At 48.0% G+C, this 109,996-nt stretch overlaps 3 protein-coding genes, 1 non-coding gene and 1 pseudogene across 18 annotated transcripts; 3 read left to right on the top strand and 2 right to left on the bottom strand.

Moving 5' to 3' along the window:
- Positions 1-1,184: 1,184 nt before the first annotated feature.
- Positions 1,185-97,086, top strand: Ep400 (E1A binding protein p400). 13 transcript variants are annotated; one of them, XM_090320376.1, is made up of 57 exons: positions 1,202-1,262; positions 1,919-2,006; positions 4,019-4,179; positions 5,865-7,235; positions 8,729-8,839; positions 23,021-23,111; positions 24,864-24,971; positions 25,458-25,843; positions 27,341-27,634; positions 29,508-29,693; positions 30,660-30,800; positions 34,404-34,482; positions 35,811-35,860; positions 36,425-36,482; positions 39,462-39,551; positions 43,369-43,476; positions 45,884-46,074; positions 46,288-46,465; positions 48,116-48,252; positions 48,406-48,575; positions 48,808-48,982; positions 49,265-49,401; positions 52,469-52,655; positions 53,563-53,729; positions 55,591-55,760; positions 56,636-56,878; positions 58,994-59,158; positions 61,788-61,946; positions 62,811-62,905; positions 63,335-63,606; positions 64,237-64,439; positions 64,663-64,832; positions 66,894-67,090; positions 70,471-70,582; positions 72,214-72,357; positions 73,444-73,602; positions 73,794-73,877; positions 74,224-74,358; positions 74,955-74,999; positions 75,082-75,235; positions 75,950-76,185; positions 76,326-76,499; positions 77,790-77,837; positions 79,219-79,355; positions 79,481-79,537; positions 82,556-82,634; positions 82,741-83,007; positions 85,137-85,182; positions 85,280-85,389; positions 86,654-86,861; positions 86,952-87,190; positions 88,557-88,772; positions 89,362-89,557; positions 89,863-89,987; positions 90,201-90,347; positions 94,127-94,204; positions 94,817-97,086. In XM_090320376.1, the coding sequence occupies exons 4-57, from the start codon at positions 5,901-5,903 to the stop codon at positions 95,087-95,089; spliced, it is 9,522 nt and encodes a 3,173-aa protein (XP_090176502.1). In that variant the 5' UTR covers positions 1,202-1,262; positions 1,919-2,006; positions 4,019-4,179; positions 5,865-5,900; the 3' UTR covers positions 95,090-97,086. The 13 variants fall into 13 exon arrangements, with proteins under 13 accessions (XP_090176499.1, XP_090176502.1, XP_090176498.1 ...); XM_090320372.1 differs by having other exon boundaries at positions 75,944-76,185; XM_090320373.1 differs by lacking the exon at positions 1,919-2,006 and having other exon boundaries at positions 1,185-1,262; positions 75,944-76,185.
- LOC150044913 (pre-mRNA-splicing regulator WTAP-like) lies at positions 31,689-32,482 on the bottom strand (annotated as a pseudogene).
- LOC150044912 (small nucleolar RNA SNORA49) lies at positions 66,056-66,187 on the top strand. Its single transcript, XR_016533016.1, has one exon. It is a non-coding gene; the product is annotated as a small nucleolar RNA SNORA49 (small nucleolar RNA).
- Positions 97,087-98,341: 1,255 nt separating the features above from the next.
- Positions 98,342-102,763, bottom strand: Ddx51 (DEAD-box helicase 51). 3 transcript variants are annotated; one of them, XM_090319992.1, is made up of 15 exons: positions 102,457-102,763; positions 102,217-102,359; positions 101,596-101,746; positions 101,186-101,331; positions 101,014-101,121; positions 100,768-100,874; positions 100,506-100,614; positions 100,277-100,422; positions 99,998-100,196; positions 99,813-99,928; positions 99,622-99,738; positions 99,367-99,468; positions 99,159-99,222; positions 98,936-99,070; positions 98,342-98,716 (listed from the first exon to the last, which is right to left on the bottom strand). In XM_090319992.1, the coding sequence occupies exons 1-15, from the start codon at positions 102,761-102,763 to the stop codon at positions 98,690-98,692; spliced, it is 1,977 nt and encodes a 658-aa protein (XP_090176118.1). In that variant the 3' UTR covers positions 98,342-98,689. The 3 variants fall into 3 exon arrangements, with proteins under 3 accessions (XP_090176118.1, XP_090176119.1, XP_090176120.1); XM_090319993.1 differs by having other exon boundaries at positions 100,764-100,846; XM_090319994.1 differs by having other exon boundaries at positions 101,014-101,085.
- A 97-nt stretch (positions 102,764-102,860) lies between these two features.
- On the top strand, positions 102,861-107,308 carry Noc4l (nucleolar complex associated 4 homolog). The gene is made up of 15 exons (XM_090320616.1): positions 102,861-103,012; positions 103,095-103,215; positions 103,583-103,689; positions 104,287-104,394; positions 104,636-104,785; positions 104,865-104,964; positions 105,075-105,109; positions 105,538-105,588; positions 105,670-105,781; positions 105,991-106,051; positions 106,264-106,374; positions 106,490-106,650; positions 106,784-106,866; positions 106,974-107,087; positions 107,167-107,308. Exons 1-15 carry the CDS (start codon positions 102,884-102,886, stop codon positions 107,284-107,286), a joined length of 1,563 nt encoding a protein of 520 aa, XP_090176742.1. The 5' UTR covers positions 102,861-102,883; the 3' UTR covers positions 107,287-107,308.
- Positions 107,309-109,996: the final 2,688 nt, after the last annotated feature.

Here is a 109,996-nt window from a genome sequence, read left to right as displayed (position 1 = left end):
CAGCTCCAGCTCCAGCCCCAGGCCCCTGCCCCGGCCTCAGCTCCAGCCCCAGTCCCAGGCCCCGGCCCCGGCCTCAGCTCCAGCTCCAGCCCCCGGCCCCGGCCCCGGCCTCAGCTCCAGCCCCAGTCCCAGGCCCCGGCCTCAGCTCCAGCTCCAGCCCCAGGCCCCGGCCCCGGCCCCGGCCTCAGCTCCAGCCCCGGCCTCAGCTCCAGCCCCAGCCCCAGCCCCAGTCCCAGGCCCCGGCCCCGGCCTCAGCTCCAGCCCCAGGCCCCAGCCCCAGGCCCCGGCCCCGGCCTCAGCTCCAGCCCCAGTCCCAGGCCCCGGCCCCGGCCTCAGCTCCAGCCCCAGCCCCAGCTCCAGCCCCAGCCCCAGCCCCAGGCCCAACCCCAGGCCCCTGCCCCGGCCTCAGCTCCAGCTCCAGTCCCAGGCCCCGGCCCCGGCCCCGGCCCCGGCCCCGGCCCCGGCCCCGGCCCCGGCCCCGACACCTCTCCTGGCCCCAGCCCCGCCCCAGTCCCCGGTCCCGGCCCCGCCCCAGTCCCCGACCCGGCCTCAGCTCCAGCCCCGCCCCAGTCCCCGGCCCCGCCCCTCTCCCGACACCTCCCCTGGCCCCAGCCCCGCCCCCCTCCCGACACCTCCCCTGGCCCCAGCCCCGCCCCTCTCCCGACACCTCCCCTGGCCCCAGCCCCGCCCCCCTCCCGACACCTCCCCTGGCCCCAGCCCCGCCCCCCTCCCGACACCTCCCCTGGCCCCAGCCCCGCCCCTCTCCCGACACCTCCCCTGGCCCCAGCCCCGCCCCTCTCCCGACACCTCCCCTGGCCCCAGCCCCGCCCCCCTCCCGACACCTCCCCTGGCCCCAGCCCCGCCCCCCTCCCGACACCTCCCCTGGCCCCAGCCCCGCCCCCCTCCCGACACCTCCCCTGGCCCCAGCCCCGCCCCTCTCCCGACACCTCCCCTGGCCCCAGCCCCGCCCCCCTCCCGACACCTCCCCTGGCCCCAGCCCCGCCCCTCTCCCGACACCTCCCCTGGCCCCAGCCCCGCCCCAGCCCGCGGCCTCCGGCTCCGCCCTCCGCCCCCGCCGCGTCCCGCCTCCGACGGGCGCCCTCGCGCGGACGGGAGGCGTCCCAGCCCGGCGCGCTCCTCTCGCTCGCCGTAGCCGCCGCGCCGCCGCTTCCGGCGCCCGCGGACCCGGATGCACCGAGCGGCCGTGGCGCGTTCGAGCCTGCCGCCGTTCGGACGCCACGGAGCGCGGCCAGGAGGCTCAGGTGAGCGGGCGGCGGGCGGTCGGTGGCGGGGGAGGTGTGGGCGGCGAGCCGTCCGCTCCGTGTGGGCCGCGGCCGCGGCGGCGCTTTGTGGGGCGGGCGGCCCTGAAGGGCCTCCTCGGTCGGGCTCCCCGCGCGGCGCCGGGGCGGGGTGGGGCCGCCGTCGTCCGCTGCCGTCCGCCAGCCCAGGACGTGGGCCCGGGGCGGGAGGGGACGGAGGCGGAGCCGGGGCCGCGGCCTCCCCCGTTGTGGGCCCGGGGAAGGCGGGGCGGGACGGAGCCGGGCCGCGGCCTCCCCCGTCGTAGGCCCGGGGAAGGAGGGATGGGACGGAGCTGGGCCGCGGCCTTCCCCGACGTGGGCCCGGGGAAGGAGGGATGGGACGGAGCCGGGCCGCGGCCTCCCCGACGTGGGCCCGGGGAAGGAGGGATGGGACGGAGCCGGGCCGCGGCCTCCCCGACGTGGGCCGCGGGCAGCCGCCCGGCCGAGCCTCCGGGCGTGGCCGCGGTGCCGTGGGAGCCGGCCGTTGGCCCGGGGCGAGGTGGCCGTGCGGCGCCTGCCGGCCCAGCGGCTCCTGCGGTGAACTTCTCTATTTTAGAGCTCGTCCCTAGGCCAGGCCAGGCTGCGCTCTCCGTGGACAGCGCTGCTCTCCGTTCTTGTAGATTTCTAGCCTCTGGGCGCTCGAGGTTGGACTCCACGACCCCTTGAGCCAGGTGCGACTCCGGCTTTCTGAGTTGGAAGCCCGCCCAGGTAGGAGAGCGGCGACGCAGTCCCGGAGCCCGGGCTGGCTCACCCCGTGGGCCTCGGATCTCAGCCTTCGGAGGAGCTTGGACAGGTGTGAGCCAGCTGCTCCAGGCTCTTTATTTTTATCCCAGGGCTTGAACTCAGGGCCTGAGCCCTGTCCTTGGGCCGTCTCTGGGCTAGCGCTCTACCTCTTGAGCCATAGCACCACTTCTGGCTTTTTCTATGCATGTGGTACCGAGGAATCGAACCCTGGTCTCGGCGCATGCTAGGCAAGCACTTTAACCACTAGGCCACCCTCCTGATCCCAGGGTTTTATTTATTATTATTATTATTATTATTATTATTATTATTATTATTACTTTGCCAGTCCTGGGAGTTGAACTCAGGGCCTGACCACAGTTCTTGGGTTTTCTCGAGGCTAGAGCTCTACCACTTGAGCCACAGTACCACTTCTGCCTTTTTCTGTATGTGGTACCGAGAAATTGAACCCAGGTCTTCGTGCATGCTAAGGAAGCACTCTTAGCATTAGGCCAAACTCCCGGTCCAAGGCTTTTATTTTTATTTTCTGATTCTGGGACTTAAACTCAGGGCTTCATCCTTGCTTTGCTTACCTGTTCTACTGGCACTCTACTGCTTGATCCACATTTTTAACCCAACTATTTTTTTGCTGGTTATTTTGGAGATGGAGTCTTGTAGATTTTTTTTCCCCTCCTGAGGCTGGCTTTGTACTACAGTCCCGAGTAACTAGGATTATACATGTGACTTGTTTGTAATATGTTTATTTTTGCTGGTACTGAGGCTTGAATCCTTACTTAGCCTTTTTGTTCAAGGCTGGTACTCTACTGAGCCACATCTCTACTTGAGGCTTTTTGAAGTCAATTGGAGATAAGTTTCATAGGCTTTTCTGCCTAGGCTGGCCTGGAACTTTGACCCTCAAATCTCAGTCTCTTGGTTGTTTTATTTTTAACTGTTTTAGGTAAAAGTGATTGTTTTTTCCTTTTTGGGCAGTACTGGTGCTCAGTTGAACTCAGGGCCTCAGGTTCAACAGGCTAGTATCTTACTACTTGAGTTATGTCTCTAGTGCCTCAATTGTAAAGTTTTTCATTGTCTTCTGAGAAGGCAAAGATGACTTGTAAATAAAGAGAATAAAGATGGCATTCCACAAAGAGTTCTGAAGAATGATGGTACAAAGGAAGGGGCTTCAGATGGCTAGGCCTGGGGTGATGTGTGGTGCAGGGCCTCCTGTGGTAGCTGTCACTGCGCTGCTCATGTGGCTCCATCCCCTCCCCTCACAGTCCTCACAGAAAATGTAATTGTTACGTTTTGGCTCAAGTGGTAGAGCACCATTTATTTGTCACTTCTGTACCCTGTAAGTGAATATAAATATTATGGAAACATAATTTTAAAATGTTTTGTGATTTCCTGCTATCAGGGTGGTATGTCTGTAGGTGTCTCCTGCTGTCTGTTGAGTTCCCTGCACTATGTTTTGGAGAAGGACTCTTAGATAAAAGCATTAGGGTTGATTGTGTTTATAACTTGACTGTAAGCTCACTGAGGTTAGGAACCATTTTTTTTTAATTAAGTTGAAGTATAAGCCAGGTGCAGGTGGCTCATGTCTATAATTCTAGCTGAGATCTGAGGATCAAGGTTCCAAGCCAGCGTAGGCAGGAAAGTCTGGGACACCCGAATCTACAACTAACCAGCAAAAAGCTAGAAATGGAGCCTTGGTTCAAGAGTGTTATCCTGGAGCAGAAAAGCTCGGGGATAGCACCCAGGTGTTAAGTTCAAGCCTCAGGACTGGCTTAAAGTATAATTTACAGACAGTAAAAGTTTATAATTCTCATATAGTTCTGTGACTTTCTGAAGAATGCATTGTTCTGAAACCATTGTCCACAAATCAAGCTGTAGAAATAGCCCCATCCCCCAGGTTACTTCTGTTTCTTTGTCATCGGCCCCTTCCCCTTCAGCCCTACCACTTTCTCACCTAACCTCCAGCCCTGTGTTTTCACCTTTTCCAGAATGTTCTGCCAGTGAGTGATCCGTATGTGCATGGTGTGCGCTGGGTTGCCAGTTTGGCTTCTTGGGCTGGAATTCACCCGAGCTGCTGGGTGGTTCAGTAGCTCCTGAGTCCGTGCTTCTCTGTGGGCTCCACCATAGTTGATTTGTTCATCAGTTTCAGGTCAGTATTACTATTTCTATGTATTTTTGTGGATTGTTATTGCTAAGTGTATATGTATGCATGTGTGTATATGTAAGTGTATGCATATTTTATTTGGTGGTACTGGTGTTTGAATTCCAGAGTCTCATGTTTGCTGGGCCCTTACCCAATAAGCTATACTTCCAGCTCTTTTTGCTTTATTTTTCAGGTAAGATCCTGCTGTTTTGCCTGAGAGTAGCTTCAGGGGTGATACTCCTGAATATCTAGGATCACGGGTGTAGAACACCACAATCAGCTTATTGAGATGAGAGCTGCTAACTTTTTTGTGAGAGTGTGTGTGTGTGTGCACGCACATACATATGCACATGAGCATTCTTGTACATGAACTCAGGGCCTAGAGTTCTGGCTTGTTTTTTTCCACTCAAGGCTGGTACTTTACCACTTGAGCCACAGCTCTACCTCAGCTTTTTTGGTGATTAATTGAAGATAAGAGTCTCAGGGAATTTTCTACCTGGGTTGGCTTTGAAGTGTGATCTTCAAATATCAGCCTCATGAGTACCTAGAACTACAGATGTGAGCCACTGGTGCCAGGCTTGAAGAACAAGTTACTATTAGTTTTGTGCATTTTAGTTATTAGTTTTGTACCTGTTCTTCACCAAAATGGTGACAGTATTGACTTATTCTCAGAGAACTGTGGTCTTTTCATGGGAAAGCTGGCAGTTTTCTTTCCAGCTTTGGCCAACAGTTTAATCTTTTTCTGCCGTGGTCTGCCCTTGGGGACCAGCTTATTCAGTTGGGCAGGTATTTGACATCCAAGTCCTTGGTACATTTTGGGAAGCACTTCCAGCTTCTTATTGAGAGAGCCCTTTGGCACTGCAACAGACATAGTGGGGCCATTTACTAAGTGAGTTGAGTTCTTTGGGGTTGGATATCCTGTGCAGTTCCAAAATTCTTAGGTCTTTCTCAACTGGGATACTACCTTCATGTCTTGCTTCTTGACAGCCAGGGCTCGAGAGTTGGAACATCTTCCCTTGATTCCTTGACTGACTGATTTTCTTTTCGCCAGGCCTTTGGCTTAAATTCAGGGCCTGGGCGCTTTCCCCGAGCCTCTCTCTGCCCAAGGCTAGTACGTTACCACTCGAGCCACAACCCCACTTCCAGCTTTTTCTGTGTATATGGTGCTGAGGAATTGAACCCAGGACTTGATGCATGCTAGGCAAACATTCTACCAACCGGCATTCTTTCTTGTTGGCATCTTGGGTAGCTGGAGAGAAGAGGAAGGAAAGAAGTTGTAGGTAATACGTAGTTGGCCTCCTGGACATTGTCTAAAAAAGAGTTAATAAGAGGTGTTCTTAGGCTAGGAATGTGGCTTAGGGGTAGAGTGCTTGTCTAGCATGCATGAAACCTTGCGTTGGATTCCTCAGTACCACATAATAGAAATAAATAGAAAAAGCCAGAAATGGTTCTGTGGCTCAAGTGGTAGAGTGCTATCTTGAGCAAAAGAAGCTCAGGGGCAGTGCCATGCCCTGAGTTCAAGCCTCAGGAATGGCAAAAAAAAAAAAAAGAGGTGTTCTTGTCTGAACCAGAAACCAGTGTGAACATACCCTCCAGAACTTTTCAGGGCCCTTCAGTGGTAGTTAACATTAGTGGTAGCCACACAATTGTATTTGCCTTCCAGTAAGTTGCTTTAATTTTGATTTTTCTAGGAGAACAAATACATTGGATTTAAAAGGGAGGTGATAATGCACCATGGAAATGGTCCTCAGAATGTCCAGCACCAGCTGCAGAGGTCCAGGTCCTTCACCGGCAGTGAGGACGAGCAGCCAGCTCATCCAAACCTACCTCCGTCTCCTGCAGCGCCCTTCGCTCCTTCTGCCAGCCCATCCGCACCCCAGTCCCCTGGGTACCAGATACAGCAGCTGATGAGCAGGAGCCCCGTGGCTGGGCAGAATGTGAACATCACCCTGCAGAACGTCGGCCCCATCGTGGGAGGAAACCAGCAGATAACACTGGCTCCCCTTCCACTGCCCAACCCTACCTCTCCCGGGTTCCAGTTCAGTGCACAGCAGAGGCGGTTTGAGCATGGCTCTCCATCATACATTCAAGTTACTTCTCCTCTGTCCCAACAGGTCCAGACACAAAGTCCCACACAGCCTAGCCCTGGGCCAGGACAGGCCTTGCAGAGCGTGCGTGCAGGTGCTCCAGCCTCTGGGCTTGGCATTTGCAGCAATAGCCCCACTGGAGGCTTTGTGGATGCCAGTGTTCTTGTGAGGCAGATCAGCTTGAGCCCATCCAGTGGTGGGCACTTTGTGTTTCAGGAGGCACCAGGCCTCACTCAGATGGCTCAGGGAGCACAGGTTCAACTCCAGCATGCAGGAGCTCCTGTCACAGTTCCAGAACGGCGACTGTCCCAGCCTCATACACAGTCTGGAGGTACCATTCACCATCTGGGACCCCAGAGCCCTGCAGCCGCAGGAGGGGCTGGTCTGCAGCCTCTGGCCAGCCCCAGTCACATCACTACAGCAAGCCTGCCACCTCAGATCAGCAGCATCATCCAGGGCCAGCTGATCCAGCAGCAGCAGCAGGTGCTCCAGGGGCAGCCTCTGAGCAGACCTCTGGGCTTCGAGAGGACACCTGGCATGCTGCTCCCTGGGGTTGGCAGCACCTCTGCGTTTGGTATGACATCCCCACCACCACCCACCAGTCCTTCCAGAACGGCCATGCCCCCAGGCCTTTCTAGTCTGCCCCTCGCGTCTGCAGGGAGCTCGGGGGTGAAGAAAGCCCCCAAGAAGCTGGAGGAGATCCCTCCAGCCTCCCAGGAGCTGGCACAGATGAGGAAGCAGTGCCTGGACCACCACCACAAGGAGATGGAGGCGCTTCGAGAGGTCTTCCAGGAGTGTCTGATCGAACTGTTCTTCCTGCAGCACCTCCAGGGCAACATGATGGACTTCCTAGCTTTTAAGAAGAAGCATTATGCCCCATTGCAAGCATACCTGAGGCAGAATGATCTGGACATTGAAGAGGAGGAGGAAGAAGAAGAGGAGGAGGAAGAAAAATCTGAAGTTATTAATGATGAGGTAAGAAAGAGCTTAATAATCTGTGGGGCCTGTGTGACACAGGTTAGAGTATGCACATCAATAATGTAACGTTGCAAAGCCTTTGGTTCCACAAGGATCTGATGGAGGGGTGATGTTTGAAAGAGTGCATTTCTTCATTCCTTCATGGAAAGGAAGCACGACTCCAGTGCACTTGCATCAGGAGAAACGTGCAGCGTGCGCCTGTCACGAGTAGTAAAACCCTTTTGGTGGGTGTAGTCGCTGAGACCCAGGATCTCTTGGGCAGACGCTCAGCTAGCACAGTCCAGGTTTCTTCCTTCTGTTCGGGTGTGGTCTGTGGCTGACACCCTGAACAGTCCTACAAGATTCTGGTGAAGAGTGAGACTTGGTGCCTTTGGTCTGGTTTCCAGGTTTCATTTTGACTTAGGTAGATCTGTGTATAAAAGTGCTACCAGTGTGGCTTTTTAAAGGGGATTTAAATCACCATAATTATAAATCACTAGATGTGTTCCTATGGTATCTTTATAATTAAAATTCAGGTATTTTGTCAAACAAAGCAGAACAAGAATACCACTGAATTTTTTCCCCCAATTTTCAGATGTAGTTGTAGCTTGAGATCATGTTTTAAACTCATACTTTTCAGACCTACTGAGTGAAATTTGATAGAATCTTTTGTAGATAGTTACTTTTTGGGTACTAAGGATGGGGCACAATAAATCCTACACCATTGTGGCTCCTAAGGACCTCAGCTCTGTGCTTCTTCTTGAGCATCAGGGCAATAGCTAGCATGCTGTATTGTGATGCACTGTATTTTGTGCCTTTGTGTTGTGTAGTGTATACTTTGTTGGTGGAGCTTATTTTGTTCTATGATATAAAATATTTTAAATCTTTGTCAGCCCTTCAGCAAAAATACCAGCTTTTGGTGAGCAAAAGCTTGTCTCTTTGCTCCAGCGTCCTCCCTGGCATCTATGGATGTATCTGTGTGGCTTTGCCATCTGTGTTTTCTTTAGTCCCCTTCTGTTTTACAGAAGGTCTATAAGATTATTTCAAGAACCTCCCCTTTTAGTGCCATAAAACTGTGAAATGTTTTCTTTGTTTGTATACTGATGTTGCCTGTAAGCTCAGTCACCTTATTTTGCGATATTTGTGAAGAAACAAATCTCTTCCAGTTTCTGCTGACGTAGACCTTTGCTCTGTGTCCCCACATAGCACACAATGTAGTGGTGTGGTGTGGTGCAGATAACCCAGGGAGCTAGAGGCTGCTGTTGAGTCTGACTGCCACTCTCACTTTAAAATCTGAGGTTGCACAATCTAGGGTGCCACTTATGACCAAACTGGAGCGCCCGAACAATGGCATTTGTTAGGTTGTTATGCTGTGAAGATATCAGTACGAGGTGCAGAAACATTCCATTTTAAACACCCAAGTTAGTGAACTGTCAGCAATGAAATTCTAACACAATTTTGAGCAGTTTTAAAAATTATGTTGCCTTTTTTTCTCAAAATATTTCTCTCAGGTAAAGGTTGTGACAGGCAAGGATGGGCAGACTGGGACTCCCGTTGCTATAGCAACCCAGCTTCCGCCAAATGTTTCTGCTGCTTTTTCATCTCAGCAGCAACCATTTCAGGTACTTTTTGATGGTTCTAAATTGTAGTCTCATCCCAAACGTTCCTTCATCCAAATATTTTAATCTTCAATTTACTATTCGCTCTTCAGCATTTTTTTTTCCAGAGCCCATTCCTTGTTTTTAAAAAGTAAAAAGTCTTCCTGCATATACAGTTATGAAATTAAATTGCATGAGTAAATGACAGCACAGACTTTATTACTGCATTGTGTGTGTGTGTGTGTACCTGCAGTGTGGTGGTAGCTTTTAGTGTGCATGTCGTCTGATATTTAAGGTCCTCTTCATTGTATGCTCAGGGATCTTTGTGTTGTATTTTAATGTTCGTTCCCCCCTTGTGTCTTTTACTTGTATTTTGAGAACAGTGTAAAACAGAACAAGGAAAAAAGAAAAGGGCTTAAGCAGATGATAATTTGATGTTTTTTTAGCTGGAGGAAGTATGAGATCTTCAGGACTTCAGGCTTCTAAGTGAAGGAAATGAAAATGCCAAGATTTTAAAGCACATGCCAAATTCTAGGAGCTTTGAAGTAGATTGTGTTGGGTTCTGAAAGCATCCTCATCTTTGATATTGTTTGTAATTTTTGTTTGATGTAATTTTATGCACATAAAACCTATAGTAACCACATGAAACACCTTCTTCTCATTCCTTTTCCTAAATTCATCAGCTTTTAACTTTTTGTCTCATTTGTATAACTTTCATTCTTTCATGTAAAATAGTATATAACATCATATTACAGTTCTTTAGCCTTAAGAGTTCAACACTAGTAGATAAGGGTGTTATTTTACCTAGCCACAGTACAATGACCAAAATCAAGAAACTTAGGTAGTCCAGTGCTCTTTGGTGCTGGGCCAGAGATTTTGTCTCTTGTCCTGAAGATGTCCTTTGTCCCCGCCACCTCTCTCCTTCCCCCGCGCTGCCGCCCCCCCCCCCCCCCCCCCCGTGTCTCCCAGTGCTTAATTACTCAGTCCCTCTGCCCTTCTTTAATCTGCCCTGCTTTAATTATGGTTGTCTCTACCAGCATATGAGTCACTTGGGGAAGGTACTTGGAGATTATGTAAATATTTTGTGTCTCATTAAATATTTACTTACTAATTCTAGGATCAGCTGATGAGTTGTGTTTGAATCAGTTATTCTGTTAATATACCAAAGTGGGTACACATCCACCTACCTACCTACCTAATTATTCTGTGCTAAACTGTTAGATTCACTGTTTGGTTTATACTTCTAGTTTCTATGAGTTTGGACCCATATGTGCAGTTATGTAGCTCTACCATGGTCAAGAAGCAGAACTGATTATGCTAACCCTGCCCCCTGTGTGGTGAGACCTCCTTCTCCCTGGCCTGTGTTCTCCAGGACAAGATCCTGCCTCCTCCCGATGAGCTATAGATGGAATCGTATGCAATGGACTTTGCTGTCCAACTGAACGCTTGTCATAATTCATTTACCAATTGGTTCTTGTTAGAGTGGCATTCCTTTATATGAACGTACCAAGTTGATCCTTTTAACTCTTTGAAGGATACCTGAATAAACTTGCTATAATTGTTGTTTATTTTTGCCAGTCTTGGGGCTTGAACTCACATTCCCAGCTCCAAACTTGTTGTAAATTTTACTTAGCTTTTTTTTTTTTTTTGGTCAGTTGTGGGTCTTGAACTCTAGGCCTGGGTGCTATCCCTGAGCTCTTCTACCCAAGGCTAGCACTCTACCACTAGTGCCACAGTACTACTTCTGGTCTTTTGATAGTTAATTGGAAATAAGAATCTCCTGGAGGGGGCCGGGAGTTTGGCCTAGTGGTTAAAGTGCTTGCCTAGCATGCATGAAGACCCGGGTTCGATTCCTCGGTACCACATACATAGAAAAAAGCCAGAAGTGGTGCTCAGGCTCAAGTGGTAGAGCTTTAGCCTTGAGAAAGTCCAAGGACAGTGCTTAGGCCCTGAGCTCAAGCCCAGGACTGGCAAAAAAAAAAGAATCTCCTGGAGATAAAAATCTCGTGGATTAGGGGCAGGGAGTTTGGCCTAGTGATAGAGTGCTCCTCTAGCATGCATGAAGCCCTCTAGGTTTGATTCCCAGGAACCAAATACACAGAAAAAGCCAGAAGTGGCACTGTGGCTCAAATGGCAGGGTGCAAGCCTTGAGCAAAGAGTGTCCCAGGACAGTGCCCAGGCCCTGAGTTCAAGGCTCAGAACTGGCAAAAAAAAAAAAATCTTGTGGACTTTCCTGCCTTGGCTAGATTTGAACTATGATACTCGAATATCAGCCTCCTGAGTAGCTAGGGTTACAGGTGTGAACCCCTGGCCCCCAGCTTGCTTTTTTTTTTTTTTCTTCCCCTGGTGGTGGGGCTTGAAGTGGGCCTGGGTGTTGTCCCTGAGCTCTTCAGCTCGAGGCTATCACCCTATCCATGGAGCCACAGTACGACTTCCAGTTTTCTAGTGGTTAGTTAGTAATGAGCCTCACAGACTTTAGTGCCTGGGCTGGTTTTGAACCACAATCTTCTGAGCTCAGCCTCCTGAGTCGCTAGGATTATAGGTTTGAGCCATTATGCCTGGCTTGTTTTAGTTTTTGATGAAGTCTAACTTTACCAATTATTTGTTTGTTTTACATTTACAAATTATTTTTAGCTAGGCCAAACTCCCAGCCCATGAACCTATATTCTTTTTTTCTTTTTTTTTTTTTTTTTTTTTTTGCCAGTCCTGGGCTTGAGCTCAGGGCCTGAGCACTGTCCTTGGACTTTCTCAAGGCCAGAGCTCTACCACTTGAGCCTCAGCACCACTTCCGGCTTTTTTCTATGTATGTGGTACCGAGGAATCGAACCCGGGTCTTCATGAATGCTAGGCAGGCACTTTAACCACTAGGCCAAACTCCCGGTCTGAACCTATATTCTTTTTCTTTCTTTTTTTTTGAGCCTATATTCTTAAACCTGTATAAAACTTATTTCACAGCCAAGAATCACTTCCCCAGCTGTTTTCACTTTTTTTTTCCTTTTTCTAAAGGTTATTGCATTTAAGCCTGTTCTGGCTAGGACTGTACTGCCATTAATGCTTCCTATACATAGCTGGAGTAATAGGCACACACCCCTGTACCTTGTCTTTTATTGGTTGACTTGGGAATCTGTCTACCATTTGTTCAGGTAGGCCTTGAACCAGGATCTTACCTACCTCTGCTTTCCTGAAAGCTAGGGTCATAGCTGTGAGAGCCATGGTGCCTGACCCTTTTATTTCTTCATGCTTTGCTGTACTGCTCAGGACTTCAGTGTGGTATTCCCTTATAAGAACGGGAGCGTGTTGCTTCTGTTTCGTAGGGGGAAGATTTATTTCTCACCAGGACGTGGGTGAAGAAGGGGACAAAGCCCTGAGGAAATTCCTTTATTTATTTACTTACTCATCTTGGCTGCTTTGTTGGAGGGTGGTAGTACTAGAGTTTTGAACTCAGGGCCTTATGCTTTGTAGACAAATACTCTACCACTTGAACCAGGACCCCAGTGTAAGATTTAGTGAAAGGAGACTGCCATATGGTTCTGGCAGAAAGGGGGGATTGCAAACTGCTGGCTTGTAGGAGATGGAGGCCTGAAGAGAAAGAAGAAAGAGAAGGAGCACCAACTTTCTCTGGCTACTTCCTGCTGGCAGGGGGCATCAGTTTTAGGGGTGAAAGGGCAGAGATGTCATCCAGGCTGGGAGAAGGCAGCGGTATGTTTCCTTGGTGGTGAACAAGTATGTATGTGTCTTTGGATGAAATCTGAAACAAGTCTTGAGAGGCAGAGACTGAGCAACAAGAAAAAACATTAGCAGGCACACAACTGACAGAAGGAAGGGCTTATGGCAGAAAATTAAAAACTGGATACCTTGGATAGTCCTGTCTCCTGGGTTCTAGGTGGTCCTGGAGTTGACAGCTGTCCCTAGCTACTTCAGACTGGATAGGGGAGAGCATGGTGGACTGGTTAGATGAGCCAGCAGAACCTGGGCTGCATTAAGGGCCCAGTGGGGGACCTGGAACAGTTCCTGTACGTGGACTATAGACAGACTATGCCAAGGCAAATTGTCTCAGTCTAAGACTCGTTACAAATTCCTATCCATTTAGGGGTTGGGATCGTGGCTTAGTGGTAGAGTGCTTGTCCAGCATGCACAAAGCCCTGGGATTGATTCCCTGGTACCAACGTCCAGCCATTCAACCAACGTTCAAGCCGTAGCACTGACCCCCCCCCCCAAAAAAAAAAAAATTAGGAGCCTGGAGTTGGGCCTAGTAAGAGTGCTTGCCTGGCATGCACAAAGACCCAGTTCAATTCCTTAGTACCACATATATAGAAAAGGCTCGAAATGATGCTGTGGCTCAAGTGGTAGAGCTCTAGCCTTGAGAAAGCCCAAGGCCAATGCCCAGGCTGAGTCCAAACCCCAGGACTGGCAAAAAAAAAAAAAAAAAAAGTTTCAAAGTGGAGAAAGGGGAAACTAAGACTACCAAAGTCCACTCAAGTATTTGTTCATGTCATGGTCTGAAATGAACACCTTTTAATTTGCATGCTATTTTTCTGTTTCCCAAGTATGGATACAAGACTGATCTTGTTGCTTTAATTAGAAATAAAAGGGGCAAAGGCTCATTTGATCTGAGGATCTTGATTCCAAGTTAGCTCAGGCAGAAAATCCCTGTGAGACATTTTTTTTATTTTTGGGGGCAGTTGTGGGGCTTGGAACTCTGGGCCTGGCCCTGTCCCTGAGTTCTTCTTCTCAAGGCTACCGCCCTACCCTTGAGCCAAGTCCCACTTCCCGATTTTTCTAGAGGTTAATTGGAGATAAGAGTTTCAGGTCCTTTTGTACTCAAGCTGGCTTTGAACCTTGATCCTCAGATCTCAACCTCCTGAGTAGCTAGGATTACAAATGTGAGCCACCATGCCCAACTACTGTTAGCATTTCTACCTCCACCTTCTTACCCAGTCTGCTATCTTGAACCCTCAGCAAAAACAAAATTGCCTTTTCCTGAAATTAGGTGACATAGGTAGCTGCAGTCTCAAATGGCAGTCCCCACAATGTAATTTCCCTCTCCCTTGTTAGTACAGCTACAACTGTACATGTTAACCCCTTCCACAACACTAGCTCCTGCTCCCATGTTCCACATGAACCCAGCCCTATAAAACTGTGCTTATAGCCCTGGCCCGCTACTCTGTCAGCAAGGCAGCCTGTCAGATTATTAACATTAAAACTCTTTTCTTTTGTATGTGACCGAGTATCCTTTTTTTTTTTTGGTCAGTCTTAGGGCTTGAAATCTGGATCTGGATGTTGTCCCTGAGCTCTTCAGCTCAAGGCTACCACCCTATCCCATGAACCACAACACCACTTCTGGCTCACTGGTGGTTAATTGGAGATAAGAGTCTCACAGACTTAAGTGCCCAGGCTGGCTTTGAACCAAAATCTTCAAATCTCAGCCCCCTGATTAACTAGGATTACAGGCATGAGCCACCACACCTGGCTCCCCTAAGACAATTCTTATTGCTTAAAATATTTATTTTTGTGGGTCATGGAGCCAGAACTCTGGGCCTGCTTGCTGTCCCTCAGCGATTCAGCTCGATGCTACCACCCTACCCCTGCCGGGTGGCCCCCCACAGCCCCACTTCCCATTTTCTAGTAATTAGAGATAAGAGTCTCCTGGTCTTTTGTACTCGGGCTGGTTTTGAACTGCAGTCCTCAGATCTCAGCCTTCTGAGTAGCTAGGATTGATAGGTGGGAGCCACTTTGCCTGGCTTGCCTAAATTCTTTAGTTTCCAAAGGAAGTCATTTTTAATTCCCTTTCCAAAACCTTTTTTCCTTTTTCCTTTTATGCTCCCTTAGCTTTAACTTGCATTTAACCCTTAGAAAAGTTTTGAACTAAAGTTCTTCTTTAATGCTACAGAAAGATCCTTTGAAACATTTGGTAACACCCAAATCTTATCTTCATTGTAGTGGTATTTAAATTACCTTCTTATAAGTTGGAATTTAACCTTGGCTGCTGGTCATAAGCAGCACTGATACTAGTTACAGTTGAAGTAAAAAACCAAATTGGGCCGGGAGTTTGGCCTAGTGGTAGAGTGCTTGCCTAGCATGCATAAGACTCAGGTTCGATTCCTCGGTACCACATACATAGAAAACTAAAAGCCAGAAGTGGTGCTGAGGCTCAAGTGGTAGAGCTCTAGCCTTGAGAAAGTCCAAGGACAGTGCTCAGGCCCTGAGCTCAAGCCCAGGACTGGTAAAAAAAAAAAAAAAAAAAAAACAACAAAAAACCCCCAAAACAACCAAATAATTGCACTAGAAATGTGGCTTAGTGCTAGAATGCTTGTCTACTGTGTTTGAAACCTAGGCTTTGATTCCTCTGTATCACATAAACAAAAGGAGGAAATGGCAGTGTGGCTCAAATGGCACAGTGCTAACCTTGAGCAAAAGAAGCTCGGGAAAGCATCTAGGCCCTGTCTTCAAGTCTCAGGGCTGACAAAAAACAAAAATAGCAAGTAGTTTTAGGAGAAAATACTCAAAATATGAATATGCAAGATGGAAGCATTTTAGTTTGATATAAAAGACTTTTTCTCACACTATGACGATTTATTTTTTATTTTGCCTGTCCTGGGGTATCAGGGCCTGAGCACTATCCTTGGGCTTTCTCAAGGTTAGAGTTGTACCAGATGAGCCATAGCATCACTTCTGGCTTTTTTCTTTTGTGTGTGTGTGTTTGTTATAGGGCTAGAACTCTGGGCCCTGAGCTCTTCCAACTCATGGCTAACGCCCTACCCCTTGAGCCACAGCGCCCATTCCCTTTTTTCTAGTGGTTAATTGGAGATAAAGGTCTCTTGGACTTTAGTGCCTTGACTGGCTTTGAACCATGATCCTCAGATCTCAGCTTCCTGAGTAGCTAGGATTACAGGCGTGAGAGCCACTGGATCCAGCCCAGCTTTTTTTCTATGTATCTGGTACTGAGGAATCAAAGCTGGTTCTTCGTGCATGCCAGGCAAGCGCTCTACCAGTAGGCTAAACTCCCCTCCCTGATAAAAATTTTTATGTATTAAAAGGAAGTTTTTTTAAAATTATATTTTATCGTCGGGATAATGTATAGAAGGGTTACAGTTACATCCGTCTGGTAGTCGTTGCATTACTTCTCAAACCTTGATACCTCTTCTCATGTTTTTGTCCCCCTTTACTTCCCCCAGTCCACAAAAGGAAGTTATTTTGAACATGTTCACACATATACTTGTGCAAAAGATTCAAGGTGTGCTTAGGTTTAAAAAAAGAAAATTGGCTATTGGTTTTCTGGAATTCCAGTGCCAAAAGACATTTTTGGCCATTGCATGGTAGAACCAGGTGGTCAATGCTAGAAAAACAGGTAAAAACCAAACAAAATATAGGACTAAATTCAAGACACAAAAAACTTTTGCCAACAACAAGCAGAATTAAAAAAAAAAAAGATGAACAAATTATGTGTAGACATCTTTGCTAGCAAAGCACTCGAGATGGGTGGATCTCAGTGTTCAAAGCTTGAGGCTTTTTTAGCAAGGTACATTAGCATATGAATTGATCAGTGAGGAGTAAGCTTCTGTGGCAGGATGAGGAGCAAGTGAGACTCACTACAGCTGGAGAAAGCAAGTTTCTGGACAGGTAAAAACGGTAAGAAAATTTGCTGGATCTTTATTTAGTAAGTAAGAAAGCAGGCAGGCAAGCAACAAAGAAACAAGAAAAGAAGGGGCACACTAGCAAGAGTGGGTGCTCTTGAAGGACAGATGGAGCTGCTACAAAAAAGGAAAGTTACCTTTCTAGAGTTGAAGGCCTTGAGAATGCCCAAAGACAGGACTTGCCCCCCCCCCCCCCGCAAAAAAAAGCTATTGAAGGTCAGAGATTGCAAGTATCCAATTGTCACTAAGGCCAAATTTCTAAGCAGTTAAGTTTCTTTTGATTTTAGATATGTTTTCAAGCTCAGAATGGCTAGCCTGTGGGAGGAACGGGGGGGGGGGGGGGGGGGGGGAAATCCCAGGGGCTCAGCATGCATCACACTCCTGAGGGCACAAACCAAAAGGTTGGGCCACTGCGACTGAGGTTCTAGCCTGTAAGGCCTTTTGGCTTGAGCAGAAGAATAGAAAGCAAAGGAGACCTTCCAAGGGAGAGATTGATGGGACCCTACTGGAATAAGAAACAAAAGGAGGGGCTGGGAGTGTGGTGCAGTGGTAGAGTGCTTGCCTAGCAAGCATGAAGCCCTGGATTTGATTCCTCAGTACCACATACATAGAAAAGGCCAGAAGTGGTACTGTGGCTCCAATAGTAAAGTTCTAGCCTTCAGCAAAAGAAGCTTAGGGACAGTGCCCAGGCCCTGAGTTCAATCCCCAGGACTGGAGAAAGAAAAGAGGAAGGATATAGAGGGGAGAGTCTGAGTGTAAAGGGGTTAAGGAGGGAGGGTGACTTTTTTTAGAGTGAGAGATTCCGTATTCAGATGTCATCAGGCGGGAAGTAATCAACCAAGGAGGCATAGTGGCACTCTGGTATGACACCATGTTGAAAAAGACAGCAGAGGAACAGAGGTCCTATAGATGAAAGTCACTCACCAGATGCAGAAAGGGGACAGTGGGGTGGATGCATACCCAGCAGCGGTAACGGCCAGAAGTACGAGGTGGGGCTCAGTCGGCTTTCCACAGTTGGGGTCCAATGAAGGATACCCAGGCAGCAGATTGACCCTCAGAGAGAGGCTTGGGACCCAGAAACTCCTGACACTATCCTGTCCTGGGTTTCAGCACCAGGCATAAGCTTCAGGCAAAGAAGACCTCCACAGGATTCAGGCAGAAAAGAGTTTATTGTGGGCAGAGCAAACTGCCTGCCCCCAGGAAATGAGGAGTGTGGAGAGAGTAGAGAAGAGGAAAAGGGGAGGGGCTTATGGCAGAGTAGGATTATGTAGGGAAAGATGAGACTTAGACCACAGCCATGTGGAAGTGATCTCAAAGCCTGGGGAACCTCTCCCTGTCCACGGGAGGCGGGTCAGGGCACTTCAGGAAGTAACCTCAGCAGATGAGGAAGTGACCTCAAAGCCTTGGATCTTGGTTGACTCAGTCAGGTGATTGACAGTCAGATGATTACTGGTCTCAGACAAGTGGTTTCTAGTAAGGCTAAGTAAGCGCTGTCTTCCACAAAGAGGAAGTGGGGAGTTTGCGGTTCTCCTGAGCAGACCTAACACCCAGCCCTCAGCTGTGTCTGTTAGTACCATTTTCATTTGTCTTTGTCCCTAAAAGTGGTGAATTGCCTTAAATTGAGGTGTAGTTTATAAACTGGGCCTGTACTGGTCTTGTATTGTAACGAGTCAAGTTTTGACAACTGCCCCGGAACCCACTTGGTGGAGTGTTGTCCACTTTTGCCACTCTGAGAGATCCTTGTGCTCGCTGCTAGGCAGCTGCTGTCTACTTCCTCCCCGGGGCTCCGTCTCGTGGGGCTCTCGTTCACATCCACGTTTTGGTTATCTATAAGGATAGTGTGCTTGTAATAGGTCCATGTTGCTCTAGTATAGTTGTGACATGTCTATGTTACTTTATGACTCAAAACGTTTAAAATTCTCCACCTTTCTTCCCTCCTTTTTTTCTTTTCTTTCTTTGACAGAATCCTATTGTGTAGTCTAAGCTGATTCCCCACTTGAGAACCCCCACACCAGGTGCTGTGGCTCACGTGTGTAATCCTAGCTAGAGGCTGAGATCTGAGGATCTTGGTGCAAAGCCAGCCCTGGCACTAAAAAGTTCTTGGGACTCTTATCTCCTCTTAACCACCAGAAAACTGGAAGTAGCCCTGTGGTTGAAGGGGTAGGATGGTAGCCTTGAGCTGAAGAGCTCAGGGACAGCGCCCAGACCCAGAGTTTAAGTCCCACACTGACCAAAATAAAAGGTCTATTCAAAAAATGTGTGCCCCTACCTGAAAAATTGTTAGGATTATAGATGTGAGCCATTGGTGTTCAGCTGACTCATTTTGTGTATGTGTGCTCATACTGGGGCTTCAATTTAGGATTTAAGTGCTGTCCTTGAGCTTTTTCACTCAAGGCTAGCAGTGTACTAATTGTGCTTTGTTTCAAGCTTTTTAGTAGTTAATTGCATATAAGAGTCTCTGAGGCTTTCCTCAGATCTGTCTCCTGAGTAGCTAGGATTAGCGGCATGAGCTACCAGTGTGTCTTACGTGTGCGTGCGTGCGTGTGCGTTCTAGGGCTTGAACTTAGGTCATGGGTTCTGTCCCTGAGCTCTGTGCATAAGACTAGTGCTCTACCATGTGAACTATAGTTCCACTTTTGGGTAACTAGTTTTTGATGGTTAATTGGGAATAAGAGTGTCATGAATTTTCCTGCCTAGTCTAGCTTTGAACTGTGGTCCTCAGATGTCAGTCTCCTGAGTAGCTATGATTACATGAGCCATATTTCAGTCAGCTTCTTGTACTATAGACATTACCAGGAATCAAGTGGAAGACTTAGATGATAAATAGGCGATAGGATAAATAGAATCTGTCTACACCAGGAATTTCCTCAGGCCCAAATGCCCACCCTGCTCATCTGCCCTGACAGTACCAATAGTCAGACCACAACACCTGCCATAGTGGGGTCTCTGTCTCCATCTGTCTTTTGTGCTGGTTCTGGACATTGTCCTTTAGGTTTTTTGTTTTTTTTTTTGTGCTCAAGACTCACTCTTTATCACTTGGGTCACAATTCCACTTCTGGCTTTTTGGAAGTTTATTGAGGATAAGAGTCTTAGGACTTTTCCTGCACAGGCTGGTTTCAAACCATGATTCTTAAATCTAAGCCTTCTGAGTAGCTACTCAGGATTACAGGCATGTGCCACCATTGTCCAATTCCTCCCTCCCTCCCTCCTTCCCTCTCCCTCTTTCCCTCTTTCCCTCCCTTCCTCCCTTCCTCCCGTCTTCCTTCCCTCCTTCCCTCCTTTCTTCTGGAACTGTCCTTGGGCTGTCTCAAGGCTAGAGTTCTTCCACTTGAACCACAGCACCACTTCTACCTTTTTCTAAGTGGTACTGAGGAATCAAACCCAGGTTTTCCTGTATGCTAGGCACTCTATCACTAGGCCAACTGCCCCCCCCCATTTTTTTTTTTTTGCCAGTTGTGGGGCTTGAACTCAGGGCCTGAGCACTGTCCTTGGACTTTTCTCAAGGCTAGAGCTCTACCATTTGAGCCACAGCACTATTTCAGCCTTTTTCTATGTATGTGGTACCATTGAATCATGGATGTTAGGCAAGCACTCTACCACTAGGCCAAACTCTGGCCCCCCAGGGTTTTTTTTTTTGGCCAGTCCTGGGCTTGAGCTCAGCGCCTGAGCACTGTCCTTGGACTTTCTCAAGGCTAGAGTTCTACCACTTGAGCCTCAGCACCACTTCCAGCATTTTACTCTGTATGTGGTACTGAGGAATTGAACCCAGGTCTTTGCATGCTAGGCAAGCACTCTACCACTAGGCCAAACTCCTGGGTCCCCAGGTTTGTTTTTTTCTTTAATCATGCTTGGCACTTCTGACTTTTTTGCTGGCTAATTGAAGAGTTTCATGGATTTTTCCGCCGTGGCTGGCTTCAAACCTTGATCCTCAGATCCTGGACTCTTGAATAGGAAGAATTGCTAGTGAGCCAGATGCTGGTGGCTCATACCTATAATCCTAGCTACTCTGGAGACTGAGATCTGAGGATCATGGTTCAAAGCCAGCCTGGGCACTAAAGTTCATTAGATTCTTTTTTTTTTTTTTTTTGCCAGTCCTAGGCTTAAGCTCAGGGCCTGAGCACTGTCCTTGGACTTTCTCAAGGCTAGAGCTCTACCACTTGAGCCTCAGCACCACTTCCGGCTTTTTTCTATGTATGTGGTACCGAGGAATTGAACCCAGGTCTTAGTGCATGCTAGGCAAGCACTTTAACCACTAGGCCAAACTCCTGGCCCTCATTAGACTCTTATTTCCAATTAACCACCAGAAAACCGGAGTGGTGCTGTGGCTCAAGGGGTTAGGGCAGTAGCCTCGAGCTGAAGAGCTCAGGGACAGTACCCAGGCCCAGAGTTCAAGTCCCATGACCAACTTGTGGCAAGAGCCACTTGCACAGGACCTAATAATACATTTCTTACCACAAAAGAAGAGAAAGCTATCTAGATTTGGTTCTGGAAACCAAGAACACATGTCTGCTGCAGATGGTGTACCAGGGAATTGTTGTGCTGTCTGTAGAGCAGGTCACGGGGGCAGCCTGCATGTTCTAGCCCTCGTAGAAGGAACCATAGTTTTTGGATTTAAAGAAGCCCAGTTTTTAGTATTTTTCATGTGTTGTCTAATGTTATGTTTGTTGAAAAGACCTTTCATTCCCAGGTTGCTTTGGCAGCTTCTGGAAACTATGAAAGCACTAGTTCTTAGATGACACTGCAGCTGCTGCAGGAGCTGGATTCATGATTGAGACTTGGAGGCAGAATTTGGTTCCTAGGTTCTTCCACATTCTTGTGCTGCCATTGAGCATATGCCACTGAGTGGATGTTTATTTCAGACTGTGTGCTCAAATACGCATGTGCATGCATGTGTGCTAGAGCTTGAGCTCTGGAGTCTGAGTGGTTACCTTAGCTTTTTTGCTCAAGACTGGTGCTCTGTCTTGAGTCATAGCTTCTTTTGTTTTTGTTTTTTCTCTTTGTGGTGTGACAGGGACTTTTGTGCTTCAGCTGGCTTCCATCTGCCATCCTTAGAGCTCAAGCTAGGATTATAGGTGTGAGCCACCAGTGCCTGGCCTTTTAAAATCATTGTTATTTATTTATTTCCTTTATTTTTCTGTTCCCTATTCTCATCTTTCCTCCTCCCATCTTGATTAAATGTGAACTGAGTACTACCCAGCTGGCTGTGCAGTGTCACTTAGGAATACATACATGCTCTGAAGGGGCTGGCAGTGACCACAGGCCAGGGCAGTTGGTTCATTAACCTTGGGTTGTTACTTGTTTAGGCATCTAAGGTACCCCACTGAGGGGAGTGGGTGGACCAGACCCTTTAGAGACTCCTGAGCAGTGTGATACCTTGTGTTTCAGGAGAGTAGGGCTCCTGCTCAGCTGAGGGCCTGAGTGTTCACCAAGATGCAGAATCTGCTGCCTTTGAAAGTAACTTTTTTTTAAGTGAGCTCTTTTTCCCAGTTGTTGTTTAATGGAGAACTGAGAGGAAAGTAGGGAGACTTCCCACACCCTCTACACTTACATAGCATCAGCTATTTTACCACACCCGCCAAGAGTTTATCAACTCTACCCGCCTAACATTCCATGGTTTCACAAGTGCATACTGGGGTTCATTTTAGGTGAGCTTCGAGTTTAGATAAATGTATAATGTCAGTATATCTAAGATCGTGATGACAGACGGTTTCACTGCCTAAATATCCAGTGGTATACTTAGTCATTCCTCCTGCTCACCGTCTGATTGTTTCTCCACAGTTTCATCACATACAGTAGTTAGAGGCATGCATGTAGCATGTAGCTTGTTCAGATTGGTTTCTTCTGGTCCATTTAAAGTTACATAACACATTTGATAGCACAATATGTATATCAAGGGGACATTACTCAAAGTACCATATTAAAGAGCCATGTTGGATTGCAGTTAATTGGGATTTTAGTGTCATTTCCCAGTAGGAAGGCAAACTTTCATTACTGAGCTTTTTTTTTTTGGCCAGTCCTGGGCTTGAGCTCAGGGCCTGAGCCCTATCCTTGGACTTTCTCAAGGCTCAGCACTCTACCACTTGAGCCTCAGCTCCATTTCCAGCTTTTTTCTATGTATGTGGTACCGAGGAATCAAACCCGGGTCTTCGTGCATGCTAGGCAAGCCCTCTACCACTAGGCCAAACTCCCGGCCCCATTACTGAGCTTTTTTTGGTATGAAGTTTTATTGGCATTGTGATTCAGTATCAAAAAAAAACACAAAAACCTTAAAGTTTCCCAGTTTAACCCTTTCTTTGTCATTCAGTATTTAAAGGTAATGATTTGCAATTCCATTAAAAACCCAAATAACATCTTTTACTAGTCTCTTCTCCAGAGGTAAGTAGCAACATTAAAGTATTTGTTGTATGTAGAGATATTTATTATAAATAATTGTATATTACAGTGCATATTCAAAGACATTGTGTAGGTAATATTTCTCTTATAAAAAAGGAATTAATGATAGGTTTACTTTATATTCATTCTTACAGTGCCACAAATGGCCACAGTCTCATTACTTCTTGTTGTTTTTCAGCCGCAAGCTCTCGCTGGGAGCCTGGTGGCTGGGGCAGGCAGTGCACTGGAGGCCGACCCATTCAAGAGACAGCAGGCCATACCACCCACAGGTATGTCCTGGGCACAGGGTGATGTGCCCAACATAGTAATGGTGATGGAGTGGTCATGTATTTCTAAAAGCTTAATTTCTAAATTTCTTTTGGTGATTTTAAGACAGAATATGTGAATGTTTTTGTGTATTAAAGTCAGAAAATTTTCATTTGATGAGTTATATTCCATTGATTTTCCATGGACCATCTTTATGTTGTGATTACATGTTAGGATTATTTATCTACTTTTTGAAGTCTTTGGCTTTAAAAAAACAAAACAAAACTGGATTTTCTTTAAATTATAAATGTGATGACACATTTTTCTATATGGGAGACGGGAGGCAGTTCAGGAGGTAACTTAAAGCCGTCCCTGGCTTGTGATCAGCTTCTCTTCCCGCACGGCAGGGACTGCTATCTATGCTTTGTGGATTCTCTAAGGCATCCCTACACAAATGTTAAGTATGTGTCGATCTGAAAACGTTCAAATGTGATGCATTTTTTAAAAGTTAAAACTATATTTAAAAAAAAGTCAAAAAATATTTCCAGGTGCTGGTGGCTTGCTCCTATAATCCTATCTACTCAGGAGTCTGAGATTTGAGGATTGAGATTTGAAGCCAGCCTGGGCAGACAAATCCATGAGATTCTTCTCTCCAGTTAACCAGCAAAAAGCCAGAAGTGGAAGTATGGCTCAAGTGATAGAGCCTTGAGCAGAAAACACTAAGCAAGAGTACAAGGCCCTGAATTCAAGCCCAAGTACCAGCACAAACAAAACAAAACAACAAAAAAAATGAACCTTCATGGCTACCTTTCTGAGTATTCCAGAGGGTGGCTGAGTCCTTCTTTAGCAGTCAGACCGTACCAGTGTTTGCTTGTTATTGCAAATATTGCATAGCTGTCACTGTGAGGTGTCAATAGAGTTTTGGATATCTAATCTCAAATGTTTTCTCCACATGTGTGTCAGCATTATCTAAAGGGAGGCCTGGAAATGAGCTGCCAGGTCCAAGAGGGTGTGCAGCAGTGAGGTGGTAGTCTTCTTCCCTCCGCTGCTCTTCAAAGGGACAGGGCACTTTTGCTTCCATCAGACATTTCCACTTCTTTTTTGTTGGCACGGTGGGTTGAACTCAGGGTCTCATACTTTTTAGCAAATGCTCTACCACCTGAGCCATGCTTTCAATCCTTTTGCTTTTAGTTTGCTTTTCACATAGGTTCTTGGGCTGACTTTTCCTTGTCTGGCTACAGTGCTGCTGTCTTCACCTCCTGCCTAGCTGGGACCAGGCATGTGCCACCGAGTTTAACCTTGGTTGGCTTACATTTGAAACATTTTGTTTTGTTCAATAAAATCTTTACTCTTTAGTGATCCAAAGTGAAAATTGTATCTTTTGTTTTGATTTAGTCATCTCTGATTTTAAGTAAGGGTACAGAGTACCCTGAATTGTTAACCGTTTGTGACTCTGTTCACAGCAACTGCTCATATTCTGTGCCTTTTTCCTCCTGATTGTTGAGACTTTTCATATTATCTGTAACTATTTCAGAATGTTGAATAAATCAGCCTGTGTCTGTCATGTGTTGCAGTTTTTCTCAGTTGTTGCTGTTCTTTGCCTTTTTATGATGCTTTTTCTTATATCATCAACATTTTAGTGAAGATAATTCCCTTATTCTTTATGGCATATAAAGGCTTCCCTGTTCTAAATTATGCATACTTGCACATGTTTTTCTATACTTGCATGATTTTATTTTTACGTGAAATGGCACCTTTCTTGAAAATTATTCTAGAGCAGTCTAAGAGGCCTCGACTTGAAGTGGGTCATCCAGGGGTAGTTTTCCAGCACCCAGGGGCGAATGCAGGAGTCCCTCTGCAGCAGTTAATGCCAACTGTCCAAGGTAAGCCCAGTGTCAGAGCCAGTGCTTTCAGCTCATAGCAGAGGAGTGCATGGAAACTTTGTGACCAGCTGAGCCCAAAGCTGTGCAGTAAAGATATTATATTGAATATGAGTTTCTTACATGGGGACATTTCTCTAAGCCCTAGTCAGTACAGGATGAAAAAGCCTCTGGGGACATGTTCTTGCCATTCTAATGGGAGCCACACTTTGCCTTGTCATTGTGCTTTCTAGCAGTTTTAGCTGTGATTTTAATTGCTGCTGTTGTAGGGGTGCCCTGTGGTTGGTTAGTTGAGGCTTATTTTGCTTGGCGCTAACCTGTAAAGACTGCACTCATGTCCTTCCTTCTTTGTGTGCTCGTCCTGACCTTAGATCTGATAGAACGCTAACTTCCATGATGGGAGTATGGTGGTGAGTTGCCCTTGGAATTTACCTGGCGGAAGCTGCTGTGCTCTGAAGTCAGTGTTCTGTGTTCTTCCTTGTTTTCTAGGAGGGATGCCCCCAACCCCTCAGGCTGTGCAGCACACTGGGCAGAAGCAGAGCCAGCAGCAGTACGACCCCTCCACTGGGCCTCCTGTGCAGAATGCAGCCAGCTTGCACACTCCGCCACCACAACTGCCTGCGAGGCTGCCCCCAGCTAGTGTTCCTGCTGCAGCCCTCTCTTCCACCCTGCAGTTTTCACAGCAGTCGCAGGTGATGGAGGCTCAGACTCAATTCCAAATTCCCGTGAAGACTCAGCAGCCGAATGTCCCTATCTCTGTTCCTGCAGCCAGCCAGCTCCCTGTTCCTCCTCTACAGTCTCCACAGCCAGCCCTCCATGGTCCGACGCCTGGGAAGGCGCAGATGCAGGCCTCGCAGCTTTCAGCTCAGACACAGGTATTATGGGCATTTGCTGTGTGATGACAAGTAATACATTATGCAAGCAGTGGAAAGCGGTGGGCACAGGTGACTTGTAGTCTGTGTATTTGGCAGTTGGCCTGCTACACTAACTGTACATTCTTCAGAGAACCTCATTGGCCTATGAGAATAGGTGGTTCATTCAGTAATTGAAACATAATTTGCTTTTTTCCAGTTCTGAGGCTTGAACTCAGGCTTTAGGTACTGTCCTTGAGCTTTTGCATTCTACCACTGGAGCCATCGCTCCACTTCTGGCATTTTGGTGGTTTATTGGAAATAAGATTCTCATTGACTTTCTTGCCCAGACTGCCCGCCCAGCCTCCTTAATACCTAGGATTACAGGTGTGAGCCACCTTGGGTGCACACGTTAGGACGTAGTTTTTTGGGTTTTTTTTTTGACTGAATTACAGCCATTTAAAGTAATTGAAGCTGTTATTACTGTTGCTGTTGGTACAGGAGCACCCACTTGTTGACCACAGATTCTGTGAAGGGCCATATTCTCAGTAGTCGCTGAGTAGTTTGCCGGTCTCAGAGGTGATGGGACAGGCCTGAGGTGCATGTTACTGAGCCCACCTCTGTCCAAGGGCAAAGTCATACTTGTAAACATCTGCTGCACCTTCTCCATGGGAGGGGGGGGGGCTCCCTATCCTGTTTTTGATGCCATAGACTGATGCCATAGACTGCGCAATATGGTGCAAAGAGTTACTCTTCTGGCCCTAACACACATCTGTCTGAGTGTTTAAAATGCCCCTGTTCTCCCAGTTATCATTTTGTTCATGTGTCTTAGGCATATTTGTAGTGAACTGGCTAGAGGTCCTAAAGACCAGCTAGATACTGAAGACTGGGCACCAACTGACTTGAGAGCAGGGGAGCGGGAGAAATAGTTTTCAAAAATATACCTTGATCCTCTTGTTCTCTCAGAATTTTCTGAAAACCCTTGTTATTTATTATTGATTATGTTATTTATTAAATGAAATAATCTTTTCATTTTAAAGATTCCTTTGTATGCTTGTGTATGCGTGTGGTTGTGTAGGTGTGCAGGTCCTGGGACTTGAACTTAGGGCCTGGATGCTATCCCTTACCTTTTATAAAAGTTTAAAGCTAGCACTTTCCCACTTAAACCATAGCTTCACTTCTGGCTTTTTGATGGTTGATTGGAGTTAAGAGTCTATGGACTTTCCTGCCTGGGTAATCTTTACATCTTAGCTTCCCGAGTAGCTAGGATTAGTCATGAGCCATTTGTACATTGCATTGAGCCTTCTGGGGTTTCTGGAAGTAAGACAAGATACTATTGGGAGATACCCTCTGGTTTGTTTCTTAGTTGTGGTTGTGATGGGACTTTGTGAACATGTGCTGCTGTGAAGAGGAATGTACGGAGTGTGTTGGCTGCTGTCATCTAAAGGCTCTGGTATTTGGGTCCTGTGGATGTCATGAAGCTTTGTTTTGATTCTGTTTCCCTTGTCTTCTATATACTAGACAGTGACATCGACCAGGCTCCCAGTAGACTCTGTCCAGTCCTGCCAGCGGTCTCTGCCTGGTTCTTCCTCCTCATCTCTTGCACCTGTGAGTGGCTCAGGCCCAGGGCCTTCACCCGCACGGTCTTCACCAGTGAGCAGACCCTCCTCAGCCACTAGCAAGGCACTGTCTCCTGCTACTTCTCGTTCTCCAGGGGCTGCAGTGCCGGCCCCCCCAAAGCCACAAAGCCCTGCTCAGAATGCTGCCTCATCCCAGGACAGTTCTCAGGATAAGCTGGCAGAGCAGATAACATTGGTAAGTGTGCCTAGGCAAGTGTAAAATGAATTCCAGATTTTTGTTGTCAGTTTGCTGTTGGCTTTGTTACTCAGACTGGTTTTCAGTTCCTGAGTTCAGGGGACCCTTTTGTCTTGTCTAGAGAAAAGCTGTGACCACAAGTGCTATAATCTGGTTTGTGATAGACCTTTTTTTCTGGACAATACCGGGATTTAAACTCAGTCTTGTGCTTACTCAGCTTGTTTGCTCAGCTGTCATTCTATTAAGGAAGCCACACCTCCAGCCTGACTTTTGTTTGCTTTTTTTTTTTGGCCAGTCCTGGGGCTTGAACTAAAGGCTTGGGCACTGTCATTGAGCTTTCTCAAGGCTAGCGTTCTACCCCTTGAGCCACAGCACCACTTCTGGCCTTTTTCTGTGTATGTGGTATCCAAGAATGGAATCTAGGGTTTCATGCATGCTAGGCAAGTACTCTACCACTAGGCCAAACTCCTCGCCCGTTGTTTGTTATTTTGGAAATGGAATCTCACAGACTTTGCTTTATTGGTCGGCCACAAATTCTGGTCTTCCAGATCTTACCCTCCTGAGCAGCTGATAGCCACTGGGACCCAGCTTTTGGTTTTAAAAATTTTGGTATGTGCTAATTTAAAATTGAACACCTGTTTGTAAGAACAATGTGGTTTATGCTCTTTAGAAAGCATGCCTTAAACCATATACCTTTTTTGATAGAAGCAGGCTCCTGTGAGGAGTCTTTTCTCCTGACAGAATTGACCCTCATGAGCTAATTTCCAACAGCCATGGGTGAGGTTGCGGATCTGTTTTGCTCACCTTCATCAGAAATTTGAAAGGTTTTTGTGAAAATCAAATGCACATGTGTTTCTCACTAGCTTATTGGCCAGTGTATAGCATATTGTTGGTCAGTACATAGTCAAGGCCTTTTTCCAACTATTTTTCCACAAAATTCCAGCTTTTTTGGGGGGTGGGGGTCATGGGGCTTGAACTTGGCCCAGACCCTGTCCCTGAGCTCTTCAGCTCTAGGCTACTGCCCTACCCCTGGGCCTGGACATTGTCCCTGAGCTCTTCAGCCCAAGGCTATGGCACTACCCTTTGAGCCACAGCCCCACTTCCCCTTTTCTAGAGGTTAATTAGAGATAAGACTGTCAGGTCTTTTTGTGCCCTGGCTGGCTTTGAACCTTGATCCTCAGATCTCAACCTTCTGAATAGCTAGGATTACAGGCATGAGCCACTACCACCACCACGCCTAGCCTGCAGCATTTTTTTGTTTTGTTTTGCTAATCCTGGGGCTTGAACTCAGGGCCTGAGGGCACTGTCCTTGGACACTTTTTGCTCAAGACTAGTGCCCTACTACTTGAGCCACAGTGCCACTTTCAGCTTTTTCTATGTATGTGGTACCCCAGGAATCAAACCTGGGTTTTCATGCATGCTAGGTAAGCACTCTACCACTAGGCCAAATTCCCAGTCCACCCAGGTTCCTTTTAATACCTTTCTAACTGAGCTTTTCACACCATAGGGTTTCAAAATCTGTCATTGGTGGGTCACACTTGTAATCCTAGTTACTGAGGAGGCTGAGATATGAGGATCCAAAGTTTGTTAAACTTATGTCCAATTAACCAGCAAAAAGCTGGGATCAGAGATGTAGCTTAAGTGATAGAGTGCCAGCCTTAAGAGAAAATGTCTAGCAAAAGTAATAGGCCCTGAGTTCAAACCCTAATTGGCACACACACACACACACACACACACACACACACACACACACACACACACACACACACACACACACACACAGACGCACAGACGCACACACAAAATAGTTGGGTTAATTATAGAAACACACTATGCTGACTCTCATCCCACCCCTGTGCTATGTTTCTTACAGGAAAACCAGATCCATCAACGAATAGCAGATTTAAGGAAAGAAGGATTGTGGTCCCTACGGCGACTACCAAAATTGCAGGAGGCCCCACGCCCTAAGTCTCACTGGGACTACCTGCTAGAGGAGATGCAGTGGATGGCCACAGACTTCGCTCAGGAGCGGAGGTGGAAACTGGCTGCTGCTAAGAAGGTAGATTTGTCACATCAGCACTAGGCCATGTCCACTAGTGGTAGGATTTAAAGTGCTGTGATGGGTGGGCAGGCCTCCCAGACCACGTCTGTAAAAACTTTTCATTCATCATGTTTGGGAAAACAGACTTTCTATTGTGTGGAAGGGAGCTGAGATAGTATGTAAACAAATAAGAGGTTTTTTTGTTTTGTTTTTGTTTTTGGTTTTTTTTTTTAAGTGCATGTCCTGCCAGGAGGCATGGGTGGCTTATGTCTGTAGTCCCAGCTACTTGCAAGGCTGAGATCTGAGGATCAAGGTTTGAAGACAACCTGGGCAGGAAAGTAGATATAACTCTTACCTCCAATTAAGCATGAAAGAGTTGGAACTAGATCTGTGGCCCAAGAGCGCTGGCTTTGAGCACAGAAAAGCTCAGGGATACCGCATAGGCCGCGAGTCCCACCACCAGCACACAAAAAATGTAAACACCACAGTCTAACAATTTTCACCCCTATAAACTTAGTAAGTTTTGCTGCTTTATGCAATGGAGTACTCTGACCTATTGAGCGTGATGCTGAACTGTGTGTGTTAAGTAAGATTATATATGAAATTGAAAAAAAAAATTGTAATGCAGTATCATGCATATGTGAGAAAAATGTATATAATTAGTAGAATATTGCTTTCTAGAAACATAAGGCCAAAATGATAATAGTTTTTGTACTACCATTTTTCCTAGTAAACCCAAAGAGTGCAGGAGGGTATATCTAATACTCAGTTATCTGTGCTTACTTCATTGTTTGATAAGAGTCTTTATATGTAGCTCTACCTGGCCTGCAACTTGTGATACTCCTGTCTCAGTCTTCCAAGTCCTGGAATTAGAATTACACTTGCCTTACATGTGACTTTAGACTGCCTGAAAATTTTATATATCCTTTCTCTCCTGGAAGGGCATAGGGTACAATCTAAAATTCTTGAACTTTCCTTTACTAGCTTGTTAGAACCGTAGCACGTCATCATGAGGAAAAGAAGCTTCGTGAGGAAAGAGGGAAGAAAGAAGAGCAGAACAGATTAAGACGTATTGCTGCCTCAACTGCCCGAGAAATAGAATACTTTTGGTCAAATATTGAACAGGTAAATTGTGAAATTTCAGTAGGATAATAAAAATCAAAGTGGGTCTTAGCTGGGACTCTGTCTCAGGACAGAACCTTGATAGCAAGAGAGGCACTGTCCTTAAGACATTTGAGGTATGAGACCTCCTGCCTGTTTGCCTGTTGCTTGTTTGATCCATATTAAGGTTAGGATGAGCCAGGCACTTCCTAAGTAACCAGGAGTACAGGTGTGAGCCACTAGTACCTGGCTTCTCCATTTTTTCTTTTTCTTTTTCTTTGAAGGCACATTTAATTTAATATCAAGAGTGCAATACAAAAGACCCAAGTACAATGGAGGAACACATTCCCCCATTAACATCAACAACAATGCTCTTTTAACATGTGCCTGTTGGATGGGATGAGGGTTTAAGTTCACCACTGAAAAAAATAATGCAGTGAATCTCATCTCAGCCATACAATCTAGTCGTGAAATGAATATGTTTCAGACAGTTTAAAGCTCAAGTTTGGTACCACCTTGTTTGTACGTTCCTCAGTTGAGATTATCTACAGTTTTTGAAACCATTAAGTGAACAAACCATTGATTGAAACCACATTGATTTAAGGCTCCATTGAGGAATTCAGAATCCTAAGCTAATAAATTAATATGCGCTACTTGTACTGACATCTATTATTTGATTCTCTCATGGCTGTTCCAAGTTGGTTCTTAGCAAGTGAATCCTTTAAAAGCAAACTTCACCTAATTTTAGTTTTAACCCATAGTTCAACAACAATCATGAAGTCCACAGTCTTATCAGTAAAACTGATATACAGTGTCTCTAAGTCACTGTTCAAGGTTAAGGAGTGATGAATATTCCAGTTTTTACATTTTACAGGAATTTTACATGTTCAATTCAGGATTTCAATCCTCCAAATTGTCTGAAGACACAGTGTGCCACAGACTTAAGACTTCTTTTTCTCCCTCTATTTTCTTCAAACAGAAACATTTCTCAAGTGTCTACACGTTCTAGAAGGGGCATTTTTCGGAGGTGGCCTCATCAGACTAGTCCGATGGCAAATCAGGCCTCTGAAGCAAGGGGAAGGGGAAGAGAGAAAAGCTGAAACACAAGGTTCATTAGCCATGACAAGCTGGACAGTCTAAGAATGTGGCTTTTTTTTTGTTCAAAAAGTCTGAGTCTTGGTGTGGAAAGGAGCACCTGGCTGGCCCACGGCAGCGTTCTCGCAGTGGGACTGTCAGGGAAGTCTTGCTGGGGAGTGACTTTGTTTACTTCCAGGCACTCGGTTCATTTGGGGCTTGTTCCAGCTGGTCTTTAGTCTGTTCCAGTTCACCTTTCATTTTGAGGAAAAGCAAGTTGATGGCTGGGTCTACCATTGTAGATCTCAGTCGGGCAACCCTTGGCTGCTGGACTGGCTTGAGGAACTGGATTTGAGTAGTACACTCTTGCTTCTCTTGTTCCTTGGTTGCCAGTCGCATTACAAGGATGTTTTCTCTTCGTGCAGATTCCTGCTGTTGCTGCTTTAGTTTTTCTTCAGACTCCCTTAAAAGCCAGTTACATCATTTGAGTTGAGATCTGTGTGCTTGCCCTTCAGAGCTTGGACATGCGCTTCATACTGTTTCCATTTCAGGATTAACTCGTCTCATGCCGTAACTTTGAAGTCTGTTTCACCCAGACAAACCTTTTTAAGAAGAGGTTCTTTGTTGGTCATCTTGAATGTGAGCCTCCGCTCCACCAGCGCAGCACTGGTCACCTGCCCGGGGAGGAAGTGGGGGAGAGGAAGCCCCGGCCGCTGACCCTGCCTGGCCTGGGTCTTGCCTCGAAATGGAGCAGCTGTGCCTGGGACGCACACCAGGGACTTCCCCGGAGTCAGGCGCACGCCCTGCCACCACCATCCTTTTTTTCTATTTTTACCAATCCTGTGCCTTGAACTCAGGGCCTGGGCGCTGTCCTTGGGTTTTCTCAAGGCTAGAGCTTTGCCACTTGAGCCACAGCACAATTTCTGGCTTTTTTCTATATATGTGGTACTGAGTAATCAAACCCCGGTCTTCATGCGCATATGCTAGGCAAGCACTCTACCACTAGGCTAAACTCCCAGCCCAGCCACTTATTTTTTTGTATGTAACTATATCCTGCCCGAATTCTATTTGGTAGTAAGATGATGATGATGATGGTGATGATGATTTGTTGTTGTTGTTGTTGTTGTTGTTGTTGTAGTCGTAGTCGTCCGTTGTGGGGCTTGGACTCTGGGCTGGGCACTGTTCCTGAGCTCTTCAGCTCAAGGCTACTGCCCTACCTACCCCTTGAGTCACAGAACCACTTCCAGTTATCTACAGGTTAATTGGAGATAAGAGTCTCATGGACTTTAATGTCTGGGCTTGCTTTGAACTGAGATTCTCAGATCTCAGCTTCCTGAGTGGCTAGGATTACAGGCATAAGCCCCCACGCCCGGCAAGATTATTATTGTTTTAATTTTTTGTTGGTGAGTCCAGGAGGGGCTTGAATTCGGCCTAGGCACTATCCTTAAGCTCTTCAGCTCAAGGCTATCTCAGCTGCTACCCTACCCCTAGGCCTGGGCATTGTCCCTGAGCCCTTCAGCTCTAGGCTACCAACCTACCCTTGAGCTAAGCCCCACTTCCCATTTTCTAGAAGTTAATTGAAGATAAAAGAGTCTCAGGTCCTTTTTTCCCCTGGGCTGGCTTTGAACCTGGATCCTCAGATTTCAGCCTCCTGAGTAGCTAGGATTATAGGCATGAGCTACCGCTAGCTAAGAATTTTTTTGTTAATAAGAAAGCAAGAATGTGTATGCGCTAGCAAGCAGTCATCTTGAGGAAAACTGCTTTCAAAGCCAAGAATTACCTGTAGAGGGCTTGCCACAGCTTTCTCAACTCAAAGCTACAGTTGCAACTGGACCTGTGTTTTTTCTAGGCAGAAAGAAACACAAAGGCAAAAATGAGCTCATCCTAACCTTTTTTTTTTTTTCTGTATGTTTGAATTCAGGGCCTGGGCACTGTCCCTGAGCATTTTTGCTCTACTACTTGAGCCACAGCTTTTCTTCCATGTTTCTGCTTGTTAATTGGAAATGAGAGTCTCCTGGACTTTCTCCTGCCTGAGCTGGCGTTGGGTAATGATCCTCAGATCTCAACCTCTTGAGTTGCTAGGATTACAAGCATAAGCCATTGTGGGCAGCACCCAGGCTCTGAATTCAAGCCCCAGGATTGGCACCAGAAAAAAAAAAAAGGAGAAACATTGAACTAAAATTTTATTTTTGAATTTATGTGAATTGATGTTGGATAATAGCATTTTTTATACTATATGAGGGTTTTTTTGTTTTGTTTTTGTTTTGGTGGGCTTGAACTTTGAAGCTGGGGGAGGGAGGAGGACACTGTCCCCGTGCTCCCCAGCTCAAGACTACCACCCTACCCCTGGGCCTGCGCATTGTCTCCTTAGTTTCTCAGCTCAAAGCTACCGCCCTACCCTTGAGCCAAGCCCCACTTCCCATTTTCTAGAGGTTAATTACAGGCGTGAGCCACCACACTGGGCTTACTACATGAGTTTTAATGTTTTATAGACCGAACTTGTAGGACTACATGCTTAATAACTTGCTTACTTACTTATTTCTTTGTGTTTAGGTTGTGGAAATAAAACTGCAAGTAGAATTAGAAGAGAAAAGGAAAAAAGCCTTAAATCTACAGAAAGTGTTCAGAAGAGGTACAATTATTTTATTTATTTATTTATTTATTTTGTGGTTCGTGGGGCTTGAACTCAGCCTGGATGCTGTCCCTGAGCTCTTCAGCTCAAGGCTACCACCCTACCCTTGAGCCAGGTACCACTTCCCCTTTTTCTAGAGGTTAATTGGACATAAGAGTCTCAGGTCCTTTTGTGTCCGGTTTTGAACCTTGATCCTCAGATCTCAGCCTCCTCAGTAGCTAGGATTCCAGGCGTGAGCCACCACCAGGCTGAGGTATGATTATTTTAAAAGAGCCTTAGCAGGGGTTGAGTGCATAGCTTGGTGGTAGTGTTCACGTCTAATGTTGGTAAGGCCCTGCTTCACTTTCTAGTACTACAGCAAAACAAAAAACTCACGTTTTTGGTTACACTTTTTTTTGCTCAACTGGCAACCTCTTTTTTTTTTTTTTTTTTTTTTTTTTTTTTTTTTGCCAGTCCTGGGCTTGGGCTCAGGGCCTGAGCACTGTCCCTTGATTTTCTCAAGGCGAGGGCTCTACCACTTGAGGCACAGCACCACTTCTGGCTTTTTGCTACGTATGTGGTACCGAGGAATCGAACCCCGGTCTTCGTGCATGTTAGACAAGCACTCTACCACTAGGCCCAACTCCCAGCCCCTGGCAACCTCTTTTTGTATTAGCTTCCTACGAATATATCGGGGAAGCTGTTGAGTCAGGGAGCCCATTAGGAAGGACCGGGTCTGCCTGATTGTTGCAGTTTTCCTTATGTAGCCAATGTAGATTTGTTTTAAATCTTCTTTTCCCATTCACATTAGTGCTTTAGCAAAGCCCTCAGTCCACTCTGGGACCCTCAGAATGGAGCTTCCAAGCTCTACCTGCAGTCAGCCTCTCAAGAGCAAGGGAACTGACAGAGGCATCTATTTATTGTAGATCCCTTTGGGTTTGGTTAGTATAACCTCTGTATTGCGCCCTCTCTCCCTCCTTCCCTCGCTTCCGCAGCTTCCTTCAGTCATCAACCCATCGGGACATACTGGGCATATGCACAGGAGGCATTCACTATCTGTGTATCGGTCCTTAGATGTACCATGGTTGGGGTGGGGAGTTACATGATGCATCCCAAGTTATTGGTGAGGAGACAGGCCAGGAAGTGGCCCTGCTAAAGGTCAAAGAACTGTGAGGTGGAATGCATTGTTCGAGTTAGGAGGAGGAGGAGGAAGAGGAAGAGGAAGAGCAGCACCCAGCATAAGGGCCTTTTCTTCAGTTGGCAGCCTCAGAGCACAGCTGGCTCAAGCAGAGAAACTTGAGTGGTTTCCCACAGCTGCAGTGAAAACTAATCATGTTTCTTATCTCTAGGAAAAGAGTTGAGATCTAAGGGATTGGAGGTGCTACCAGAACATTTCCTGGTAAGTTCAGGTCCCTCATTTCCTCTCTGTCACAAAGAATGGAAGCAAAGTGAAATAAGATGCAGTGTTCTAATGCAATGGAGTTGTTTACATGTGGAGAAATGTATAGGTTATTAATATAACTTACAAATATTTATTTTATTATTATTATTTTTTTCCATTCCGGGGGCTTGAACTCAGGGGCCTGGGCACTGTCCCCGAGCCACAGTAACATTTCTGGCTTTTTTGTGTATGTGGTATGGAGGAACCAAACCCAGGGTTTCATTCATGCTAGGCAAGCACTCTACCACTAAGCCACATTCCTGGCCCCAAATATTTATATTTTATTCTAATTCAGTCTGCTTTGAAGCATTGGTACTTCACAGCTTATAGTCTCACTTGCGGTGCAAATTGGGCAGTTTGGGCGGATGCAGCTGAATAGTGATTCTATTTCACATCTTTACTCCTGTCTCCAGGTGTCTTTGCCATGGAATGTAGATAAGGAAGGCCAGCAAGTGTCATGGGATACCCTCTCTTCTCTTGTCGACTTCAAATCTTATGTTTGCGATGTTTATTCTGTTTCAGGATCCAGGAACATCTGGAAGGAAAAGAAAAGCTAGCACATCTTTGACTGATGATGAAGGTCTGTCCCCCGCCCCATGACGCTGGCTTTTTCTCTTCAGCACTCTTAAAATAACAAAGCATAATTTTCATCTGTATCCTTGGCCCATAGAGCTATGGTGACTTTGGCTGTAGCAGTGTTGTTATTTTAAACCTGTAGGAATGTTCACCTTTGTAACTGTGTCACTTTGTAGTTTTTTGTTTTAGTTTGTTTATAATGCTGATCCTGGAGCTTATATTCAAGGCCTGGGTGCTATCAGGTGCTTAGTTTTTGCACTAAGTTGTTATTATTTTGTGGGTTGTATGGCTTGAACTCAGGGCCTGGGCCTATGTGTGTTTCTGAGCTGTTTTGCTCAAGGCTAGTGCTCTACCACTTGGAGCCATAGCACCACATCTGGTTTTCTGGTGAGTAAATGGCAATAAGAGTCTCACAGACTTTCCTGCCTGGGCTGGCACTGAACCACAATCCTAAGATCTCAGCCTCCTGAGTAGCTAGGATTACAGGAGTGTGCCATGGCTACCTGGCAGTAGTTTTCTAACATTGTATTGTTCGCCAGGTGCCAGGTAAAGCCTGCAGTCTTAGTAGTGGTTGGCTTGATTTGCCTTGTTGCAAAGTATAAAGTCTTCTAGATTTGGAAAGTTTGACATTTTGGTATATATCCATTGTTATTTGGAAGTTAACAGGGAGGGTTTGGCCAGATTATTTTGGATTAGGATTAAGTTCTGTTGTAAAAGACAGAAACAAACTGAAAAGAGTAGCTGGGATGAGCTAGAAGCCTGGAGTATGTATCTTAGAGTAGTCATGTGGTGACTTGGGGTGTTATCAAATTCTGTGCTTCTTTCTGCTCCTCTGTCCCAGTGCCATCCTGGGATAGGAGGGCTCCGTGGCTCAGCTACTCTCCTACAACCCTACCACTGTCATTGAAGCTTGCAAAGGGCAAGTCAGAGGAGCAGAATGCTTGCCTCTGGCTTGTAGAAAGCAAGCACCCATGTAGACGATCCTGGGTTGGGCCCCTGCCTGGCACTGACCATATCTGGCTGTGTCTTGTAATGCAGCAGTGTAGATAGCAGTTGACTTAGTACCTGAATGAAGAGAAAACATGGTTTTACCCTTGGGCACATAGAGTGATGGTTTAAGATGGTTTTCCTTCCTTCCACCTTTCCTCCCTTCCTCCCTTTCTACCGCCCTCCTTCCTTTTCTACCTCCCTCCCCCATCCCTTCCTTCCCCTCTCCCCCTTTTCCCACCTCCCTCTCTCTGTCTCTGCTGGTCCTGGGGCTTTGAACTCAGGGACTGGGCACTGTCTCTCAACTTTTTTGCTGAAGGCTAGCATTCTACCACTTGAGCCACAGTTCTACTTCTAGCTCATGGATTCTCCTGCCCAACATGGCTTTGAATTGTGATCCTCACATCTCAGCCTTTTTGAGTAGCTATGATTATAGGCATGAACCACCAGTGCCTGGTTTCAAATGATTTTCTTAATAGATGTTTAATTTCCTTGACAAGAAGGAATGGGTTAGTTTGGGAAAATTAAAGGCTCAGTAGGAACTACTTTGCAAGTACATGGGTAATATTAAAATTTTCTTGTTCATTTGCCTGTTTTAAGACAGTGTCACTATATAGCCCTGGCTGGCCTCAGACTTGAGGTTCTCTGCTGCCACAGCCCCCTGAGTGCTAAACTTATAGGTGTGCATATCACACAGATCTGAAACTCTGTGTGTGTGTGTGTGTGTGTGTGTGTGTGTGTGTGTGTGTGTGTTGTGTGTGTTGTGTGTTGTGTGTAGTGTATGCATATGTACCATTACTGGGGTTTGAACTCAGGGCCTGGGTGCTAAACTTATAGGTGTGCATATCACACAGATCTGAAACTCTGTGTGTGTGTGTGTGTGTGTGTGTGTGTGTGTGTGTTGTGTGTGTTGTGTGTAGTGTATGCATATGTACCATTACTGGGGTTTGAACTCAGGGCCTGGGTGCTAAACTTATAGGTGTGCATATCACACAGATCTGAAACTCTGTGTGTGTGTGTGTGTGTGTGTGTGTGTGTGTGTGTTGTGTGTTGTGTGTTGTGTGTTGTGTGTTGTGTGTAGTGTATGCATATGTACCATTACTGGGGTTTGAACTCAGGGCCTGGGTGCTAAACTTATAGGTGTGCATATCACACAGATCTGAAACTCTGTGTGTGTGTGTGTGTGTGTGTGTGTGTGTGTGTGTGTTGTGTGTGTTGTGTGTTGTGTGTAGTGTATGCATATGTACCATTACTGGGGTTTGAACTCAGGGCCTGGGTGCTAAACTTATAGGTGTGCATATCACACAGATCTGAAACTCTGTGTGTGTGTGTGTGTGTGTGTGTGTGTGTGTGTGTGTGTGTTGTGTGTGTTGTGTGTTGTGTGTTGTGTGTTGTGTGTAGTGTATGCATATGTACCATTACTGGGGTTTGAACTCAGGGCCTGGGTGCTAAACTTATAGGTGTGCATATCACACAGATCTGAAACTCTGTGTGTGTGTGTGTGTGTGTGTTGTGTGTGTTGTGTGTTGTGTGTAGTGTATGCATATGTACCATTACTGGGGTTTGAACTCAGGGCCTGGGTGCTAAACTTATAGGTGTGCATATCACACAGATCTGAAACTCTGTGTGTGTGTGTGTGTGTTGTGTGTTGTGTGTGTTGTGTGTAGTGTGTAGTGTACGCATATGTACCATTACTGGGGTTTGAACTCAGGGCCTGGGTGCTGTCCATTAGCTTTTTCAGCAAGGCTGGTGCTTTACCATTTGAGCTACAGTTCCACTTGCTATGTAGTGGTTAATTGGAGGTAAGAGTCTTAAAAACTTTCCTGCCTGGGCTGGCTTCAAACTATGAGCCTCAGATCTGAGCTTTCTGAGTACTCAGGATTGAAGAGATGAGCCACTGGTACTCAGCTACGTAAAACAGCTTTAACAGCTGATAAGGTTTTGTAAATTTGAGAGTGATATCTTGCCTGCTCTTGACCTCTGATTACCGTTTCAGTGGAAGACGAGGAGGACACCATAGAAGAGGAAGAAGCACACGAAGGGCTCGTAGACCACCACACAGAACTTTCTAACCTAGCCAAAGAAGGTAGGCTCTCATCCTATTGAAGACTGGTGGAAGGTCTTCTCATTTTAGTGTCCTTGAGTGTATTAATTGGGTGATTAATTAATTCCTTAACTTTGTTCTAGAGATTGAACATAGGCCTTCAACATGTCAAATGTACTACTGAACTACATCCTTGTGCCTTTCTGTTTTCCTCTCTTCTCTCGTTCCCTCTCCTTCTTCCATCCTTTTCTTCCCCTCTTCTTCTCCCCTTTCTCTCTTTCTCTTTTGTCTAGCATGACTTCCCTCCCTCCCTCCCTCCTTTTGTCACTTCCTACAAGGTCTAAGTATATATCCCAAGCAGACCTTGTATTCATGATTCTTTTGCCTCCTGAGTGGTGGCATTTCAGGGGTATGGCATCGTGCCTGGCTCCTCTCCGTCTTTCTTTAAAGAACACCTTTATTATCTCCCCCCACACCTCTCTCCTGGAGGTGAGTGTGTGGTTCCATTCTCTTGTTATGTAGGGGGCAAAAAAGAAGGGCTTCAGTCTCCTTGGTATGATATCTTCCATACTGGTAACTGCTTGTACTTAATTGTGGTATTTGTTATTTTGACTCTAGAGTCTTAGGCTGGTGTTGGTGTAGGTGTGAGTTCATGCCAATACTGGGACTTGAACTCAGAAGGAGGGCAGGTTGGTACTCTACCACCGAGTCACAGCTCCATCCACTTCCAGCTTTTTGGTTGTTAAGAATCCCACTTTCTTGTCTAGCCTGGATTTGAACCATGATCCTTAGCCTCCTAAGTAGCTAGGATTACATACAGGAGCCGTTGGTACTCAGCTTCTACAGTCATCTTTTTTTTTTTTTTTTTGCCAGTCCTGGGCTTGAGCTCAGGGCCTGAGCACTGTCCTTGGACTTTCTCAAGGCTAGAGCTCTACCACTTGAGCCTCAGCACCACTTCTGGCTTTTTTCTATGTATGTGGTACCGAGGAATTGAACCCGGGTCTTCATGCATGCTAGGCAAGCACTTTAACCACTAGGCCAAACTCCCAGCCCATACAGTCATCTTTTTTTTTAATGTGCAAAAACGCCTCATCACAAATATGTGCTTAGTGTGTTTTTCCATGATACGTAACAGTGTTTCTTGAACATGAAGCTGGGTCCAAGTTTCCCATTGTTCCTCTGCAACTCAGTATTAAAGTACAAAATAATGAATTCATTACATTTTAAAGTGCTGCAGCTTTCCATATTGGTTTTCAGGAAAGAAATATCATGTCATGATTAGCAGAGTTTGAGACTTACTGATTCTGTCTTTCTAGTACTGTGAGTTTTGAGATGGTACATGAGCAAGGTCCTAGGTTTAATCTGAAGTACTGAAAGCAAATCAGAATAAGTTTAGAATAGTTGATAGGGGTCAGGAGTTTGGCCTAGTGGTAGAGTGCTTGTTTAGCATGCACAAAGTTCCGGGTTCAATTCCTTGCTACCACATACATAGAAAAGCTAGCTGTAAGTGGTGTTTGTAGCTCAAGTGGTAGAGTGCTAGCTTTGAGGAAAGCACAAGGACAGTGCTCAGGCCAAGTTCATGTCCTAGACTGGCAAAAATATAAAAATGAAAAATAAAATACAATAGGTGATAATTTGCTAGAGATCAGACTACTCAGAGCTAATGCTCTACCACTTGAACCACAGCTCCATTTTTAAGCTTTTTTTTTTTTTTTTTTGGTGCTTAATTGGAGATAAGAGTATTAAGGGGGCCAGGAGTTTGGCCTAGTGGTAGAGTGCTTGCCTAGCATGCACAAAGACCCAGGTTCGATTCCTCCATACCACATACATAGAAAAAAGCCGGATGTGGTGCTATGGCTCAAGTGGTAGAGCTTTACCCTTGAGAAAACCCAAGAACAGTGCTCTGGCCCTGAGCCCAAACCCATGACTGGCCAAAAAAAAAAAAAAAGAGAGAGAGAGAGAATATTAAGGATCTTATTTCTCAGGTTGGCTTTGGCTTCTGAGAAGCGAGGATTACAGAAGTAAGCCACTGGTGCCCAGCTCTCCTCATTTATTTGTTTATTTTTCATATATGAAATGCCTTGCTGGAGCCAAACACTGGTAGTTCACTGATGTAATCCTAGCTACTTAGGAGGCTGAGATGTGAGGATTGTGGTTCAAAGCAAGCCCAGGCAGGAGGATACTTATCTCCAGTTAACCATCAGAAAAGTGGAAGTGGAGCCATGGCTCAAAGTGGTAGCGTGCCACCCTTGGGCAAAAGAACTTAGTGCTTAGGTCCTGAGTTCAAGCCTCACAATCAACAACAACAAAAGAAGTCTTTCTTTTGTGGCTAACTTAACTCCTATAATCTCCTAGCTATTCTGGAAATAGATCTGAGGATCACGGTTAAAAGCCAGCCTGGGCAGAAAAGTCTGAGAGACATTTTTCTCCATTTAACTACCAACTACCAAACCCAGAAGTGGGATTGTGGTTTAAGTGGTTGAGCTCTATCCTTGAGCAAAAAACAAAACAAAACTAAATAGAACTCGGGAGCTAAGTGCTGATGGCTCATGCCAACAATCCTAGCTACTCAGAAAGCTGAGATCTTAGGACTGCAGTTTGAAGCTAGCCCAGGCAAGAAAATCTGAGACCTTTTTTTTTTTTTTTTTTGGTCATTCGTGGGGCTTGAACTTGGACTGGACACTGTCCCTGGGCTTGTTTTGCTTCAAGCTGATGCTCTATTACTTGAGCCACAGTGCCACTTCTGCCTTTTTGTATTTATGAGGTACTAAGGAATTGAACCCTGGGCTTCATGCATGTTAGGCAAGCACTCTGCCACTGAGCCACATTTCGAGCCCTTGTCTCTGAGCTTTTTTGCACAAAATTGGTGCTCAAGCACTTGAGCCAGAGCTGTTTACAGCTTGGAGATTATCTCAACGGACTTTCTTAAGCTGCTGGCTTCAAACTGCAATCCTCAGACTGAGCTTTCTGAGTAGATAGGGTTATAGATGTGAAACACTGGTACAGGCTTTATTTTCTTTTTCTTGTGGTATTAGAAGTTGAAGCCAGGACCTCACACATGCTAAGCAAGTATCTACCACTGAATATTTTTGCTCTTTAATGAAACCCCTCCAAAATTTTTGAGCACTAGGAAAATGATGCTCCAAAAACTTCAGGTGTGGGGCTGCTGGTTGTGATTTATGTCTGTTAACCCAGTCACTCAGGAAACCGAGTTGTAGGAGCTATTCATAGGCAAAAGGTTTAACTCCTATCTGAAAAGTAAACTAAAACAAAAAGGGCTGGAGATGTGGCTCAAAAGGTAGCTCATAAGGCCTTGAGTTCAAACCTCAATACTGCCCCAAACAAAAAGCTTCAGCTTTTGGAACGTGTTACATTTTATATCTTCTAGTTAGGTTTGTTCGCCTGGTCAGCTCTACATAGATATCTCTAAGTCTGAAATCCTAAAGATTTTTGGTTGTTGCTGGTGGTTCTAGGGTGTAAACTCGGGGCCTTGTGTTGTCTCCCTTTCATTTATGGCTGATGCTCTACCACTTGAGCCATATCCTTAGTGTCACATTTTTCTGGTTAATGGAGATGGAGTCTCCTGGACTTTTCTGCTCAAGCTGCCTTTGAACTGTGATTCTTAGGTCTTAGCTTCCTTGGTAGCTTAGGATTATAGTTGTGAGCCACTCATACCAAGCTCTAGACATACGTATACTGCATATACAGATTCTGAGGAATTATCTAAAGCTAGTAAAGGAATGTATGTGATTATCAGTCCTTTCCCCCTTTTTGCTCTGGTTGCTTTGTTGCCTTTTCTGTTCGGTTACTGACAATTGTTATAAGTGCGTAATTTTATTTCTTGGTGCAATCCTTTCAGCTGAATTGCCCTTAATTGACCTAATGAAGTTATATGAAGGTGCCTTTCTGCCGAGCTTTCAGTGGCCACAGCCTGAACCTGATTGTGAAGAGACAAGTGGAGAAGAGGGTATGTCTGTAGTATTTTTCTAGCATTATAAGGAATCAAGGTTTGAGGTGGGAACTGGTGGTCCACACCAGTAATTCTAGCTACTCAGGAGGCTGAGATCTGAAGACCTCTGTTCAAAACCAGCCTGGGAAGACAAATCTTTTGTTTTTTGATTAAAAGATTTTATTAACATTGATTTTTTTTTTTACATCCTATTTTAAATATCAAGTTTAACAGACAAGTATTTAAGAATGGAATCTCTATATGCAATCACTGGCACATAAATTTAATAACACAATTAAAATTAAGCTGAGAGTTTGTATGTCATAGGTACATATCGATCTATATATTATTATGTCTATAGAGTATATGTCCCATCATAGATGTATATGTCTATATAGTTATATTTCTATCTTCAAGTTCATGCCAATGACCTTGAGCACCTGAGTACGGAGTATTGTTTAGATCTAATATCCACATATTAAGGAGACCATGTGTCTTTTGTTCCTTTGGCCTTGGTTTATCTCACTCAACATGATTTGCTCTAGTTCCATCCACTTCCCAGGGAATTCCATTATTTTATCTTGTCTGGTGGCTATGTAGAATTCCATTGCATATATGTACCACATTTTTTATATCTAAGAGACTCTCACATCTAGTTAATCAGAACCCAGGGCTGGGAGTTTGGCCTAATGGTAGAGTGCTTGCCTAGCATGCACAAAGATCTGGGTTCAATTCCCCTACACATACATAGAAAAGCTGGAAGTTGGGCTGTGGCTCAAGTGGTAGAACAGTAACACTATCCTTGAGAAAGCCCAAGGACAGTGCTCAGGCCCAAGCTCAATATTCAAGCCCTAGGACTGGCAAAAATAAAAGTAATCAGAAGTGGAAGTATGGCTCAAATGCATTTAAAGTTTATTTCATTCAAGTTTATTTTCATTTTAGTTTGATGAAGGGGAAAATTGGAAAGTAATTTTTTTTTTTTTTTTTTTTTTTTTTTTTTTTTTTTTTTGGTCATAGAGCTTGGGTGCTGTCCCTGAGCTCTTCAGCTTAAGGCTACCGACCTACCCTTGAGCCAAGCCCCACTTTACATTTTCTAGAGATTAATTGAAGATAAGAGTCTCAAGTCCTTTTGTGAACCTTGATCCTCAGATCTCAGCCTCTAGGATTATAGGTTGAGTCACTGCCTGGCTGGAAAGTAGTTTCTTTAATCTTAAGCTTTTGCCCCTGGCTATTTGGTCTTCCTTTTCAAGTGTGTGTGTACTGAGATTTGAATTCCACTTTTTCTAGTGGAGGTGCAGGGGAGATTGCTTCTTCTGAATACTTCATTATTTTAGCTTTCAGTCACCATACAGGCCTTCCCCAAATTACCAGGCTGTTGGGGCTCCTGTAGCTTTCCAGAGTGGTCTTAAATGTAATATTTCATAAGAGTTCTTGCTCATTTATCCAGATAGTTATATGAAATGCATTACTGAGGAAAAGTTTTATACTTGACTTTTTTGTTTTTTGGGGGTTTCTTTTGGGTCGTGGGGCTTGAAATGAGGGCCTAAGCAAGCACTGTCCCTAACTCTTGCTAAGGCTAGTGCTCTACCACTTTGAGCCACAGCGCCATGTCCAATTTTTGAGTGGTTAACTGAAGATAAGAGTCTTATCGGGACTTTTCTGCCTGGGCTAGCTTCAAGCCATTGTCCTCAGGTTGTAGCTTCCTACGTAGGTGGGATTACAGGAGTGAGCCACTGGCACCTGGCTTGAAGTTTTTTTGTTTTTTTGGCCAGTTCTGGGGCTTGAACTCAGGGCCTGGGCACTGTTCTTGTGCTTTCTCAAGGCCAGAGCTCTACCACATGAACCACTGCACTTCTGGCTTTTTCTAAGTATATAGTACCAAGGAATTGAACCGAGGGTTTTATGTGTGCTGGGCAAATACTCTCCTACTAGGCTATGTTCCTGGCCCCTTGAAGTATTCTTATTTTCTGGGTTTTTTTTTTGTTGTGGTGGTGGTGGTGGTTTGTTTGTGTCAGTCGTGGGACTTGAACTCTGGGCCTGGGTGTTGTTCCTGAACTCATCAGCTCAAGGCTACAGTGCCAATTCCAGCTTCCTAGTAGTTAATTGGAGATGAGTCTCATGGACTTTACTGTAGTGCCCAGGCTGGCTTTGAACCTCTCTCTCCCCGCTTGTTTTCTGTTTCTTTTTTTTTTTTTTTTTTTTTTTGCTAGTCCTGGGCTGGGCACTGAGCACTGTCCCTGGGCTTTCTCAAGGCTCTCAAGCACTCTACCACTTGAGCCTCAGCACCACTTCCAGCTTTTTTCTATGTATGTGGTACTGAGGAATCGAACCCAGGTCTTCATGCATGCTAGGCAAGCACTCTACCACTAGGCCAAACTCCCGACCCCATTCTTTTAACGTTCTATTTGTTCCATTGTTGTTCTAGATATGGAAGAATGTCCAAATGACCGGGAGAGCCAGAGGGCCTCAGTTCTCATAGACTCCCTCTTCATTATGGATCAGTTTAAAGCCACAGAGAGAGTGAATATTGGAAAACCTAACACCAAGGACATTGCAGAAGTCACGGCTGTGGCTGAAGCTGTTCTGCCTAAGGGCAGTGCCAGGGTTACAACTGCGGTGAGGCATGGGGTCATTGTGTGCATGTTGTATGAGGAAAACTTTCTCTTTCAAGTAGGCTCTTTGTCCCAACTGTAGAAATTGCCAAAAGTGGCTGCATCATTTGTGCCTGGCCAGTAGTTGTACCATTTGACTCTTTTGATTTTAGCTTTGAGTAAGAACTCTGTCCTTATTTTGACAAGCAGTTTTTCTTTGGCTTATCTGTCACTACAGGTGAAGTTTAATGCGCCATCTTTATTGTATGGTGCGCTCCGTGATTATCAGAAGATTGGCCTGGATTGGTTGGCCAAGCTCTACAGGAAGAATCTGAATGGCATATTGGCAGATGAGGCTGGGCTTGGTAAAACAGTGCAGATCATTGCCTTTTTTGCCCACCTTGCTTGCAATGAAGGTAAAGTATTTTATTTTCAAATGTTGCATCTGTGCTAAGATTTAACATAGGTAATATAAGGATGAGAATTTCGCTTTTCCATCTTCTCTTTGTTCAAATGTTCATTGCAAGCTAGGTGCTGGTGACTCATGCCTATATTCCTAAGTACTCAGGTGGTTGAGAACCAAACGATGGTTATTCAATGACAGCCAGGGCAGAAGTCCTTGAGACTCCATCTTTAACTGGCAAAAAGCAATGCTGAAGTCATGGTTCAAATGGTAGAGTGCTAGCTAAGTAAACAAGCTGAGCAAGTGTGAGGCTCTGAATTCAAGTACTAGAACAAAACAAAAACTCATTATAGCCAGATGTGGTATATGCACAGAAGGCATTGACTAAGACTGCAGGATTATATGAGCATTGGAATCTAGACCTGCCTGGAAAACATTATCAGACACTGTGTCAAAAATAGAGAACACAAAAGTATTTGTTGTATAACAGATAAAACATCATAATTAACATTAGGTGAAATGACTCATTGTGATTCAAAATTTAATACATTACAAAGGCATGCCAGCCTGCAACTTAGCTTTGTCCTGGGCTGCCACCCAGAGCTTAAAAGCAGTAGAGCAGATGGGATGGTTTCCAGAATGTGCTAGTCCCCTTTTCTTCCTCTTCTTTTTCTCCTTTTCTTCTGCTTCCACTTCTTTCTCTCCTTTTCCTATTTTTAAATTGTTATAAAAAGTGATCTACATTGAGGTGACAGTTATGTAAGTGAGGTAATGAGGACATTTCTTTTGGAACAGTATCATCCCTTCCTTCATTCTCTCCTAGTTTTTCCCTTCTAGCCCCACCCACAAGGTGTAGGGTTAAATTTCATTGCATCTGAGTATCTTCCTTTAGTCTCAGTGTGTGTCCTGTATAACATGTCTCAATGTATTTTTGATCTAGGGTCTGCATATGAGAGACATATACTAATTGGCTCTCTGAGTTTTTCTCCTTTTCTTCCTCTACCTACCTCCCCCTTTTTCTTCCTCTCTCCTTCCCTCTTTTTTGGGATCAAGGTTATTTTTTTGAGGGGGATGATGAACTCAGGGCTTTGTACTTACTAGATAGGCATACTGCCATTTGTGTTACAGCCTCAGCACTTTAGATAATTTTTGTATGGGTTTTGTTTCTTTACATGTGGCCAGTTTCAAAAGTAGGTGGCAATCTACCTACCTAAGCTACCTGAGACTATAGGAACGAGCTACCATGCCCAGACCTACTCACAAACTCATAAATCACTTGGGTTGTAGAGCCTATGGTATCTTCCATTCCAGCCTGGTCTTTCTTGTGCTATTATGTGCATATCCCTCTTGCCTCTCCTGCTGAGTTCTGCCTCTCTGGCATCATTTCTTATAGCTGAGAAGGTGTACGAAGGAGTTGCCACTCAACAGAACAGCTTGTGAATACAGTGCCTTTTGGTCACTGTCAGCCCTTTTATTCTCCTCCATCTTTGGCATTTCTGATAGTTTGCTCAGGTTCAGAGGGAGCCAGTTGTGGGCACATGGCGGTGCTAGGGTACAGCATTTGTTACCTTGATGTCTGCTTTCATTGTGTGTTACCTACTTAACTACTCTGCTAAGACATGGTTTCAGGTGATGATGTGAAATACTCTGTCTCTTTCTGTAGGTAATTGGGGTCCTCATCTTGTTGTTGTGAGAAGTTGCAACATACTCAAGTGGGAACTTGAGTTGAAACGCTGGTGTCCTGGGCTAAAAACCCTCTCCTATATTGGCAGTCACAGAGAGCTCAAAGCAAAGAGACAGGTATTTTTCACTTGTTGTTGTTGTTGTTGTTGTTGTTGTTGTTGTTGTTGTGTGGTAGGCCTGGCTTGCTGTGATGCCGCAGTCTGTTAGTGCTCTCTCATATGACGGCTGCCAAGGACAGTGGGAAGACAAGGGCTTCTTTCTGTGCTGTAGGAATGGGCCGAGCCCAACAGCTTCCATGTCTGCATCACGTCCTATAAGCAGTTCTTCAGAGGTTACACTGCGTTCTCCAGGGTGCGCTGGAAGTGCCTTGTCGTTGACGAGATGCAGCGGGTGAAGGGCATGACTGAGAGGCACTGGGAAGCCATTTTCACCTTGCACAGGTCTGAATGCCACTCGGAGGTTGTGTTCCCCACCCGCCCCCTAGTGGTGCTGCCTTGTACCCTTCACCTTTGTTGCAGGGCTGAGGAGACCCACAGAGCTCCTTGGTTTAGACCCTTTCATTAACATCAGCTGCACAGAATGGCTGTTGCCCCTTTTACACACATGTTCAGAGAGATGGGCTGTGTAGCTTCATACATTTATGATTCCAACATTACCTCATTTTATTTGCAGCCAGCAGCGCCTGCTTCTGATTGATGCACCGCTACATAACACCTTCCTGGAGCTCTGGACCATGGTGCACTTTCTCATCCCTGGGATCTCCAGGCCTTACCTGAGCTTTCCCCTGAAAGCCTCCAATGAGGAAAACCAAGATTACTACCACAAAGTGGTCATAAGGCTCCACAGGGTACCTGTACTTCTGTGTCTCCAGCTTATTCATTAAACATGCATGCGCCTTATTGTAAATGTTAGTCCTTTGTGCCTCCAGCTTATTCATTAAACATGCATGTGCCTTACTGTAAATGTGTTAGACCTCTGTGTCTCCAGCTTACTCATTGAACATGCATGCGCCTTACTGTAAATATGTTAGACCTCTGTGTCTCCAGCTTACTCATTGAACATGCATGCGCCTTACTGTAAATGTGTTAGGGCCTTGTTTTGGGAAGAAAACAATCATTATTTTCTCCAGGTGACACAGCCATTTATTTTGAGGAGAACTAAGAGAGATGTAGAGAAGCAGCTGACCAGAAAGTATGAGCACGTTTTGAAGTGTCGCCTTTCTAGTCGGCAGAAGGCCTTGTATGAGGATGTCATTCTGCAGCCTGGGTGAGTGCTGGGCTTGCATATGCCCGCTTGCTTGCCCCTGCTCTGAGCATTTAGATGTTTTCTCTGTTGTCATGTTGGGAGCTCCTGCTTGTGAGAACCCGGGTTCTCACAAGCAGAGCAATTGTGTGAGCATTTTCCTTCACTGTGGACCAGGATGAGAAGCAGTGGGTGACACCTGTCTACAGCTGGCTGTGGTCCTGGCTGCTTCTCATCTAAGTATATGGTATGTACTTTCATCCCTGAGGGTGAGGGTTATGCTTCTGAAGCTCTTATGGTCTTCGGTGGCCCTTGAGGAGTGGTTTGGTCATCACTGCTGGGTACTGGCTCACATCTTAGCCTACCTACTCAGGGGGCTAAGATCGGAGGATGACAGTTCAGAGCCAGCCTGGCAGGAAAATCCATGAGACTTACCTCTAATTAACTACCAAAAAGCCAGAAATGGAATTGGGACTCAGGTGGGAGAGTGGCAGCCTTGAGTATAAAAAAGCTCAGGGACAATACTGGGTCCTAACTTCAAGCCCTAGGACCAGCATCCAAAAAAAAAAGCGGGTACTAGTGGCTCACATCTATAATCCTAGCTCCTCAGGAGGCTGAGAGCCAAGGGTAGCCGCTCAAAGCCAGTCTGTGGGATTTATTTATTTATCTGCCAGTCCTGGGGCTTGACATCAGGGCCTGAGCACTGTCTCTGGGCTTTTTCCTCAAGGCTAGTGCCCTGCCACTTGAGCCACAGCACCACTTCTGGCTTTTCTATGTATATGGTGCCAAGGAATCGAACCCAGGTCTTGGTGCATGCTAGTCAAGCACTCTACCACTAGGCCAAACTCCCGGTCCCCCAGTCTATGAGATTCTATCTCCAAATAACTACTCAGAAAATGCCAGAACTGTCCCTGTGGCTTAAGTGGTATAGCACTAGCCTTGAGCACAAAGAGGCTCAGGGTCAGTGCCCAGTCCCTGAGTTCAAGCCCCAGGACTGACAAAGTAAAATTATTGGGGAATTTAGGACAGAAGTATTTATTCATGCATACTCATTTTCTAGTTTCTCCGGCAGTCCTCAACAAACCGATAGTGTGACACTCACCCTGTCAATTCACTGTAGAATAGGAACTGTGAGATTAGACCTTTCCATCGTCCAATGTCACCATTGTCTCTGATTAGTCCTGTGGGAACCGGAAGTGCTTTGCTGTTGCCAGTTAGAGCTTTCAGTGAGGTGTTGATGTCATCTTGCGCTGGCTTTGGTTAGTTGGTGCGTAGTATTTACTAGAAGGGGGATTCGGCTTCTGTGGTGGCCAGGAGCTATTACCAGTACACAGGGGAAGCATACCTCACAGTTGCCTTGCATTTCTTAGCTCACCTGCCACAGAAGCAATAACAAGCTGTCCCCTAATGGGTTGGCTTGTACCCATGGAGGCAGGCATGTTGAGTCATGGTGTCTGTTAGTGAGTGAGATATGAGAGACCTAGGATACTAAGGACCCAGTGGCGGAAAGCAGATTTTTGGCCGACTCTGGCATCTTTTTTCCTCGTGGAATGGTAGGGAGATGTGTGTTTGCTTCTCTGGGTATCGAGTGGGAGTGTGTGGGGTGCACAGGCCTCGGTCTCACTTTGTCGTTTCCTACTGCTACTTACTTCGCGTCCTGCACAGATGCTGGGTGTCCTGATCAGCCCTCCTTTCTGCATTGTGCTGTGGAGACAGGGTGGCTTGCCTGTCCAGACTCCACCCTGCCTTTGCCCTGTCTGCTCTGCCTCGTCTCCAGGCTCCTGAGGGAGCTGTGTGTATTCTTTAGTTCTTGCTGTATTCTGAGTCCCACCCACCCCTTTTCTGGAAGCTCCTATCTTTCCTTCCCTTCATCTTTCTCCAGGAAGCTTTACTACAGACACATGCCACTGTTGAAATTCCTTTTCTGAGTAGCCATTGTGTCTTAACTGAGAAGAGCATCTGCCGAGCAACCATGAAGCCTTGGACTCAAATACCAGTAATGCTTAAAAATAAATAAATAAAGTAAAAGAAAACTGTGCATCATTGAGTAATAGCTAAAGTCCTATTGACTCAAGAGGCTAAGTTCTGAGAATCATGGTTTGAAGCCAATTGGGCCAGACATGTTTACAAGATTATCTCCAGTTAACTAATGAAAAAGTCATGCTGAAGCCATACCTCAAGTGATAGAGCGCTATGATTGGAGAAAGCTGAGTGAGAGAGTAAGGTACTGTTAGTTCAGCACAGTACCAACACAGAGCAGAAGTAAAATGAACTCCTGGCCTGATCCATTTCCTCCCTCTTTGGCCTCTTCATGTTCAGGCACTCTCTTGCTTATCCTTCCTTTGTGGGTCTGCACCTGTGCAGAGAGGCTTATTTCATGGGACCGAGCTGACTGTGTGAGAACTCCAGTGCCTTCAGGGATCAGGCCCTTTGAGCGGCGTTGCCCACTAGACTTCCTCCTGGGCTCCTGCCCCTTCGCTTGGACCTGTTTTTCCTCCTACTATTGTCGATGTGTTTGAAACCTGCAGTGATTTTTTTTTCCATACTTTCTCAAGCTCCATGTCCCTTCCTGAATGTCTCCATACCAGCCAATCCTTACTACCTGTTTCAGGCTGCTGGACATGCTGTGTTCTACCCAGGCAAGTTCCTTTTCTTCTAGGAGGTCCACGCCATGCCACAGAATACCACTTATTTTCCCTCACCCCATCCTGGTGTGCCTTATGCCTCTCTACCTATTTCTCTTGCATCAGGGACCATCTATTGGCCTGCTAACATCTTGGTCACCCGTGTGTACCAGTGTGTGTCCCCCGTAGAGTCAGGTGTGTTGTGAGGCTTGGGAATATCCTTTGTCTGCAGTGCTCTCATCTTGCCCTTCTGCTTAGCCAGTTCCTCTCCGCTACCTGCTCTGCTCCTCCTTCAGGGCACTCATCACAGAGATGGAAACTGGCCTGTGTGGGAATGTGGACCTGAATGTTCAGCAAAACTAATGTAACGTAGTCTAGGGGAAACATGCCAGTGAGGCTTTCTGGGATTAGTACAGTAGCTAATAAGTCACGGTGCCTCAGCTGCCTGTCTGTTCTTCCACGAGCAGGACACAGGAAGCTCTGAAGAGCGGGCACTTCGTCAGTGTCTTGAGTGTCCTGATGCGGCTGCAGCGCATCTGCAACCACCCTGGGTTGGTGGAGCCTCGGCTTCCCGGATCCTCCTATGCAGCGGGCTCTTTGCAGTATCGATCTGCCTCTCTCGTTCTCCAGGTGCTAGAGAGAGAGTTTTGGAAGGTAAGTGGAGAAAGCTAAATTACGGCTTGAGGTCTTTCCAGGCACGTGATAGATAAAACTCGGGCATCTATCTGAAGCGGCGTGTAGCTCCTTTCTCCAGCCTCTCCTGGTCACCACCAGACTGTTTCAGTCTGTGGACTTAACCTTTTCTGAATGTTTTATGAGAATCACATAGAGCCTTCAGTGTATGGCTTCTTCACAGCATATTCTCAAAATTTACCCTTTTTGTAGTGTTTGCCAGAATAGCTTTTTTAAAGGCTGAAGTAATAGTCTCTGCATATAGGTGGGCTTCCATTACTCTTGGAAGTATACTGGGAAGGGACTTTCTGGGTCACTCTGTGTCTTCCTCTTTTGAGGAGCTGCTAATATGCCACCATGACTGGACCACCTGACTTCCTTGCCACTTCCTACTCCATTCCTCACCATGACCTGCCTGCCCACTCCTCTTGTTATTTGAAGCCCTGAGATGCACAGGCGAATGGTCTCAGGGAAGACAGGGTGCTTGACCCAGGGCTGTTCTTGTGTACCGAAATGCCCAGGATTAGCCTCCAGTGAGATGACATGTCTCCTAAGTGAGCCTTGCTAAGGTCATTTCTGCCCCAATTTCCACATGCCCGGGAGGCCTGCATTCACCACAGTGTCCAGGTCTGAATCGTTACAGTCTGTCTTTCAGGCTTCTTCCCCATGCTCACAACCCTGAGGAGGACCAAATGGGTTGAGCAGCTGGGAGCCAGGCCCCTAGGGATTCTTGCCCTGCCCAGCCCAGCGGTAGAGGGCTGGCGACACCATCCAGGGTAGAGCCTTCTCAGGCGGGCTCCTCCTTACAGCAGCTCTTCACTTTCTTTTGGTCAGCTGTTTTCTCTGCCGCCTTGTGTAGCACTTTTTTGTTTTTTCTTTTTCTATTTAGGAAACAGATCTTTCTATATTTGATCTCATTGGATTAGAAAATAAAATCACTCGCCATGAGGCTGAATTGCTATCTAAGAAAAAGGTGACTCGGAAAGTAATGGAGGAGGCATTTGTGTCACCCCCACCCACAACACGGCCAGCAGCAGTGAAGTTGAAGGCCAGCAGGTATGTGAATATGGGTAGGAACAGCAGTGGGACTGGGGGTCCACTCCCCAGGCGTTGGGGTTAGGAACTCGCTTACCCCTTCAGCTGACCCTGAAGAGAAATGCTGTCATCCTAAATAGGTTTCCTGACTCTTTCAGGAATTTTCCCAAAAACCTCCTGAATAGCAAGTGGGGCTGCTGTCCAAGGAGTGCCATTAAGCAACCCTTGTGGTTTGGAGTGGCATGTCTGAGTTTAGTCTGCTGGCTGGTATAGCAGTAGGGTGATGTGGTCAGGTGGGCATCTTATTAGTGGTGGCACAGGGTGTACTCGTGTCAGGGTGGTAGGCAGTGGTAGTTTCTACTGGAACACATGAAAGCCTTTTTTTTTGAAGTAGTGGGACTTGAACTCTGGGCCTGGGTGTTGTCTACCCCTTGAGCCATATTGCCACTTCCAGTTTTCTGGTGGTTAATTGGAGATAAGAGTCTCACAGGTCTTTTGTGCCTGGGCTGGCTTTGAACTTTGATCCTCAGATCTCAGCCTCCTGAGAAGCTAGGATTACAGGTATAAGCCACTGCGCTCATGTTTTGTTTGGTTTGGTTGGTTTTTCCAATCCTGGGACTTGAACTCAGAGTCTTTGGACACTTTATGCTCAAGGCTAGCACTCTGCCACTTGAGCCACAGCAGCATTGCCAGCTTTTTCTGTGTATGTGGTTCCAGGGCTTTGTGCATGTTAGGCGAGCTTGCTACCACTAGGCCATGCTCCCAGCCCAATAAAAGCCATTTCTATAGTAATGGATGTGAAATGATGGCTTTTGTAGCTGGTCATGCATCTGAGAGGGGTAGACTAAGCCCACTGATTAGATTCTTAGGTTGTATAAAAGAGGAAAGAAAAATGAAAGTGCCAAAAGGATAAAAAGGGCCTGTTCAGCAGACGAATAGCCCTTTGCCTCCCAGTTCTTCTGACCGTGGCTTACATGAGGACTGTGACCAGTTGCCCTCAGCTTGGGTAGTGGTAGGTGTGGTTGCAGCAGGTTTCTGCAGACCAGCCCATCTGCTTAGGAAACCTGACTTGACATACCAGACAAACACATTTGCTTTTGCTCACTGGGTTTTGTTAAAAGGCTTAACGGAGCCAGGTGCTGGTGGCTCACTCCTGTAATGCTAGCTACTTAGGAGGCTGAGCTCTGAGGATCATGGTTTGAAACCAGCCCAGACGAGGAAAGCCTATGATTCTTTATGTCCAGTTAACCCCCAAAAAGCTGAAAGTAGGGTTGTGGCTCCAGTGGCATAGTAATATCCCTGAGCAACAAAATAAAAAGAATAAGAATAGAGCTCAGCACCGGAGTTCAAACCTTAGCCCCAAGACCAGCACACAAAGAGGGAGGCTCAATGGTATCTCTCTGCCTGTTGTCTTGGTACAGGGGTTTTGAAAACTGCCATTCCCATTTTCTAGAGCAGCTCTCTACTATGGTCAAATTTGGAGGACTTTTAAAAACCTCACACTGAGTGTGCCTTTCCAGATTCTGCCACGTCCACCCACACCTCCAGTGCCCCAACTTACTGTTTACTCAGCACAACCTCTGTCCACGTCCCTCTTACTCTGAATTGTGGTGTCGTGGATGATAGGAGCCAGAGATGTTTTTTCCTAATCCACAGTGATACACACTATATTAAGATTATCTTTCAAAAAAACCTTGTGTCACCAAAAATTAGGCAGTGCACCACTTTTGATTATAGTTTGTCAGCATCTTCCCTGTCTGTAGAATCACACTGCTCTTGACTTGAGAACTCCCGGCTTCCCTTCCTGGACTGTCCTTTCGAGCCTGACCTCTGCAGCTTGGTGATTCTCTGTATCTTTCTGCCTGATCCAACTGGCATCCAGGTTGTTTCAGCCCGTGCAATATGGTCAGAAGCCTGAGGGTCGCACTGTGGTGTTCCCAAGCACACACCCCCCCCGGACAGCCACTGCCAACACCACTGCTGCTGCTCCACAGGGCCAGGTTCGAGGACGACCACCAATTGCCACCTTTTCTGCCAACCCAGATGCGAAAGGTACCTCACCTATGACCAAACTGCGTTGTAGAAGGCTTGGAGAAAGCCCGTGACACCGTATTTACTCTTACCCTACCGCGCGCCGCAGCCGCTGCTGAGAGGGTACAGGGACCATCGTTGTCTCCAAAAGTTCCATGTACACTTTTCCATGAGTAGTATCCTTTGTTATTTTTATTTATTTTATTTTTGGTATCTTGAGTTAGGATCTTTCCCAGGCCTTGAACTCTTGATTCTTCTTCTCAGCCTCTGGAATCAAGAATTACAGGCGTGCACCACCACGGTCAGCTTTGTGTAGGTATTTTTACTTTCTGTGCTGAGTTTTCCCTGTACAAGAAACTTCACTCTTCACTGAGTGTTGATGGTGAGTGCCTTAGCAAACAATTTCTTAAGCTTCTGAGAAAGTCTGTTCTTGTTATGTATAGTGCTGTCTTTTCAAGTAACTGGTGGCATAAAGGCATTTTAACCACCAGCCACTCAAGCCCATGGCTTTTCTTTGAAATAGCAAGTGCTCAGAGCAACAGTGGCGAGACTTATGAAAAGGTGAGAGCAGCTGCTTCTGTGTGTCTAGCGTTGTTTCTGATCTACAGATCTGTTGGACTGGGCTGGCTCCAAATCCTTCTCTTCCTCTGAGAAATGCACACTGAGTGTGCTGATCAGCTCGAGGGAGTCTGACTCAGCACAGGTTGAGCCTTGTTTTCTCTGCGCTCGAGGACTGTATAAGCCCCTCCATCTCCCCCCTCCCCCACAGAGAGTGCTTCTCGTTGGAGAAACTGTGAAACAATGTTGATGTGATTTCTTTGAAAATCGGGTATAAAATACTGCATTTTATGAAGAACCTCTAACAGCTTTGCACAAACCAACCTTATTGATTGCAGTGGCAGCAGCCCCGTTTCAGACCTCTCAGGCCTCCATCGGTGCGCCTCGACACCAGCCTGCCTCGACCTCCAGCACTGCAGCAGGCCCAGCCCATCCTGTGAAACTGCGGGCTCAGACCAATGCCCAGGCCTCCGCCCCAGGCCTGCCCCCGCCCCCGCCCCAGGCCCCCTCGCTGGCTGCCGGGCAGAGCGCGCCGCCTCAGCGGTTGGTGCTCACCTCGCAGGCCCAGGCCCGCTTGCCCAGTAAGTGGCCTCGCCAATCAGCATCTGCCGTTGCTGCCTGGAGCAGCATGTCAGAACATGGGATGTCTGAAGAGCTTTGCTGTCCACTACTTCTGTCTGCCCCTCAGCCCAGGCCTAAATGCTGCCTGGAGCCTGACACCTTCCCGAGGGTGGGGCCTCTCCAGAGGTCAGCGTCCAGGGCCCTGCTCTTTCCTCCTCTTTCTCCTTACCCTGCCAGCTCTGTTTTTCTCCTGCATTCCTTGTGCTGCACTGGTATGCCAAGATAACACCTCAGCTGAGTGTTAGCCAGGGTTCTGTCCAGCAGCCGATAGGCCCACACTGAGGAGCGTATGGTGAAGTTCTGTTAGCTAACGTTGGGTTCCAAATACCATTATTTCTTTCCTGGCTTCTTAAGTGTTATCAAGTCCGAAAATTGGAGGAATATTTGCTCAGCAGACATATTGTAATAATATACCAGAGTAAAATATCACAATGTTCTTTTTCCAGTAGAGCACCTTTTAGTGTGGCCAATGGGATTAGCATGTTTTCAAAGCTCCTAGGGGCCTTTATTCTCCTGTTGGGGAAATTATCCTAACTTAAAAAACTATGGGCCGTATAGTTTTTGAAAGCTGCCTTATGTTTGTTCTTCCTGTGTGACAAAATTGTGTTAGGCCTTCCTGGAGAGAGAGAAAGGGAGAAAAGGTAGAGAAGCGGCTGAGTTCTTAGCTGTTGGTTTTTCATTGTGAGTGACTCTTCACTGCCATCAATAAAGAGCTATCTAGGCAGGCAGACGAGGGGAGAAAGCCCTCGCATACTTCCCATTTCCATTGGCTAGCTAGGAGGCTGTGCACTAGAGGAACATGAAGGAGGAAGCTGTCTACTACTTCCAGTTTTCCCCATTTTCCCTTTCTTGTTCATGGTTATCCTGTAGGTGTTTTCTAAGTCTTTTACTAACTATTCTCTTTCTGGTACCACTAATGATTTCAGCATGGGTTTTCTTGGGAGGAGCATTTGTACTTGGAAGTCAGCCATTTGGTTAAACTCTTTTAGCTACTCAGGTTTGGCCTGGGCAGACTATTTTGTGTTGGAGAGGTAATGTCAAGTTACATTGTTTTAAAATGTTTAAGCAGTGTAAAGTTTCACTTTTTTCCCCTACAGTAAATGTTATAGACTGAATATTACAGTATAATGTGAATTAGGATGAAATTTTAAATCTTAAAAACTTTACTTAGGTATGACTTCTTTTAAATACATTTCTAGATTTTAAAAATGTTATGGGCATAACTGAAGCTCACTGGTTTTGTTTTGTTTTTTTTTTTGCCAGTCCTGGAGCTTGAACTCAGGGCCTGAGCACACTGTCCTTGGGCTTTCTCAAGACTAGTACTCTACCACTTGAGCCCCAGCACCACTTCTGGCCTTTTCTGTGTATGTGGTATCAGAGAATCGAACCCAGGGCTTCATGGATGCTAGGCAAGCATTCTACCACTAGACCATGCTTCTTTTTAGTGGTAATTTTTTTTTTTAACTTTGAGCTTAGTTGAACACTTCTTCAGGTTTTGAAAGTCGAAGAATTGCTAGAGTAAATGTTTAAATTTATTACAGATAGATTTCTGCTGTTTTTGCTGTTTTTTATTGTTGTTTTGTTTTTTTGCCTGTCGTGGGGCTTGAACTCTGGGCCTGGGTGCTATCCTACTTGAGCCACAGCACCACTTTGTTTTCTGGTGGTTAATTGGAGAAGAGTTCCTTGGACTTTTGTGCCCAGGCTGGCTTTGAACTGCCATCCTCAGGTCTCAGCCTCCTGAGTAGCTAGGATTACAGTAGTGAGCCACTGCTCCCAGCTTCCAGCTTTTTTTTTAAAATCATTTGAAGAGAAAAGTAAAATGTTCCCTAATAGTTCAGTTAATGATATTAATACTGGATACTAGTTGTGATCAAATAGGTTAAAATCTGATATATTTGCCTTTTTCCCCCTTAATATAACGATTATTTTCTTGAAGGAGTAAAGAATAATACCCAGTTAGTTTCTAGGATACTTCAGTTTCTATAGGTGGTCATTATTTGTAAGACTTAATTATCATGTAAGAGTCCTAAAGTTTTCTCAAAATGGTGTTAACCTTTTTCTCTGCCTTTCAACAGGTGGAGAAGTAGTAAAAATAGCTCAGTTGGCATCCATCGCAGGACCACAGAGCCGCATTGCCCAGCCAGAGACACCTGTGACACTGCAGTTCCAGGGGAACAAGTTCACCTTGTCACATAGTCAGCTTCGGCAGCTCACTGCAGGCCAGCCCCTACAGCTGCAAGGTACTTGTGATGGCATGAGCTGAGGCCCTGTCTGCCTGGTGGAATGACTCAGGCATGTGAGACGCCCCTCTAAGGTTCAGGCTCTTCACCTGTCAGTGGTGCTAGCAAGTCATACTTCATAGGGTTGTTGAGGATTGGTGTCACTTGAGAGCTCATAAATATATGATAGTCTTTTTTACTTTTCATTTTATGTGTCAGTACTGAGGCTTGAACTCGGGACCTAATGCTCCTGCTTAGCTTTATGCCTCAAGACTGGTGCTCTACCACTACAGTGATACTTCCACTTCTGATGATAACTGTGTATGTGACCATGCATGTAACGTGTACACAAACGTGCCTGCACATACACACCAGTACTGGGGCTTGAACTTAGGGCCTGGGCACTGTCCCTTAGCTTTTTTGCTCAAAGCTAGTGGTCTACCACTTGAGTCACAGCTCCACTTCCAGATTTTTGTTTTGTTTTTTTTTTCTTGGGGGTAGGAGGTGGTTATGGGGCTTAAATTTAGGCCTGAGCACTGTCCCTGGGCTCTTTTGTTCAAGGCTAGCACTCTGCTGCTTTGAACCACAGCACCACTTCCGGTTTTCTGGTGGTTAATTGGAGATTGAGTCTCTTGGACTTCCCTGCCCAGGCTGGCTTTGTACATGGTCTTCAGATCTCAGCTTCCTGAGTAGCTAGCAGTACAAACATGAGCCACCAGCTCCCAGTCACTTGCAGATTTTTGGTAGTCAACTCAAGGTAGACTCATGAGCTGGGCAGTGGCTCGTGCCTGTAATCCTAGCTACTCAAGAGGCTGAGATCTGGCTGGAAGTTTGATCTGTTGCTTGCTTAGCATGCACAAAGACCTGGGTTTGATTCCTTGGTACTACGTACATAGCAAAAGCCAGAAGTGGTGCTGGGACTCAAGTGGTAAAGCTCTAGCCTTGAGAAAGCCCTGAGTTCATGCCCCAAGACTGGCAAAAAAAAAAAAAAGGCTGAGACCTGAGGATCACAGTTTAAAGGAAGCCCACGCCCGAGCAGAGACTCTTACCTACAATTTAATCACCTGTAAACCAGAAGGGGAGCTCTGACTCAAAGTGATAGAGAGCTGGCTTTGAGCAACAAAACACAGGGATGGCACCCAGGACCTGAGTTGAAGCCCTAAGCAAAATAAATAGTGTCTCCTGGACCTTCCCGCCAGGGCTGACATTGAACTTCTATCCCAGGATCTCAGCCTTCTGAATAGGATTACAGCACCACTACAGTCATTTTTACTAACAACATAATAGTTCTCTCTTTTATAAATCAAAATAGAAGTGCTTTCCAAGCACCAGTGGATTACAGTTTGGAGCAAGTTTGTGAGAACCTTGTCTTCAGCTAATCACCAGAAACCCGGAAGTGGAACTGTGGCTCAAGTGGTACAGTGGTAACCTTGAACGAAAAGGCTCAGTGACAGTGCCCACGCCCTAAGCTTAAGCCCCGGGACTAGCCAAAAGAAAAGGAAAAGGCCGCTTTTTGGCTCGCGGATGAATTGTTCAAGACTAGCATTGGTGTCTGAGAAATGATTTTCTTCTATATATAGGTTTTGTTTTTTGCTGAAATAGATTCTGCTATGTCACCTAGTCTGGTAGTAGCTGGGACCACAGGTACATGCCACATCTGATTTGACTATTTAACTTTTGGCTAAGAGCAACATGCTTTCTAGTTACTACTCGGGGCTTGAACTCAAGGCCTGGGCTCTGTCCCTGAACCTCTCTATGCTTAAGGCTACCACTTGAGCCACAGTACCACTTCCGGCTTTTTCTGTATATGCGGTACCAAGAAATCAAACCGAGGGCTTCATTCATGCCAGGCAAGCACTCTACCACTAAGACACTCTCAGCGCTAGTTACTATTAAAGAAAATGAGGGAATGAAAATTTGAGTAGCTCCCTGTTGTATTATGTGTGACTGCAATTTTAGCCACTTTAGCCCCTTTGAGTGAATCATGAGTCCTTAGCTCTCATCTTAAAGTTAGGATTTGAAAGTAGCACCCGCTGCAGTTGTTGCCAGTGCCTCCCTTGCAGCTTTGCTGGGATGAGGTGCCTGGGCCATCAACAGAGCAAAGACATTCTGCTGGTAGTTTCATAAGGTTGGATTCCACATCTCCCCAGGGTTTTGGATGCTGGATGTTAGCTCATCCATGAAAACTTTCGGTGGTCATTTGTTTCCTTGGCACACTCTTGGGAAGCAACCCTCCAGAGCAGCTACAAACCCAGGGGTACCTGGGCCAAACCCATTTTTCTTCAGATCAGTTGACACACAGCAGACTCTCACATGGATCTGGGAACTGGATTCTGTTGTGACCATCCTATCCTTGGCACAGCCACTAGGCCCCCACAGACCTGGACCGAGGTGTTTGTGTGAGGCATTACAAGGTGCATTGGACTTTGTCCTGATGTTGAGCAAAGCAGTGGCTCCTCAACACTTCTTTACTGGGGATGAAATATTTCCATCTTCCTCAAAGTGAGCTTTGCATCCGTCTGTTTGTGTAAATGTGATTTTTGGGGTATTTAGTTTGCTAGCTTGTTTATTTCTGTAACAGAAGTGATTGGTGTGTGCTGTAATGAGCACGTACCTGTAACTGACGCCTCTGGTGGACGTGTGATTGCAGGCAGCGTCCTCCAGATCGTGTCAGCCCCTGGGCAGCCCTACCTGAGAGCCCCCGGCCCTGTGGTGATGCAGACCGTGTCTCAGGCGGGTGCTATGCACAGCACCCTGGGAAGCAAGCCCCCAACTGCTGGCCCCAGCCCCGCACCCTTGACCCCACAAGGTAGGGTGTTCTGCTCAGGAGGAGGCTTGGTGTCTAGCTGCTCTCTGACTCTTCTGAGCAATTGGGAGGTGTTCTGTATCTGACTGTAGGCCCTCTGCACATCAGCCACGCTGTGACTGTAGCTTCCTCAGATAAGTTGTTGTATCAGCTTGGGTTATCCTCTTCCTCTTTTCCTTTCAAAGATACATAGAGTCAATCCCCACTGTTTTGAATTTGTTGTTCTGATCTTAGTTTAACAAGAGACTTTGGGAACCAGGAGAAATTCAGCTTGTTAACATGTCACCATCACACTTTCTGAGCGTACTTAAAGTGCTTGGGAGAGGGCCATGAGCCCTTGTGCATGCAAGAGTCAGACTTTTCTGGGTGACTTGTCTTCCTGACCTGCTGGGATTCTAGCTCATGCTTCACCTCCTGTCACCCCCTGTCAGCTTCTCCTGAAAGACTCCAGCTCTGCCGTGGTGTGTTCTGTCCTGGGCCTGGTGGGTGGGTTAGATGTGTGGACACAGCAGGGTGTATCAGGTCACTGATGGACTGCCCTCTTGACCAGAAGCTACTGGTTTACCAGTCATTTTGTGTACTGGTTGTGCAGTGGCTTCTGCTTCATTGTAGTCCCATCTCCAAGTCCTGATCAGATGAGGCCACAAGGCTGGGTGGGGCGGGGTGAGCTCTATGCTTGTCCAGTTGCCCAGTCACTGACTGTGGCTACAGTGATAGCCTCTACGGGATAGTCTTACGCTCCCAGTTCTTCTCATCTATCCTACTTGCTTCAGGAGTGGGCAAGTCCCTACTTTAGGCAGCCCATCTCTGGGACTGGATCCGTGCATATAGGCTTTCCTTCTCAGCTATTCCCTTTTGCATTTATAGTTGGTGTTCCGGGTCGAGTGGCAGTGAGTGCTCTGGCTATAGGAGAACCTGGGCTGGCTTCTAAACCAGCCTCTCCTGCTGCAGGGCCGACTCAGGTATGTTGCCACACTAAGGAGGTACATTGGAAGATTGTGAACTACCATATGGAGCAGGCAGCTTTCGAAAGCTGTTCGCTGTGCATGCCATGACAGTGAAGGCTGTTCAGGTCCATTGGGTCAGGAGTTCAGACATACTTGTGCCCTCTGAATTATAGTCCAATGACAGAAGAAGCTGAACTCGATAGTTGACAGCACTTTAAAAATTTTATTCCTCATATTTTCCTGGGCATGAGAAGTACTCTGTGACTTCAAAGAGAAGAGAAAGACATCTTCCTTTTTCTGCTTCCTTTCTGTCTCTAGTTCCCATGGAACAAGGATTATATATATTAAAGGAGACGCTATGCATAAAGGATCCAGGGTTTGGTGAGGAAACAACTTATTGTGTTGTCTTCAGTAAGTAACTTTTTCATCATATTTTTGGTAAAGGAGGAAAAGACCAGGCTTTTGAAGGAGCGGCTGGATCAGATGCATTTTGTCAATGAACGACGTTGTTCCCAAACCCCGGTATATGGCAGAGACTTGCTGAGGATTTGTTCCCTGCCTGGCAGAGGAAAGATGCCTTGGCTAGGGTCTTTTGACAGCAGCTTTGGGAATGGGGCTGGATCAACAAGCTCTTACGTGTTACCCTCAAAAAGCAAAGGTGATCTGATATTAACACTGAATCAGCGCAAAGAATCCCTTCAGGATATTCTTGACAGGTGAGTTAGACAACTTATATATAAGTGTTCTAACCTTTTTGTGTATGTGTATATTTTTTCACTATGATCTACTCATTTTCTTTGTACTTTTTCCAATGTTCTTATTTTCATATACTTCTTGCCATGTGATCTCTTAGGAATTTGCTTTTCAGGGTCTATGGCTTGGGACCAGAGGGTCTCGTTATTAGGTATCTCCATCAAGTCTTTTCAGAAAAACGTTCGTTGAAGTTGATACATGCCTGAGTTAAATGTTTAATTCAGAACAGGCGTATTGGAACAGAAGCCATCATGGGCTGGGCCTGTAGCCGGCCTGTCTGCTGTTCCTCTGTTCCAAGTTCTGACCCTGTGGGCAGAATTCCCTGAATGTTTGGCCCTGATGTCTCAGCTCAACTTCGGGACTTGAATGAAGAGCCATGGTCCAGAGAATGTCCTATGCTGGGCATTCAGACTAGGCAGTCTGAGGTGGTTCCTGGTCGCCATAATTGGCCACCACCTGCCAGGTCTGCCGTAGTGCTGTGAAGAATAATGCCACATGTTCACATCAGGTGCTCTTGTGGCTTTGCTTTGCACTCACATTACCAGAGGTTCTTGGGTGCCATGTGATGACCCCGTGTGCTTTCTGCTCCTCAGGGTGGCCTGTGTGATTCCTCCTGTGGTGGCTGCACCCCCTTCCTTGTGGGTGGCGAGGCCACCCTCACTGTACTGCTATGGGCTCCGGACCCTGAGGCAGCGCCTAAGGGAGCACGCGGCCCCCTATCTCCGACAGCTTCAGCAGCTGACTGCACTGCGTTCCTTACAGTTCCCGGAGCTGAGACTGGTGCAGTTTGACTCAGGTATGACAGACTGTGTTGGCACACTTCATGACCTAAGGGTGTGTGCTTTGTACCATACTTTTTTTTTTTTTTTTTTTTTTTGTGGTTTCAGCAAGGATTTATTTTTGTATGTCAGGGTAAAGTGGGGAGAAATGGGGAAACTGGGAGGAACATTTCCCGTGTGCCACACTGGAAATGGAAGTAAAGGACTCCTGTGAGATGTTCTTGATATTTCATTTCCTAGGAAAGTTAGAAGCTTTAGCAGTCCTACTTCAGAAGCTGAAATCTGAAGGACGTCGGGTGCTGATTTTATCACAGATGGTCCTTATGTTAGACATTTTAGAGGTGTTCTTGAACTTCCATTATCTCACCTATATAAGAATTGATGAAAATGCCAACAGTGAACAACGTCAGGTAAGAAATAACTTGCCTCAGGCTGGGAGTTTGGCCTAGTGGTAGAGTGCTTGCCTAGCATGCACGAAGACCCAGGTTTGATTCTTTGGTATGGCATACATAGGAAAAAAAAAGCTGGAAGTGGTGCTGAGGCTCAAGTGGTCGAGCTCTAGCCTGAGAAAGTCCAAGGACAGTGTGCTCAGGCCCTGAGCTCAAGCCCAGCACTGGCAAAAGAAAAGAAAAATAATTTGCCGCATTATATGCATTATATGACTTATTTAGATATATGACCTTGAATCACTGTCTTTTAGCCTCATTCCCAACGCAATGTAAGCTTAGTGGCACCCTGGTCCTTCTAGGCTAGAGAGAACACTTTGAAAATGGTCAGTCCGTCTCTTTTCCCTCCACAGATAGCTGATAGGTGACATACTAGGTGTTTCAGCTAGAACAGGCATCAGTAACCAGAAGGTGCTAGTGCCCTTCAGGAGGGAATTGTGGACCAAGGGTGTGAGTACTATGTAGACTGAAGTGTAAAGAAACACAGGTTGAGATAACACACTGAGAGGCTTACTTCCATTAGGCCCAATAAAAGGTTCTCGTACACAGTGCTGGTGGGAGTGCGCTTTAGCAGAACTTCGCTTTTGTTCTGTGATACTGGATTTTCATTAGGGGCCTCAAGTTTGCTGGAATTCTACCATTCAAACCATGCCCCCTGCCCAGTATAACATTCTAGAAAGCCTGTGTGACAGTATCGAACTCAGAGGTGGGTACCTGCTTAATAACTAAATTCATATTCAGGTAGCCAGCAATGGCAACACACCAAGTAAATATCTGTATGCATATTTGTTCATTGTAGAAAGTTCATGATGAGCCACAATCAAAGTCAGAGTGAATGTCCCGTAGTGAAGGAGTACAGAAAGCTCTGGGTTCATTTCGCTTGTCAGTAGACACCATCCTTTGGGTTTCATAGGGTGGATGACGAAGTCCTTGTCCACAGCATTCAGGACAGGCTTGAGTTTTATGGCAGGATGCTAGCTGGAGCGCTTATTGCCCCAGCACACTCCTCCTCCCCCAGACTCCTAAAGAGAAAGACCATTTTCTCGTAAGAGTGTAGCAAAATCCAATTTCTTCAAGGAAGAGGATTGTACCATTTAAGTTCTGTTTGGGCATGGAATTGATTTATAAGTTTCATGTTATCATTTTAGCTCATGGTTCACATATGAGGTTAGAGGTACCCTTCTTCACGTCCTCATCCTTACTCCAGGGGCTTTTTGCTGTAGAGTGCCCTGGCATTGCCTGAGGATAGAGGAGAAAGCACATCTCCCTCCCCAGCAAGACAGTGTTTTCTTGTGGGGCCTACAGATTGAGCTGACAGGAAGTATAAGACAGAGCACAAGGGTCTGGGAAGGTGACTTAGTGGTAGAGTGCTTGCCTGGCATGCATGAAGCCCTGGGTTCAACTCCTTGGTACCATATAGATAGAAAAGGCCAGAAGTGTCTCTGGCTCAAGTGGTGTAGAGTATTAGCTTTCAGCAAAAGAAGCTCAGGGACATTCTCCAAATCTTGAGCTCAAGCCCCACTACTGACAAAAAAAAAAGGCGCAACATCTGTTTTGTAGCTGATAAGTGCCTGTGCTGCTTATGCAGTGGACAGGTGTGTGGTCAGTATTGAAGGTGACCACAGGTGCAGGAGAGCCAGATAAGAATAAGATGTAGCCGGGTGTGGTGGCTCACGCCTGTCATCTTGTCTGTTCAGGAGGCTGAGATCTGAGGATCACTGTTCACAGCCAGCCTGGGCACTAAAGTCCTTGAGACTTATCTCCAGTTAACTACCAGAAAACCAGAAGTGAGGCTGAGGCTCAAGGGGTAGGGCAGTAGCCTTGAGCTGAAGAGCTCCGGGACAGCGCCCAGGCCCAGAGTTCAAGACCCATGACTGACCAAAAAATAAATAAATAAGATGTAGAGACCATGTGTCTGTACTAATTTGTAACAATGTAACTTCAGATTGGGAATGTTAGAAAGCTTCATAAGTCTCCCAGCTTTTTCCAGGAATATTAACACCTGACTATTTTGTTTCCTCTTAGGAGCTGATGAGGAGTTTTAACAGAGATAGGAGGATTTTCTGTGCCCTTTTTTCTACCCATAGCCGTGCCACTGGCATAAACCTTGTTGAGGCTGACACTGTGGTCTTTTATGACAATGACCTAAATCCAGTGATGGATGCCAAGGCTCAGGAGTGGTGTGATCGGATTGGGAGATGTAAGGATATCCATATATACAGGTGACTACCACTTGGGGCAGTAGTGTTGAAATGCTCATCATGAGAAGCTTTGTGGAAGATGTGTGGAAAACACTAGTATCACAAGCTCAGGCTTGTACTCTGAGCTACTTTAAAAGGCTGAGGCCTGCAGTTTGAGGTTTGAAGCCAGCCTGAGTGAAAAAGCCCGTAAGTCTCTTTGTTGTTGTAGTTGGTAGTGGTGGTCATGGTCTTGAACTTGGGGCCTGGGTGCTGTCCCTGAGCTCTTTTGCCCAAGACTAGCACCCTACTACTTTGAGCTGTAGAACCCCCTCCATTTTTTGGTAGTTATATGTATCATGGACTTTCCTGCCCAGGCTGGCTTTCAACTGTTATCCTCAATCTCAGCCTCCTGAGTAGCTAGGATTATATGCCTAAGCCACCAGCACCCAGCCATAAGATTCTTACCTCTATAGCCACCAAAAAAGCCAAAAGTGGATCTGTGACTCGAGTGATAAGAGTGCTGGCCTTGGGTAATAAAAGCTCAAGGACAGAGCCCAGAACTTGCACCCCCTCCCACCCCCTGCAAAAAAAAAAAAAAAGACACACACACACATTCATATTATATATATATATATATTATATAGGCACTGGTGAAGCAATCTTAGCTACTCAGGAAGCTGAGATCTGAAACTAGGCCAGTCTATGAGAGTCTTATCTCTAAAAACAAAGGAAGCCAGAAGTGAAGTTGGTGACTCAAGTGGTAGAATACCAACCTTGAGCAAAATAAACTCAGTGCCCGGGCCCGAAGACTAGCAAAAGAAAAGTTACTAATGAAGAAATGAAAGAACCAAAGAGTTTTCTATAATTTAATTTTAGAAGTTTCTACTATGTCCGGTTTGTTTTTTCCTTCAGACACATTTGTATGCCTGCTGCTTTATCTGATTTTATTTTTGGGAGGGGGGGTGGGGGTCGGTGGTAGGGCTTGAACTCTGGGCCTGAGCACTTTCCCTGAGCTTTTCAGGTCAAGACTAGTACTCTACTACTTTCAGTTTTCTGGCTGTTAATTGGAGATAAGTATATCACAGACTTTTGTGTCTGGGCCAGCTTTGAACTTCAATCCACAGATCTCAGCTCCTGACTAGCGAGGGTATAGGCCTGAGTGTTCTTTATTCTTGACATTTGCTTACAGTTGTAATTTAATTGTGCAGTTTAGGGCCTGTTAGCTTACTAGCTTTTGGTGTATACATGTTATACTTGTTTGTTTGAACTGTTACGGAATATAAAGGATCTCTTGAAAGAATTTAGATCTGAATTTTTACCTTCAAGCATAGAAATTTTACCTGGACAGACACAGTAATTGGGGGAAATGGAGAAGGCCACATATCATTTTTCTAAATTTCTGGAAACATTTGTTATTATAATATACTCATCTTGTATAGTAAGTATTGCTGCACACTGGCTGTTTCTGAGGTAGAAAAAGTCATTGTTTTCCACTTAGGAGCAAAACAGTTCAAATGGGGAAGACAGGTCAATCTCTAAAAGCACTGAAGGTAGACACCATACAAGTAAATAGGTGAATAATCACTTGGGAAGTATAAAATAGGTCTTAATTGTTGGGGAAAAAATGGAAAACAAAGATGCTCTTCTTTAAAAGTGTGGAGCTAGAGAACTTAGGAATGTAGTCAACCCTAGGTAGAAAAAGAGCATGAAAAGTTAGTCAACTCACTGATAAGCAGAAAGATACAAGTTTAATGATGGAATATCTGTAGACACACTAGACACATAGCAAGCGTCATGGTCTAGGAAAGTGTTATGCGACGCAAAGTTTGCTGTAATTAAAATGTTGTATCCTTTGCCCCATCATAACCTATCATAAAAGTCAGGGTGGGGGGCCAGGAGTGTGGCCTAGTGGTAGAGTGCTTACCTAGCATTCACAAAGACCCAGGTTCAATTCCTCGGTACCGTATACATAGAAAAAGCCAAAAGTGGTGCTGTGGCTCAAGTGGTAGAGCTCTAGCCTTGAGAAAGTCCATGGACAGTGCTCAGGCCCTGAGCTCAAGCCTAGGACTGGGGGGGGGGGGGGGGGAGTCGGGATGGACTTTTATTGTAGCTGTATTCACATGGCACAAAATAGGAACCAAGGAATTCCTGTGACAGGCAGACTCCCTCCCCAGCACTGGCCCCCTGGAGGAAGGGGCCAGAAAAGCAGGTAAAATGCAAGGGTGTCTGCTTAAAAAGGCACCTCTTTACTCTTCACAGGACTTACAATAGCAATTTAAAACATTAGTTTGTGGGCTGGGACTTTGTCCTAGTGGTAGAGTGCTTGCCTACCGTATACAAAGATCCGAGTTTGATTCCTTGGTAACCACATGCATAGAAAAAGCCGGAAATGGTGTTGTGATAGAACAGTAGCCTTGAGAAAGCCCAAGGACAGTGCACAGGCCCTGAGTTCAAGCTTCAAGACTGCCCCCCCCCCCAAAAAAAAAATTATCCCTTTGTGCTGGGCAGTAGTTGAAGTGGTAAAGCACCTGCCCAGGTACTGCCAGAAAAAAAAGGTTGCTCACTTCATGTATGGCATCACACATAGAAGGTGATACCATCTTCCTGTGTTTATGCAAACTGTGGTCAGTGAAAACATTTCATTTCAGTGTTATTTCAGAATGAGCAGGATTGAGGTGGGTTCTCTCCTTCCTCCCACTGTTACATAAGCAAGTCATTTGCAGTAGTCGTGCATTAACAGGATCAAGGCTTGAGTCGTTTTGTTTCATTTTCCCTAGCACCTGGATTGTCACTCTGCTCCATGCTCCTTGGTAGACTTGTTAGCTAGAATACTTATTTCAGGATTTTTATGGGAAAACTCCATCTCTTAACATTCTCGTGAAAACTTGTTAATATTGTTGGAGCTTTTCTGGATTTTAGCATTCAAACAAGCATTGTGGGGAAGTAATCAGGTGGGCCTTGTTGCTGCTCTGGGAAGGTTGTGCATTGTCTGATATGTGAGTTGAATGCCTGGAACACCTATGTGTTTTACCTCAGGTAAAAAATGTCCAAGTTAGATTAGAATGGAAGCAGCAATTAGGGTAGTGCTTATCTTTACTCGTGGGATCAGAGAAAGTTGAAAGAAGACAGAAATGCTCATGGTGAGTCCAGAAGGACTAAATGGAACATTTCCAAATGGAGACTGACACGGGAAGGGAGAGTGCCAGGCAGAGGAAGCCCATGTGAAGCAGTGTGGAGACCCACCAGGCTTTCAAGGAGCTACGGTTGGAGGGAGACTGAGTGCTGGCAGCCTAGCAAGTTCTCACCAGTTATGGGCAGACGCTGCTTCTCTAGCTGACATCCAGGTATCTCTAGCCTATTCCTATGTATCCTGATGATTTAATTGTCACTGTGTATGTATGTATTTTTGTGTTTTGTTACAGGCTTGTAAGTGGCAATTCTATTGAAGAGAAATTGTTGAAAAATGGGACTAAAGATTTGATTCGAGAAGTGGCTGCTCAGGGAAACGACTATTCAATGGCATTCTTAACTCAGGTATTTCATTTGCTTGTTTGTTTGTTTGTTTAGGTCTGAGACCAGGACTTGAACGTGGCAACCGACAATTTCACCCATTGGCTAGTGCTCTTCCAACTAAGCCACACCCACAACCCCTTTCTGTTAAGAATTCTTTGGGTTGGTTGCTGATGGCTCACACCTATAAATCATGGTAACTCAAGAGGCTGAGATCTGATGATCGTGGTTTGAATCTAGCCCAGCCAGGAAAGTCCAGGAGATTTTGGAGCTGTAACTCAAGTGTGGTACAGTGCCAACCTTGAATGAAAAAGCTAAGGAACAATAATAGCATCTGGGCCCTAAATTTAAGCCCCAGAACTAGTCCCCACCCCCCAAAATTTTTTCTTTGGGGGCTGGGAGTTTGGCCTTGTGGTAGAGTGCTTGCCTAGCATGCACAAAGACCTGGGTTCAATTCCTCGGTACCACATACATAGAAAAAAGCCAGAAGTGGTGCAAAGGCTCAAGTGGCAAAGCCCTAGTCTTAAGAAAGTCCAAGGACAGTGCTCAGGCCCTGAGCTCAAGCCCAGGACTGGGAAAAAAAAAAAAAAAATTCTTTGGGAATTTGGACGTGGATATGGACCTATAATTTCAGCATCTGTGCGACCAAGGCAGTAGGATAATGAGTTCAAGGCTAGCTTGGGCTACACAGTGAAACCTTTTCTCATTCCTCCCTCACACCTCAGGGTGAGGAACAGAATTGTTCTCCCCTTTCCCTCACTTTTCCTATCCCTTTTCCTTTTTTTAAAGAAATGTATTTTTAAAATTTTTGTGTGTGAGACAGTATTGGGGTTTGAACATAGTCTCTATGCAAGTCTCAAGCTTTTAAGTATAAGATTACTTTTTTTGAGCTAGATGCCAGTGGCTTACACCTGTAATCCTCCCTCCTCAGGATGCTGAGATCTGAAGCTCAAGGGTCAGAGGTAGCCTGGGACTTTGAGACTTTTCTCCAGTTAATCACCAGAAAACTGGAAATGGTGCTGTGGCTCAAGTGGTAAGGGCTAGCCTCAGAGTTGAAGCCCCACCACTGATAATAATAGATTTCATTTTGGCCAGGGGCTAGTAGCTTATGCCTATAATCCTAGCTACTTAGGAGGATGAGATCTGGGGATCAGTTTGAAGCCAGCCATGGCAGGAAAGTCTAAGACTCTGGGGTTTGTTTTGTTTTGTTTTCATTTTTTTGCTAATCCTGGGACTTGAACTCAGGGCTTGGGCTCTATCCTTGAGCCTCTCTGTGCTCAAGGCTAGTAGTTTAGCCATATCACCACTTCTGGCCTTTTCTATTTATATGGTACTGAGGAATTAAACCTAGGGCTTCATTCACACTAGGCAAGTGGTAGAGTACTAAGCCACATTCTGAGTGCAGTGAGACTCTTACCTCCAATTAACCACCAGAAAACCACAAGTGGTGTAGTGGCTCCAAGTGGTAGAATGCTAGCCTTGAGCCAAGAAGCTCAGGGACAGCACCCAGGCCCTGCGTTCACACCATGGCGTGTGTGTGTGTGTGTGTGTGTGTGTGTGTGTGTGTGTGTGTGTGTGTGTGTGTGTGTGTGTGTGTGTGTATTGCAGCACATCTTTGTTTCTGGGGAATAATGTGCTATTTTTAAAATGTTCAGCGAACTATTCAGGAGCTGTTTGAGGTTTATTCTCCCATGGATGATGCTGGCTTTCCAGTAAGAGCTGAGGAGTTTGTGGTGCTTTCTCAGGAGCCTTCTGTGAGTGAAACCATCGCACCGAAGATTGCAAGGCCTTTCATAGAGGTGAGAATGAAGGCTCTTTTGATGAGGAACGTGCTATTTGGTCCTGATCATACATGCTTCCTCAGTGTGGCTTTCCCCTTACTTGCCAGGACTCCGAAGTATTCAGTTCTGACTCTTTGCTGATCTATAAACTCACCCAATTCATAGCCTGCCTCCCTTCTTCCCATCCGTGCAGTATGGTAAAGAGGTGTAAAGGAGCAGGCACCATTGGCTCAGACCTATAATCCTACCTACTCAAGGGGCTAAGATGTGAGAACTGTGGTTGGAAGCCAGCCCTGGCAAAATTTGCAAAACTCTTCCTGCCAGTTAACCACCAGGAGTAGATGTGCGGCTAAAGTGGTAGAATACTAGCCTTGAGCAGACAAGGTCAGACACAGCGCCAGGGTTGGTAACCACTCCCCCCTCAAAAAAAAAAAAAAAAAAGGAGGAGAAAGAAGAAATAGAGGATACAGGGAATACTGGAGATCTGCCTCCCTATTTTCATTAGTGCTTTTTATTTTTATTTTTTTCCACCAATCCTAGGTAAGCACTCTACCACTAAACCACATTCTCAGACCTGCAAGACTCTTTCTCTCCAATACATTACCAAAAAATAAAGTGGATCTGTGGCTCAGTGGAATCCTAGTCTTGAGTACAATCCACGCTGGCCTGGAACTTACTATGTAACCTAGGCTGGCCTGGAACTTGTGATCCAGGATATGCACTACTGTGCCCAGATTTTCTCTAAGGCCTTGGTGTGACACAAATGCACATAAGGATCTCCGTGTAGAGGCTAACTGTTGCTTACCAGGCAAGTGTTAACATTGACCTTATGAACCCCTTCATTTAGAAAGTATTATCTCAAGCCAGGAGTGTGGCCTAGCAGTAGAGTGCTTGTTTCCCTAGCATGCAGGAAGGCCCAGGTTCGATTCCTCAGTGCCACACACACAGAAAAGGCCTGGAAGTGGTGCTGTGGCTCAAGTGGTAGAGCACTAGCCTTGAGAAAGCTCAAGGACAGTGCTCATGCCTTGAGTTCAAGCCCCAGAACCGGAAAAAAAAAACAAACAGAAAAAGTATATCTCAGTAATCAATGCAAAATCCCCTTAGGCCCTCAAGAGCATTGAGAATCTGGAGGAGGATGTGCAGAGGTGTGCAGAGGAGGCGGTACCTGTTTCGAGCACTGGTGTCATGTTCTCAGACTCAGATGGTTCTCAGTGTGATGAGGAGCCATCACTGTTAGAGGAGCTGGCTGATTTTATGGAACAGGTTTGGAGCTTTTTTTCCTTCAAAGCTAATTTATTAAATTTGGAACTTTTTGTAAGATATTGCTTATTTATTTAACTATGAACAGTAACTTTTTGGATTCAAATATTGTTGAAAGGATTTTGTAAGAGGTTTTATGGATCTTTATTAACTTGCTCTTTACCATGTTCAAAACACATTTTTTTTTTTAATAGCTGACACCAATTGAAAAATATGCTCTGAATTACTTGGAATTGTTCCATGCAACCATCGAGCAAGAAAAAGAGAGAAATAGTGAGGTAAGAAAATCTATTTTTAATCACTTCAGTCTCAAAATTTTCATTGCTAACTTTGACTTGAAGTAAATGTGATTTCATTAAATTAAGCCATAAAACCAAAGCCTAGCAGTATGAGACTCACTTAGGAGGAGGACTTGGAACATTTGCCCAGACAGCTATGGTGTCCATTCTAACCTCAGTGTCTTGGTCCTGTATCAGAGACAGAGAGGAAGAAGTCGAGTCTGTGTAACAGAGAGACCTGTGAGACATTCTTTATGGCTGATGCCTGAGGAAGAGCCAGCCAGCAGAAGTTCAGACCCTCTGGTTCTGATCTGGAAAATGTCTTTCCTGATGCTCTTTCTACCAGGACATAGTGATGACATCCATGAGAGCCTGGGAGTCCCGCAATGCCCAGAGCCTGCAGCAGAGGGAGGTCCAGCTGCAGCAGGAGCAGGAAGAGGCCGAGCTCCTCACCTACACGCGGGAGGATGCCTACTGCATGGTACCGCTTGTGTCTACCTCTGTCCCAAGTGTTAATTCTCAGCTCACTTGGCTTGTCATTCGTATTCACACCTAGCTCACGTTCTGAAAGCAGTTTCTTTATAACTCACCTGCTGGTTGGGATCTTCACTTAGATGCTGGTCTTCTCAGTTACATTGCTAGTAGCAAGTAAAATTCATTTTAAAATCTCACAGACAGTTGGAGTTTTGCTCCCTCACTGAGATATTTTTTTTTTTTGGCTAGTTCTGGACCTTGAACTCAGGGCCCAAGCACTGTCCTTGGGCTTTCTTAAGGTTAGAACTCTACCACTTGAGCCATGGCACCCCTTCCCGCTTTTTCTGTGGATGTGGTACCAGGAATTGAACCTGGGTCTTTGTACATGCCAGGCAAGCACTCTACCACTAGGCCAAACTCTGGGCCCCTCACTGAGATCTGTTGAAAGTCAACCCTCAACACAAAACATGGGAAAAAAAGAATCTTACACTCATACTTATCAGACTCACCTAGAAGAGTTAGTACGTGTATAAATACATAACTTGTTACTTAGAGCATGAGACCAAGACATTCTGAGTTTTAAATTTGGCCATGTTTCCATAGGAATATGTCTATGAAGATGCTGATGGACAGACAGAAGTCATGCCGGTATGTAGCTCCTCGTCCTGTGCTCCTGAACTTCCAGGTTCATGCAGCTCTGCCACTCATGGGACTTTCTTTCTCTTTTCAGCTCTGGACCCCACCTACTCCTCCTCAGGATGACAATGACATCTACATTGACTCGGTTATGTGTCTCATGTATGAAACCACGCCCATCCCAGAAGCTAAGCTTCCCCCTGTGTATGTGAGGAAGGAGCGCAAACGGCACAAAACAGACCCCTCAGGTGTGTTACTGTGGGGTTTTATTTATTTGAAAAAATGTTAAGTTGTTGTTATAAAAGTGATGTGCAGGGCCGGGAGTTCGGCCTAGTGGTAGAGTGCTCATGAATGAAGACCCAGATTCGATTCCTTGGCATACCTAGAAAAAGCTGGAAGTGGTTCTGAAGCTCACGTGGTAGGACTCTAGCCTTGAGAAAGCCCAAGGACAGTGCTCGGGCCCTGATTTCAAGTCAAGGATTGGCCAAAAAAACCCCAAAAAGTGATGTATAGAGGGGTTATAGTTATAAGTCAGGTAAAGAGTACATTTCTTCTTGGGCAGTGTCACCCCTTCCCTGGCTTTTTGACTACAGTTTTATGAGTTGCTATGCTTAATGGAAGGTCCCAAGTTGCTATGGTTCTTCCTCTCTGTGGGGTGGAGAAGAGGAAGCCATACCCCATCAGTCCCCCTCTCATACCATATACATTTCCCCTGCTATTTCTAGTGAGGGGTTCATGGCTGTAGCTCTTGTTAATAGTAAACTTACAATCCCAGCAGCCAGGAGGATGGATCATCCTGTATTTCAGGCCAGCTATCTCAGGAAAAAGCAAAATAGTAAATTCAAAGTAATTAGTGGGTGCTTCCAAGGTGTGAGTGCCTTTTGGCTGCTCTCTTGTTTCCTCTTTTCTTCCCTGCTGGTGCAGGGTCTTATTTTTCTGAAGTCACCCCTGTTTAGCCACAGGGAGAAAGAAGAAGCAGCGGCATGGTGAGGCAGTTGTCCCACCACGATCCTTGTTCGATCGGGCAACCCCAGGCATGCTGAAGATCCGACGTGAAGGTAAAGAGCAGAAGAAGAACCTGCTGCTGAAGCAGCAGACACCCTTTGCTAAACCTCTGCCCACCTGCGTCAAGCCCTCTGGAGAGCCTGCCCAGGACAGTCCTGAGTGGCTCATTGGTGAGGACTGGGCCTTGCTGCAGGTAAGAAGCACTCATACCTTCTCTGGGAGAATCCAAGTGCTTGTTGAGTCGTGCTAATGTGCTTACCTTGTGGGGACTCTTGTTGACACAGAAGAAAGACTGACTTCTTAACTTGTTGGATCTAAAACCTTGTCCTACAGGCTGTAAAGCAGCTCCTTGAGCTGCCCTTGAACCTCACAATTGTTTCACCTGCTCACACACCTAACTGGGACCTTGTCAGTGATGTTGTCAACTCCTGCAGCCGAATCTACCGTTCTTCCAAGCAGTGCCGCAACCGTTATGAGAATGTCATCATTCCCAGAGAGGAAGGGAAGGTGAGCCTGGCCTCCTAGGTTTTCCTGGGAGGACGAAGGCCTGCGCAGTGCTCACAGCCTGTGATGCTGGCCCGTGTCCTGCTGGGCGTTCTCTGGGTAGCTTCTTTGTCCCTGAGGGCTATGGTGGGATCCGCAGCGTCATGCAGCGAGCCTCGGGTCTCCCTGTGCCTGGCATGCAGCCCTGGAGAGATGGATGTCGCACTCGTTAGGATCCCGGTAGATTGTTAGCAGCAGACCCAACCTGATACCAACAGCTGTGCTGCCGCTGCCACTTGCAAAACTGTATCACCCAAATTGTAGCTTTTCTTTTGGTTTTTATTTTTGGCAATATGGGGGATTGTGCTCCGTTTCTTGAGCATGCTAGGCAAACACACCCTACCAACCCCAGCTCAATTTTTTTTTTTTTAATTTTAAAGAGAGTTTTGGATGTCATAATGATTAGCTTACTTTTAAAGAAGAATCTTCTGATGACTTCTGCTGTTTGGTGCCAAATCGGTGGTTTGACAAGTCTGTTTGAGGGTTAACTATGAGTACTGCCAATGTTCGTTTACTTGTAGCTCAGCTGAACCATCGTGTCTTTCATTGAAGAAGCCGGCTGTGGTTTGCATCCTGGCCCAAATGAGTCAGCTCTGCTGCTCAGGACATGCAAGCCTTCAGTCGGCTTTTTCTCCACTCAGCTGAATTTGTCTCCTTCCATTTCTCCATCTGGCTTTCTTCACACACCTCCCTCCTCTTGCCACACAGCTGCTAGTCTCTCCTCAGCTCAAAGTCTGTAGGTTCTGTCGCACCAGCATTACAAATGTCATGCACACTTGGAGGGGGGGGGTCTTGCTCCACTTCCAGTAACAGGTGCCATGGCAAGTGTGCAAAGAACACTGCCTTTCTCCCTGCACCCTCTGAGTGTGCTCCCCACCCCTCCACCCGCAGTGTCCTGTCAGCACAGGGGCTACAGCCATCTCCGCAGAGGCAGACATCTAGTCCCCATGTTAAATTTGTGAGGATTGTGGGTTGGTATGCCTCCACGTGATGTTCACACCACAGCTCTGTGACCACGCCTTCAGTCATCTCAGTTCTCATTTCAGAAACACTTGTCTTAGAATAAAGCATTTGTTTGCTTTTTTGTTCAGAATAAAAAAGCAAGTTTTCCTCATGATACCATTTTGTGGTGCTCCACATTAAGACTCCCTGAAATCTCACATTCACTTTTTTATGTTTTGGAAGCATTGATAATAATAGCCGTTACCTTAATATGGAAAAAAAATAAAGCTAAAATTTTTTCTTCTCTTATAGCTGATTTGTGAAGCTAATCCAAAGAAAAAGGCACAAAATATTTATAAGGTATGAAGGAGATGTTCTGAATGAGTTGAAAAGCTTTGTTTAAGATCCTCTGGAAAGGAGCATAGAACGAAATTCAGAATGAGTTTGTATTTTAGTGATCACAGAATTCCGAAGCCTAAGATTTTATCAAGTGCCTTTTATTCCTGTACGTAGAGGATTGGCTTCTTCACCTAAGGGGACCATACCACAGCTCTCAGTCCTGTAGGGGACATCTTCCCAGTTGCTCACGCCCTGTTGAGGCCTTGAACCATGGTAGCTGGGCATGTGGTAGTAGCAGCTGTGGGTAGGACAGCCTGTACCTAGCCCGAGAGCCAGTCACCACCAAAGCTAACAGGTTCCTTCACAGAACACAGAGTCCTTCCTGCCTCTGGCTTGGGCCTTCTCCAGTGGTGTACCTAATGCACCTGACATTACTCTTCTTGCTCCTGCTTCCCTTTTGCCTGGTTCTGTTTTCATAGGCGAATGAATGCTCCATATAGTGAACAATGCTCAGAAAGTGGACGCTGTCACCTTGCACACTGGTTTTCTCCTCTGATTTTCCTTGACATTCCCTCTGAAGTTAAAGCAGTTCTGTAGCAAGAGACTACTTGTGTGTCCACATGTGTGTGCATGCATACATACAGCACACCTACACTGGGACTGTGTCACTGTGTTGACGTGCACTGTGTTGCTTGCACTCTGGCAGGGACTCCAGGTATGGATTGGTCAGAGTGTAGAGATACTGAGAAACAGAAAGAGCTCTGAGCTCTTCACCTACCTCCTTACTGACCTTTGTGACCTCCACAGATCTGATACCATGCTTCTCTCCATAGGTGAGGGAGTCACTTTTAAATGATATGGAATGCTAAGGTGGCTTTGGAGCGAGTATGCTCTCAAGTAGGCAGTAGTTGAACTAAGCCTTGTTTAGTTATGGGATTTATACAGGAGAGATTACCAGGCACAAATAAAGCCATTGTCCCCAGGAGGCATACTTAGATCAGTTCCTGAATGTCACCTTTCTACTGTGGGTAGAAAGAGGAGGGGCCTGTGGGGTTTGGCACTGCCCACTTCATGCCCCATGGGCTTTCTTACAGCTGCCCTCCTCCCCTTACCTGCTGTGTGACCCAAGTGCTTGGTGTAACCTTTCTCTCCTCAGCGGATGGAATAAGTTTCCCCTTGGGGTCACCGTGAGGCTCACCTGACAAAGGTTCCCACACATTAAGGGATATCATGCCAGCTGCCAGCAAAGGGCAGCCACAAGAAGAAGGGATGGGGCAGAAATGGGTAGAGCCATGTGGGGCTTAGCCGCAGGTTTCCAAGAGTCAATGAACGCTGTTTCCCAAACAGTCAGCTGTCAAGCCTATGGTCCAGTCTCCATGGGTTCCTGTCCATTTTGTTTCAGAGTAAGAACAACCGTCCACTCCGCACAAGCCAGATCTACGCTCAGGATGAGAATGCAACACACACCCAGCTATATACGAACCACTTTGACCTGATGAAGATGACTGCTGGCAAGAGGAGCCCTCCCATCAAACCTCTGTGCGTTCAGGCTCTTCTCCTTGGGATTGTAGTGGCTGTGAGGAAGGAGAGGCTGGGTGCTGAGGATTTGCCTTCCTTACCTGCTTCCTTTGTTTGTAATTGCTGTCTCCTTTTCTGTGCTGTAGGCTTGGCATGAACCCCTTTCAGAAGAACCCCAAGCACGCCTCAGTGTTGGCAGAAAGGTAATTCTGTGTGTGACGCATGTCTTTCTCTGTTGAAATGTGTCTGTCTTCATGTCCAGGAAAGTGCAATAAGTTCAGTGAACTCTTCCCATACCAATGGCAAGTATCTCCCAAGCCCAACCAGGAGTGGTGCGGCACCTGGGCCTGGGAGATTGAGGTCTCCTGCTGTCAAGATGGCCAGGCCAAACAACAGACATGTGGAAAAGTGTACTAGTCACTGGGTAGTGAAACCAGGGGAAGGGAAACAGAGCGCGCTGAGTTGTGGAATCTGAGTGCTAAGCATGTGGTTTGACCATATTGTGTACGCTGGCTCAGGCTCCGCCACTGCCATGGTCATGTTGGTCACCCCTGTTTAGTCACCCGTTTCCTTCTGGACTCTAGACCTCCTTTCCACAGAGCTGCAAGACCAGTCATTGTCAAGGTGAGGCCGCTCAGCATCTGCTGAGAGTCTGTAGTGGCTTCTTCCAGCCGCTCCTCCTGTACAACCAAGGCCCTGACTTTTGGCCTCACAGAACCCTGCCTCCAAAGGAGTGGCATCCTGCTGAAACTCGCAGGCCCTTTTCTCTTTGCAGTGCAGGTTGCCTTCTGAGGTGCCATGTGTTTTTCATTTGTTATCTGTACCACAGAGTACAGGGATCTAATGCCTCTAGAGGTTTGGATCAGACCATGTCAGGTGAAGTGGTGAGTGAGTCCATCATCAGGGTTCATGGACTGGTCACAGACTAAGGTAGTAGCATGACAGACACTAGTCTTTTCTCTTTTTACCTACTATGAAAGAGGAGCATGTGGTCCTCACAGAGGGAGCAGATAGAGACATGTCTGAGCACAAGGAGAAGCACGTACACACAAGGCAGACTGTGGGTTAGGGTAAAGGTCTGCAGGTACTCTGGGGGTCATTCAGGTACTTCTTTAGGAAAGGAGGGTGTGAACTAGACGGGAGACCTTCCCTGTGGACATAGCAAACCATGCGGCCAGGAATAGGAGCCAGAGGTGGGTTTGGCAGAAGTCCCACACAGATGGACTCACGCCTGCCATGTAGCAGGTGAAAAGCATGGTGTTTGGGGTACTTGTGAGAGAGGCGTGTTTTTATGTCGGTTGGAAGCACTTGTCCAGGCGGTGGTGGGGAAGCTGGAAACAGACTGTGATTTCATTGGTGACTGCGGGTATTTCCTGGGATCATTGGTGCATAGCCCTGTGCGGGGCAGCGCCTGCTAGTGGATGCTTGGAACTGCAGATAGCATTGCGTATTCGCTATGGGTGGGTGGGTGCCAGTCCGGGGGCTTGAACTTAGGGCCTGGATTCTGTCCCTGAAACTTCTTGTGCCCAAGGATAGCACTGTACCACTTTGAGCCACAGCTACACTTCCAACTTTTTGATGGCTAATTGGACATTAGAGTCTCACAGGGGGACCAGGAGCATGGCCTATTAGTAGAGTGCCTGCCTAGCATGCATGAAGCCCTGGGTTCAATTCCTCTGTATCATATACACAGAAAAGGCCAGAAGTAATACTGTGTCTCAAGTGGTAGAGTGCTGGCCTTAAGAAAGCTCAAGGACAGTGCCCAGCCCTGAGTTCATACCCCAGGACTGGCTGGGGGTAGGTTGGTTGTAGGGGGAGTTTCACAGACTTTCCTGCCCTGGTTGGCTTCAAACCATGATCCTCAGATCTCAGCCTCCTGAGAAGCTAGGGTTATAGGCGTGAGCCACCAATACTCAGCTGTTAGGCTTTTTCCTAAGTAAAAAAAATCTTAACACTTTCACTTAAATACTTCACAACATCTCTTTGACACAAACTAATTCCCAGCATCGTGACAAGTGGTACTTTGGGGCCATTATTAAACAAAATAAAAATTACTTGAACATAAGCCTATGATTCAGCAACAGTCAGCCTGGTGACAAGAGTCCAAGACTGAGTAACTGACAGGCAGGTGCCTATCGTGGGTAGACCCTGGACTAAGGGCAGTCCCTGTCCTGGGCTGGAAGGAGTGGGACAGTTATGATCCTATACTACCCGGTGTGTATTGTAAACCGGATACATTGCCAGGTTCCAGTGGCTCACGCCTATATTCCTAGCTACGTTAGGAACAGAGATCTAAGGATTTAGTTTGAAGCCAGCCCTGGCAGGAAATCATTGAGACTCTTACCTCCACTAAATTACCAGAAAAGCTAGAAGTGGAACTGCTGACTCAAGTGGTAAGAGCACTAGCCTTGAGCAAAAGAAGCTTAGGGACAGCTTCCCAGGCTTTGCGCTCAAGCCCCAGGACTGACAGAACAACCAAGTGAAACAAAACAAAAAGGAATAAATTGTTTTTGTTTTTTGTTGGTTTTGCTTTTGTTGTTTTTCTTTGGTTTTGGTCAGTCATGGGGCTTGAACTCTGGGCCTAGGCGCTGTCCCTGTTCTCTTCAGCTCAAGTCTTCCTCCCTACCCACAGTGCCACTTGCAGTTTTCTAGTGATTGATTGGAGATAAGTCTCAGGGATTTTAGTGCCTGGGCTGGCTTTGAAGCACGATCCTTAGATCTCAGCCTCTTAAGCAGCTAGGATTACAGGCGTGATCCACTGCACCTGGTTTAATTTGGAGGGGGGGAGGGAAGGCCAATCCTGAAGCTTTAACTCCGGGCCTGAGCACTGCCCTTTGGCTTTCCATAAGGCCAGAGCTTTACTACGTGAGCCACAGGCTTAAATTATTTTTATAACAATTAATTTTATAGGGACCAGGAGTTTGGTCTAGTGGTAGAGTGCTTGCCTAGCATGCATGAAGACCTGGGTTTGATTCCTTGGTACCACATACATAGAAAAAGCTGGAAGTGGTGCTGTGTCTCAAGGGGTTCAGAAAGCCCAAGGACAGTGCACAGGCCCTGAGTTCAAGTCAGGAATTGGCAAACAGAAACAATTGCTTTATAATGAAATTATAGTTCTGGAATTTTCCATGTCACACTTTAGTTCCTTGGTTGATACAGGTAACTGAAACTGTAGATGAGGGGACTCTACTATATTTTTAACTTTTGCATTCATCTTTCAGTGGAATCAACTATGACAAGCCCCTGCCTCCCATTCAGGTTGCATCTCTCCGTGCAGAGCGAATTGCAAAAGAAAAAAAGGTGTGTGGTGGTGGGCTGTGCTCTCAGGACTGTGTTGCAGTCATACAGTCTTGTCCAGGCTGGTCCCCCTCCTCTAACGGCATCTCTTTTCCCTTGACCCTTCTAGGCTTTGGCAGATCAGCAGAAAGCACAACAGCCAGCTGTGGCACAACCACCCCCCCAACAACAGCCACAGCCACAGCCTCCACCACCTCCACAGCAGCCGCCACCGCCTCCTCTACCCCAGCCACAGGCAGCAGCCAGCCAGCCCCCAGCAGGGCCACCTGCTGTCCAGACCCAGGCCCAGGCCCCAGCCCAAGCCCAGCCACAGCCTGTACAGGCCCCACCAAAGGGGCAGCCTACAATAACAACCGTGGGCAGCGCTGCAGTGCTGGTGAGAGCTCCTGTTCCTTGACATGGTCTGCAGATCACCCTCTTTGAGGAGACAGGGAAGCAGGTGCTTTCACCTGGCTCTGATACCCTCCTGCAAGGCTTAGAGTCATATCACCTTGTGAGTTGGGAGAAGTAGGCTGCTCTTGAAGTGCAGGGATTGCAGCTTGGAAGAACCTCGATCCTGTAGAACCATGAGGGAAGTGAGCCCATCCCCTTCATTCTGTGTGGATGCCTCGAGAAGGAGTTCTGTGCCAGTGTGTAAACGGGGCTAAAGCCAGCCATCTTCCCTTTGAGGACCTGCCACCCCTTCCCAGGGAGTCGCACACGTGGGGCCTAATCACATAGCCAAGCCGTGAAGTGCACAGATAAGCATGAGGAACAAAAAGGACAAGCTGTAAAACCTATCACTGTGACATCAGTACCCTAGTGTGTTCCTCTACTATGTCCTGGAGTGTTCCTTTACTGCATGTCACATGTGGTAAGCTAGCTTGTCATACAGACAGAAATCACACATGAATATCATACTTTCAGAGAACAGGTTCAATACCAAATTGAGGAAGCACTTTGGGTTTGGCCAGGTGTGGGGAAAAAGGAAACATAGAGTTACTCCCTGCCTTTTTTTTTTTCCTTAAAGTATATCTGACTATGATGGGGAAAAAAGTAGCATATGTTAGTTGTGCAAGGTGGTTTCATAGTGATGTCTCCAAACACAGGTTCAGTTTAGCCTGTGGGACTCACCCCTATCACCTTACTTTACTTCAGCCACATTCACTGTCATTTACTCTCTTCCCCGCCTGTTGATTCTCCCCACTCCTCCAAGAATAACCTGTATTACTTTCTTGTCATTCTTTTTTCAGTGTATATTAACTGTACCAAAGGGTTCATCATGGCATTTCAGATGAATGTGTGTTATAAGCAGATAGCCCTCTATTTTTTCTCTCCACGCATCTGTTACCCTGTCGATCAATACTTTTCATTGGGATTCCTTATGCCGTCTTCAAAAGTCACCCTTCATCATTTTTTTTCCTCTTTTTCCTCTCCCTCATAAAGAATCCCATAGTTAGGGTCACGTTCTCTGTGTGTGTGTCTACGTGTATTTGGGATAACAGGCATATGTATGTCCTTTAAGTCTAGCTACCACAAATGAGCAAGAACATGCAACATTGGCTATTTGAGCTTGCCTTATTTTCATGAAAATGACATGATCTTACTTTTCTTGGTGTCTATGGAATATTTTTTTTTTTTGCCAGTCCTGGGCTTGAGGTCAGGGCCTGAGCACTGTCCTTGGACTTTCTCAAGGCTAGAGCTCTACCACTTGAGCCTCAGTACCACTTCCAGCTTTTTTGTATGTATGTGGTACCAAGGAATCGAACCCAAGTCTTCGCGCATGCTAGGCAAGCACTTAAACCACTAGGCCAAACTCCCGGCCCTCTATGGAATATTTTTAATGTAGTTGGGCAACATTTTTTTTTTCCAGTCAGTCATAGGGCTTGGACTCTGAACCTGGGTGCTATCCCTGAGCTCTTCAGTTCAAGGCTACCACCCTGCCCCTTGAGTCACAGTGCTACTTCCAGTTTTTTAGTGGTTAATTGGAGATGGGAGTGTCGCGGACTTTAGTCCCTGGCTTTGAACCATGATCCTTAGATCTCATCCTCCTGAGTAGCTAGGATTAACAGAGCCACCGCACCTGGCCTTTGGACAACATTCTTTGTTCATTTAAATGACACATTTTCTAAAGACTGTCTTTGTGCAAAGACCACTGCATTGAACAGGATAGAATTCAGAGTTTATATTCCATGTAAGAGCACTAGAGAGTAGACCGAAATCATTTTAAGTGCTCCAGAAAGGGCTCAAGTTGGATGGTGCCTTGTTGGTTAGGAAGAGCCTTTGAGACTTGAGTTGAGACCTGAGCCACAGGAAAGAGGCACAGAGCCCTGTGTGGTCAGGCCAGGTGACAAAAGACAGCATGCCCAGGAAACGGGATGCAGAGGCAAGGCTGGAAGAAGCCCTGGATGGTTGTGTAATTGCTTGTGAATTTGGCTCTAGCTCTTGATAAAATGGATCGCTTTGGAGGGCTTGTGCCAGGGAAAGTTTGTTTGGCCTGAAATTCACGTTTTCTTGTTTAACTAGGCCGGAACCATTAAAACATCAGTTACTGGGACGAGCATACCAGCAGGTGAGAAGAGTACAGTATTCAAGTGGGAGCAGTTGTTGGTTTTGGTTTTGGTTTAGGGGAGGTGTTCCTCTTGTTTCACAAACGACTTCCTCTGCAGGCACCGTGAGTGGAAATGTGATTGTTAACACCATAGCAGGTGTGCCGGCTGCCGCCTTCCAGTCCATTAACAAGCGCCTCGCTTCACCTGTGGCCCCTGGAGCCTTGGCTGTGAGTTGACCTGTGTGTCCCCACTTCCTTTGTATCCTGAGGTAGTGAGCTGCTTTTTGAGTATTCCATTGGTAAGGAGAGTACTGATAGGACTGGGTGCATGGCCTACCATGCACAAAGCCCTGGGTTCCTTGGCACTACCTACACAGAAAAGGCTGGAAGTGGTGCCTTGAGAAAGCTCAAGGACAGTGCCCAGGCCCTGAGTTCATGCCCCGAGACTGGCCCCCCCAAAAAAAGAAATGTACTGATGCTATGCTATTTCGTTTTGTAAAAGAAGTAGCTGATAATCCTGCAGTTCCAGCTCTCTCTGTTATTAGAGGATAGTCAGACCGTAATTGAAAGGAAAGAAGAATGAATGAAGCCCCGTTTGCCTCAAGAGTAGATTTCAGCATGGAGGACAGAGGACTCAGATCCACCCGAGTTTTGGCTAGATGGCTTGGCTAGGTGGGCCTGACTTCCCTAAGGCTTGCCCAAGGTCCCTTAGGCCAGAGTGACATCCACCTGTGGGTTTAAGGCCAGCCTGGGCTGCATTTTTTTTTTTTTTTTTTTTGGCCAGTCCTGGGGCTTGGACCCAGAGCCTGACCCTTGTCTTTGGGAATGCTTTGAACCTGGGCCTTGGTGCATGCTAGGCAAGCACTCTGCCTCCTGGCCACGCTCCTGGCCCAAAAGAACTTTCTTTTTCTTTTTTTTTTTTTTTTTTTTTTTTTTTTTAGTCCACTTGGTCCACGGACCATTGTGCTCCTGGGTCTCAAGTGGTCTGTGAGTGAGGAGAAATGGACACATGGGTGGAACTTATTTGTGTCTGTGGTTGATACGGTCACTGTGTGAGAGCATTGTTCTGTAGCTAAGGGCAGTTGGCTTTTCAATTTCTGTGGAATATATGCTGTTAGTATTATGTGAAAAAAACAGCTCCAAACAGGGCGCAGTGGCTCACACCTGTAATCCTAGCTATTACTCAGGAGGCTGAGATCTGAGGATCGCTGTTCAAAGCCAGCCTGGGCACAGGAAGGTCCCCGAGACTCATCTCCAATTAACCACCAGAAAACTGAAAGTGGTGCTGTGGCTCAAGGGGTAGAGAGCTAGCCTTGAGCTGAAGAGCTCAGGGACAGCTGCGAGGAACAGAGTTCAAGCCCCATGACTGACCTGAGTGGGGAGGGGAAACAGGCTCCAGAACATACATTCTGGAGCCTGAAACGTTTTTCTCTCCTACAAATGGAGTGCCGCATGAAGTAACTTGATACATTTCTGTGATTGCCTTTCCTAGACATCTGGAGCCCCCGCTCCTGCCCCAGTTGTCCATACCCAGCAACGAGCAGTCGGCTCCCCTGCCACTGCAACCACTGACCTGGTGTCCATGGCAACAACCCAAGGTGTTCGAGCAGTCACTTCTGTGACAGCCTCAGCTGTAGTCACTACCAACCTGACACCAGTACAGACTCCAACTCGGTCTTTAGTGACCCAGGTGTCCCAAGGTAAGGGGACTTGGTGTTCGTTTGTGTTGGATCCACTGTTTTCCCAGAAGGATCGAGGATGGGCAAGTCTAACGAACAAACCTTTTACAGCCACAGGAGTTCAGCTTCCTGGAAAAACCATCACCCCTGCCCACTTCCAGCTTCTCAGGCAGCAGCAGCAACAGCAGCAGCAACAGCAGCAACAACAGCAGCAGCAACAGCAGCAGCAACAGCAACAGCAGCAGCAGCAGCAGCAGCAACAGCAACAGACCTCCCAAGTGCAGGTTCCACAGATCCAGGGCCAGGCTCAGTCTCCTGCACAAATTAAAGCCGTGGGCAAGCTGGCTCCGGTAAGTGCTTGTGGCCTGTCTGTAAGGCGGTGCCTCGTTACATGGTGTAATTCAGAGTGTTTTTGTTTGGTTATGGGGCTTGAGCTCTTGGCCTGGGCACTGTCCCTGACCTCTTCAGCTCAAGGCTAGTGGCTTCTCACAGTTTTCTGGTGGTTAATAGGAGATGCGTCTTAACAGACTTTTGTGCCTAGATTGGCTTTGAATCCTGATCTTCAGTTCCAGCCTCCTAAGTAACTAGGGGTGAGCCTCCAGCACCCAGCTCCAAGTGTATTTTGCCAAATTCTGGCAATTGCTTTTGGGTGGGAAATATGTTTTATTGTCTTTAATGCAACTTATTGGATCAAAGTTGATCCAGATAGGACTTAGATACTATTTTCCAAAAAATGCTTGAAGATTTTTCCATCGTGCTCTGAAGACCTTAATTCCTTTCTGTAGTGCTAAATTAGAGAGTTACCATGCTCAGGAATTCTGGGCCCGTTCGTGGGAAATTGTCTAGTAAGTAGTCTTAGGCTCTGACTCTATTCCATGCCAGAGTCTTCTGATATGCTTGGACACAGGCAGTGACAAACATGCTTCAAGAACCATTTCTCACCCTGCAGCTGCTAGGAGCCCTGCTTATCGGTTTGTTCACCTGGGTTCCTTTATCCTCCTCCCTACTCTCTCCATTCATTTAACAGTCATTTTCATTTCTCATATCCAAAAAGATAAGATAGCCGAGAACAACTTAGTATAAATTTTCTTCTGAAAAAGCCACTTAAGCTGAGGATGGATCTCAGTGGCATGTGCAAGGCCTTGGATTTGATTTCCAGCACCACAAGCGGACAGGAAGGGGAAAAAAAAAATCAAAGCCATTTATTTTTTAATTTAATTTTATTTTATTTTTACCAGTCCTGGGCTTGAGCTCAGGGCCTGAGCACTGTCCTTGGACTTTCTCAAGGCTAGAGCTCTACCACTTGAGCCTCAGCACCACTTCCAGCTTTTTTCTGTGTATGTGGTACCGAGGAATCGAACCCGGGTCTTCGTGCATGCTAGGCAAGCACTTTAACCACTAGGCCAAACTCCCGGTCCCGCCATTTATTTTTTTAAAAAATACTTTTGAGCTAAAAATATGAGGTTTATATTAATAAGTTCAACAGCTCCGTATTTAAAATGATTTGTGAGAGATAAAAATCTACAAAATTGGCTATGAACTTGCTGGTTTGATTTGTCAGAATCAACTAGTTTCCTTGATGAAATGCAGATTTCTAGTAAGTGGCCACTTTGCCATCAGAGAGATTTGTATCCGTGAGTACGCACCTTGTTACTTCATGGAGGGAGGCAAAGGAACAACTGAGTTGAAAGAGATTGTGCCTTATTTGGGTTTCAGGAGCACATCATCAAGATGCAGAAGCAAAAGATGCAGCTGCCACCACAGCCTCCACCACCACAGGCTCAGCCTGGACCACAGCCGCCAGCACAGGTGCAAGTGCAAGCCCCACAGCCCCCACAGCAGCAGAGCCCCCAGCTCACCACGGTCACGGCCCCACGACCTGGGGCTTTGCTCACCGGCACCACAGTGGCCAACCTCCAGGTGGCTCGGCTTGTAAGTCCTGGTAGATATGTTTGTTTTCAAAAACAGCAGCACCTCTGCATTTTAGTGGGATGCTGTTGATTGTCCTGCAGATACAGATGTCCTGGTAGGCTTAGAAGCGAGGTGAACTTTCCCCAGGCAGCTTCAAAACATAATCGAAGGAGAAGCATGCTCAGGTGCAGCATGGTAGACAACCAGTGGTCTTGGCTGTGGTCTTGGAGGGATGAGTGGGCGGGAGAGGTCAGGGGACGGGGTACACGCAGGGCCTGATTGGGTTAACTAGTGAGGTGCAGAGAGGTTGGTGTGTAGAAGTGAGACTATGGCAGCCAGGCTGACGAGCCTGGCTATTAGGTGAATCCTGTCCTCTGGCATTGGTTAATGGCAGGCAAAGAAGCCTGGCCAGCCTCATGACTCCTTATTTTCTATAGCATGTAGGTTTTCCCTCCCCCCCCCACCCCGCCCAGTGACACTGCCACCTTGTAACTTTGTTATTAATCGTTGTACAGTTTTCATGGCGGCTTCATGTCTTGTTGAGAAATGTTGAAAGTGATATGAATTTTTTTCCTTTTTTTTTTTTTTTTTTCTTTTTTCTACCATTTAGACTCGGGTTCCCACTTCTCAGCTTCAAGCACAAGGGCAGATGCAAACACAGACCCCACAGCCAGCTCAGGTAGCCTTGGCGAAGCCTCCAGTGGTGTCTGTCCCCGCAGCTGTCGTGTCCTCGCCTGGGGTCACAACCCTGCCCATGAATGTCGCAGGCATCAGCGTGGCAATTGGGCAGCCTCAGAAAGCAGCAGGTGCTTGTCCTCATGGGCCGGGTACCCCTCTGGTCCTGACAACCCTCCACCCCCACTCGTAGGACTACTGTCATTTAGTTAAACCTCCCACAGAGATTTCCAGGGCCTAGGTTTTTTCCCAAATTAGCATTCTGACATTATCCCAGCCTCTATTTCACTCTCTGATTCCTAAAGCTATCTTAAGTGTAGTTGGGCTGGTGTTGGCTGTCTTAGTGCAGTTCCACAGCTCGTCATTTCCTGTTTGGAGGGAGTTCAGTTTAGCAGAGCCTCCCTGGGCCTGACTCCTGACAAAGTTGCTCTTGCAGGGCAGACCGTCGTGGCCCAGCCTGTGCATGTCCAGCAGCTGCTGAAGCTCAAGCAGCAGGCTGTGCAGCAGCAGAAAGCCATCCAGCCACAAGTTGCCCAAGGCCAGACTTCCGTCCAGCAGAAGGTATGGGCCTCTGCACAGAGTCTCACCTGTGTGCACCTCTGTGGTGGGGAGGGGTCCTCAGCATATGGCTACGCGGGTTCAAGGATTTGAACTGAAGGCCTGTGTGTGCTTGGCTTGTGTAATACCGCTGAGGTATACCTTTATACCTCTGGCCTCTCTACCTGGCTCTGATCCACTGTGGCTCTGATCCACTGTCTTTGCTCTTTTCTTCAGCTAACTGCACAACAGATTGCTGCTCAGAGCCCACAACAGAAGGTGGCATATGCTGCCCAGCCAGCCCTTAAAACCCAGTTTTTGACTACACCCATATCACAGGCCCAGAAACTGGCTGGGACTCAGCAAGTACAGACCCAAATCCAGGTGAGTAAGAGCAGGGTTTGTATCTGCAATGCAGGCTGTGAATGCGGCGGGGAGCGGGGAGGGAGTATTCTGTAAGGGGTCCAGACAGGGGAGCCTCCAAGTCCGTAGGTGACACATTGGTGCCCTGTGGCATGTGTAGGGGTGGCTCATCCTGTTGGTGCTAGCTGACTGGCTGGTCTTTAAGTATGTTTGTGAGTCACGTGTCACTTGTGTATGTGCAGGGTGGTAAAGGGAGGCATGGCTCATCCAGCTGGTTTGTCATCCCCTCTGGGCCTTGGCGCTGTCCCTGAACTCTTCAGTTCAAGGCTAATACCACTTTGAGCCATCGCGCCACTTGCGTTTTTCTGGTGGTTCTGGTGGTTAATTGGAGATAAGTGTCACGCTGCTTCTAGGCTCAGCATCTGAGCATGTCTTTATCTGGAAAGTGGGAAGGACATTGGTCTCTAGGTGTTCGTGTTTCTGGGAACTGAGGAGAGTCCAGTGTCTTAGTTCAGCAACCTTCAGAGCCCCTCCCAGAGGTGCCATAGTTCACCACCAGGCTGGACATTGCTTGTCCTAGTGACTTGTCACTGCGTGGGTGCTCTGCTCACCTACTGGTATCCAGATGTGGTCGGGTACTGAAGGGTTCCAGTCTTTTCCATTCTGACCAGAGTTCTGGTGAGGCAAGATGGCCAAAGACAACTCTTTCATCTCATGGGGTTGTCTTCCACAGCTGACTGGGTTTGCTCTCACATCTTGAATCATCCAGGAGGTAAACTGTGTGTATAATAAGAGAGAAGGGTTCAGTTCAGTTTATTAAAAACTGAGTTCTGGGGCCAGGAGTTTGGCCTAGTGGTAGAGTGCCCGCCTAGCATGCACGAAGACCCAGGCTCAATTCCTCGGTACCACATACATAGAAAAAAACCAGAAGTGGTGCTGTGGCTCAGATGGTAGAGGGCTGGCCTTGAGAAAACCCAAGGACAGTGCTCAGGCCCTGAGCCCAAGCCCAAGGCTGGGGGAAAAAACAAAAACAACTTGACTTTTTCATGTCCTGTCTTATGTTCACACCTGCCCAATTTCCATTACTTTAGTTTGGCAAATGACACCTGGCCTCTGGCAGGCACATTCCTTTATTCTATCCTTTCTCAGCATTGTCCTCACTCTTGGTGGTTCTTCACACTTTCATATTTAATTATGGAGTCAGTTGAGGAAGTTTATAGACAAGTTCATCAACTGTTGGAATTGTTAGAATTGCATTGGTGTGATGGAGCGTTGACACTAGCATAATACTAGCTTCTGGTTCACCCATCTCTCTGGTTACTTAATTAAGCCTTCTTCAGTGCTTTTAGGCTCCTTCTTTTAACATTTTTCATGAAGGTCTTATAAATTTATTTTCCTTCCTTCCTTCCTTCCTTCCTTCTTTCCTTCCTTCCTTCTTTCCTTCCTTCCTTCCTTCCTTCCTTCCTTCCTTCCTTCCTTCCTTCCTTCCTTCCTTCCTTCCTTCCTTCCTTCCTTCCTTCCTTCCGGCATGGGGCTTGAACTCTAGGCCTGGGCACTGCCTCTGAGCTCTTTAGCTCAAGGCTTACCACCCTACCCCATGAGCCACATCACCACTTCTGGTTTTCTAGTGTTAATTGGAGATAAGAGTCTCTCAGATTTTTTTAGTGCCCGGGCTGGCTTTGAACCATGATCCTCAGATCTCAGTCTCAGAGTAGCTAGGATTACAGGCATGAGCCAGCACTCTTGGCTTGAGTAATCAGTTTCGCGCGCGTGCTCGCGCTCTCTCTCTCTCTCTCTCTCTCTCTCTCTCTCTCTCTCTCTCTCTCTCTCTCTCTCTCTCTCTCACTCTCTCCCTCCCTCCCTCCCTCCCTCCTTCCCTTTCTTCCCCTCCTCCCCTTCCCCCCCACCCTCTCTCTCTTTCTGTCGTGGGGTTTGGATTCTGGGCCTGGGTGCTGTCCCTGAGCTCTTCAGCTCAAGGCTATCTCCCTACCCCTTGAGCCACAACACCACTTCTGGTTTTCTAATGGTTAAGAGATGAGAGTGTCATGGTTTTTAATGCCCGAGCTGGCTTTGAACCGCAGTCCTCGGATCTCAGCCTCTTAGGATTACAGGCATGAGCCACCTCACCTGGCAGTTTTTAATTTCCCATCTTCTATTGTGGCTGTTACTACATTGTAATCTGCAGCCCTGCTAGATGATTATCATTTGAATAGTTTACATAGTCCTTGTTGGTGAATAGTAGGAAAAAGAGCCTCACAGACTTTCCTGCCTGGGCTGTGTTTGAACTTCAGTCCTCAGATCTCAGCCCCTGAGTAACTAGAATTATAGGTATGAGCCACAGTGCCTGGTTGGCAGTGTTTTTGTTTGCTTGCTTGTTGTTTTGTTTTTCAAAGTCTTGCTATATGACCTCGGCTGCCCTTGAACTTTCCTCCGCCTCCCAGGTGCTAGCTGGGATTCTAGGTGTGCACAAACACCCTGTCTGGGCCAGAACAGGTTTGTTTTTTTTTTTCTTTAAAGCATTGTTTAGAGAACATGGCTTAATAAATGGTAAAGGGCTTGTGAATTCAATTCCCAATACTGCCCAAAATGGTTTTTTTCCTTGTTTGTAACACAAAACGAGAAATAAGTTCTAAGTGGCCAGTTAGGAAGGTGCTCGGGTCTGGACTCCACCCTGCCATTGTCCCAAAGCTCACCCAATGGGTTTTTAAACGGTACCAGAGGGCCGGGAGTTTGGCCTAGTGGTACAGTGCCTGCCTGGCGTCCACAAAGACCCGGGATCGATTCCTTGGTACCACATGCGTAGAAAAGCTGTCTCCATTAAATTACCACAGAAGCTCAAAGTGGAGCTGTGGTTCAAAATAGTACAGTAGTAGTCTTGAGCAAAAAGAAGGTCAGGGACAAAGCCCAGGCCTTATTTTCCCTACACAAAAGAGCTTTTTTTTCTCAGTATAACGAAAATTGAAATCCTGTGTGTATTCAATAGTAAATAGACAAATTTTTTTTTATTTCCACTTGAAGAGTTATATTTCGTATAAAAGTTTACAAATGACAGTTTTTATTTTGATTTTTTCAGTGTAAAAAAGTTGCCTTGATGGCAGATTATGATGTAATGCTAATTGCTTGTAGGGTAGGTAAATATGTCAGTATTGAAACCTAATCTCTAGCTGCCGTCTTGTAGATATGAACGAATGTTCACCAGGCATGTATTTTGTATTTTGTTGCATTGTACACTGCAACTAATAAGCTAAGGAATCGACATATATTAGGTGCGTGTACTGTTTCTAAAAACCACAAACTAAGAATGATAAATTATCAATATAGTTTAGTATTTGCTCATTTTACTATACTCTTTTGTTATATATAGGTAGGGAAGTCATAGGGATTATAAATTCAATTTGAGTAAAGTTTAAAACTATGTATTTTATGATAAAGGGCCTTTAACTTAAGATGGCCAAAGCACTGATATTATATATTTGCTGTAAAGAGAATTATAAGAGTTTTATTTTTCTAATATTAAAAGTTACTTAATAAAGACTTGTTTCCATTAACTTGAAAAAAAAAATAGTAGAGTAGTAGTCTTGAGCAAAAAGAAGGTCAGGTTCAAAGCCCAGGCCCCCAAGCCTCAAGGACCAACACGCACACACACAAAAAGAATCGTAAGGGAACCAGATGCTCGCACATATAATCTTAGCTACTTGAGAGGCAAAGATTGATCCCCTTCTCCCTTCCCCCCCCAAAAAAATGGCAAAGAAAGAGAAAAAGTTCTTGACTTCTGTGTTTACTTCCTTGCTTTATCAAAGGTTGCAAAACTTCCTCAAGTTGTCCAGCAGCAAACACCTGTGGCTAGCATCCAGCAGGTCGCCTCCGCTTCTCAGCAGGTAGGGTGTGGACAGATATCATGGCCTAAGCAGACACCGAGACTTTCAATGAACTGGACACTCAATTTTGATAGCATTTCTGGTTTTTTATCCTGACTGAAGACTTACTTTTGATTTTCATAATGCATACAAAAGCCTTGGCTCTGGGGGAGGAAGCTGACACCCTTACTAGGGAGAACTGTCAACAGGGGATTCCAGCGCACACCGCTGGTGGGTCCCTGCAACCAGGCTACTCTCTCCCAGAGTTCTAGGAGGGTAACCCTAAAGAACTGCTGTGGTGTAGGCCTGGGACGTGGATATGCTGGCTGGAGGCAATGGAGCTGTCCCCAAGGCTTTTTCCTATTTTTATTTGTGGTGTAAAATGTGGCTGTGTGCAATAACACTTTAGAGCAGGGTTTTTCCCCCCTAACATTTTACTTCGTTCAAGAAGATAGATTGAACCTGAGCCTCCTGACCCTGCCCTGCCCTTCTTCCCTGTAGTTAGTAGAGCACTACTGGTTCCCTGGTCTGCTCTGTTAGGAGCCAGAGTTGAGGTGATCTGATGGTTCTCACTGTCAGAGCAGTGGGCTGGACAGGGCGTGCTCTGGTGACATGTCCCCTTCCCCCCTTCAGGCTTCTCCACAGACCGTGACGCTCACACAGGCGGCCACGGCAGGACAGCAGGTGCAGGTGATTCCAGCGGTGACTGCCACAGCCCAGGTGGTGCAGCAGAAGCTCATACAGCAGCAGGTGGTGACCACAGCCTCGGCCCCACTTCAGACCCCCGGGGGTCCAAGCCCAGCACAGGTCCCCGCCAGCTCCGACAGCCCGAGCCAGCAGCCCAAGCTGCAGATGAGAGTCCCTGCCGTGAGATTAAAGACACCCACCAAACCTCCATGCCAGTAGGAAGGAGTGCGAGAGTGGCCTCTGCATGGGAGCACCATGCCATTTCTGGTGCTGGCAGCACTCCGTAAGTGGGACAGCACTGGACAGCCACGTTCTCTTTCGTGTGCGACACTACAGGGAGAATGGGCCTTTCTGTGTTTGTGACAAGTTGAAAAATGACAGTGGAGATGTTTCTTTCACCTTTTAGTTTTCCTCCAAGGCAGTGGTGCTTGTTTTGAAAGCCATGTAGTTTCTGTTAGTACACAGTATTGAGCACATTCCAGAAGCCATCAGGCATGTGCGGTGAAGTCATAAAATAGATTCTACCTGCCTGGCCTCTGGCCCTGTCTGCTGTGGTTGGGTAGAAGACTTGGCCTCCTACTCAAGGACTGATGACAGAAGATGGCCTGCGACTGGCTCTGCGCTCCATCGACACCACTGTGGATGTCCTGCCCTCGCAGCCTGTGGGTTCATGTCCACAGGAAATACTTAGTACTCCTACCCAAGCACAGCTGGCATCATCCCAGCTCGCATGGAAATGCCCTGTGACTGGATTTCCATTTCCAAGAACGGCCAATGTGGCTCCTGGCCCTGCCACATTGGTGGTGGCTTTCATTTGAAGCAGCTTTGGGTGCTGTGGCCATCTCTGTTACAGCCATGTGTCCCCATGGAACTGTTGTGAATCTCCTGCCACACGTGTTGTTGGGTTGTAGACATCATACAGTACGTGGCAGTAAGACTGCTCCGTGGGATCTGGGAAGCTAGGCCATGCTGCTGGCCTGGCCTGGCCTGGCACGTGTCTGTCCACACATTCAGAGGGACCCGTGGAGCCAGCATGCCCTTCAACGTCCGTTGCATGGCAGCAGCACACTCGTGGTTCTGCTGGTCAGCTGGAGTGCCCGCTGTGCTGCAGGGGCAGGCCTGAGCTGAGCTGAGGCCAGCAGTGGCTCTTCTCCTTGCTATTTGCACCAGAGGGAAAGGTCCACATCCAGCAACACATGCGTTAGGCTTGTGTTCCATCCATGTGGCTCCATTGAAGCTTTACAGTTGTATCTGCTATTCCCAAGTCCACACTCGTGTAGGCCAGAATGTGGTGGCATTTTCAAAAGCCCACCCGAAATTTACTTTTGAGTTATTGATGTGACGTGGAAAAAGGTACAAGCCAAGTGTTGAAAACCCAGAAGAGACTGAACATCAGTTGTGTCACCCTGAGCACTGTTTGCTCACAGCAGTGCTTGGTCCTCTCCTGGTATGTGCTGTGCCAGGGAGCACGACCTTCCCAGGACCCCACGCTCTTCAGATCTGGTTCCCGGGAACAATGTCTGCACCATACTCATCTCTTTGTCCCTCCCACCCTGTTGGTGGCCTTTTCTCAGAAGTCAAAGGCTGCATCACTTATTTATTACAGCAGGCCCTAGATGGAACCAACCACCGAAGTTGTCTGCAAATACGGAATCACAAGGCAGACTTGGGGTTCAGAGGACTTGAGGGTTGGCCTCTTGCCCCCCCCCCCATGCTTCAGCAGGCCCAGTGTACAGTACAGACTTGCTGTCACGTAACCTGGTGACATCAAGCAGCTCCCACCTACCCGAGTGAGCTTGTTCTTCCTGAGCTCCCTTCTCCCACCAAGGCTGGGGAGAAGCTTGCTGAGAAGGAACTCTGAGTTCAAGGAAGCATCATATAGTCTTCTCACAGATTCATACTTAAGAGTATGCATGAGGTTTACCCAATCAGTCTTAAAGCAAAAGGAAGGCGGGTTCTTTAAAGCTCCTCCAGGGTGAGACAAGTATGAAGTATGGGACAAGCAGATGGCCAGCAGGCCAGGGGCTTCTTCCTTTGTGCAGTTGTTACTCTTGGTCACTTTGTAACCATTTAGCGGTTGTGTTTCAGAATATAAGGAACAGGTCTGAATTGTAAATACTTTGTAAACACAAGCATTTGTACTTGAAGAGTAGGATTTTAAAGGGTACTGATGTTGTACCAAACAAAAGGCATAATAAAGTGCCCTCTTTTTTATACTTGTGTGTGATCTGTAATAATAAGATTCTTGACCTGGCCCACACGCTGGTGGCTCATGCCTATAATCCTAGCTACTAAGGCAGCTGGAATCTGAAGATTGTGGTTCAAAGCCATCCTGGGCAGAAAAGTCCATGAGTTAACTGCAGTCTCCAGAAAACTGCCATAGAACCAGAAATGCAGCTGTGTAAGAGTGCTAGCCTTGAGCATAAAAGCTCAGATTGCTGTAGGACCAGCACCAGAAAGAAATCATTTCTCATACAAATGCATCAAGTACTAATAATGGTAGCAACTCCCTTCTATGAATGTCAAGCAGTTAGCTACTCTTGTTAAGTATCCCATGCACCTTTTTTTAGTGGCAGTTCTAGGATTTGAACTTAGGGTCTTGGCGCTGTCCCTGAGCCTTAGTGCTCAAAGCTAGCACTTTACCACTTTGGGCCACAGCTCCATTTCTAGCTTTCTAGTAGTTAATTGGGGATAAGGACCCCCACTCACTTTGCTGCTGGGGCTGGCTTTGACCCTCAATCCTCAGATCTGTCTCATGAGTAGCTAGGATTAGACCCGAGCCAGCTGGTCCAGGCCAGTTTGCTTTGAAGTCACCTACTCAAATGGAAAGCCAATCCATACAGGAAGAGTCCTGGAGCTTGGGAAGAGGGTATGGAGTGCTATGAGCCTGACCGGGAGTGGGGAGTGACATTAGCCTACATCTAGGGCAAACGGGAAGGTTCCAGATGGTTAGGAGGAAGGGAAAGTTGAGGCAGCAATATAGCCCCAAAGGAGTCTGGGATTGAGGCTAGCTCTGATCTTCGGCCTGAGGCAGGAGAATGGCTAGAACCCTCCCCACATCCAGGCCTACCTACCAGGACCTATGGTTGGAGCTTTTCTGCTTAGGCGGGGGTGTTGCAGGGGGCAACTGGAGCCTCCTACAATAGATGTCCAGTCTGGGGCCGGGAGTTTGGCCTAGTGGTTAAAGTGCTTGCCTAGCATGCATGAAAACTCGGGTTCGATTCCTTGGTACCACATACATAGAAAAAAGCCAGAAGTGGTGCTGAGGCTCAAATGGTAGAGCTCTAGCTTTGAGAAAGTCCAAGGACAGTGCTCAGGCCCTGAGCTCAAGCCCAGAACTGGCAAAAAAAAAAAAAAAAAAAAAAGATGTCCAGTCCAGTCTGTTCTGGGGCCATGGGAACCTAAAAATATGGCAGAGAGGGCTCTGCCGCTAACATTTCTCTGTACTGTCTACACAAACGAAATTAGTTTAAAAAAAAAAACAACTTTAATATATAAAACGCCTCTAACAAATGAAGTTGTCCTGGGACCCCTGCCACAATGAAAGGCCTTTGAGTTCAGCCTCCCCTTCCTGAGTCTAATCCCCATCCCTTTCACGTGTCCTGTCCAACCTTCAGTCTCACTGGAGTGTATTTCTAGAGACCACACAAATCCCAGTGACATGCTCGCAGGCTCTGCCCTACACAACGGAGACAGTGAGGCAGGACGGGGGCTGTCCACACTGGCTGCTTCCATAGGAATTCCATCTTCTCACACAGCACCCAGTGCTCAGGACAGGTATCGGCTAACTTCTGCAGGAGGGTCCCTCCGGTCCCCTGTCTAGACAGACTTGGACTTGTGCTCTTCCTGCAGGAGGTAGAGGAGGTGTCAGTGCCCTGTCCCTGCTGTCTGCAGGCACAGCCTCGCTCCCAAGGACAAGCAGCAGAGCGGGCTCAGACCTGCTGGAGAACTCGAAGGTTCACATGGGCACTGGAGGACGCACATCCTCGGGAATGCGTGCTGATGTCTGCTGGAGAGCCTGAGGCTCGGCTAGTGGGGCCCCATCCCTGGCCTAGCAGTCCTCACCTTGACAGTCCTCTCCAGCTGGGACAGGGCCTCCTTGTACTGAGGAACGAGAGGCTGCAAGAGCTCACTGGGGATCTCATGACGGGTCAGCTCAGGCACCCCAGCTTCTGCCAGCATGCGAAGGAACTTCTTCTCCTGTAAGGAGAGGGTCTCAAGTGCCAGTTGCAGAGCCCAAGTATCACAGCCCTCCCCACAGAGTCCTCTGAGGCCCGCACAGCCTTACCTGCACCTTCAGGAGCAGAGTGAAGGCTTGTCCAGTTTTCCCAGCTCGGGCTGTTCTCCCAACTCTGAAATCAAACACGGCTGTCTCCAGACGGTGGCCCCGACCCTCAGGACCCTCAGAGCGGACAGGACAGCTCCTTTCCCAGCCTCACAGAGCACTTGGGCACATACTAGCTCTGAATCCCCAGGGCCACTGTGGCGGCTCTCACCTGTGTACGTAGGTCCTCAAGTACTGGGGCGCATCGTAGTTGACGACCAGATCCACGCCCTGCACGTCGATGCCTCGAGCAGTGGCATCTGTGCTGATGAGGCTGGTGGAATAGAGCTCTGAGGACTCCGCTGGCCAGGAGTGTGACACCCATATTTAAGCCCACCCTTCCTTAAAGAAAACAAGAAGCTCCAGGCCTTGAAATCAGTGGGGCACAGGGGGCCCAATTTCTAAAAGCAAGCACCCAAGTACTCACAGCTGGATCTTGCCCTGCTCAAACTGCTTCAATATCTTCTTCCTCTGGCCAGGCCCATAGCAGGAGGAAAACTCAGCCACGCTCATGCCCCCAAAAGCTTGTATTAACAGGAAAAGCCTGGAAGAGAAGATGGAGTTAAGTGGTGCCAGGATCCCATTCTGCCTTGACATACATGCCCTAGCTGAGCTTACCTGTGGGCATTCTCTCGAGAATTGGTGAAGCAGAGGGTCCTGGAGATGCCCATCCTGAGTGCCAGGTGCAGGACTGCAAGTGGCTTGGAGCTGAGTCTGCACGGCACGTAGTGGTGCTGTGGGAAATAATAGGGGTTAGGCAGGAGCCTGGGGCCTGGCACCACCCACCACAAGTGTTGACTCACCCGGAGCCCTGTGGGGAAGGTGTACTTCCCCTCAGAAGCCCTGTCCGTTGTGACTTCTCCATCTTTGGGGCCCTTTTGCACCAGGCCTGTGGAGAAAAGCCGGGGCTGATAGAGGCCAAGCCGCTGCAGCTTCTCAGGATTCTGCGTCAGGGTGGCCGAGAACAGCAACTTCTGCAGAGGCATCTGAGGGTAGCATGTGCTGGAAGGCAAGGGGAATGCTGTCAGCACTGAGAGAAGGGGAGAAGGGGGACAGCATGCATTCAGGCACAGACAGGATACCTGTGGGCAGTTACAGCTTGGGCCTGCCTTCTCTGGAGCAGGACACAGGGGTCTGTAGGGCCCTTGCTGTGGAAAGCTGCTGCCAGCACCCGTGGCAGCCAAGATTGGTGCATGCTGTCAATCATTCGGTCGGCCTCATCAATTACCTTTGGAAGGCAGGAGCCAGAGTTAGCTGGGACCTTTGCTGAGGCTGGCTCCACTCAGGGCCCAGGCTCTCAGGCTACGTTACCAGGAAGCGGAGCTGCTGCAGGCTGAATCCTGGAGTCTGATCAATGTGGTCCACCAGCCGGCCAGGTGTGGCCACCACAATGTCAGCCAGGCAGCGGAAGCCATCTGCCCTACAGATCAGAATAGAAGGAAACTGCTTCTAGGGCTTTCTAGTAAGCCAAGTATGACCTGCACCATACACAACAGACATCCCACTCCAACCCCAGGAATCCACCAAGTACATTCAGGGCCCTTCTGGAAAAGCTTGCCACTCATATACCTACACCTTCTGAACAAGGCTCTCTTGCTCCTTGGCCAGTGACTTCTGTCCAGTAACCAGGGCAACACGAAGAGATGTGGCGTCTGTGTAAATGTTGAACACTTTGCTCACCTACAAGAGGTCTCTGTCACTGGCCAGGGTAAGTGCTGGCCCTGCCTTGAACTCCAGGGTAGACTGCCCAGGGACTGAGGTCTACATATGTCCAGCGGGGCAGCTGGGAGTGCACACCTGGGGCTGTGGTTTGATATACCTGCTGGGCCAATTCTTTGGTGGGCAGCACAACCAGGGCACGGATGTGGCAAACCACGCGATGCAGAAGGGCCTGGAGGGAAGGAGGGAGGGAAGGAGAGAGGGTCACCTGCATAAGCAGAGTTGGCTCCCTGCTGCCACAGTGGGCAAGCAAAGAGAACCCTAATGCTCACCTGTACCACCGGGATGACAAAGGCCAGAGTCTTCCCGCTGCCAGTTGGGGCAGAAACACAAAGGTCACTGGGCTGGTATCCTCCTCTCCCCACCAGAAACCCACCAGCTGTGTTCTCTAGGATGGCTGGAATCACAGTTGCCTGGACTGGACAATAGAAGGCAAAAGACCAACCTGGTCACGTTTACAGCAGGACCAATTCCCTACCCAGGGAACCATTTGCTCGAAGACAGCACTAAGGGCACAGGAGGAGCTGGCTTGAGAAGGCCAAATGTTCACCCCAAGAGCTCAAGCTGCAGGACACCAAAGCACACTTGATGTTTCATATAGCAGAGGCTTCTGCCCCGTGGCCCTCAGCCTGAGAAAGGCTGCTCGAGGAGTGTTCCCTGCCCAGCTGCAGGGCTGAAGCACCTGGAAAGTAGGAGGAGATGCCATGTGCCCTCAGCTGTTTCTGCAGGTCAGGGTGCACCTCAGGGATGGCCTCCAGTGGAGTGAGATCCTCCGTGACATTCTTCCTGACACAGCTTGGTTCAGCCAGCCACAGGGGCAGGAAAGGCTGGACCTACCCCAAAAGACGAGAGACCAAGAGAATTCTACCAGTGAGGGGAATGGAGTGGGCAGGAGCCAGAGAAGTCAAGCAGATAGGCTGGCAGCCCTAAGAGGGCGCCGACCAGCCTGTCCTCAGTCCTCCACACTTCACATTTCCACCACACTTTTCAACTGTATTCCGACAACCTAAACAGGTAACAGCAGAAGGCAGCAGACCCCACCCTAAGCACGTCCACAGGCTGTCCCAGGACCCCAGAAAAAGCCACACTTAAAATGACACCCCCCCCCTTTGGCAACGCTGTTGGCAGCAAGAGTTGTCCTGCCTCCCACCTGGTACCCTGTGGGTCTGTCTTAACCAACTCGCCCCACCGCACCCCGGCGCCCTGGTTCGCTCTTTCAAGCCTCCTTTCTCCAGCCACCGCCAGCGCGCCTGACCTATTAGCAAACCTTGCTAAATAAAGACAAGGCGCAGAAGCAGCTCACCTTGGGCGTCTTCCTTTTGGCGAAGCCTCCCAGCACCGGGCCGGGTCCCGGAGGCCCTGGCGTGTCTTGCGGGGACCGCCCGTCTAGGGCCGCCTGGGCCTCGTTGGGCTCGCAGCGCGCCCCCGGCGTCGTCTCTCTGCGACCTGCGAGGCAGACAGGGCCCGGCCGGTGTCATCCCGCCGCTGGCCCCGGGGGAGGTGTCATCCCGCCCTGGCCCCCAGCCGGAATCGGCCGGCCGACCTGCGCCGGCGTCCTCGCCGTCCGCTTTCCGCCGCTTCGCCCGAGGCGCGTCCGGGCTCTCGGGTGCCGAGCCGCTTCTCCGCCGCCGCCGGGGCCGCCGGGGCCGCCGCCGGGGCCGCCGGGCCGCAGCCTCCGGGGCCCCCGCTGGGGTCTCGGGCTCTCGCCGCCGCTGCTGCTGCCGCTCGCGAGCCCGGCACTGCAGCCGCTCGAGCAGCGCACGGGCCCGGGGGTGTCCTCCAGACTCCGCCTCGGCCTCCGGCGGCCCCGCACCGAGCCCCGAGTACCGGGCGACGTGAAACAGCGCCATGCCGCCGGGGCGCGCCGCTCCCGTCCGGCGCAGGACGATGGCGTCATCCCGGCGTGCCGCGGGCGCGCGCGGCGCGCCGGGATGACGTCACGGGCGCGCCGGACTCGGCCTGGCGGCGGCATGGAGCGCAAGCAGGAGCGGGAGCCGGGCGCGGCGGACGCGCGCCGGGCGCTGGGCGGCCTGCTGCAGGCGGTGCTGGCGAGCCGCGCCGCCGCCAACTCTGTGTTCGACATCCTGGCCGTCCTGCAGGTGCGCCGGCCGCGGCTCTCCGGCGGGGCGGCGCGGGGCCTCCTCCCCCGGCCGGGCCGCCCTGACCCGCCTCTCTTTGCAGTCTGAGGACGCGGAGGAGATCCAGGAAGCCGTGCGCACGTGCGGCAGACTCTTCGCGGCCTTGCTGGAGCGGAGAGAACTGTTCGTGGGCCCGCTGCCCCCTGAGGACACGGTCCGCGCAGGTAAGGGTCCCGCGGCAGGCGGGGTCCGCGCGGGACGAGCGACCCGAGGCCCGGCGTGCAGCCTGGCGGAGGCCCGCGGGGCTGGCTGTCATCGCCGAGCAACTTCTCTCCCCGTGCTTTGCGCCACACCCAAGTCTCACTTGCAGTGGATCATGTGCCCGTTCTGGGACCTTCCAGGCCCTGGGCACCGTGAGAGGAGGGGAGATTGGCTGGTGCACTGTAGGAGGGCACCTGGTGCCTGTTTCCAGGGCTTAGGGCCTGGCTGGCAACCGTGGGGGTCTGAAGACTGGTTCCCATGTGCGGGGACCACAGACGCCTGCCTGGCATCTGTGAGCATCAGGTCAGATGGCCCCAATTCTGTCTCCAGGGTCCCGGGGAGCCATGTGTAAGTACAAGGTGTGGATGAGACACCGCTATCACAGCTGTTGTAATCGCCTGCAGGAGCTGCTTGCCCATCCTGCCTTCCAGGTCAAGGTGAGGCTCCAGGTCACGTGGTCCTCTGCCCCACTTAGAGCTCTCTTCAGTGCAGAGGGGGGGTTGTGGATTTGGATAGCTCTTTCCATACAGGTAATGGAGCCTCCTCTGTAGACCCAGGCCCCATCTCATGACCTCATATGTGGCTGTTCCACTTTAGGGTCCCTTAAGGTGTAGCGTTTGTACTTGTGGCTCTGAAACTGTCCTGATCCCTGCTCGGCCTGGGTCACTGTTCTGGCTCTCCATGCTTGAGTCTTGGCTCAGTGTATGAAGTTGACAGTGACATTCCCATGACCGACCATGAGGGGAACAGTCCAGTAGCCCCTCCCACAGGTAGCTCGTGCCCAGATGCCACTGCAAATTTTGCACCTAGTCACGGTACCCTCAGCTGCGCCTCATGTTGGGATGCACAAGACCAGACAGACTGTGGGTAGAGATAGTACAGAACACGATATGGCAGGGTGGGTATTTTCCTTCTCTTGCCTCATAGCCTAACCCTGGGCCCAGCTGTAAGGGGTCCCCAGACTGAGGTGTGCTGAGGGGCAGGGTGCACATGGAGGGTGAGGTGTCATGGCTTCTCCATCTTGTGCTTCACAGGAGCTGGCCCTCCAGACACTCATGAAGTTTGTGCAGCTGGAAGGAGCACAGCCCTTGGAGAAGGCCCAGTGGGAAGGCCACTACCTGTTCCCCCACAGTCTCTTCAGGGTGAGCCTGCTTTGGTGGGGTGCCGGATGGGTCTGGGCGTGGGCTGCCTGAGCCTGTGGCTGGGGGCTGGAATATTCTCGCCCCATCTTGCCCTGGGTGTCGAGTGACACTGAATACCTGCAGGTCTCTTGAGAGGTGGGGTATGTGGCAGCACCCTTGGTGGTGGGGGCTCAGCAGGGCCTGGTGCTCAGCACGGGCTCCGCGGTGGTGGGGAAGGTCCTCACTGCATCCCTGCTCCTAGGCGGTGGTAGGAGGCCTCCTCTCTTCCGAGGAGGACCAGAGCCTGCTCATCTCTCAGTTCTGCCAGTACCTGGAACATGATGATATCCGTTACCACACAATGCAGGCGGCTGCGGCCATCACAGCTAGAGTTACCACCCAGCAACCTGAGGTGAGCAGCTAGGTCGCGTCACCTGCCCCTCACACCTCAGCGAGGCAGGCCAGCGGCACTCAGGCCACGCTTCCCACAGGCTTCCCTCAGCTTTTGGAACAATGCATTCTCACTGCTGTCTGCTGTGAGCCTGCCCTGCCAGGACAGTGAGGTCACCAACTTCTATGTGAGGCACACAGGCAAGTTTCCTGGGCAGGGCACAGGGAGGGAATGCAGAGCACTGACTGCTCCGACAGCCTGGCTGCTTTGCCTCCTCTGACATGCCGGTAAACACGTCTCATTCTTACAGAGCGATCAGACAAGTGGAAGGTCACTCATTTGAAGGTGAGATACTTCTGGAGGCTTAATTGGTCTTCTTGGGCATACACAGCTTCCCATTCCTGGGTAGAAAGAGCCCCAGAGAGATAGGCTGTGATGTGTGCCTGGCTACTTTGTGACCAACATCAGGCTTGAGCTCATGTGCCCTCTGCCCACAAGGAATGTCTTTGTCCTTTGTAATAAGGCTCTTGAGCCCGTGGGCCCAGGTCTGGTGCTGTACTGAGTCTCCTTAGCCTGCAGGCTCAGGTCTGGTGCTGTACTGAGTCTCCTTAGCCAGCAGCCAGCAGGCCCAGTTCTGGTTCTGCTGGTCTGGCCTGAGGCTCCCGACTGTATGTGGATGGGAAAGAGGACAGACAAGCCCCCAGCTCCACTCCCAGGCTGGGGAAGGGCGGGTGTGGGCAGGAGGGAGTGAGTGTAGCCCTGTCTCTTTGCAGGAGCATAGGAAGGCATTCCAGGCCATGTGGCTCTGCTTCCTCAAGCACAAGGTAGGGTCTGGTGGAACCTGGGCTGGGGCTGAGGTCTGGAAGGGGCGGCCACCACACCCTGCCTTCCTGCGGTCTTTCCAGCTGCCTCTCAGCCTGTACAAGAAGGTGCTTGTTGTTATGCATGACTCCATCCTGCCCCACCTGGCCCAGCCCACTCTCATGATCGACTTCCTCACCAGTGCCTGTGACGTGGGTAAGCACGGAGGGCCATGTCTCCTAACCCGCCACAGCTTGAGGCTGGGCTCTTCCTTTGTTGCCTGTAGCTTCATGGCAAGGCCTGGGGGGCCGGGGTCCTCGCGCTGTGCAAATGAGGGGCCTGCTCCAGTTGCTGTCCTTCCAGGCCACGGGAGTGGGTAGGGCAGGAACCCGTTCAGTCAGCATCCCACGTCTGTGTGTCTGCAGGGGGAGCCATCAGCCTCCTGGCCTTGAACGGACTTTTTATCCTGATCCACAAGCACAACCTGTGAGTGTCGGTGTGGGGCTGGGCTTCCTGTTCCCTGGCCCTGCCCTTCTCACCTCTCTCCCAGGACCGTTGGCCTGGAACACAGTCGGGGTGTGGGGGGGCCTGGGGGCTGCTGAGGGGAGGAGCGGGAGGAGGAGCTGAAGCACTGGCTCCCTGGGGTGTGGTCTGTCCCCCTGCCTGGCTCCCTCATGTGGCTCCTGTGCCTCCCTCAGGGAATACCCTGACTTCTACCGGAAGCTCTATGGCCTTCTGGATCCATCCATCTTCCACGTCAAGTACCGGGCCCGCTTCTTCCACCTGGCTGACCTCTTCCTGTCATCGTCGTAAGCATTGGGGAAGACGAGGGCCAGGGCCGCCCGGGCTGCTGTGGGGGGCCTGGATGGGGCGGCAGCCTTGGCATGGTGGCCCTGAGGTCTCCCACTCTGTCACCCCGTCAAGCCACCTCCCTGCCTACCTGGTAGCTGCCTTTGCCAAGCGCCTGGCCCGCCTCGCTCTGACCGCACCCCCCGAGGCCCTACTTATGGTCCTGCCCTTCATTTGCAACCTGTTGCGCAGACACCCTTCCTGCAGGGTCCTGGTGCACCGCCCTCAAGGCCTCGGTGAGTCCGCCTGAGCAGACCCCACTCCAGTGAGCGCTCTGGTAAACACCAGGGAGTGTGGCCAGGGCCTTGTAAGCCGGGCTGGGCAGCCCCGTGGAGGACAGACAACAGGGGCCCTGGGTCTTGTTCCTAGAACTGGATGCTGACCCCTATGACCCCGAGGAGGGGGACCCGGCCAGGAGCCACGCCCTGGAGAGCTGCCTGTGGGAGCTGCAGGTGAGAGGGCTGGATGCGTCCCAAGGGCTCCGCCCCACCACCACCCCATCTGTGCACCTGGCCGGTGTGGCATGGCCTTACTAATGGCCCTGTGTCCTGTCCCCCAGACGCTCCAGCAGCACTACCACCCCGAGGTGTCCAAAGCTGCCAGTGTCATCAACCAGGTGCTGTCCGTTCCTGAGGTCAGCCTCGCCCCCCTCCTAGAGCTCACGGCCTATGAGGTATGCGGGCTGCGGGTGCCGCGGGCTGAGTGGGGCCGTGGGCTGCGGCCTGCCAGCTCAGGACACCGGTCCCCTACAGATCTTTGAGCGGGACCTGAAGAAGGAGGGGCCGGAGTCGGTCCCTCTGGAGTTCATCCCCACCCAGGGCCTGCTGGGCCGACAGGACGACCTCTGTGGCCAGCTCTTCACCATCAGCTGACCCCGGCCACGCTTTCATCCCCCCAAAATAAAATGTATGGTTTTCAGAAGAGAATGTCATGGAGAGCGGTGGTCTCGGGGGAGTCTGGGTTTCTTAAGCTGGTCTGCAGCCCTGACAGGCGGGCAGGGGCTGAGTCCTCAGCTTTCCCCGTAGCCTGCACGGGTTCTCAGCCTCCCGAGTAGCTGGGACTGTACACGTGAGCCACCAGTGCTTGGCCCAGCAATTTTAGAAGAAAAGACGCCTTCCTTCCTTTTGCTCACCACCACGTGTCTAGAGGGGGCTGCCAGCTCCAGATGGCCTCATCAAAGCCCGGGAGGGTCCAGCTCTGCGAGCCCGGGGCCATGCCGGGGGGTGCCTGTGACCTCCACATCAGTGGCCCCGAATGCAGTCAGGAGGCCTTGTGCTTCCCGGGCGGCCCTCAGCCCTCCTTGTGGCCAATGGGACAGGGCAGCTTGAGGGAAGGCCCAGGCCTGGAGCCTGGGTGCTGTGGCCCGTGGCAGGGGCGGCGACCACAACAACTGCCCTGCTGGGATGACTTGAGCTTCACTTCAAACGCGGTAGCAGCCGGGCTGCGTCCTGGTGGTGGGAGGCACAGACCAGGACACAGCTGCCTCCAGAGGACCAGGCCCACAGTGCTCCGCCTTCAGGCAGCAAGAACGACACCCACTTTTCTCTGAGCAGAAAATAGACTCTGGCCCTCTGTCCGTCACCTTCACATAACCAAACTCAATCCCTCTGGCTCACGTGGCTGTGGAGTGCCTACAGAGCTGCCCCAAGCCCCCTCTCCCTGCCCTCCCCCGCTCCCACCAGCCAGGGCTTCCTGATTGTTGCCACCTTGGCACCACCCTGGCAGATGGAGGCACAACAGACCTATTGGTTACTCGTTTTGTTTGCTTGGGGGGGGCGGACACTGCACATTAGCCATTAGTGCGTTGCTGGCCATGCAGAGCGGGCAGCAGGGCCTAGCAGATCGTCTGTTCTCTAGGTCATGGGCGCACACAGACGTCCTCACGCATCTGTGCCTCGGAGCGGGGCCGTCGTGGATGGATCTGCAAGCTCTGTCACTGATTTATCAGTCTGTCCTGTCTCTGCATGTCTGTACGCTTGCCTGTGGATGCATCTGCATGTCTGCATGTTATGGTTTGGCTCTGAAATGACCCCAAGGTTGCATCCCTGCCCCACAGCACAGCTCTGGGGATGTGAGAGGAGGAGCCAGTCCATGGTGCGACCTGCGAGCAGTGCTGCCTTCTCCCGCTGGACTGCTGTCCGCCCACCCACAGCTCCTGGGAGGCGTGGGTGAGGACCCGGGTCCTCTAGCCCTGCTTGCCTGCCCTGCCTGGCTGATACCCGGAGGGCTGGGGGGCTCCTGCTCCGACGCACAGGAAGGCGGGGGGCTGTTGGTATATCCAAGTAGCCCCAGGGGGAGGACTCACCTGGCTTGAGGCCACTGCATGTGGCAGTGGGGTGAGGTCGTTCTTCCGGAGCCTCACCCCGGAATTGGTTTGGAATTATGTTTGTCTTATCGCCTGTCAGTACCTGGGGGTGAGTTCTAACCAGAGGGGCCAGCCGAGGCCCCAGCTGCCAGCTCGTGTCCTCGCCCGGTGGACTGGACTTGGGCCTGCCTGACTGCAGTGTTTAAAGAGCCCCTGCCCCTACTACCCAAAGTGGCCCTGCTGAGCGTTAGCAGCATATCACTTCCCTGGGGTCTCTGCTCTGCCTCCCCACCCCACAGTGCCCTCCATTGCTGGTGGAATCGTGAGACATGTAATTGCCATACAGACGGAACGAGCTGAGGATGAATCGCTCCTGCTCAGAGGGGCTGAGGCCTGCCTCTCACCTTCCTCCAGCTGCTGCTGGACAGGTCACCCCCACTTATGGGGTGCAAGGCTGCCTTGGCTGCACTTCACTTAGCCCTGTTCCCCCACAGGCAGGGCCAGCACTGGCTCCTCGAGCCCCAGGGTGAATCCAGACCTTCCATTCCAGCTCCCAGAGCCCCTCGCTTCGGGTCATGGCCGGAGTCCAGCAGGCCACAGGGCCCCTCTCTCAGCTCTCCACCTCCACTGTCTCATCTCCCCCAGCTCCTTTCTGTAAGGAGCATGGGAGGGAGTTCGGAGTTTGTCCAGCACAGTCCCCCCCAGCAAAGCCCTCTTGGGGGCTCCATGGTACCCAGAGGGCCTGTGCCCCTATAAATGCCCACTCAGCCCTTCCTACAGCCAACCCCTCCATGCCCTCATGGCAGACGCTTCCTGCCTCTTGCTGGACAGGACAGTGGTAGTTTGTCCAGAGACAGCATTGGCTTGATAGCTGGCATGAACAGGCATTAAAAACACTTGCTGTTGCTGTGAGAACAACATTTCCTAAAGCAATTGCAAGTCACTTGCTGTGGGTTGACAGGAAATTAAGTGAGAGGGCCGTCCAGAAGCATGTGGGCAGAGGGAGGAGGAGAACATGCAGTGTGCATAGATGGCAGAGGGGGCCCTGTTAGCAGGGCCGTGGCTCGTAGTTTGCTGAGGCCGGTGGATGACTGCCTGAGCAGCCGGTGCGTGGCTGGTGGACAGAGTCCTGAGCGTTGCTGGGAAGGGAACTGGGCTGTCACCAGTCAGTGTGGGACAGCTCCGCGGCTGCAGCACAAGGAGGGTGTGCCCTGACTTCCGGGAGGGCCTGGGCCTCTCGGAACCCCTGTGCCACGCCTTGGGTCTGTTCCCTGGAG

This window comes from Megascapheus bottae, chromosome 28 (assembly GCF_031878675.1).
Source record: "Megascapheus bottae isolate mThoBot1 chromosome 28, mThoBot2.hap1, whole genome shotgun sequence".
In the NCBI taxonomy this organism is placed as follows: Eukaryota; Metazoa; Chordata; class Mammalia; order Rodentia; family Geomyidae; genus Megascapheus; species Megascapheus bottae.
Note: the sequence above shows the minus strand (reverse complement) of the source record. Positions and strands in the feature narration are given on the sequence as shown.

Bases quoted from the DNA above. Each gene is read 5' to 3' on its own strand.
- Ep400 (XM_090320373.1), top strand. From the start codon at position 5,901: ATGCACCATGGAAATGGTCCTCAGAATGTCCAGCACCAGCTGCAGAGG. The intron at 39,552-43,368 runs GTAGGCTCTCAT...CAATCCTTTCAG, and splicing joins TTCTAACCTAGCCAAAGAAG to CTGAATTGCCCTTAATTGAC. The intron at 75,000-75,081 runs GTATGTAGCTCC...TTCTCTTTTCAG, and splicing joins GACAGACAGAAGTCATGCCG to CTCTGGACCCCACCTACTCC.
- Ddx51 (XM_090319992.1), bottom strand. From the start codon at position 102,763: ATGGCGCTGTTTCACGTCGCCCGGTACTCGGGGCTCGGTGCGGGGCCG. The intron at 101,332-101,595 runs GTGCTTCAGCCC...TCTATTGTCCAG, and splicing joins CATCTCCTCCTACTTTCCAG to TCCAGGCAACTGTGATTCCA. The intron at 99,739-99,812 runs GTAAGCTCAGCT...CTTCTCTTCCAG, and splicing joins TCTCGAGAGAATGCCCACAG to GCTTTTCCTGTTAATACAAG.
- Noc4l (XM_090320616.1), top strand. From the start codon at position 102,884: ATGGAGCGCAAGCAGGAGCGGGAGCCGGGCGCGGCGGACGCGCGCCGG. The intron at 105,110-105,537 runs GTGAGATACTTC...GTCTCTTTGCAG, and splicing joins GGAAGGTCACTCATTTGAAG to GAGCATAGGAAGGCATTCCA. The intron at 106,651-106,783 runs GTGAGTCCGCCT...TCTTGTTCCTAG, and splicing joins GCACCGCCCTCAAGGCCTCG to AACTGGATGCTGACCCCTAT.